The sequence below is a fragment of the Semicossyphus pulcher genome, unplaced genomic scaffold, assembly GCF_022749685.1.
Source record: "Semicossyphus pulcher isolate SPU_LCO1_2020_fin unplaced genomic scaffold, fSemPul1.0.p SCAF_17, whole genome shotgun sequence".
Taxonomy (NCBI): Eukaryota; Metazoa; Chordata; class Actinopteri; order Labriformes; family Labridae; genus Semicossyphus; species Semicossyphus pulcher.
In genome coordinates this window covers 19,690,323-19,834,501 of record NW_027211681.1, presented here as the reverse complement: position 1 = coordinate 19,834,501, position 144,179 = coordinate 19,690,323, and the positions used below count along the sequence as shown (strand labels likewise).

Genomic DNA, 144,179 nt, shown 5'->3' with positions numbered 1-144,179 from the left:
ATTTCTGTTAAAAAGGCTGCTCATTAAATGAATTGTAGAAGGAATATTTCCCTCTTATGCTCTGCCACCTGCTGGTCATTTTGCTTGACTATTACACTGTTTTGTGATGTTGACACGCTGTGATGTGTCGTTCCATCTCAGGTCCAAACTGCACAATTTTTCATTAAATACATTTGAATGGTTGAAAATGTTCAGTGTCATTAAGGAGGTGGTGGTGGGTCCAATCATTTTGGGGACACACTAATTAAGGTGCTTGCAACATTTAGTGTCCAAAAAAAGTCCAAAAATCACAAGTAATCTTACTTTAATCTCAAATAAGATCTTAATAATCTATGCAAACATGAAAGTATAATACTAACATAGCTTTAAAAACTTCTTCCTTTCATACAACAATAAACACAGTGTATTGAGCAGGATTTTCACTTAAATAGAAGACCCTATGTGGACTAATGTACCTGTACATGTATGACTGCAGTGTCCTCCAGCGCTGGGACTCCTCCGTCCTTTACACTGACTCTCAGAGTGTAATACGTTTCAGCTCCCAGCGTGAAAACCTCTGTTGTCCGGACGTCTCCACTTTCGCTGTCAATCTCAAAGTGTCCACTTGCCTCCTCCTCTAAACCAACTGAGAGAGATGCGAGATGGACGGCGATCAAAGGAAGTTATCAATGAGCGGAGGAAGCAAGTAAGTCAGAGCCTGTACTGTACAGCTCTGTGAGGGCGTTTTCACATTAGGTACGCTTGCTTCGTACCGTACCCGAGGATGGTCGCCCCCCTCCCTCCCCTCTCCCCCGCCGTCAGCTTTCACATTAATAATTTCGTTCCGTACCCGCGTACACTTGCGGGAAGGCTCTGAAGCAGAAGGTGGCATGCACTTCAAAAACAAGAAGAAGAAGAGCGTGTGAAACGCCTGATCCCAAGCTCATACAATGGAGTCGCACTATGCCTCGTACAGTATTACTCATATTTTGGAGAAAATCTCAGGACCGACCGTCTCACCTACAATCCTACGGTATCAGCCATTGGCGTGCTGTTCAGAGGATGAGATCGGCGGTGCTGTGCGCATACGCAGATTTCGGAGGAGACGTTATAAAAAGCAGTCACCTTCCGTGGGTTTGTTACGGTAGCTTTCACACCTGATGCGTACCGTGCCCGAGTACACACGAACCGTACTCGAGACCACCTTTTCAAGTGGACCCGGGCTCGGATCAACGAACCGTGCTCGAGTACGGTAACAGTGTTCACACTAATCTAACAAGCTTGAGTTTGGGGTCAAGTGTACTCCGGTCTTTAATGTGAAAGCCCCCTCAATCAAAGCTTTATAACTCACCTGCGAGCAGAGAGAAGGTGACCGTTCCATTTTCTCCTGCATCTAAATCTTTGGCAAACATGTTTGTCACCAAGGATCCTGCAGGTAGACCAGCCCATATCTGTGACACAGAGAGGAACACGCACAGTGTGAAGTACATCGTCTATAACTACACATCAACCATATTGCACATTGAATCTAACACACTCTTGTGGTACAAACACATGTAATGAACAGATTTACCTGAACACTGAGCTCCTTGCTGGCTGGCAGGTGTGTGAACTGTGGCATGTTGTCATTGATGTCTGTGACCATGATGTGAACGGCGGCGGTGGCGTTGAGTCGAGGGTGTCCCTGATCCGTCACCATCACCTTCAGGCTGTGCTGGCTGTGCTGCTCCCGGTCCAACGCCACCCAGTTTATAATCTCACCTGGACGGGTACAGAGAAGGGACAAAAAGGTGAGGATGCAGCTGCAAAGTCAAGCAAAATATGGCCTCAAGGTTGTGAACTTTAAGTGAATCTCTTTACCTGTTTTAGCGTTAATGCGAAAGAACTTCCCATCGGAGAGCAGGATGTAGGAGAGCTGAGCGTTCTTCCCAGAATCCTCATCCACAGCTTTGACTGTTCCCACCAGGCCTCGAGGCGACGCCCCCTCTGACACGGTGAAGTAGTAAACCTCCCTGCTGAACAGCGGGGCGTTGTCGTTGACATCCAGCACCAGCACCGTCACTGTGGCCGTCGCTGTCATGTTCACCAGCGAGGCCTCCCTGGATGTGGCCACGACTCGAAAACGAAACACGGATTCTGTCTCGTAGTCGAGACTTTCAGAGAGGTACAACCACCCGGTCTTTGGGTGAACCCGGAACGGAGCAGGAGGGAATCCAGCCTCTTGTTCCGAGGAATACACGATTCCTGACATATGAGCTCCCCGGCTCTTGTGCGCCCTCACCTGTATGACCCTCGAGTCTTTCCTGTAGCCCTCGCCGATCTCCACCTGGTACACCAACGTCTCAAAGGCCAAGCTGTCCTCTGCGGCGGTGCGGTCCACATTCACAGTGAGGGTCAGTGTGGAGCTCAGGGACGGCTCTCCTTCATCTTCAGCGATAATTTCCAGGCTGAACCTCTGCTGAGAATCCACCTGTAAACTCTGATTTAAAGTAACTGTGCCAAAGTTTGGATCAACGACAAACAGGCTATTTCTGCTACTTCTCAGGTAATACTGCACCCGCCCGTTGGCACCGCTGTCGTAGTCGTGTGCGTGAGCGATGAACAGCACCGTCCCTGGGAGTGTGTTCTGAGACACCGTGATGGCGTCTCTGAGTTTGGGGAAAACAGGAGCGTTGTCATTGACGTCAGCGATTGTGATGTTGACCTGTGTGGTGCTGTAAACCGGAGAGGAGTCAGTGTAGGACTGAAGGACCAGCAGGGCGTACGGCTGCGACTCGTGGTCCAGAGGTTTGACGTTGCTGATCAGGCCGGACTTTGGATGGACGGAGAACAAACCCTGAGGGTCTCCAGAGGAGATTCTGTAGGACACTGATTCCATGGAGTCTGTGAAGATAAACATATTATTGATAGATGGACAATAAAAACATTAGGCAAGGCAAGTATATTTATAGAGCACCGTTCATACATAGAGCAATTCAAAGTGCTTTACACTGTTAAAAATAGAGCATTAAAAGAAAATGTGACATTAAGCAAAAGTAGGTACAAAACACAAAATATATGAAGATATAAGATGAGGTCCGGTCAGAGCACTACAGCAGCATATGGTTAAAGTGATAATCTCGAAGATTTTCATGTAAATAAATGTTAAGTCACCATCTATCGCTAAATCACAATGGTGATTGAGCCCATGGCCCACTGATGAAAGCCTTTGCATTTGCAGTAAGCGGAGCCCTGTTAGTGACGCGTTTTCCATCACCCAGCAGTGGTTGGTCTGCCAGAGAGGGTAGGCGGAGCTAAGCGGCTGCTTTTCCGGTCTCTGCAAGTGTTGCGAGTAAACAGTAATCTACTATGGCTGAACAAACAAAGAAAAGATCGATGACTACAGATACAACTTCAAAAATACGTGAAAATCCAAAGAAAAAGAAACAAATTCGCCTTAGAGAGAGAAACTGCCACAGAGAACGAAACCTCAAAAGATCTTTGAATTTATAACTTTAAACTTAAGTCTCCTTTCTCTTTAATTATAACTCGTCAGTTACAATTTATCTTACCCTGTGTCCCCACTGTTGCAATGTTCAACCTTCCCCTGTGATGGGGGGTTGGTTACATTTAGCCATGCAGATAGTTTTTGTTATATTTGTCCAGGCTTTGAGATATCCATGTCTGCTTTGTTCAGCCATAGTAGATTACCCTTTACTCTGGATGATGGAAAACGCGTCACTAACTGGGCGCCACTTGTAATTTTTTCCATGAATGTCTCACCAGACACTGAGTCTGTAATACTGCAAATACAAAGGCTTCCATCAGTGGGCGATAGATAGAGACTTAACAGATATTTATTTACATGAAAATCTTCGAGATGATCACTTTAAGAGATGTTTTAATCAAATAATGTTGATTAAAAAAGTGTCAACAGAAAAAAGGGCAAAAGGAAAAAAATAAATCTAAAAACTTAAAAAAAAAAAAAGAAGATATAAAAAACTGTCCAATATAATTATGGCTATAATTATGGTGTGTCACTATGCGCACACCCACACACTCACAGTGAGCCACATTAAGTAATTACAGTGCAGACGATCTCATTAATCCCCTCTGACTGTTTGTTGTCTTTCAGCAGTAATTACAGACCACCGACACAAGCAGAGAGCTTAACGCTGCCCGACCCCTGAAAAACACGGCCAGCTCTGTTGTTTGGTGTTAATCTGTTAATTGACTAGACAACCTTAAAGGACTGTCTGGTACAGTAGAGTGGTTTAGCTGATGAATGGACACAGAGGGGTCGGTGGTCAGAGCAATATGAGGGGATAATCCTGGAAACTGGGGTGTCGGAAAACCATCGAGACTTTATTCTGTTATTGTTCATCAGATATAACACAGAGAACAAGCTGCTGAATCTCATTAGAATAATATTCATTATATCTGAAAGGTTACTCCTTTCAAGTTAACTCCTGTAACTGTAATAAACAGATTTATAATAACAATAAATCTTGTGCCAGTCCCCTGTGTATTTATAACAGAGCTACCTCTGACTTCTTAGAAAGATGAGTTTACAATGGTTTCCAACACCTTATCACCTGTACCTGCCGCTAAGGAGGATTAAAGATTAAACTGCAGACTTCCTGTTTTCTGCACCTTCATGTCTGGGAGGAGAATTCAACAATGATCGCTCAGTTTGTCTTTCTCAATGAGTTCGTTAACTTTCATTTCATGTTTTTGTTTGAAGTACATTATGAGAGTTAGTGATTGTTTCCTACACCTGCGTCTTTGTAGCACAAGATGTGACGGTTCCTAACTTCCTAATCACCTGATCAGATTTTCTTTGGACTGTGGGAGGGAAAGCGGCACACAGAGAGAGATCTTTCTGTAACTAGTCTGGTGCCAAAGCTCAGCAGGGCCGTGCACAGGCATTTTTAGGGGCAGGGGCTCAAGCTAATGTTGATAACATGCGAACTGTTTATATCCTACTGAAACCACATTAATCCACGAAGAAGCCACAGATTACAACAGACGTAATGCAGTCAGTCAGTGTTTAGACGTCTCATTAGATCAGTGGTTTCTTTGAGAGAGACGGTTAGGAAGGATGCAGTGTAATGGCATTCAAACAGATCACACCTGTCCAGTATGTACACTTCCTAAATCAGGCATGCTTCGTGCTCTATAGACTGACCCTTTCTACAACAGACATTCAGACATCACAAACAATAACACACTTTTAAACATCACGTTGTAAAAACGGTCTATAAAGAGAGGTGGTGATGACAGGTGAAAGGAATAGCTTATTTGTAAGTTGCCCTGCATGACGGAGAAAACGTTGTTTAAATGAAATTAGACTAGCAGAGTTCTTCCTAAATTGATAAGGCATATTTTTCGTGGATACTACTTTACATTTCCGTCTTCATATTTGATAGAATTAAAAATATATATTATTATTATTTATTAATTTTTAAATTAAGGGCACTTTTGGGGACATGAGCAGGGGCTCAAGCCCCCCTTGGGTCCTATCTGTGCACGTGCCTGCTCAGCAGGATGTAAGCTGATTGAGTGTAGATCCAATAAAAGTCCTTCTTTCTGAGCGTAAAACACGTCAGCTACTGATCGCTTTGTTGGACTGATGGAGATAAATCTGTGTAAGGCAGCTGGTACTCTTCACTGTTACTACCACTATTACTACTACTAATACTTGTGGAAATTGATTCATTTTAAGTGTTTACATTTCAATTTTATAATTATAATTGATGTACCTGATTACAATCCATTACATAGTGCACTTGATTTACCTTATACCATTTAACTTGAATGCCCGACTTCTGAGCATGTCATTTATGAGCTATATAATGGGACAGCTGCATTCTGGGTTTCTAAAACCAGCGACAGGTTAGTTTTGTTGTTTGTTATTATTTTAGTTTAGCTAAGTTGGACCTCTAATCAACATGTCAGCAGTTGGAGCTTCAGAGGAGGCTGTTTAATACTTATCACAAGGGCTGGTTCTACCCAGAGCCCCGACATTCCGGGCTCCCAAACTCTGGAGTGACCGACCTAAATCTGTCTCTGCCTCTAAATCTTTCCTTAAAACGTTCTTTCTTTAAAAGCTTTTATTTCTGTGTAAAATTTCTGTTTTTGTTTTAATGTATTGTAACGCTGCATTTTATTATTTTAAACTGTAATGTGTTTAAAACAGTTTGTAAAGCCCTTAGGCTCTTATTCCCTTAATTTGCATTAAATGCATGCCCCTTCTCTGAGTCGTAACTCATCGAATCAAGCACAGAGACATGACGTGTGTCTTTATCTTAAAGAGAATATCAGTGTCTTTGATGTTAATGTAAAATAAACATCCATAAATCCACTTGGACATTTCTTATATCCCCAGACACTGTCCGAAACCGTCACAGGTTTGCGTTTTCTTCAGTGTCACAATAATCCAGTTCTAGCTGTCTGAACATCCTGGTAAACTATGTAAACAGGACCCACTTATAACCATTTGGTTCACTTTAATGCCAATTTGTCAAAATAGAAAACAAAGAAAAAGTTGTAGTATGAAGCTAACTCGCTGACTCCATGGCAATTTTATTCTTCATGTTTACATCCCCCTAAACCCTCCACAATTCAGTGGTCAATACTGTCAGCAAAAGAAGCAGCAAGATTAAAAAAGTAACCCAAAAGTAACTGTATCACTCCCCCGCGTCTCATCCAGCTGCTCACACACCAGTAGATGAGGATGCAGCCACGCACAAACACACACTGACCTGCTGGGTTTACGGCCTGCACCGTCCCCACAGAGGTCGCCGGAGGTGCGTCCTCAGGCACTATGAAGGAGTAGCGCGACCTCTGGAACACAGCAGGAGCCTGAGCGCTGCGTAAAACACTGATGGTGACCTCTGCAGGCCGAACGGAGGTCAAACCCTCCCCGTCCTGAGCTGTTATCGAGAGCTGCACACTGGCTGCTCCCAGTTGGGTCAGAGAGGAGGTCAGGAAGAGCATTCCTACAGGGACAGAGAGAAAGAATATGTTAGGGGTTATTTTCTTGCTCTTTCTCTTTATCTATTCATGCATTTTCATTTACTAATTTTCCTTTATCTTATTAGATAAAAGTCCCATCCAGATGAGAGCCAAAACGGCATATTTTAAGAAGAAGAAGATGTACTTTATTATTCCTCAAGGGGAAATTACATTGTTTCACTCTGTTAGCACAAACACATCACACACAAAGGCCCGAAACACACACATGCACAAACAGGACCTTATTAGTGAGGGGGCTGCACTATGAACATGCAACCTGAGCAGTTGGGGGATCCGGTGCAAGTGCCTTGCTCAAGGACAGCTCGACAGTGCCCAGGAAAGTGGACACCTCTCCAGCTACCAATCCCAATCCCATGATTTGTCTGTAACAGGACTTGAACCAGCCACCCTCCGGTTCCCAAGCCTAGTCCCTACAGACTGAGCTACCATATAGGCAACTTCTCAGCTTCTTAAATGTGGGAATAAATGATGTCTATCTTTTCTTTTGGACTGTCGGTCAGCCAAAAAGTGAGGAGTTTTAATACTGTGACTCTATATGAGCTACAAAAGCAAACAAGACCATCAGTGACAAGACTGATTATAACTTTATAATTATTTCTATTGCCTGCAACCACTGTCGGGGCGGTAAGTGTCAGAGAAGGCGGTTAACTTCACGCTGCCAGATTCTTATACATGTACAGGACAAGATCAGCAAAGAGATAAGACGTACCACTTCGTCCACAGGGGGCGCCAAAATCTCTAGACAAATTATAAATATAAATATAAAGAAATTATAAAGAAAAAATAAAGAAAACAATCATGAGATTCTTCAACAATAAAAAAATTATTGTTAGCTGCAGCCATGTTTTAGAGTAAAACTTCCTTTTGAAGAAAAGCCTGACTGAGGAGCGAAAAAGAAAACAGAGCAACAAAAATAAAATTAAAACAACAAACAAACTTTATTTTTCCTTGTTTTATTTGGACTTTGTTCACAGCCAAATTTGCAACATGCTGCATTAGTGATAACCACCTCTACATTTGTAAACATTTTGTTTACGTCACGATTAGACAGACAACTGTGTGATTACAGCTGGGTCAGGAACCTCAGTAACTTTTGTCACCTAGATTCACCCGTCAATCCCATCTACAGCTCTGACCTACATTCTGAAACCGACCATCACTTCTGTTTATCCTGTAATTAGACTGAAAAGTGGTTCATAAGCAGGTAGAGTGACCATCAAATACTTGCATTTTAAAACTGTTGTCTTATTTTTCTTATTTGCACATTTCATTCATTTCATCGTGGCTGAGTGCAGCTCGTATCTCACACTCGGCCACATTAGGAGATAAAGCTTTGGGCTTTGTGCGGCACCCTGCCGAGCGGTGACACTCGCAATCATATCATCAGGACTTACGCAAAGTAAGTCAGTGTTTATCCCTGAACACTGAGACAGCTAGTCACACAATTAAAGACGAGTAAGTGTGACATCACTGCAGCTTGACATCTCATGCAAATAAAACCCACTTCAACTGTAACCCTCCATCATCTCTCCCGCTTATCCTGTTCAGGGTCGCTGGGGGGGCTGGAGCCAATCCCAGCTGTCATTGGGTGAGAGGCGGGGTTACACCCTGGACTGATCACAGGGCTGACACATAAAGACAGACAACTCACATTCACACCTACAGTCAATTCTAGAGACACTAATGAACCTAACAGGCGTGTTTGGACTGTGGGAGAAAGCCGGAGAACCCGGAGGGAACCCACGCATGCACGGGGAGAACATGCAAACTCCACACAGAAAGGTCCCCAATGTCTGAGCCGGGATTTGAACCAGGAAGCTTCTAGCTGTTAGGCGATGGCGCCAACTACTTGCAGACTCAACTGTAACCACCCAAATAAACCACAATAATGTGCTAGTTTGTGTTGCTATGATACGCAGTTATTTGAATATAAAAGACTTGCTGGCTGGTGAGAATAAAAACTAAGGCAGGAACAGTCAGTGCGGTATGTACGGCGGCCTTGAGTGGCAAAACAAAGAAAAAAATGTAGGAAGAAAACGAAACAAAACAGAACTACAAAATGTACAAAAATCATATTACCTAATCAAAAAACAAAACATAAAAGTTTATTTTGTTAGAAATAATAATACAATTGTTGACCAGTCATATTATCATAAACAAAAATTATTCTTTTGTTGTTATTAAATGTTTTTTTATTTTTTTTCAGTCCGCAAATGTGCGTTTGCTTTTGAGTTTTTTGTCAAATCTTGTGTTTGGTTTTGTTCCTCAGGTCACCGTACAAAGGCCTAATAAATTAAGCTTGATAAAATAATTTTTATTAACCTAAATAAGTATTTAAATAATTTGTTTTTAATACATTTTATTTTGATAATCACTTTGAAGGTGCTGTATGGCCTTACTTCTTTTTTACTTTAACTGCAAAACAACATTTTTCTACCTGTAAAAAAACCCCAAACATTTGATATATATTCTGTTTTTCCTTAAGTCTTCCTACCTGTGTGTTTGTCCAGTGCAAACAGACTGGACATGTCCCCAGGAAGGATGCTGTAGGTGACCTGTCCGAACCGTCCAGAGTCTCGGTCAGTCGCGATGACGTTGAGGATCTCTGTGCCGGGCTGCGTGTGGCTGCTGATGCTCATGGTGTACTCGTCAGGGTTAAACACCGGAGCGTTGTCGTTCAGGTCCTCTACCTCAATGTGCACGTAGGTCTGAGCACTCAGGCCGCCCTGACATTTGGAAAGAGGAAATGTTTGTGAGTTTAATGGAATAAACAACGAAACAAAAGTAATTATTTATCCTTAAAGTGGACTCACTGGATCTTCAGCTTTGATCAGGATGTCGTGGACCGTGTGTCCCGAATCTCGATCGATGTCCTGAGACACACACAGCTCTCCGGTGTGTGGGTGGATTTTGAAGAGAGGGTGTTTGTCCTGCTTGTCGAAGCCGTCAGACAAAGAGTAGAGAAGTGCGCCAAACTCGGGGCTGTCTGCATCTGTGGCCACGACCTGAGAAGAAGAAAATACAGTGTAATGCACGAAAATGACTTATGCTTTCTTATTTTTGACTTGTTTATTCTATGTCTGTTTTTATTCACCAAAATACCATGCGAGGTCTATTAAACCTGACTCTGTTCCTGATCATACAGTCAGTTTAACTGTGCTGCTGTCATAAATGGAGAATGATGAGGTGAATTTAAAATTTTAAATGTTCGTTTAATATGTGTGCAGCACTATTTATACTCTTTGGAGCATGACGGCTAAACTTGTAAACCCTTATTTGATGGTAATCCTTTGCTTGCACATGAACTCACCTCGAACAGACGGCTGTTATCTACCGTAAGCATCAGTAACCTTTAAACCTTCAGGTAGCTTCTCTGCCAGTTGAACACGGATTATCCTTTATATAGAGCTTCTTTTTATCAACCCCTTCACTTAATTTAAACTAGCATTTCTTTACCCTGCTAAATGTTCTTACTAATTATTTTACTTGATTTATTTCCGTCTGCTAACAAATGAAGCTCACTCTCCCCTTACGCATGCTCACTCTTATTTTCCAGCTGTTCTCACATCTGTCCAATCCGACCCTCATTGTTAGCCGATAATACTGTCGCTGTCTTTTTTAAAATATGGCTTTCTCTGCCTCCAGTTCATTAATGGCCTTTTTATGCACAATTCTCCACCTCCACCTCCCCATCACCTCTCAGTCTTCATCATCAGCTTCATCATCTTATCAACCAACACCTCCACCACCAGTGTCTCGACTCCATGGGGGGATGTACAGCATCGTGCTGCTGCTCAGCACCCTTCCATCACCATATCTCCCTGTAGAGTCTAAGACTTCTTATTCATAGAGCCAGGATAAAACTAACCACATTAAAGTAGCACATCAGACACTTTTTAAATGTCTTACTTTGTTGTTTTTCTATTATCAAGACTCTTAAGTCAAGGTCGGCTTACAAGCCGTTTCTGGAAATTCTGACGGTATTTGAAGGCCTCATTCATGATGAACTTGCATCTGTATATATATTTGTATTGTGTACTTGGGGCTAGGGCTGAACAATTAATTGAAATTTTATCAAAATCACAAAATGGGCTGCTGTAATTTTCAAAAAGCAGACAGTGCAATATTTATATGTGTGAAATGTGTGTTAAAAAAACATTTTAATTTAAAGATTGTGTTGCAGAGATGCTCTGGCCTAAGTATCAAATATCTTCGCTTGGTTGAGATCCCTGCAAAAATCACACCATTATCACTAATTCATATTTATCAATGAAAATAAGAATTATGATGTAAAAAAAAACATCCTTTTAATATCGCAAATCATATTGAAATCGCAATTTAAGTCAAAATAATCGCAGTTAGAAATGTTTTCAAAACCCTATTTGAGATTATTTCTGCTACACACTCATTGTCACCAACACATTCTTACATTATGTACAATATAAATGCATTATTATGATATAGTTGTCAGTTTTTCACAATAAAAAGAAATACATAACTCTTCTCCGCTTCCATCATCCCTTTATATGTGATATTACCTGTAATGCTACACTATAGTCGGCGCCACCTGCTTCATATAAATGTTAAGTTTTAACCTCTGTAGTAAATGTGAATCATAATACTCCTCCTGTTCTGCCAGAGAAGGTCAACATAATAAAAGCATAAAATAATCCCCACAATCAAAGAGCGGACAGGATCACTGCAGCAGCCAAACTGCCGAGCAGAGACACTCCTCGGATCGGACAGAGCTCCTTTCATGTTCCACTGTGCCTGTGACAAGAGACACACTTTACAGATAGAGCGCTCACCGACGGGCCATAAACGTGATATAATCTCGGCTTCATGAACTCTGATCAGAGGAAACTTAAAAGGACGTGGGTCAAGGTCTGAGCTGGCTTTATAACCGACTTCACACCCAGGAACAGCCACATGTGGTGACAGACTGACACATTCATACAAGTACATATGTAAGAGTGTGCATGTGTCAAAGGCTTTTTATTTAATCAAATATGATCTTATGAAAGCTGTCTATAAACCTGATCCTGTGTCCTTTAAACCTCATAAACTCTATATCTCAAAGGAACACAAACACTATTGTCATGCATAAAAGCTTTCCTATCACCATACTCGTCATTAGTCTGTCGTCCTGTTCGAGGTGTTACCTCTGTTTTATCACTAAATGATAAATTACATTTCGTACTGAAAGTAATTTCTCATGCTGTAACTACAAACGCTTTTCACGAGCCTTCGGTGTTGCGGCCCCCACCGCCTAGAACTCTCTGCCTGCAGAGATCCACAACGACGCCTCCCTGAACAGACTCGGTCAAAACCTTGTATGTGGCTGACCGCATCAGGTCAGTGTGCGCTTTTGTGGGCGATGTGTTACAAGGACTGTCCTTATGAGGCCGATGACAACGTGTTTGAAAGCAGGTGCGCGCTGCGGACGTAGGTGAGGACAGCGGACGAGCAGCGGAGCAGCTGCCCCGCCTACTCCCAGAACAAAGTATCCAGAGCCGTATAGACAGAGAGTCGCGTCAGTGGAGGTCCAATATGCTCCATGATCCACCATTACAATGTCGCAACTCTCTCTCTCTACGGCTGTAAAAGTACCTTCACGTCAGTCAGTCAGATACAGACCCCTGTGTAATGCTGACCCCAGCAGTCAGCCAAAAACACCCTCAAAACCCATCTGTTCACCACGGCCTCTGGACTATAATTTACCACCTTCCCACTTTCTGCCCTATTTGTTTGCTTATTTGTTTGTTTGTTCCTAAATTTTCCTCGGGATCAATAAAGTATCTATCTATCTATCTATCTATCTATCTTGTTCTGTTGTTTGTTATTCACTCTGTAAAGCAGCCTAGCGGCCCATGAAAGGCGCTATACAAGTCCAACTTATTATCATTATTACTTGTACTACTTTTATATAAATGTATTAGCTTTGTATTTTGGACAGTAAGTACACTCTCAAAAGCAAATTGACACTATTAATTGTTCTCTTACAAATTGTGATGGGAATGTATTGCTGAATTTGACATTTCTACACGATACATGCTTTATCTGACAACCAGATCATACGATAACGAGAGCCTCTCCTACTTTCCCTTTCAACCTCTCGCTGTTATCTCACTTCTTTAACCAGTTTGTCATTAAAGATTCCTCTTTCTCTTCGATACACCTGATGAAGACTGACTGTTGTTTACTGGAATCAATAAACAATTTCCCCCCATGACTCTTAATGTGAGTCATTTTTCTGAAGGCATTTTGTTTTCACATTAAGCTGACTTAAAAGTTAAAGTGTGTGTCCCAGGCAACAAACAGGGACAGGTTGTGATCGTACAGTAAAGAGAAGAGCTTATTTTTAGTCCCTGTTTAAATGAACTAAATGTGAATTTCTCCTGTTTGGAGTGATGTATGTTAACATATATATAAGGGTTCTTTTGTAATGAGCCTTAGCTTGTACCAGTGTGGTACCAGGCGTCACAACTGTCATATTAAAGCCACAGTGCTGAACTGCAGAGTGTGTGTTGTGTGTGTTTGTGTGTGTGTTTAGCAGCAACACTGATGCCTTTGTGCAAACAGACTGAGAGCTACTTTTGTCTTATGAGACGTAAGAGACAGACAGCGAGACAGAGAACATAAGATGCTGAATATTCACACTGAGGACTTCAACTGCTGTGGTTTGAACCTAAAACCCTGCAGCCTCATTAAAATAATATGCTAGATTTCTACTTTTCTAATTTTTAATGTCAACTTTTTAAGCTAAAACTATTGAATGGTTAAAGTTTGTCTGTCATTTGCCTCCTCTGAATTAAGTCTCTCACTTCCTGGGAGGCCTGAGCAGGATGGGATGAAACTAGACTTAGTTGTCTTTAGTCATCCACCATGTAAGCTCAGCCCAGTTACGTATAAGCTCAGTTACGAGCCCCCAAAGTGCCATTGGGAACATTATTTTTCATACTTTGTGTTAACAAACTCTTAAAGATAAATATTCTCCAACATACTTGTAGAAAGCAGCTCCCGATGTCGCTGTGCTCTGGTATGGACACGTTGTACAGCTGCTGCAGGAACACCGGCTCGTTGTCGTTGACATCCTCCACCAGAACCGTCACTGTAGACGTGGACGACAGAGCCGGCTCCCCTCCATCAGCCGCCACCACCAGGAACCAAACCTCCGCCTGCGTCTCTCTGTCCAGAGCTGCAGCCGTCGTGACCAGGCCGGACTCCGGGTCGATGCTGATCAGGCTGTCCTGGCTGGACCTCAGGATGGAGTATCTGACCTCTGAGTTGGCGCCCTCGTCTGCGTCTCGGGCCTGCATGTGGATGATCGAACTCCCCTGAGGAGCGTCCTCGGGGATGCCGACCGTGTACACGGCCTTCTCGAAAGTGGGGTGGCAGTCGTTGGTGTCAGCCACCTTCAGGAGGAAGACCATCTCGCTGCTTAGAGATGGACTTCCAAAATCTGTTGCTTGCACCTTCAATTCATACAGATCCTTCTCTTCGCGGTCCAGCTCAGCGTTCACACACAAAGCGTACAGAAAATCATCCGTCTGCTTCAGGGTGAACTTCCCATCACCACCCTCAAGCATGACGGCGACCTGTTCCTCGTCAAAGTCGGGGTCTGACACCGAAATCCGAGCGACGTAGTCCCCAACTGCTGCTGCCTCGGACACCACCGAATCTCCAGATTCGCTGAGAAACAACACACTGATGATGGGACTGTTATCGTTGATGTTAAGCACCTTAATGCCCACAAAAGTGCTGCTGTACTCGGGCTGGGCTCCGTTATCTCTGGCGCTGATGATCAACTCGTGAAAGGAATGAGCCTCATAATCGAGCGGCTTGTTCAGATACACCACCCCGCTGGTTTCGTTGATGGAGAACATCTCGTTTGGGTCGCTCTGCCGCCGGTTGATCTCATAGGTGATTCTCGCGTTCTCGCCCAGGTCGAGGTCAGAGGCGTGGACCTGACACACAGCGGACAGCATCGGAGCATCCTCAGGGAGCGAGGCGTGATATTCAGTCTGGTTGAACACTGGAGGGTTGTCGTTCTCGTCCAGGACGTTGATGTTCACCTGGAGAGTCCCCGTCCTGGCTGGGATGCCACCATCGAAGGCCTCAATGACGAGGGAGTAGAAGTCACGAGTTTCTCTGTCTAGTTTGCTAACAAGAATGAGATCCAGGTTCTCAGATCCAATGCGATACTCCAAATGGAACATCTCCCCCATCTCGCTCTCTGTGATCCTGTATCCTCTGGTACCAAACTCCCCTTCATCCTCATCTTTAGCGCCTTCCAGCTGAAATCGACTCCCCAAGGGGCTCAGCTCTGACACGTCCAAGTCTACTTTCCCTGAGGGAAACACAGGCGAGTGGTCGTTCACGTCTTTCACTTCTAGCCTCACTCTGATCATCTCACCTGTAAGAGTAGCTGCCACAAACTCATACTTATCTCTGCTCTCTCTGTCCAGGACCACAGCCGTGGAGATGATCCCGGTGTCCGCATCTATCTCCAAATCTCTGAACACGTAGGAGTCTCTGCTCTCCGAGATGAAGAATCCGGTGCTTGGCCTGCTTAACCCCGCACCCAGATCCCCTACAATGGTTTTAGCGGGCAGGCCTTCTTTAACGGAGAGCGTCAGGTTGAACACCTGTCCGACGGACTGCGCGCATAGAAGCGCGAGAACGAGCGCGGGACAGAGAACATTTTTGCGACCCATTCCTCCGTTACACATGGCTTTGAGCTCTTGGTTTGAGAGTTGAAGTTAGGCTACATAATTCCATTCAAAGTCACACTCTTCAATCACATATTAAAGAGTAAATCTCCAAATAGGAACAGGTACACGCACCGTGCATTTTCGCGCGCAGGAAAACAGCCAGCAGTCTTTCTCCATCACTAAATTCCAGCAGCCTGTTGCGTGATTTTGGAGGCGAGAAATCCACACATGCAGGAGCGCAAATCCCCCTGGGCTTCTTCACACATCATGGCACCGAGTGGCCACAGAGCACCAACTGTGCGCACTGAACACACCTCCTGGCAGGCGGCGCGTCCCACGCTGATCAGCTCCATCTGTGGCCCTCATTGCTTAAGAGTTCACTAGGCCGAGAGATTACCCACAGTGCCGCGTGCAGGGAGGTGGCACGGTATGTGTTTGACCTGGTGAGGAGCAGAAAGTTTCCTGGAAGGTAGGGAAGAGTCAGAAACCAAAAACAAACTCATGTAGATGAAGAGTAGTGAGAAAAGTCGAGCTACTATTTGACACAGCGTGGTTAATGTAGCTCATGATACATCGAGCAAATGAGGGGACTCATGAGTTTCAGTTTTTGGTTCACACTGTAGTGTTAGGCTGGCTCCCTCTACTGTTAACATTGTGAAGTGCATGTTGTACCTTTTTTACTGTAGGCTTCTGCTCCCAACACACACCAGTAACATTTAAGTTCCCGATTACGGGCTCAAATAAATGTCAGAAAGATATAAAAGCTCTAAAGTGATGTTCAGAAATCATATTAAAGCGTTTTTAAACATGTGGGGAAAACACGGCAAGTGTGGAGAAAAGATTTGTATCAAATTAGTGCAAATTAGACAAAGAAGTCTTCACGAGCCTTCGGTGTTGCGGCCCCCACCGCCTAGAACTCTCTGCCTGCAGAGATCCGCAACGACGCCTCCCTGAACAGACTCGGTCAAAACCTTGTATGTATAAATTTACAGCGTTGAAGATCACAAACATGAAGCCATATAGTCAATCTTAGCACTCTAATGTCAAACAAGCAATTGAAATAAAAAGGGGGGATAATAAATAAATACACTAAAAATATTTAAAATTAATACATTTGAAATTGAATAAAGAAAAACAAGATTTTTGCATTTATAATATTTAGGCAAGTTTATTTATAGAGCACCATTCATACATTAAGCAATTTAAAAAAACTGCATTAAGAGCATTTAAAATAAATGTGACATTAAAATACAAAATATATTGAGATACTGTTACAGATACTGTAAGAACAGGTCCGGTCAGAACACTACAACAGTATATGCTTAAGCGTATACTAATCTAATTCTCTAATTCTCTTTAATTATAACTCGCCAGTTATAATTTTCTGTAGTTTTTAGTTTTCCCAGAACTCCCAGAGTCCCAGAACTCCTACTGTTGCAATGTTCAACCTTCCCCTTTATTTTAAAACTGTTCTGATACAAAATAAAGATTAAAATATAAGATCAATTTAAAGTAATTAAATATCGATTAAATTATAAGAATGAAGTTAAAGTGGATACAAAGTGTTTTCAGACCTTTTTTAAAAGAGCAAACAGACTGAGAAAGCCTCAGGTACGCTGCGAGCTTGTTCCACAGTTCAGGAGCGTAGAAACTGAAAGCTGCCTCACCCTGCTCGGTTCTGTTTCTAGATTTTTAAAAAACGCAGCAAACATAGAAAATGTGTAACAGCTTAAACCCATCCAAAACATCCTAAAACACTGACAGATGGAGAGTCTTTCACTTCCAAACAAAAATCAAAAACATTTCCAGTATTTTTCACAATAACTGATATCAGCTGAATATCCCCTCTGGGCATCAACAAATGATTATCGTATCTGAGCCAGCTGTGTTGTTCAAAAAGATCTTTAACTGCCTATACCATTAATGCAGCTCTTAGTGGTCCCGTAGGTCTCATTTTAGTCACCATGCATCCTCCCATCGGTGCTTGTGAGTTCTGTAACCAAGCAACGGGTGTAACCTGAACTCTACACCTGAGTAAACAAGCAGCCTTTGTCTCTCTGTTAGGCAACTCCACTAACTGTGGGAAACACAACCACAGAAGTTTCATACAGGATTCTTTATCACAGCTTTTAACGATAAAAAAAGATGCCCTCTCACATTATGCTCTCCTACCAGTGGGACGACCAGGCTCTGGTGAAGAAGATCTTCGACCGCCTCCGAGAGGATGGTCTGCCTGTGTGGATGGACATCGAAGGAGGGGTGACTGGGAACATAAACGATGCGTGAGTACAAAGGAACGTGCATGTGGTACATTTTTACACACCGCAGCTAGAACAATGAGAATAAATGTGGTCTCTGTGTGTTTTCAGGATGGCTGCAGGTGTGGAGGAGGCTGTGGTGATCTGTCCGTTCATGACTCCGGCCTACCAGGCGTCCCGGAGCTGTAAGAAGGAGCTCAACTACGCGGACAGCAGGGAGGTCATCATCGTGCCCGTCATGGTGGCCAACAACTGGGAGGCCAGCGAGTGGCTGGGGCTGATCACCGCCGGGCTGCTGTGGCTGGACTTCAGGTGAGGAGGCCTTGACTCATTTCTTTAACCCCTAATATCCTTGCCATGTGTTATCTGCACTCTCTCATGCTGTTGTCTTCCAGAAATGCAGAAAAGGAGGAGCACTTCGAGATGTGTCTCAGGTCCCTGGAGGAGGAGATCATGTTTAACGTCGGTCACCTCCTGGCTGTAGAAGAACCTCCGTCAGAGGAAGTGGATCAGCAGGAGCCGGCAAAACCTCGCCTGCAGAAGAAGCTGGGCCGAGGGTTTCATCACGCGCTCTCACAGCTCTACATCTCAGACTCAGGTACAGAGGATGTTACGTTTGATATATTTGACTTACCAGCAGTAGATAGGTTAAAATGACATCCACCTTCACGAGCTAATTAAAGTGATAAGTAGTTATTTATTAACACTTTGATGCTTTTTAACTTCTACTTCGGTAAGGTTTTGAGTCCAGACTTTACTTATAGGTGAACATTTTTACATTGTGGTATTTATACTTCTGATCAGGCAGAATATGGGAATACTACATCCATCACTGGTCAGGTAGATATTGATATAAAACACACAGACCTTCATGTGGAAAATTCCTGCTCACGCTGACGTAGGTGAATCATTCAGGGTTAACTGGGACTGATTGAAAATACTGTCATTTTCTATCTGCATGGAGAGACACGTCTTGAGTCGCGAGAATTTGGACATTGAAACCATCACCGATCAGCCACAACATTATGACCACTGACAGGTTGACATCGACTATCTCGCTACAATGGCACCTTGCAGGGGCTGGGATATGTGAGGCAGCAAGTGGGGATTTTGTCCTTGAAGTTGAGGTGTTGAAGCAGGAAAAATGAGCAAGCATAAGGATGTGAGCGACTCTGACAAGGGCCGACTTGACGACTGGGGCAGAGCGTCTCTAAAACTGCAGCTCGTGTGGGGCGTTCCCGGTCTGCAGCTGTCAGGACCAAAAGTGGTCAAAGGAAGGAAAACCGACCACAGGGTCGAGGCTCATTGATGCACGAGGTGAGCGAAGGCTGGCCTGTGTTGTCTGATCCAACAGAAGAGCTCCTGTAGCTCAAACTGCTGAAACAGTTAATGCTGGTTCTGATAGAAAGGTGTCAGAACACAGTGCGTCACAGTTTGTTGCGTATGGGGCTGCGTAGATGCAGACCGGGCACAGCACCCATGCTGACCCCTGTCCACCGCCTACAATGGACATGTGAGCATCAGAACTGGACCACGGAGCGATGGAAGAAGCTGGCCTGGTCTGATGAATCACGTTTTCAAGGTGTTGACTCGACCTCCAAATCCCCCAGATCTCAATCCGATCGAGCATCTGTGGGATGTGCTGGTCAAACAAGTCCGATCCATGGACGCCCCACCTCCCAACTTACAGGACTTAATCTGCTGCTAACGTCTTAGTGCCAGATACCTCAGCACACCTTCAGAGGTCTAGTGGAGTCCATGCCTCGACGGGTCAGGGCTGTTGTGTTGTCTAATGTTATGGCTGATCAGTGTATCTGCGTTGTAACAGAGCAGATTTCTCTTAACCCGTGTGTGTGTGTGTGTGTGTGTGTGTGTGTGTGTGTGTGTGTGTGATGCCTCCCTGTCGTGCCGTGACACACTTTCACAGGTGAGCAGCTAATCCACCCGACTGGCGACACCAGGAACACAGTGGAGCTAAACGAGACTGTTGGAGATCATTGTTACTGGGAGGAGATTAAAGGGAGCGGCTGTAAGCACTACAGGAACGCTGTCACCAACAGATACCTCGGTAAGAACAGAAACTCATCTCAGCTGAACAAAACAAAAGTGTGTGAAAAATGTGGTCTTTATTAACTGGAGCAAAATAAACTTCACATTGCGAGCTACAAAAGGAGCAATGTTTGTTTACATGTCTGTACAACTGACGAATCGATACAAAAGAAACCTTTTTTTTTATCTTTGTGCAGGGTTCGACCCGAGCAGGAACACGGTCCACTCTGAGTGCAGCCCGTCTGTGTCTGAGGAGTGGCTCATGTTGGTGGATCAGACGGACCAGAGCCACCAGAGAGCCGTCATCATCAAGCACAAGCACTCGGGGAAGTTCCTGGCAGTCCAACACGGCCACTTTAGAGGACTTGCGTCGTACAACGAAGACTGCAAATGGTTTTTAGAATAAAACAGCTGATCTTCATTTTAGGATTCTGTCAAAGCAAATTAGTCATGGGGAAGTTTGTCTGATGGAAAATGAAGTAACAAGCAAAAGGAGGTTTGATAGAAATTAAAATTTGCACTCTGACTAAAGTAAAAAAAAATCATTAGAATCTTTTTCTCTTGAGGATTTCTGGTTTCCAGTTGACTGGATGGCTTTCTTCCGTCTGCAAGAAAGAAAACAGAGTTGTCAAATTATGGCTCTGCAGCCGGGAACTCTCGTTAAAATCTAACATTTAATATAAAAGTGTGACTTACAGCCGTGTCGTCCTCTTTGTATACTTTGATGGTCTTGTCGGCCTCTGCGGTGATCAGCCTGCTCTCCGAGTGGTCGAACATGCAGGCAAAGATGCCCGACTCGCTGTCCAGAGATCCCGGCTGCACCGCCGCATGAATCCGCTGGAAGTTGTAGCCCGTCCTCCAGTCCCACATGTGGATGGTCCCGTTGTCAGCTGCAGAGAAAGAGAGTCAGATGAATCACACTTGTAACACGTCATCATTAAAGTAATAAAAAAGTGCATCTATGAAAAGGTATTAATCGTTTTCTTTACCTCCAGACACCAGCACGCCGTCAGAGTTCACAGCGAGAGTGTTGATGATGGCGTTGTGGCCCGACAGGTTCTGGATGAAGTTGCCATCTGGGAACATCCACTGCTTGATGTTATCAGCAGAACCAGACGCAAAAGTGTATCTGTGACACACAGGGAATAAGAAGACAGCATGTTCACGTAATCGTTTAACTTACTTTAATCCCACAAATCAAACCTTCTGTTTCTTATAACTCAACACGGGCGGCTATTTCAGTATTGATTAAGGCCATGTCCAGTTTTTCCCTCCCGTCCACACAAGCACGGTAAAAAAAACGAAAACGAAACAACAGAAACGCTGTCATGAGAACGCCACACCAACAGGCGGTGATGGGAGAAGAAAAGAAAGTAGTGGCCAATCAAAAGTCTGACAAAATCTGTTGATGAATGTAGTGCATCCTGACGCCTCTGTTCCTCAATATAGTAGACGAGTGACTGTACATGTCTGTGTAAACATATAAAACGCACAGCCTGACATCACGAGCCAAAAAAAAAAGAAGCCATCTACACGTCTCCATGGAAACGGAGTTTCTAAAAGTCGTCACCCCGGCTGGAGTTTTACAAAAGATCCATTTTCAGTGACCTGAAACGGCGTTTGCGTGTGGACGAGGCCAAAGCGTAGAGAAAAAGCTATGTTTTGAAAAATACCGCGTACGTGTGGACGTAATTTGCTGATTAATTATCCAATTTAGCTTTTAGACTACATTTCAAAAGAACCACAACAATTTTAAATCACAAATGTATTTAATTTAATATCATACAAAACTAAGAAAAGCAAGAAATCCTGAAAAATGGAAACCTGCAAATGTTTACTTCAACTATATTTACTTTACAATAGTTTTATTATAACCGACTTCTCTCTTCAGGACTGAACACCATCTTATTGAGCGATACACGTGTTCGGTAACTGAACTTACTGTCTGGGATGCTGCACGATAGTTCGGACGGACTTCTTGTGGTTCGTCAGAGTTGCTCTTGTTTTTCCAGCAATTAAATCCCACAGTCTGATGGTTGAATCGTGACTGCCTGCAAAGGAGTTCAGACAGGATCGGCTGAGTTAAACAGTAAAAGACTACAAGCTACAACTTTAACACTTCACGGTGATACAGAGTCATTTGTTTGGAAAGTTATTTACCGGTGATGATTTGAGGTTCTGCAGCCTGACATCTCACTGTGGCCACAGTGTTGGTGTGGCCGGTGAGCGTGTGCACGTTAGCTTTGGTCCTGATGTCCCACACCTGCAAAGACACAAGACATCAAATGAGTTTATTCAGGCATCCTGCAGAGACCTTTTTTTACATACACATAATAATCAAAACATTTGTATTTCAGCCCATCAAACTCTATCCTGTAATCTTTAAAATCTACGTGACTTCTGTTCACACGCTTTGTTCATTTGCAATAGTATCATCTATCATACATACGATTCATTATCAAACATGCAAAACCGGAGCTTACCCTCGCTGAGGCATCTCTGCTGCAGGTCACCAGCACGTCGATGGTTGGATGCAGGTCTAAGTCATACACAGCACTGAGATGTCCGTGATAATGCCTGATGACCTGTTACACAGATGAAATTACAAAGAGAATAAACTGAATGAAATTAATTTCTAAGGCGTTTTAAGTTTAGTTAGTTAACTAACTCCATCACATAAACAGGCCGTTCATACCTTGTTGTACTCCAGATCCCAACACTTGACCTGCTTGTCTTCTCCACAGGAGAACAGGTAGGGGCTGCGACTGCTGACCGCCACGCCGCGCACTGTGCTGATGTGTCCAGTCAGAGAGAGCTTCAGTTTCCCACTGGCCAGGTCCCAAATCTGAAAAGACAAACAGCCCGTTGGTTAAATATTCAAATGTGGCAGGATAAACGTTACCAGAAACAGCTCCGGTTGTGGCTAATAGAAAAGAGGGATGTTGATGTTGCTTGCAGCTCTGAATGTAGGATACATGGCTGTTATCACATCACATCACACCATCAGAAATTACAGCATTAAAAAAATTACAAATAATACAATGGATTTAACGGATAATTGATTCATAAAGACAAGAAGTGATTGACCAGGGCAGGAAAGAAGAACAGTCAGGAAAAATGAAGAATACAACTTCTGCTTAACATCTGATTTACATCTTATATACAAAAGGAATCAATGAAAGAGTTAAAGGAGCAGTTCGCCCCTGGAAAAAGCCACTGTCAGTCAAAGCTGGTGTTCTCTGTAATCAATAGAAGCAATAATATTTTAAATTGGCGCCATAGCTGTGGAGAAAGTTGTACAAACAGTTTGTGGTTTCGCCCATTCTACATTCCTACATCACCCAGCATGCATTGCGCCCCTCCTTCTGAAAGGAGTGATATACTACGGTTTCGCTGCAGGCTACGGCTCAGAGCAGTACAGAATCCGAAATACGGCGAGAATAAACCGGTGGATCGTCTAAAAACTCTTCGTGTCTGCAGTCTACATTTTAAACCTGATGATTCTGAACGAGACATGACATCGGAGGCGGGCGTCCTAGATTGAGGAAGTGTAGTTTCGCGAGCTTCCTGGTCTCCGACAGTCGTCTGGTGGAGTTTTTTCAGGGCCCATGGAGAAGCCGATAGCATCCTCCAAAAGGCACAGAGTGAAATTACATTTTTTCCCTACCATAATGGCATTAGCTCCCCATGATAGCATGACAGGACTGGGGTTGAAAATTTGTGAACTGGCCCTTTAACTTGCTGGGGAAGTTATTATTTTCAGCTTCACTCACCTTAATGGTTCTATCAGCAGACCCGGTGACAAACCACTGGTTCCCAGGCTCCACAGCGATGGACCTCACCCAGCCGAGGTGACCACTGATGACCTATCAGATCAAACGTACTGTTAAAAATACGGAAACATCCCAAATGCAGGCCTAACCTTTGCATCAGTGTGTCAAGTATATCTTTAAATACAAGCTAATTACAGCCGTAGTTTAAACGTTTGTAGTTACCCTGAAAAGTTTCCACGGAGGATGCCACTGGGGTTTCGGCATCGTTGGTGCTTTCCTCATGAGCGCAGAATTTCTGGTGCCACCTCCCTCCAAGAGCGACTAAAATATAACATTCATCATCAGCGCTGCATTTCTTACAGCGATTTCACAACAAGGGTAAACAAGATTTTACATTCAAGGTAATGTGGAAATAAACTGCGACCTACCACAGCCGACGAATGAGGGTGAGATCTCTCTGCTCCTCCTGCGTGCCGATGGATGTCAGCTACACTGGCTGCGGTGCGGCTGGCGTCATGTCTAACATTATAAAAAATAAGGCAGCATTACAACCAATAACTTACTTTAACTTAACTTACACACATGGAGGTAAGTAAAGGTTTACCTGGCTTGTGAGGGCGGCAAAGCCAGCGCCATGGAGTGGACTCCTCCCTCGCTTGGATTCCTGTGCATCTTTGTGTCAGCAGTCAGAGCTACTCCTAATGAATGAAATATACTGGTATAAACACTGATGCAGGTCAGAGTAAAGGTTCAGAGGACGTATTAGCATGTAAATTGATAAAACAGTACGTACCAGGTCCAGAGGGATAAGCATGTGTCCCTGTGATCAGGTATTCTGGGTCATCCCCTGAAAAATATCCAAAATTAGCATCAATGTTCAGGGAAAAAAATAAGGGAAAACTAGTCATAAATTTATTACAAATAAAAAGCAAAACATTTGAAAATAACATTTTGTATTGATGTTCATCTTTCTACTTTCTATGGATCGACTGTTCTAACAGAGGGTAACAGACGCAGCGTGTGTCTCATCCCGACCTGCTTGTGTGTAGCTCTGCTGCATGCTGCCAGGAAGCAGTGAGACTCTGTCTTTTCCTTCCTTCAGGACAGGCATGTGTAAAACTGCTCCATACTCCGCTTTCAGCTTCACATCCATCTTCACCTTGTAGCTGCAAATACAGGAGACCATGATGCATCGTTTTCTACTTTCAAATCAGCTATGTCCTTGCTCTACTCGTATTAGTAATTATATGACTATATAATTCACAGCAAATACGGCTGCACTGAAACTAGCCTAAGTCGTACTAGACTAATATTTAGAACCAAATGTAGGAATCCTGCAAGAACACAGGAAATAAAGTTAAACAGCTCTGCAAAAGAGGAATTAAGCATTGAATTATCTGAAGCTATGTGGGATGAGAGTCTATCTGTAATACATGCGGGCTCTGTGAATAGCACACACCAGCTGATCCAGTTTAAGGTTGTCCACCGTCTACACTATTCTAAACTCAGGGTGAACAGATTTTACTCCTCTGTCTCGCCATTGTGCGACAGATGCAAAGTTGCAGAGGGCACGCTATCTCACGCCTTCTGTTTCTGCCCCTCACTAACTGGATTCTGGTCCAAAATATTGGACTGGTATTTTAAGGCCTATAAAAGACTTTTCCAGCCAGAAGCTGGACTTGCCATCTTCGGCTGTTCACAGTCAACTGATGGTCTCACACACCCGTGAAACGGTCACTGACGCTGGGGATGATAATTGCCAAAAGACTCATCCTGGAAGAATGGAAGTCCACTTTCATTTCAGAAATGGATTGCTGATATGATGTCATGTCAGTCATACATATGGCAAGACTCAGGTTCCTGAGGATCGGTTCGATAACAACATTTTCAGCTATTTGGGAGCCTTTTCTCACCCACTTGGCCAAGGCTGATGTGGGATGAAAATGTATTTGCTCCTCTTTCATGCTCTCAGTCAGACTCAGAGCACAGCACCTTTAAGTACCCTTAATCTACTTGTTTTTCTTTTCAATTTCTCTCATACACATGTCTTTTCGCTTTTTATTTTTGATACACGTCTGAGCCTGTTGTTTGTCTGTTAATGTGGTTTTACTTGTATTATGCTTAAAAATCTATAAATAAACTATTATTAAAAAATATGCAACAAGTATTTATGTAATTACCTCTCGTCATCCAGCGCGATGGACTTCGCTTGGTCGGACACAAACATATCATGCGTCCTTTTGAGGGACCTGAAGACCAGAGTGTGGACTGAGTGCTTCTGGACATCCTGTAAAGAGACAAAAAAGGGTATCTAAATAAAGTTACATTTTACTACTACAAAGACAGCAAATCGTATAGGTCTCTTCCCTTGAATACAATAAATAAATCGTATCGTAAACGTAACACCATCCAGCATGTAGCCGGGCCCGACAATGTACACGCTGAGCGGGAGTGAAAAAGCACCGAAAAGACTTCAAACCTCGTCTTACCTCAGTCATTGTGGTGATATATACTCCGAAAAAACACACCAGAGTTGAAGAAAGTAGTTTTTTAAATGATAAAAGCTTTGTCGCACTCAATGAATCTCACAATCTAAGAAACATGACCACAAAGCGGACGACCGTACGCCCCGGAAGTAAACAATACCCCCTGAAGCTAGGGGTTAGTCAGCGCCGCCAACCGGTCAGGAGGTTCAGTGCAAGTGCAATTTTACCCTGAACATTTTTTTCTTTTCTAATTTTTCCCAAGATAATGTTTGACAAATTTGTCAATACTTGGAAATTTGTCTTAGAATTGTTGTCATCATATTCATTCAAATAATGTCCACTGAAAGAATGTGAGCTCAGGACAAACTCTGGTTGTCCTGCCATGTGTACCAGGACATGTTTGCCTAACAGAGTACATGGATTAATGGTTATCCAATCCTTCAAAGCCAGAATTTATGTAGCTCCTGGTGTTGTTGCAAAGTGTGTGGGTTGCCGCATTGTGGAATAGGAGGAATATAAACAAAAAACTATGTTAGGGGTCAATATTCGTCACATTTCTCACCCGAGGGGACAGAGCCTTCTCTGTTGCCACCCCTCCCTCTGGAACTCTCTCCCCCATCACCTCAGACACCCTCCCTCACTCCCCTCTTTCAGAAGTAAATATATATATACATCTTTATGTTTTTCGTTTTATACTGCACATTGCTTTAACTGTCTTTAATATTTGTTTTAGCATGTAAAGTGTCTTTGAGTACTTTTTAAAGCGCTATATAAAATAAATGTATTTTATTATTATTATACATTTAAATTGAAAGAACAATCTCAAAAACACCTTCTGGCTTAAGGGACTTGAAGAAGTGGGTGGCTCTGTATACCTGCCTTTTGCAACATTATCCCCAGCTAGACGACGATCTCTGAGCCAGGTGGAATTTGGACACTAGGTTCCTGAGGGGACCAGAACAAACAGTGCACAATACAAAGTAAATCAACTGTCCGAGTATGGACCAAAATAAACAAGGCAACTGTGACTTTCTGATAAGAACTCTTCCAGAAAAACTGGGTCATAAAGTGGTTTTGGGGTCCTGTAGCCTATATGATAATTCAGCAGTTATTCTGAGAAGATATTTCTCCAAGGGAAAGTGTTTTTCTGGTGTCTGCCCCTGAAAAGTAGTTTTTAGTTTAGTTTTTACTAAGTGTAACTTTGAAGTTTAAGTGGAGAAAATAAAAAACAATCCTAATTGCATAGTGAAATCACCCTCTGAGAACGAGGGCATGCAGAACAGCACATTAGGTAAGACTTTTTGTTTTTCAAACCAGGTAGAGGTGAAGAAGGGACTCAGATTAAAGGACTCAAATGAACTTTCTTACACTTATTTTAAAGTGCCTGTTAGAAGTTTTATGAGGATCATTATCCTGGTCAATATTACTGTTGGCCTTTTGTTACTTTTCTGTAAAATATGTCCCTATTTGTTTTTTATATCTGATGATTGTAGACTTCAGTACCTGTGTGCAGACAACAGTTTGTGTTGAGTGCCTACCAAAAGCGTAGGCGGGCGTTCTGCTGTTTGATGTGTTAAAGGAACGGTCCGTGCCTTATGTTGTAAAGTCTAAGGAGCAGGATTGTGTTCCTATTTGGTTTAAAGCTCCTGTGAGGAGTTTTTCGCTGGTTATGAAACAGACTGAAATTAATTCTGATGACTCTATATGAGCTACAAAACCAAACCAGGCCATCAGCGACAAGACTGATTATTTCTATATACACTGAACAAAAAAATAAACACAACACTTTTGTTTTTGCTCCCATTTTTCACAAGTTGAACTCAAAGATCTAAGACTTCTTCTATGTACACAAAAGGCCTATTTCTCTCAAATATTGTTCACAAATTTGTCTAAATCTGTGTTAGTGAGCACTTCTCCTTTGCCGAGATAATCCATCCACCTCACAGGTGTGGCATATCAAGATGCTGATTAGACAGCATGATTATTGCACAGGTGTGCCTTAGGCTGGCCACAGTAAAAGGCCACTCTAAAATGTGTAGTTTTATCACACAGCACAATGCCACAGATGTCCCAAGTTTTGAGGGAGCGTGCAATTGGCAGTGCTGACTGCAGGAATGTCCACCAGAGCTGTTGCCCATGAATTCAATGTTCATTTCTCTACCATGAGCCGTCTCCAAAGGCGTTTCAGAGAATTTGGCAGTACATCCAACCGGCCTCACAACCGCAGACCCCGTGTAACCACACCAGCCCAGGACCTCTACATCCAGCATCTTCACCTCCAAGTTCGTCTGAGACCAGCCACCCAGACAGCTGCTGCAACAATCGGTTTGCACAACCAAAGAATTTCTGCACGAACTGTCAGAAACCGTCTCAGGGAAGTTCATCTGCATGCTCGTCGTCCTCATCGGGGTCTCGACTTTGACTGCAGTTCGTCGTCGTATTCGACTTGAGTGGGCAAATGCTCACATTCGATGGCGTCTGGCACTTTGGAGAGGTGTTCTCTTCACGGATGAATCCCGGTTTTCACTGTACAGGGCAGATGGCAGACAGCGTGTATGGCGTCGTGTTGGTGAGCAGTCAATCAACAACCTGATCACGTCTATGCGAAGGAGATGTGTTGCACTGCGTGAGGCAAATGGTGGCCACAGCAGATACTGACTGGTTTTCTGACCCCCCCGGACCCCCCCGGACCCCCCCCAATACAGTACAACTGCACATTTTAGAGTGGCCTTTCATTGTGGTCAGCCTAAGGCACACCTGTGCAATAATCATGCTGTCTAATCAGCATCTTGATACGCCACACCTGTGAGGTGGATGGATTATCTCGGCAAAGGAGAAGTGCTCACTAACACAGATTTAGACAAATTTGTGAACAATATTTGAGAGAAATAGGCCTTTTGTGTACGTAGAAAAAGTCTAATATCTTTGAGTTCAGCTCATGAAAAATGGGAACAAAAACAAAAGTGTTGCGTTTATATTTTTGTTCAGTGGGTGTCTGATGGAGCGATTAGCTGCACGCTGCCTTTGTTTACATTTTCCAGGGCAAACATTTAAAGTGAGTGATGCATGTTACTGTTAAAGAAAGCAGGAGGAGATTTTTTATTAAAAAACACCACTTAAGCATGTACAGGACAAAATCAGCAAAGAGATAAGTGGCACTTTGGATCAACTGCGTTGTGTGTAAGGTGCTATATAAATAAAGTTGAGTTGAGGTACGTCTTTGTCCACAGGGGGCGCCAAAATCAACACAAACCAAAAGTTCCTCACAGGAGCTTTAACATTATCTGATATGGATGTGTATTTGTTGTATAGGGCTCTCATTAAGTTATTTCCCCTGTTTGCAGTGTCTTAAAAATAAATGACTAATATTCTAGAATTTGCATTTAAAGCGTTTATCATTAATGAAAAAGCAATTCATTATTTTATGATAAGGCTCCTCACGCATGCCTCCATGTTTCATCATGAAAATAGTGATGATGAGAACCTGATGGATTGTAAATGTTATCCAGATTATGCAACAAATACTACATGTAAAAAAGCAAATTAAGGGGACATATTTATATTTCAGATGGCATTTATTTCAAGGTTGTTGCATCACATTACATATAAGTGTATATTTCTGATCACCAGGTGGGATCCAGATTTCATTTAGATACCTGCCGTTTTTTATGACTTCTGCTTTACATAGTCTTTCAGTCCAAACAAAGACTATCCGATGAAGTGATGACACACTATGATTTTTTTTTAAAGCAAAGACATTTATTAAGTGCTCAAAACAACACTGAAGAAGAACACGTCACACACACGTCACACCAAGACGCATCATGAAGCCATCTATTTTCTCATGGAGGAATGTTATTGTCATTCAAGGCTGTGTCAGTGCTGTTGTGCTGAACACCTCGACTGAAGCCCACAAGCTTGTTAGTCTACTTTTGAAGTCCGCCAAACTCTTTGACCCCGGACGTCTGGCCACCGGCTGTGATGCGGCTGAGGGGGATGAGCTTCATGGTGGTCTCTTTCAGGGAGTACCAACGGTTGTGCCATGTGACCCAGATGATGCCGTTGTCGTAGCCGAATTCACCTGCGTCCTTTTCCGTGTACCTGCCACCTAGAGGAAGAAAACGAAGATAATTTGAAGTGGATTTCAAATTATTTGCAAGACAGCTCTTTGTGCTTGAGTAGGCCAATTAAATGGTAAAAACATAAGGCCTTAAGCTGCACCGTTCTTGTCTGGTCTTACCCTGGTAGTATTTGCCGTTCAAATGTGCAGCGTGACATCTGTTCATCCACCAGCCGGAGCCGTCCTGCAGAGCACAGTTGCCGTCGTACTTGTCGTTGTCCTTGTCGAAGGTGCTGAACAGCATGCCGTTGTGAGACGTGTAGAACTTGTCGCTGGGATCGTCACCAAAGGCAAAGCCATCGAAAGCATCTCCGGCGTCACCCCCGAGGTAGTAGCCGTACGTGAGACGGTAGTTGTCGACCTCTGGCCCGACCCTGAACATGGTGTAGTCAGCATACCTACAGAAAAGAGGCCCCGAATGTTAGTTCTTGCTGTCCTCTGCTGATTCATGTTGTTCTTCTTCAAAGGAAACCTCATCCTCAGGGTCATGTTTGCCTTGGCAGCGAGTCCCTTTGCTCTCCTCTTACATAATCTGATGTGTGTACATACTTTTTGTTGCCGTCCCAGTCGACCAGCTCTATCCTCAGCACAGTCGGGATGGTCGTAGCGGCCGTCAGCTGATGCATCTTCTCGTTACCGAGCCAGAACTCTGTGGTGTCGTCTGGTGAGAGGTAACCGAAGCCGTTCTTGTACTGGATCCAGTCCTTGTGGAAGTCCAAGCTGCCGTCACGCCTCTGCGGACAAGATGAAGTGATCAGTGTAAAATAATATGAAAGATTTTGACTGCTTTTCTGCAGCTAGTTGACAAAACAAATCTCTCATGAATCCCGCTCTTACAAAGCGCTTCACTAAGGGACTGTCTGAAAATGATTAGCAGGGGGAGGTGGTTAGGGACATGTCTTTTTCTTCTTATGTCCTTTTGTTTTCTTCTTCAAAAGGCGTAGTTTGAATGTTATTGAAGTTAAAATATGACAATATTAGCCTTTAAAAATGTTCATATTTGGCCTTTTTAAATCATTAAAAGGGAAATGACTTGTGTCTTTTTAGCTCTATTGAACTATTGGAGAAATGAAATGGAAAAAAAATTGAATCAGGGGACGGTATGTTTTTTTTTTTAAGACCAAAACAAGTTAAACCACACGTCAAACCCTTATAATTTTCATACAGTCCCTAATCGTGAGTCATTGCTTTGCTTTAAGGAACAATATCAAGCTGCTGTTCTGAGTATTACATTTCTTTTCTTTCATAAATATTTTTCTATTATTGTTGGAGTGAAGTGTACCCTCTGTATAACTGTGAAGCCACGTCCAAAGTTGTCGATCTCACAGTAGACCAGGAACTGCTCGGTGGCCTGCGCTGGCTTCACATAGAACAGACCGCTGGTGGTGGCACCTTTGTTTGCAACATCCTGACAGTCTGAGGAAAATACAGAAGAATAGAGGAAAGGTTTAACACAACTTAACATTTAAACAAAAATCATCACGTATTTTTTTGAGTTTTATGTCTCCATTTCTTAATCTGTAAAGCGCTGAATTTTTGGATATTAGGCCAGAAAAATCTGTTTACTTTGCAGAGATGCCCCGTATTGATTCGAGCCTCTAACTAAACACTGAACAAGGACAAGTGAGGTATGATTGTGAAACGGGGACTGGCCTGAAGGTCAGTGTAGTGTTGTTTTTTTTACCTGTCCCTGTGATGGGCTGGATCTCCACTGAGTCTTTGCAGGGCTCGCTGCATTTCTGCTGCAGCTGAATAGAGAGCTGTTTCAGGTCTCCCATTCTCCTCTCGTTGGATGTGATTAAATTATTGAGCTCTCTGGACGGAGGGAAACAAATGTGATAAGAATGAGCTGTATGCTTATCCATTCATGACGCAGGTTGTTACGATGAAGCTCAAATATATCAAAACTGACATAGGATCACATTTTTAAATCAGATTTGGGAATTAAATTAGTACTTTTTTTAAATGTCGGGGGCGAGTTCCAATGTCAACACGGAAAAGGGGCGTGAGTGGCAAACAGCCCAGTTATCTGTGTTCAGACTGAACTGTGTGGGCGAGGAGGGTGGGTGTGCAATGACCTGAAGGTGTGTGCGCGTGGGAGGGGTCAAAACATAAAGTAACGTAAAGTTTTTTAACCTTTTTAAAATGAAATGTTATAATTTCAGTGCTAATACTAACTTACAATATTTGCTCTTCATGTGCGATGATTGTCTTTTCAAACCGAAGAACCTCATCCAGAATACTTGATGACTTTTTGAAGTAAGACTCTGAAATAAAAAAAATCAGAGTCAGTAATGACCTCAAAGTTACACAACAGTCACCACATTTTAATAATACTTTGAATATCTCGACAAAAGTTTGTGCCTGAGCCAAGTTAAGTTAACTTATTTATACTTTGAAGAACAACGAATGCCTTACAGAGTAATTTAACAGACTGACACACGAGATTTTATGGTACCAAATGTGGGTCCTTACCTGATGTGGAACTCTTTTGTGCTGAGAGTGCAGAATCTTTCATGAAGACGACTGTTTCTTCGGCCCCCGCGGTCATGTTGGCGATGTTTTCAAGATCGTCCAGCATATTGTCTAATTCACTGTCCACATGTGGCAAATACCTATGCATGTAATCAGTCACTCCACATGTAGTAGGACAGTACTTTCCCTGTCAACAGAGAGGGTAAATGAAAAATGTAAGTGTGCTCATAGAAGATTGTACATTTGTGCAGATATTTGTTAACGCATACTTACAAAGCCGTCATTTTGAGTGCAAGAGGCTAAGTTGTCGCCTCTGGTTTGCTACACAGAAAAAGAACAGACAAAAAAGTTTAGAGTTTTGTGCTCAAGAGTAAAAAAATCTACATTCACTAAATAGTCTAAATTGAGAGACTTACTGCAGCTGAGAAGGAGAAGAGAAACAGAAGTCCTCCTGCCGTTGCAAGAAGTGATGGAGCCATGTTGCTGAGGCCACCGGTTGTGGTCTTGTCCCCTTTGGAAAATGAAGAGTGGCTGGACCCTGTGTGATATTTATCCGAACAAGGTCCTGAGTTCAGAGTTTGATAAGTGATTCATAAGCAAACATCCCACTCACTGCGTCGGGACAGAGCGATGACTCAAACATCGAACAGCAGTCACTTCCAAGATGTGACGAGCTCTGTCATTGGCAGATTAGGTTGTAAGAACACAGCCCTACATGTATGTGACTTACTTTAGTAAACCCATATTTGTCTAACCAAGTGCCAACTTTGAGGTGGATTAATATGAATCATGACTCAGCTTTGTATCAAGTACATGATGGCATTTTTCTCCTTGTACTTTTTTCTTACTCTAGGTAAATAGTTGATTAGGAGCACGGTTTATTTACATTTCTTATCCATCCTTTTGATACAAATAAAGTGATTTGTTAAAGATTCAATGTCATTGTAATGAGTCAGTGTAAAACATTAACATCAGGTTGTTGTCAGTAAAGACGTTCCCAAAAATGCTGGATGGACAAAGTGTTTGTGAAACAAGAAGACAACGTGTCGATGGAAACAGTTGTTGTGAAATCTCGAGCTGATTAAAATGTCTTTAAAAGGGTAAAGGCTTAAAATACGGAAGCACATTCCTGCCAGAACAGAAACAAAATAGAGTAAATCTTTATTAGAAATATTAGAAACAATACTAACAGAAATTCAGTCGTAATTGTGAGTCATCATGTCAATCGTCTTTACTTTGTGATAGTGAGTCAAAAGTATGAGATAGTGAGCACCTAAAGATTTAAATTTACTTCCACAAAACTCATAATTGGAATTAAATGTCGGACTTTAACAAAGGAGACTTAAATTCACTTCCTGTTTCGTGCTTCTTACTTCATTCCTATAAAGTTTTTGGTTGTCTTTGAGCCTTGATACAAACCCTAACATATTCACCTAACAAATAATGTTTACACTTTATCCCTTAGTTGATACAAAACTTAGGGAATAAAAGTATACACATAGATTCAGAATATTACATTAAAAACATACTTTTTCTACTAAACCCATCATTTGTAAAATAATCATAAATATAAATTTAAAAAAAAATTAAAGAGAGACTTAAATGACTGTGACTGTGCTACCTGCTTTTGGGATGCATTGTCTCCACCTAGTGTTAGTTATGAGTTTAAGTTTCACTTCAAGTGAAAAAGAAGCAGACTGAGCCAGCGATCTAAAATCAGCAGTGCAAAGTTTACAAAGAGTTAAGGAAATATATGCCTGTGAGTATAATCATACATGTTGTTTATGTTCATGTTCAAAATGTGTCAGAGAAAATGTAAACAAAGTCTCTGTCGGCCTGCATGCTGAGAATGTTACATTTATTAAAAGTAATACTTTTTTTATTCTCCTGGCCAGAATTGACTTCCATACAAAATACAATTCTTAGTTAGGCTGCATTATTAAACTGCACTCAACCATCACAGTGTTTGCTATATTTGCTACTTGACGGACCCAGCTGTGAGCCACAGCAACAACTTTTCTTTTCCTGCCTGTAGTGAGAGGTAAACGTAAATGTGGTAAGTGGTAAATGTGTATTTCAAATAAAAGAAAATATAATTATGGGCTCTGGAAACACAAATTGACACAAATGAATACAATCATAGCAAACTTGATCCATACTTCTTCACTTCATATACTGCAGTCTTGAATGGTGTTGACCTCTTGTATGAAACTTAGCTGCACTGGCAGTTAAAACCACTAGTGGGAGTGGAACCACCTTACAATATATACCTTACTATCAGTGAGCACACTTTCAAACTGAAGACTGTTTGCTAATTTAATTTCACAAAAGTTCTCTAAGGAAAATGTACATTTAGCATTTCAGAAAGAAACGAGTATTAATCATGTGCTTTGTCCATTCAGCAGAAAATCAGCTTTAGCATGTTTGTCTGAACTGTACATAGGGTGATTTTCACAGGCTTAATTTATAAGCAGCACATGTGCAGCTGAGCTATTGTTGACTGCTTTGGAGCTGTAAAACTCCTGCACATGACCGATCTATAGACCTGAGCAGAGGAAGAGAAAACTCTCATATCAACAAATCATATCAAATAGGCCTAGTGATGCTTTAAGTGAATAATTATGATCTATAAGTCCTTTTTTCGGGTGAGAAATAACTCAGTCATCTGGAATGATCTCAACAGGAATGCTTTAGTAGTCTGTATGAAGGGTATGTGCTTTTTAAATACATATCTTTTCAAGATTTTACGTACTAGCTTAAAAAACTTTTTTTTCCTTTACGTTTTTTACGTTCCATAAACAATTTTACATTAAAAAAACCTGAAGATAATTGAACAATAAAATACAAACACAGCATTCCTGTATTAAAGATACTGAGGCCACATTCTCTGTGTTTTTGAGAGAATCTGAGAGCTTAAGATTTAACCTTATACCCCTTTCCAAAATTAGCGCGTTTGCAAATAAAACAAAAAACATTAAAATAATTCATTAATATTTGGTGTCTAGGGTTTGGCTCTAAGGGGTTAACTCAAATCCCTTTGTGAGAGCGAACCTACAGGACATATCGGACATCTAATTTTCGGAGGCAAACAGCGTACATTTATTTCACATCATTGTTTGACTGAATTTAGGCCTAAATTTAAAAAATCTATCAACATTTTATGAGGTTCTTCAGGTGTGATGAAATGGGCTATTTTTTTGTCAGAAGTCCAAATGCAAGTAATTCATTACTTCAGGAATAACAAGTATTAACAAAACAATAGAAATTCACCTTTACTTTTGTGACAGATACATTTAAGGCCGTCTTCTGGGGACTTGAAGGGTCAAATGTTTGTGGATTAACTGATTTATCTTTTCAACATTAATCTGAATTGCATTGTTTCGATAAATGAACATGTTTTCCTCGCTCTTTAATAAATTGTGGAGTCCCCCAGGGGTCAATACTGGGGCCATTTTAATTTTTTCTCTAGATGCATTTGACATTTTATCCACTGTGTTTTATTTATTCTAGTCAACACTTGTTTATTTACTGTTCTTTTATTTCTAATGTCTTTTGTTCTATTCATACATTATTGTGTATTTTAGTGTTTGTTTTGTAAAGCACTTTGTAACGCTGGTCTTAACAAGTTCTATACAAATTAACTATTTTATTATTCAAAATTTTTGTTGAGGTGATACGAACAAGTTTACTGTTTTATTTTTTGATTGATTGAGTAATGCTTGTGGTCAATAACACAATGTTTAATGCCACTCTACAATGGTTTCACTGCTCCATTATCTATATGCTGTACAGTAGTTGATAATGTTTATCCAGCGAGTGTTCTTCAGGCTGCTCCGGGCAAACACACCTCTTTTTATTACATCAAAACAAACATTGCAGTTACTGGTGACAAAATGAAGCTGAATAAGGCTTCATATGTGGGCCCCATGTTGACATTAGAAGATAAATCTCACCTTAACCACCTCTGTGTGACCTGGTTTTATTATGTGGAAAGAAACAGACCCAGGACGGATATAAAGCCTCGCTGACCTGAGAATGAACTGCCAGGCCCATGAACCTAAACAGTGCTGAACTTTAGCTGAACTGGCCTCTTTGTGTCAAAACACCAGATGGAAAGTGTCTCTTTCTCTCCCTAAGTGCCATGAAGACACGGGCACTCTCTCTGGAGGCTGTGTCCGGGATGTTAAGATGTGCTTTGGACTGTTGTTCCTGATGTATTTGGACACTGATTCCAGGATTCAATTCTTGCATTGTTTGTGCTTTATCAGAATTTAAACCAACAAAATGGAATGTTTTCTTTAAAGTGGGTTGCAACTTATTATTAACCTGTGAATTAAGCTCTAATATGTTGCTGAATCATTGTTTTTCACGAGGAAAAATGTGCGTCTGTACTCAACTTAAGTTTCCAGGCGGTAAAACAAAGTCAGCATAGTTCACAGGTGGCCTGACCAGGAATTAAACTTAAAGAGCCTTGTTAGGGTCGTTCATTGGCCACAACTATAAGTATGGAGCCATTTGACCATGGTGTAAATCTCCCCTAGACAGAGGCCAAAGGTTTGTTATAACGCCACCTCAGGGTTCAACCTGTGGTCACAGACGGTAAGTCGACTCAGCTGAACGTGTGTGTGAGGAAAAACATGCAGCAACATACAATGAAGGACTATTAAATTACATCTTACAATAAATATCTTTCATATGATGCTGGACATTTTAATAACTGCTAAACCTACGTGACCTGGATAAGTTAATCCAAATATTAGCTCTGCCATATAGATTTATTGTACCCTGCTCGGCCTCCATATTCAGTTTGCTTACTTCCCTGTTTGATGAGGGTTTATTGGGCCCTGTAGCTTTGCTATAATAACACATATGGAACACATCTTTCACTACCAGTGTGATGCAGGGTATACATATGCTGTAGTGCATTAGTTCGCTTGTTGTTCTGCGCCATTTATAACCCTGACTGGTTATAAAGCATGGACTTGTTTTGCATTGTCTGTAAGAGATAACACTTGGTTCCAAACTGTAATAAGGACAAAATAAACATTTTGTGACCCTGACAATTGCTCATCCGGATGCTTGATAGCTCTTTTAATTAGTGGCAAGAATTTCCATAGACTGTATGTTATTGCTTATGACATCGGGGCATTTGGATCGAGTGTATTAGTCTGTCATTTGTTTCCCTCTTGATATCTACAATGACCCTTTTGACTTGCCGTAGTCAGACTGCCCTTGGACACCATCATCTTGTTCATCATAAAGCAGCATTTTGTCCTTGCTAAGCTGGTGCTCAGATTGAGTTTTATGATTCATTTCAACACTTTTTGGGGACATTAAGCTCCGTCACTGAGCAGCCATTCAGGTCGTCCAAGGAAACCCCGTCAGCTCTGCATACCAAGTGTCAAAGCAAAGGCGACTGCTCTCTTATTGTCAGAGCTCCCAGACTGCGAGGGCGATCACCCCCTCTCCCTGGCTTTTCTTTAATCTTAGTGGTTCATGTGCTCACATTTGTGTGTTTTTCTATTTCTGACATTTTGTTCTTTATCATTTCTGTACTGATGTTGATATAAAGTATTTTCTTACCTGTGTTTAAAGAGGTGCTGTATCAATAAGGATTTACTAGTGTTAAGGGATTTCTAATAACAAACTGTACGGTGGATTCACGTTTTTAGCACATTCTTTTTTTGGCTGCTGAATAAACACTTCCCTTTGGATTCATGCAAGGTTGAAAAAACACACATATCCTGTACTCCAGTTCACTTTTAAGGTGCCTCACTTTAATATTTTTCTATCTTATGTTGCTTTTTTACTCAACTTCTGCCAGTTTTTCTCTATTACATTTATCTGACAGCTGTATTTAGTTCACTTTATTACTGCAGATGAAAATATCTTAAAAATTAGGATAAATTGTCATAGATTAAACCCTCCAACACAAAATCAAGGACCTAAGTTGCTCCATGCAAGCTACAGCATGCTGCTTACCAATGCAGCAGTGTTGTAGTACTCAAGTCCAGGACTCGTGACTCGACTTGGACTCGAGCATTGACTGCATTGGGACTGGACTCAGACTTATTTATCGATAAGGACTGTTTTATTATTTTATTGTTTTTGTTTTAGATTTAGCAAGGGCTGGCACATGCGTTCACGTGCCGTCATGATCAGCAACAGGTCCTGCCTAAAGAGGCGCCACAAATGGTGCATTTTGCTTTCAAAGATTTGACAGCAAATGCAAGCAAGAGCAGAGCAACATGTTCGATATGTAAAAGAATCGTCGCAGAGAAGACGAGGACAAACTCAGACTTTACAGGACATCTGGCCAGGATGCACCCAGGAAAGTAAGTGAGATGCTAAAGTTACTTGGACTGTTAGCTAGCTGCTAGCTAACTTGGACTCGGCTCAGATTCTTCTTTGTTGACTCAGACTTGAACACTGGGGACTCGAGACTCGACTCGACTACAACACTGTGATTGCAGTATATTAAAAAATACTTCATATAATGAAAAACATAACATAACAATCTGAAAGGGATTATTTTACTTAGTTAGCTGCCGTTTAAATGTAGTTTACCATCACGTTTACTGGTCAAAAAATCTGAACAAAATAATGCGAATTACATTTTTCAACCCAATGAAAGTAATTATTTAATTCACCCAAGATTTTACTCGTTTCATTATTAGCACACATTTCACAAATAGTGAGGAAAGAGTTGGAGATGTTTTGGATTATAATTTATGGATGAACCAAAGTTTTTTTTTGCGGTTGTTGCAGGTAAAAAGTTCAACATTTGAGCATGCTCATAAATCACACACTTCCTGAAAAGTAAGGCATGGCTGCTTTTATGGGTCAAACTGTTTTTCTCATAGTCTGACAAAGCAGCTGCCTGCCATCACGTATCCCTTTGCAAGAGTTTAACAAAATGTAGGTCAGCAAATGTACCCTAACAAATTACCCAAGATCAAACAGGCTCAAGTGTTTCTCATGGTATTTTCTGGGTTAGAGATGAGAGTGCAGTCCAAGTTGACAGGATTACGGTAATCTGGACAAAGAAATGTTTTATCTCATCATATGGTTCCTCTGGGAAGGTGCAGAGCGGCCAGCGCAGCCAGATCCTGGACTGATGATGGGACAGAACAGATTACAGTCAACAAATCCATCACAAGCTAGCTCATTGTCCGGAGGGTAATCAGCTTACAAGTCTAATTAGAAGTTTGCTTTGATTAACTAAAAGAAAAACACAAGTTTGGAAAATTCCCAAACAAAATGTTAAAACTAGTTTAGCACACTGGAGCATTTAAATCAACTGAAAAACACAAGCATTGTTTGACCTCCTGATCTTAATACAAGCCCAATTTTCACTTTCCTTTTATCTCTTTTTGGTCCCCACCACAAATATCTCACTCTTAATTTGCTAAATGCTTTGTTATGTTCGCTGGCTAACAGTCTGCTGTTTGGTGCTAACTATGTTATGTTCAATGAGTTTTTAACCTAAAAATGCTGCAGATAAAAACAGTGAAAGTGAATAGAAACATCCAAAGGCCGGGCCCGAAACGAAAACAATACAAGAAAGATGCTAAAATCGTCCATAGGACTGTGAACGACATCTTTCATACCACAAGTAGTCATTGTTTGTATAAAAGATTGATGATGATTGTACAGCTTCAATCTCAGAGCCCATCAGCTATTATTGAATGACAATGTAGCCTCGGGGCGATGGCCAAATGTTGTTATTTTGGATAGGCATTACAGGAAATCTGGGCCAAGACTTCCTTTTCAGTGTGCGGTTCATTGTTTACAGTTGGACTTACAACTTAAGGCGCTAACATGGAGTTGGAGTGAAGTGACAACAGGATTTCTTTACACTAATATTCAATAGAGTTCAATAAAAAGCAGACTTGTCATCAGGCGATAGCTGATGGATTCTGGGATTGCACGTTTTCTCGCATACAACCAAAGTCTGCTGAAACATGACTGGACAATAGCACTGCGACCACAAACTGACACCAGAACGCTTCTGAAAACAGACATATTGTCCATGCCTACAGATTCTACGTTCATATCCGTTGATGGATCTTCGTGCAGCTTTACAGTAGATTAAAAGTGATTTGTTGTTTGTAAAGGGACAGCCTCATGGTTTAATTGACTTCTCACAGTTGTAAATTGGAGGATCTTCAGGGACAGTTGCAGTCAGAACGATTACAAAAGCATTTAGCAACTACAGCACAAAAATCTTATACAAAAGTGAATTCATAAACGGTTAATTTTCTCTCTCTTCTTGCTGCTCTATTGAACATGATTGTAAACAATCTGCCTCCTAATCAGCTAATTCTCATCTTCGCTGCAGTTGCTGGGAGCTTAATGTAAGTGTTTACAGGAGGAAAAAAGGAGGCCAGTGAAAGAGAATGCGCACGTGCACAAAGTGACTCGTGTCCAATCGTGTCAGGATTTCCTCGGGGCTTTCTCTCCTCCTCGTGCCAGTGAGGATAAAAAGGCTCCGTCACCCCCTCACGGTCAGATATTCACCCCGATAACTCCCACGATGCTGCAGCTGTTGACTTTCCTGGTGGAGAAACTCTCCCTTCTCTCCAAATTCAAACTTTTTGAGTCGAGCTGGTCGGACGCTGAGGATGTGGACCGGCAGCGGCACGCGCACCGCTGCCCAGCAACCACAGTCCGCAGGGGGGACCTGCTGGAGGTCCCCAGGACCCTTTTCACCCACTACGGCATTTATTTAGGTGACAACAAGGTCGCTCATCTGATCCCTGATATCCTCCCTGTGCTCACAAACGACCAGAAGCTCATCAGCTCTGTCATCACGAACAAGAGGCTCATCCTGGGCTGCATGTACAGATGTGCCACGGTGCGCGTGGACACGTTGGAGGACTTTGCGTACGGCTCCAACATACTGGTAAACCACATGGATAGGACGATGAAGAGTCAGGCGCTTTCTAATGAAGATGTCGCTAAGAGGGCTGAGAAACTCATCGGAGACATCCCTTACAGTCTGCTGTGGAATAACTGTGAACACTTTGTGACCTACTGCAGATACGGATCTGCAGCCAGCCGGCAAACAGAGAAGGTACACTCCATGTCTGTCTTTATAAGTCTCTCTCTGGTTATAGATGATGTTAATAGTATTATTGTTAGGCTATATTCAGGTAAACATGGTAAGCATTCATATTTGAACCTCTTCTTGATACCGCTGAGGGCACTTAGCTAAGAAAAAGACGCTGCGTTCAAAACCTCATTCACTTTTTGAAGGTTTTTTGTAGTCAGTGTAACTCTCCTCAGATTAACTTCTTAGGAGGTGTGTTTGACGGCCCCTCCCAGCCCTGCTACTCTGTGTGAACCATGTCACTTCCAAGTTCTCATAAGATACAATTCTCACTAAAAACAACAAAGTCAAGTCCCTTCATTTAACAACAGGAATTGACCCAAAGTGCTTTACAGCTTTTTAAGAGGCCTTTTAGAATCTGGCTAAGGACAGGTATACATGATAAAAGAAATAATGCGATAAAAAGCAATTAAACATAATATACATAAACGACAACACAGCTATAATAATAGAATTAGAGACAGGTAAGGAAGTATGAAGAGTACAGTATGTTGGAGTAACACCCCTAGGGATTTTAACCATGTGCACATACTTTAAAGTGGATACGGTCTTAAAACTTTGGCACAGAAACTCCCTATGAGACAGGTCCACAAGTTTTAGTCTGGGTTTTACCTCCCTAGGGCACTGAAAAAACCCTGATAATGTAGGGTTTAACTTTTCCAAAAAAAAAGTGCACTTTCCCTTACAAATGCTACAAGTCAGACTTAAGAAGCTTGGTGCCAAGTTAACACCCTGCTCTGCCAAATAGGTAATCCAGCTCTCAAGTAATTAATGAGGAGTGCTTATATAACTTTCACACTGATACAGAGTTGTGGTTGAACTGTTGACAGATGATATCATTTTAACAGACGCTTTCCAGATGACTTAATTTAAACAATTACAACATGTGAAATAATTCGCCGTACTTTTTTTCTTTGCAGTTCTGCGAGTGCCTGAAATCCATCATCAGAGACCAGCGCAGCGTCATCATCACAAGCCTGCTGGGATTTATCTCCATCGTCAGTTTCGGCATGGCGCCTGCAACTACATTACCCACGTTCCTTATTCCCTTCACTCTGTGGATGGCTGGTTAGAGTGTTTCGGAGAAAGGACAAACAAACTGAACAGAACTTGCTCGGGACGGTGCTCGTCGGTCACGTGATGCCTTTTGAGTCTGCTGTGAAATCATACTTTGATTTTATTGTGTAGGCGATGTGTAACGTTTTGTGTTGATTCATGCATTCATTATTTCCTACGTGCCTTTAATTCTGCTGTCATTAAAGTATGAGGAAGTGCATTTATTCTTGATATAGGAATGCGGTTAGTGATTTAGTTTTGCTAACTTTTAACTCCCGACTAAAGTGAATCTGCAGTCTGCAGCAATATATCGATGTATATATTGATGGTATTTTATAGTAGTATACTTAATATAATGTTGTAAATATGAAAAAGTGTTTAATAAACAATTTATTTTTACTTGTGTGCCTGTGTAAGTGTAACTCTCACTAATAATCTCCAACCTCCAATCTCTAACCACAGTGAAAGTACAGCCTTATATTTACCTTAAGGATATTGAGCTACGGTGGAGCAGTGGTGAGCGCTGTCGCCTCACAACTAGAAGTTTCCTGGTTCGAATCCCACTTCAGATGCAGGCCTTTCCATGTGGAGTTTGCATGTTCCGCCTGTGCATGCATGAGTTCCTTCCAGGTACTCCGGTGTCCTCCCACAGTCCAAAGACATGCTCGTTAGGCTCACTGGTGACTCTAAAATTGCTCGTAGACGTGAAAAGTTGTCCCTTTTCCCACTGGTCAATAGACCCGCTAACACTCGGCATTTTTGCTTAGTGGGAAAGGTTACAATCGGCATTCAGACCCGAGTCAAATGACTCTGCAGTAGACCCGGGTAATTATCGCCTCGGCTCCGATCGGCAATGATGGGAACACAAAACCAGCGTTGACGCGCTTATCTCTGCTCCCTTTCCGGCGCGATGCTATGATGCGCACTGAAGTTCCCGCTGCTGTCGCGTAAATACAGAAGAAACAACAGCGGTGAATTTATTCTATGTTTCGTGCAAGGTGCAGCAACACAGGCAAGACAGTGAGGTGAGAGAGCTTCTTCTGATCCAAAATAAGAAACATGGCAACAGGTTTCAGGCTAGTTTGTGACGTCAGACGGTGACGTAGCAGAAAAGAGACCGAAAGGAGTATACTGCACTGGCAATGAAAGAGACAATAAGCATTTATTAGTTCGACTTCCCGGGTCTGAACGCGCTAATTTTGGTGGGAAAGGTGTATTTGTGTCAGCCCCGTGATTGACTAGCGATCAGTCCAGGAAGTACCCCACCTCTCGCCCAGTGACAGCTGGGATAGGCTCCAGCCCCCCCTGCGACCCTTGACAGGATAAGCTGTATAGATGATGGATGGGTTGATGTGGGATATTTCATTTTTTTATTGAGATGTTTCTAGAACAGTAATTAATTATATGTGTAAGTATGCAGTAGAGACACACTGCAAAAAATGCTGAGTCATAATGTTAACATTTAAAAAAAATCACACCAAAGCTTTATCATCAAACTGCTGAGTCTTTTCCTTTAGGTGATAATACTGCACATGACCTTTGACCTTTACATATAGTATGATGCATCAGTTTTCACAAGTCATATTTCTATAACTCTGTAGTATCTTTACATTACTCTAAATATGCAGAAAAAGTGCTGAATAATGATGAAACAAATGTAAAGACTGCAGATTAATCTAAAGACAAAGGCCGTTTATTCGGGCTCACTATCAGTGACCTTTTAAACGCTGCTTGAACCAAGTCGGCCTCCTTAGTGAGACCCCCCTGGCCTTAATACAGCAGAAACAAGGGCTAAGTTTCAAAATCCAACACGTCAGAGTGCTTAACCAAAGCTCCTTTTAATTCTGTCAAAATCATACGGGAACATTGACCAATATGTAATCCTGCTCGCCGCTCCGGTCCCTCCCATTTACAGCTCTAATAAAAGCGGGCGTGAAGCACTTCTCTGCACATTGCCGTCATGTTTCTGTACCAGCTCATCAACTTCTTCTTCGTCTCTTCCAAAAAGGAGGAGGAGAAATCACAATATGACCTGTCTCTGTACAAGCGGGGGGATTTATTAGAAGTCCCCAGGACATTGTTCACACACTTTGGCATCTACTTAGGTGACGACCGCGTGGCTCACCTCATCCCGGACATCCTTCCTGTGATTACCAAGGATAAATCTGCAATATCCACGGTGGTGACAAATAACCGCCTGCTGATGGGGGTCATTTCTAAGATCGCCAGTGTGAGAGTGGACTCTGTGGCAGACTTTGGGTACGGCTCGGAGATTCTCGTCAACCACATGGACAGGGTGTGCAGCCAGCCTCCTCTGGACGGGGACGAGGTGGCCAGACGGGCTGAGAAACTGCTGGGCTCGGTGACCTACAGCTTACTGTGGTACAACTGTGAACACTACGTCATGTACTGCAGATACGGCATGGCCATCAGCTACCAGACCTACCAGGTAAAGTCTTTGGCCTGTATGTACTAAACTTAAAGGATGAGGTCACTTTTTTTGTCCATTCTGGCTGTGAAAACATCCTTTTCTAAACAATTTAACTGAATCCAAAGTGCTCTTCCTGTAGCATGGAGCTCCAACAGTCTGAGTTAGTCATACTTGTTCAAGGCTCATCTTGCATTTATCTCCCTTTAACTTTTCCATATGTTGTCCAAATTACAATAGATTTTGTTTGGGTTATATGTGAAGAAGCAACACAAAATAATCCATAATTGAAGTGGGAGGTTAGATGATCTCAGTGACTCCCCTCCTCACGCCTGGTCCAAAGACTCACTGCACAGGCCGGTGCACGTCAGAGACTCCTCATCCTTACATTACCCGCTTTAATGAGTAATTTATGTCGTAATGTTTTGTAGATCAAATCAAGGACTTTTAATTTATGACCTTAAGCTTCTTAATCTTATTGAAGTTGAGAGTTACTATAATTTCCATTAATTGTTTACACTCTGATGACGTGCGTCGGCCTTTGACTCCCCAGTCCAACAGCCGAGTCGTCGGACCAGGCGCGGGGAGGGGAGTCGCTGAAATTATCTCAGTCTAACCTAACCCTCAACTAAGATCAGGCTCAACCAAATGCATTCAGGTTAACTTGCGAATCCAACAGTGTCTGCTTTTTGGACTGATCCTGCTTGTTAATCAATTTGAGCTCCAGGTTGTTACACTGTAAAGAAATCCAAAGCCGGTCTTTTTAGTGGATAAAATCACAAACATTTCTTGCAAGCAGGAGATTAAAGAGGCAACATTTTGCTTTAAAAACACAGCACCCTGCAGAGATAGCCTTTTTATTTGACAAAACCACTACCACTGAAGACTGTTGAAGCCTCATATTAGCTTAAACTGAACTTTATTATACATGTTTTCCGTGAAACAAGCACTGCGGGCGCTGGTTTAGCTCAGTCAGTAGAGCAGAGGCTACAGTCCTCGACACACTGATCGCAGGCTCGACTCCCGGCCTGCCGATCCGTTTGGTGCATGTCTACTCCCCTGTCTCACTTCATCCGTCCTATCTAATAAAGGCAAACGCCAAAAAAAAAGAAACTAGCACTGCACTGCAAATTTTGTCCTCCATCATTTATGTTGGACATACATAACGGAGATATCTCTTTACAGCCAGTACAGACAGGAGAATCCATAACTACTGCAAATAGAATAGATTAGAATAGAATAGAAAATATTTATTTTCACATGCAGAAGGCGGACATTTGTGTGTGCAAATATATGCCATATAAAACACAGGGTAATGGACATGCAGGCTATGTGCACAGCATTTAAGATGATAAAATATAAACTATTCCTTTAATACAAGACCATTAAGAGGTGTCGCTTGCATCTAAAATAATTCAATTAGTGGTTTAAAACTGTCTGCTGCTAAATACTTTATACTCTAAACTATTATGTAACGAGGAACAGCTTGTTAATTTAAGAACTCCTCCACATGATTGTTATTTTGAGCTTTAATCAGAGATTTATTTTGAAATCTTGATTCCACAGTAATCTTTAATTCCTTAATTCTTCACATGTTTCTGATCGTGCATCGTGGAGATTATTGCGTGAGAGGGGTCACATGTAGAGGCCAACGGTTTGAGTTTCAGAGCACGTGTTACGCACGCATGACCATCAGGAGTAAGTGACAAACAGATTGTTGGACAAATTTGCGCTCAGTTGAAAAAAGTAGTATAAATCTGAGCATACTTTTACATGTGGTCATATGAGTTGTTTGCTTCAGTCCACTGGAGTGACATTAACTTATTAAATAGGCGAGTAGCTCCATCTAGTGTTACTTCTTACTAAATTATACCCTCCTGGAAATAAAGAGGTACTTCCCCCTGACAGATGACCTCTTCCACACTCCTTATTTGTGTTCTTCTTTGCCTCAACAACCGTCTAATTTTCACCCTCTTTCCTGCAGTTCTGCACAGCCGTACGGAAGATCGTCTGCAGCAGGATGAGCTCTTATTTCACTGCGCTGTGCGGCGTCGGAGCCATGCTGTATGTGGGCTGTGTGACACCGCTGACAGTTTTACTGACCGTGCTCATCTCATTCACCATCTGGATGGCGGCCTAAAGGCCCCTTGAGAGAAAGACTCATTAAACACACCGGTGGAAGCTGAAGTAAAGCGGCATGGTTTAGCTGTGTGTCTAAAGAAGTTGTGAAAGAAATCTGCTCACAGTGATAAAAATGTTGTTTACTTTTTATGTTCTTTGGACTGTTGTTGATTTTTTTTATATTAACTGATGCTTTACGTCTCTTTGTCTTGATTATTGCGATCAGTTCTTTTTTTTTTTTTGTCAGATATCTAATTTTGTAAGTCATCATTAATATTCAACTGGTTCTCATATTTAACGTAAATCACATTTAGGTTTGGCAGCTCAGAATATAAATGGACTTACAGAGGAAAGACAAACCTATGGCTGCAGATTAATGTTGTAAGAAAAAAGTCTGGCTTGGACAAAGTGCAATAAGTTTCTTCATAATTTCATACAGAAATACTTTGACATATCATAACGACAATCATATGTGAGTGTTGGTCCATTAAATGTGTATTTCTACCTGCTTCCTGTTGTGTTTCTTAGCTCCCATTGTGTAGTGACCTCACGGTAAGTCGCTGAGAGGCTGAGGTCGGGCCTACTTCCTGTCTGACGTGCTTAAAGTGAATAAATGTATGTTACGTCACTATCTATCGCCGAATGAGGTAACACGATGGTGACTGAGTCTATGGCCCACTGATGAAAGCCTTTGCATTTGCAGTTTTACAGACTGGGTGTCTGTGGCGAGTGACGCGTTTTCCATCAGCCAGCAGTGGTTGGTCTGCCAGAGAGGGTAGGCGGAGCTAAGCGGCTGCTTTTCCGCTCTCTGCAAGTGTTGCGAGTAAACAGTAAACTACTGTGGCTGAACAAACAAAGAAAAGATCGATGACTACAGATACAACTTCAAAAATAAGTGAAAATCCAAAGAAAAAGAAACAAACTCGACGCTCAGATGAAGCAAACAGTCTGAAAAAGAAAGCGACCGTCAGCGAGGAAAATCAAGAGTTACAACCGGAGCCAACAGTGGACGTCACACATGCAACACTGTCTGGATATCTGGGAAGTGTGCTCCTGCAATTACCGTTTATCACCATGGGTGTCGCCAAAGAGAACAAAACTGAGATCTTCAAGATTATAACTTGAACAGAAGAATCACTTAGATAAAAAAATACTTTTAACCTTTTATTAATGATTAATGATCAACTCATGATAACGTGAACCAACTCATTATCAAAGTGATAATATCCCTGCTCCATGTGACCCGCCATCTCCTCACTTAATATGACCACACAATAAATAAACACCACGAAAATATTAACCATCACACACACCACAGTATATGTTCTTCTCCTACACATTGATATGACTTTTATTTGGTGCTTGTGCCTGAGGGAAAGGACTGTCTGTGGGAAAAACACGACTGAATGTAACCTCAGAAAAAATAGCAACAACAATCAAGATTGAGTGAAATGTTTTGCTCATGACTGCAGAGAATGTGGCCGACTTTCTATGTCACCGTAATGACAATAGAGACAAGAATAGCGTGTCAACTCTTGGCAACAGTCCCAAACCTTATTATAGCATTTCCTCTAAAGATTCAAAGCAGGCAAGCAACATCGCCTTGCTAGTGGATCAAGTGACTATAAGAGAGGCTTAATAGAGAGCAGACATCCTTGAATTTGCAGGATAAGAGTTTGAATGTATTAGTCCTGCTCTGTCCAATAGGGAAACGGTTTCATTACTCAGAGGAGACTGTGGTGAGCGAGGAATGCTATTTATAGATCAAATCAATAAATCTTTAATACAGTTTGATTATAGTAGATCTGTCTGCCGCTACAGAGATATTAAGTTCATGTTGGCGTCTAATGAAAGGGACTTCACACTGAACTTAATGGATGAAATAAACCCTTCATATCTGAGAGTCAGTGTGGGCAATGTGAGCACGGCGAGCAGAAAGGCCGTCATTGGTTCGTAACAGAGACAGAAAAAAAGAGGACTAAAAGGTAAGACTGGAACAGACACTAAATTGCGGTTGTGTACGCACACTGTGGAGCTGATGAGGGAATTGGGAGCAGTTGTGCAGGTGGGCGGGGAGGTTAATTGATTGATTTAAATTCCAGTCGTGTTTTTAGACATATAAAATGCTCTGCTTGGAATAATAAATTGTGTCTGATATGTTTTTTCTGCAACATACATTTAAGTATCTTGTAAAAATCCTCCCATGGCATCTCCTCTTCTCCCTCATTAGGAATTCCCCAATCTGCATAGGCCCCGCCCACTATGCACATTTCCATCCACCTACTCCGTCGCGCACCTGTAGCTCTAGTAATGTGTTGAAACTTGAGTAGTGAGTAGTAACGTTAACGTTAGTAGTCAGCAGTGAGTTTGCAAAGATTATGATGTCGGTTACAGCATCGCCGAAGTGGTTGCCCTAGGTTATACATAATGATTTGCATAGGTTTGTGACGTCTAAAACCTGCCAGTCTGAAAACGTGTTGTTCAGCCTGTCCTTGGTACACTGCAGTTTAAAAGCAGACAGGCCCAGCCATGGAGATGACTGCTCATGTTGCCCCTGACACATCTTGTAGGCCATGAAAAACACCACATGGAGATGTTTACAAGGTTAAACACTGGATTTACAATGGAGGGGGTCTTTAAACAGTTTGTCCGCACTGGATTAAGAGCGTCCGACAGACTGTATGAATGTCAGTGTTGCCATCGTCAACAGTAAACAAGACAAATGTGATATTCAATGTTGAGTAATCCTTCCTCCTGCACGTAGACATCTGACTAGCCCTGTTAAGCCGAAGCTGACAACATAAACCTTCAGGATGTCCAGAACAGCAAGATGTAAAAAGTCACTGTGATCCACCACGTATAAATAGATCTCTGCTTTGAACCTGTGTAAAACAGGTAAAGACCCATGTTAATGAAGGCTAATTTCCTTGCCATTACACTGAGGCACGGGTCCTGCAGAGAAGCACTATGTATTGATTTAAGGGAGGCTGATGTAATGGGTTGAAAAACCCCAGATCTATTAAATGGAGTGCAGGTGCAAAGTCCCCGCTGAGATAGAGGAGTAACTGAGTTTTGTCACCTCTAAATATGATGCCTTTCAGCTTTTGGCCTGCATTCACAGGGAAAAATCAGATTTTTATATCTATATTCCCCCAAGGCTCTTCTTCTTTAGAGCTACAGATAACTGCATCAAACATGGATCACATTGCTGCTCTAGAAATCAGGTTTTCTGTTTCTGTAAAGTACATGAATCTTTACTGAGAGCACCAACAAACAAGTCCTTCTCGAGGATAAAGTAGGACATGCTCTGAGCATAAACATGGCTACAATGTCCACCATTCATAAGGGGCCATTCAAGGGGAAAGAAGCATTGCTGAACTCTTAGTCCTGATTAATTTGTTTGTTTAAAATCAGGACTTTCTTTGTGTTTAATATCTGAGTCTCTATTTGCGTATTTTCAACTGTTTTTTCGCCCTCACTACCGCCTGCAGGGGTTTTAAAGTCCAAACATTCCAGCTGTGAAATGTTTCCCACACCAGTCAAAGACTAGTCGCTTAATTCAATTATCATCTCTCCAGCTGTGCCGTCTGTTCAAACATTTCAGTTTAGGTTCAGTTGTATCAAACAACACAAGTAAATCAGATTTAAATGATGCAGTTAAAACATTTGATCACAATATGTAAATCTAAAAGAAGCATTTGCAACATTTTTGGATCTCTGTCTGTCTAATCAATCAACAAAAACAAACAAATAAACAATGAAACAGTAAATAAACTTTTGGCACACCACAAGGGTCACTCTTGGTCCCTGCAATTTTCTGTTTTCTTTGAGTATTTAGGCTACATATTCCGTAGAGTCTTATTTCCATATATGCAGATGACACCCAAGTCTACATGCAATAAAACCTAATCTGCTCAGCTCTCTCCGGTTGAGACCCTTTCTGACCTACTAAAAAAGCAAACTATTTAACTGGCTGCCAATTAAATCCTACTGAACCTAAGATGTAAGAGTCTTATTTCCACATATGCAGATGACACCCACGTCTACACGTCTACCAAATGGCTGTTCAGCCCTCTCCGGTTTAGATCCCTCCAACTTACATGTCAAAAAAGTCTAGTATTTAATAGCCTACTGACCCTTAGATGTAAGACGTTGGCGCACGGATGTAACAGTCTTGAGGTATGGGCGTTACTTAACATTTTGACGATAGATTTTTCCTTGTTTTTCTGACCAAGAACTATTTCTCTACTGATGCAAAAATATAGGACTATATGAAGTTTTCCCATTGTTAGTGAATGAGATACTGTTAATATGTGAGAGTGATATGTGTAGTTTTAATAACTAACTTAGTATTATACAATGTTATAAGTTCTGGTTGGGGCTGCACAGCGGTTAGCGCTGTCGCCTCACAGTAAGAAGGCTCCTGGTTTGAGTTGGCCTTTCTGTGTGGAGTTTGCATGTTCTCCCCGTGCATACTCCGGCTTCCTCCCAAAGTCCAAAGACATGCTCGTTAGGTTAGCTTGTGGCTCTAAATTGCCCGTAGGTGTGAATGTGAGCGTGAAAGGTTTTCTGTCTCTATGTGTCAACTCTGTGATTGATCAGTCCAGGTTGTACCCATTGACAGCTGGGATATGCTCCAAGCCCCAGCGACCCTGAACAGGATAAGCGGTATAGATAATGGATGGATGGATGGATAGTTCTGGTTGACATAAAATGTGGTTTATTCCCACTAAGTTCCATTTCCAAGACTTCTGATGTGTGCACATATCTTTGTAAAGTTGTTCTGTATGTTTCAGTTACGATAGTAAGGTAAGAAGATCTTCAAGATTGTCTTCAAATACAGAAAATGCTTCCACGAAACTGAACTCTTATTTCTTTTGATGTTGCACATTTCATCTTGTTAACTGGATTTAAGTGGCACCAAGTGGCACCATAATGTTTCGGTTACTTCAACTGTTGAATAGAGTACACTTCTTGTTTTTCACAGTTTAAGCAGAGAAGTAGTCTACCAGAAGAAGGAAGGACTGGCTGTAGCATTGCAGTAATATAATTCTAGATGGACTGTATATACACACAGGGAAGCTCTGTGCGTGTGTAAAGGAAGGTCAATGTGTTATCTTTATCTGAATACACATTTGTAGCAGCCGGGACTGAACTTGATCATCTCATTCAGATTCACAAAAGACTCTGCTGTCCCTGAAGGTAATGATTGAAGCAAACACAACTACAGAAGCGTCCTGTAAGTGGAAGCTGCATGTGAAAAGGAAACACCTTTAACATGTCACTGCATCGGAAACAAACGGCCTTATTACAACATCCCCTGGTTCTACTTCCCTCCTCTCTCTGTCTCCTCTCATTTCCTGTCATCTCTCGACTGTCGCTGCCAAAATGAAGGCAAAAAGATCGGACAGGCTGTTTAAATAATAGAGCTCAATTTTAACTTTGAGTTTCGGTTTGAAAACACCTAAATATATAAGAAGTTTTTGCTTAAGTGGACAGAAAAATCATATGAATAAATGTGCGTGGATGCTGTAAGAAATCTGGATAAAAGTTTCCCATGTTGCACCACTTCACCTTCAAACTGTCGTTTATTCTTCCGGTCATGACATTACGCAGAGGTGTGCAGCTTTGTCAAGAACAGCTGACATTTGGTAAATATTGTGACGCAAGGGCTCATGTAGCTTAGCATATTTATGTCTCTCCTTGTCGGAATGATAGATGCGCCTGTGCAGACACTGTATGTAAGCCATGAGAACTCCTGCAGGTATTCAGGTGTGATTCGGTCATTTCAGAGGTCTCTGGAGCGTGATTCAGTTTAACAATCAATAAATCAGCATTCAGTTATTGCTCTGTGCTGATATGTTCACTTATCAGCCTGCTGCATGCTGGTGACAGTTGATCTAATTATCAGGAGAATAAAATATAGAATAATAAGGAAATACATGTTGAGTCATCCGTCCATCATCTACACTGCTTATCCTGTTCAAGGTCACGGGGGGACCGTGGAGCATTGGAGCATTTCTACAAAATCAACATGCTGGATTGACACTGGTTTCCATTCATTCCTTTAGGTACTGGAAATGAATTGGCAGTCCGTCAATACTGTCATGTATAAAGACTGCTAGTCTATGTAATCAAATATTTAAAAAAATGCTCAACACTAAATTAAAGCCCTAAAACTTTTAAAACACACCGTTGTGCTTCTTTAATGACACCAGCATAATGTTTTCATGCTGTCATTCAACAGAGTCATCACCTGCAGTCTGCTCCACCTCCTAAAAACCACAGTGGAACTCGAAACACGTCTATTGTCCGTCTATTCAGGATTTCTTGGTTGTCCTCATTACTTCACCATCTGTGTCGTTGCCTTTTCCAAGGATGCTGCTGGACACTAACTCAATTTCCAACGGCCACATGGTGTCTTGGTTTATAACAGTGGTGATCAAATTATGAGCCTAATTACTTGTCAGGGGCTCAACAGTTGGTACTACAGCTACATTGTACCACAGTCTCAATGGTAAACTCGTTGTTATTGACTGTAATAAGAAATGTGAGCGTTGCTTTAAATGCAGTTAGCAGGTTGTGGAATATCAGTAAAGCTTTGGGATGTATCCTCTCTGGGAGTCTCATTAGTCAAATATCATCATAGCATAGAATGATGCTGTTGTCCTCATCACTGAAACAGAAATGCCTGCTTATAATTGGCTCACATCGGACACTGTGCCTCTCGTTAAAGGGCACACTCTGCTAAGGCTAAAGTGGATACTCCAAAAAGTGTGTGTCTGTGTGTTGGCTCTGTGGTCGACTGGCAACCTGAAGGTGTAACCCAACTCTCACCAGATTTGTAATTGAAAGCCTGGAGCGCTGTGTGACCGCGCACAGGACACATATGATGGGTAAGATTATGTTTGTTTCAGAGGGTCGGTTCTGACTCAGAGCTGGAAAAGAAGCAAACACAACCATGTGTGAGCTCAGAGTTCACCTCTCTGCTGCAGTGACACACAGTCAGGCACAGATAGATAGATAGATAGATAGATAGATAGACGGACGGATGGATGATGGATGGATGGATGGATGGATGGATAAAGGATGGATGGATGGATGATGGATGGATGGACGGAAAGATGGATGGATGGATGGATAAATGGATGGATGGATGGATGGATGGACAGAAGGACGGACAGATGGATGATGGATGGATGGACGGTTGGATAGATGATGGATGATGGATAGATAGATAGATAGATAGATAGATAGATAGATAGATAGATAGACGGACGGATGGATGATGGATGGATGGATGGATAAAGGATGGATGGATGGATGATGGATGGATGGACGGAAAGATGGATGGATGGATGGATAAATGGATGGATGGATGGATGGATGGACAGAAGGACGGACAGATGGATGATGGATGGATGGACGGTTGGATAGATGATGGATGATGGATAGATAGATAGATAGATAGATAGATAGATAGATAGATAGATAGATGATTCAATGAATGGATGGATGGACAGATGGATGGATGGACGGAAGGACGGATGGATAAATGGATGGATGGACAGAAGGACGGATGGATGGATGGATAAATGGATGGATGGACAGAAGGACGGACAGATGGATGATGGATGGATGGACGGTTGGATAAATGGATGGATGGACAGAAGGACGGATGGATGGATGGATAAATGGATGGATGGACAGAAGGACGGACAGATGGATGGACGGTTGGATGGATGGATGGATAAATGGATGGATGGATGGATGGATAAATGGATGGACGGACAGATGGCTGGATGGATGGATGGATGATGGATGGATGGAAGGACGGTTAGACAGATAGCTGCACGGATAGACGGACGGACGGAGGGACGGCGGCTGGACAGTCAGACAGAGAGAGATAGACGGACAGACAGATAGATAAATAGACGGACAGACAGACGGACGGATAGACATACAGACCAACAGAGAGATAGATTGATGGATGGATGGACGGATGAACATATGAATAGTTAGATAGATAGACAGACTGACGGATAGACAGATAGACAGACAGACAGACAGATAACTGGACGGATAGACAGATAGACAGACGGACGGAGGGGCAGACAGACAGATAGATATGTCCATTATAAATAAAAGAATAATGGAGTCATGTTTCCGATTGTCCTTTGAGCTTGTCATGAATGAGTTTTGTGTTTTTTTTGCAACCCTTCTTCTTTCGTCCTTTATGTACCCGGAAACCATTCATCTAAACTCTGATCCTTCTCCACAAACAGGGTCACTCATAGATTTGTATGCAGAGACACTCTCAGCACAGAGCAACATTACTCAACTTGACACGAATACAGTTTTCTTACACTGTAGGTTATGAACTCAGGCTTGAACACAGACGCTAAATTGACTATGTAAACCCTCTCGCATTTGGCACTGACAGGCTGTAACGTGCCATTTGTCATTACAACACGGACAAAAAAGGACCTATTGTGATCCATAGAGACATCATCCGTCGATTTAAGGATGTTGCTCAGGAAAGGACCCTGTTTCCTCCCTGTTCCCCACCCCTCCTCTTCTCTCTGTGTCTCACAGTCTCTCAGGACAGGTAACGCGACCTCCATATCCAACCATCTGCAGTGCGCATAGGTTTAATGTTGCGCGCTTTGCTGTTGCGCGCGCGTTGCTCCTGCTTGGAGAAGATTACTCCGTCTGTGGTTGAGGGCTTTATACTCTCTAAGGTTTCTGGATATCACAGGAGCGGGAAGAAGCGAGTCGAAGGAGATCATTAAACTTTACTGGACGCAGAAACAATGAGAGGACTCTGAAAAGCTCACTCTGCAGCCTGAGGTGAGTGGATTTTATATCAGCGAAACGCTTGTTGATCTTTTGTTTGATCCTCTGTAACGGACTATTCCAACGTGGGAAAATGAGCCTGTCGTCAGCTGTTTCATTGGAGGCTTTGATAATAAAGCGTCCAAACAACGTTTAATACATAATCTTATTATTTTTCTTTCTGATAATAAACATAAACTACCCCGAAAATCAGAGACAAGTTTAATTCTTAACTTTTAAATCCACTTTAACAAAAACATGATGCACCAGAATAATAAGGCTCGGATGTTCTCGCAGCTCGCGTAGAGGTAGTTCAGGAGATTAAACCAGCAGTGTAGCAGGTGGTTGCTGAACACTCTTTATACTGTCGTGAGTAGATAAGATAAATTAAAAGGCGATATTTTTAAATATTAACAGAGATCACTGCAGCAGTGATCATGCGCTGAGAAAACGGTGACAGTTTAAGATCCTTTAAAGGGGAAATTCTGCTAACTACTAATTCATATTTTCTTGTTGACAGAAGTAAACACTCTTAGACTATAAACTTTAAACAGAACATCGTCAAATGACACTTGGATGAAGTTTGGACTGACAGTAGAAGCTTGTAGATTTTTTGGAGTTGTATTTGAAGATAGTTAGGATGCAGCTAAATCACCGTGTCTGCAGCTGTTGTATCTTGCACTATCTGCCTCCCCTTGAAGGCATCATCTGCAGTGTGTCTCTGTGGTGGTTAGCTCATTCTAACACGTCAATTTTGCAAACAAATGCAGGGCCCTGCACAGCCTTTTTTGGGGGCAGGGGCTCAAGCAAAAAAAAAAAAAGGGCACTTGCCCCACCAACATGCACTAATTCCCACCCTGATGTTGTCATACCGCCACCATCCATAATCACACTTTATGTTGATAACATGGGAACGGTTTATATTTTACTGAACCACTTTATTCCACAAAGAAACCCCAGATTTCAGTCTCATTAGATCAGTGGATTCGTTGAGAGAGACAGTTAGGAAGGATGCAGTTTAATGGCATTCAAACAGATCATACCTGTCCAGTACAGGAGTAAGGTAAAGGTAAGGTTAAAAATAAGTAAAGGTGTATTTGCCTCTTCTAGCACTGTTTATGCTTTCCCAATCAAAATGTATTTATTGATTGATTATTGACTTATGCATGACGGAGAAAACGTTCTTTTAATGAAAATTAGACTAGCTTGATTGCTAGCGACTACAGACTACAGAGGCTAATAATGAGGAAACTACAGCCTGCTGACCTACTTAATCTTTTTTTTTTAACAGTGCCTACCTGAGTGATATCATTCACTGTTACCAAACTGGGGTGGGTCTGGAGTGATGTGAGCTTTTCATGACAATTCAAGACACGTTGAAAAGTTAATTGATTGACTGAGACAAAATAATTTGGGAGGAGGAGGGGAATGCGGAGTACTTCCTAAATTGATAAGGCATATTTATCGTGGATAGTACTTTACATTTCTGTCTTTATATTTGATAGAATTAAAAATATATTATTCATTTTTTAATTAAGGGCACTTTTCGACTCCGGAGGCACAAGGGCAGGGGCTCAAGCCCCCCTTGGGTACTATCTGTGCACGTGCCTGAACAAATGTTATGTAATATTAGGAGGTGTGGTTTGTTATTTCTGGTTTATGTGGAACTTAGATATTTTACATACACACATCTCGTCTAACTAGCCAGAAAAAAGCTAAAAAGCCACTGTGTTTTATATTTACTGATAAATGTTTTTTAGCCATTTAAGCACGTAAATTAAAAATGATGGAAAAGATTGAACTTCATCTTGGTCACACAACATGTGTGTCGATTGTCGATTGCTGAAACTGGTGTCCATCTTTCCACAGAGGGACTTATGGGGACGGTCAGCCATGGATGCTGCAGATGAACTAAACACGACCCAAGCTGAAGATTCACAGCTTCAACTTAAATCTTCAAACTGCTCCTCGACGACGGACTCAATGATCGAGGAGAACTTCCTGCAGCTGGACGACAGCACCAAGCTGGTCGGAGTTCAAGTGATCCTCATCCTTGCTTACAGCACCATCATCCTGTTTGGAGTTGTCGGAAACTCTTTGGTGATATATGTCGTCTTCAAGTTTAAAAACCTACGAACCGTCACTAATTTCTTTATTGTAAATTTAGCTGTGGCTGACCTGCTGGTGAACACGTTATGTCTGCCTTTCACGCTCGTCTACACTCTGTATGGCGAGTGGAAGTTCGGTCAGGTGCTGTGCTTCATGCTGCCCTGTGCTCAAGGCGTCGCCGTGCACGTTTCCACCATCACTTTAAACGTCATCGCCCTGGACCGCCACCGGAGCATCGTCTACCACATGGAGACCAAGATGTCCAAAGACATGTGCGCCGTTGTCATCGCCATCACTTGGGCGGTTAGCGCTCTGCTAGCTAGCCCGCTCGCCATCTTCAGGGAGTACGGGACGTTTGATCTCTCGCCGGACGAGTCGATCCAGGTGTGCACGGAGAAGTGGCCGGGGAGCAGCATGAATGGAAGCATCTATAGCATATCAGCGCTTCTTATTCAGTACGGTTTACCTTTAGTCATCACCTCCGTCGCCTACATCCGCATCTGGAATAAGCTGAAGAATCACATGACCTGCGGAGGGCGAAACGACCGGAATCAGCGCAGGAAGAAGACGACGAAGATGCTGCTGACGATGGTGGTGGTCTTCGCCGTCAGCTGGTTGCCGTTCCACGCGTTCCAGCTGGCAGTCGACATCGACAGCACCGTGTTGTACATGAAGGACTTCAAGCTGCTTTTCACCGTGTTCCACATCGTGGCCATGTGCTCCACGTTCGTCAACCCCATCCTGTACGGGTGGATGAACAACAACTACAGGACGGCCTTTTTGTCCGTGTTCAACTGTTACCTGCCCTTCAGTCTGAGGGCGAGACGCTCGGAAGGCAGAGAGAGACAAAAGGATGACGACAGGGTTTACACGGACTGCAAGTCAACGAATGTTTGAAACGCACAAGTCAAAGAAAGTTCATTGATAGTAGTCTGTGGAAATGTTTGTATTGGGTTTTGTGTTGGCATTTTCACCTCTTAAAATTAGGGATTATCGAAAGAAATTTGGGCTGGAAGGAACATTATAAAAACATTATTAACTTCAAAGTCAGCATCACAGATGACGGGCACGAAGGAGGGTTTTACAGGGTCATGTAGCTGTCTCTCCAATCTCTATAACCAGACGCTGCATATGAGTGCAGAATCTATTTATCTGTCATCAGAATCTGTACAGCTAACAATCCACTCTTAAACACCTTCTATCAACTCCATTCTCGCTTCTCAAGTTGCTGGTCGGACTGTAAACAATGGCGACGGATGGGAAAGGAAGTCTCGACCCGGAAGTCCTTTATGAGTGAAAAATGGTCATGTTGTATTTGTTTGTACGATTGTGGATTATTTCTTTTTGTGGTTGGAGTTGTTTTGCTTTGTGCTTTTATAAGATCAGATCAGACTGTTTCTCAACCTCCCGTGATGTCACGTCCGCCCTACATTGCTCGACGCAAGCAAAATGTTCTCCCCAAATATTAACAATTATATTTGACATAATTTCAATGTAATAATAGATACTAGCAAGTATGTAAAATTACACTTGTTTTGCGTAAATTAAACACTAAAGAGTCTGAATCTGACTGTGTTCAAAGGTATAATAACCTTGCATTTTGTCAACAACACACTCACCTATACGCTGTGATTGGCTCGGGGAACCACAACAGCGCCCCTCCTGAAAACGTCCCGTGCAAAGCTAAACAACAGAATAGATGCAGAGGGAAGGGTCTCACAAGGGTCTGCACACACACTCACCAACACACATGTAAAGAGGCCCATAAGTGATGATTTATATTATTAAGTGCAATTGTTACGGCCTTTCAGCAAGGCTCTTGCGTACCACCAGCGGTACATGAACCGCAGTTTGGGAATCACTGTACTGTTGTTATTCTGTCCACATTTTTAAAATTCGGTTAATATTGTCCTAAAATAATCCTTAAATTGAACATTATCATAAAGTATGAGGTATCTATAAAGTAATCTAGTCGTTTTCTCATATGTTTTACTCACTTCAATGTGTCCTATTTCTGAAACTAATCCCTCGAGACCACATTTTATTGAGCTAAATTACACATGTATAACCCTTCCCCCTTCCCCCTCCATCCTCAATAATTGCCATTGAAAATGATGACAGTGATTAATCACGCTGTCAAATGTTGCCAAATGACACTCAACGTAATTTGACCCATTTTTGTCGCTGTGTTTGTAACCTTGATTGTGTCACTTGAAGATAAAAAGTCATTTTTAAGGTCTTTTTTTTTATAACTGTGTGTCAAGCAATGAAGTTTAATTCATTTGAAGTAAATTCTGGTAGCAGTTTAAGATGTTTCATACGCCAGAAAACGCATCAAGAAATAAATTACAAGGTTACATCACCTACAATACAAACCACAAACAAATGGATTCATACATTTGCTGACCCATTGCCTTGAAGAAGAAATACGCTTTTAATCCCAGAGGGGAAATTATATTTCTGTTACTGTTAGTAGAAACAAGCTACACACACATAGGCCTGAAATACACACATGCACAAACAGATTCTATGCATATGCTCTAACAGAAGACGAGCGCCACGAGCAGTTAGGGTTTCGGTGCCTTGTTCAAGGGCGCCTCTCCAGCTAGCAGTTCCAGTTTCCATGCTTGGTCGATGCGGGGGCTGAGGCAGACAGCCCTCCGTTTCCCAAGCCAAGTCCCTGCAGACTGAGCTACTTCTACCCCGATAGAACTCCTACAAAATAAAATTCCCGTCACACGTTCTAAAAATGTTGAATCGTGGTCTGACAGAGCTGAACTCTGTTACCCGATGTTAAAAGTGGCTGTTTGTGCGTACGGCTGTTTCTGAACATTCAGATCAAACAGCCAGACCTTGACATTAGCGCAACATGTGACATCAAATCCTGTTACTGTGCAGATCAAGTCTCGTGTCTATCATGCATTAAATCATCTGTGAAAGGACCTTGAGATTTAAATATCACCTTCAGCGATGTATGTGGTTCAGACACTTAACAGCAACAAAGCAAACAAAAAGCCCTTCAGGCCAATGTCATTTGTTATCATACACATTATCTGCATTTTGGATGTCATCTCACATCACTGATTCATACCTGGTGGCCTGTAATTTAACCCATTTTACCAATGCAATTTGGGAGGGTGAGTCAGGTGACAAAGAGCAACAAAGTCAACACAAAGAGGAGGTCAGAGTAAATGGATGAGTCAAACAAACACAGGAACGATTTGTCTGTGTCCTAGCAAAAGACAATGTTGACTCATAGAAACTTTATATCGCAGGAGAAGGGTTTCAGTTATGCTACGTACATAATGTCATTTAACATCCTTGCAAAACTTAAGCGACAAAACTTAATTAAACAAAGCGATTTTTGCGCCTGAAAAGAACCAACCTGCAAAAACATTAACTTGTGTTTAAAGTTGTAAGCCTAATATTGCGATTATTAAAAAAAATGCTCCGTATAAACACCTCAATCAGAATAATAAAAAAGCCCAAATTGATTTAAATATAAATCACTGGCAGAGTTTCAATCTTTTCAAAAACCGATGTACCGTGTAAACGATTGGACACGATTACGTCCTGACTGCGGTCTTCTGCGCATGCCCACCGTCTTGACGTAAATGTGTGGTGACGTACGTTTCACATATGGCGGCATCCAAGTTAAATTGAACAACCTCGGAGAGCATGTTTTTAATTCAAACATTAGGAGACCTTAATTTAATTGGACGGCTAGATACGGTTGACACGTTAACGGCTGATTTGTTGTTGTAAGCAGCAACACAACAACGGCAAGTACTGCGCTGAAAAGCTGATGTAAAATGCGCTGCACCGAAAAATCTGAAACGTTTACGCCCATGTAAACTAATATATTAACAGCTGCCGAAGTATATTTGGCGACTAACTCCATCATGTTTCTTATTTTATCCGTCCAAGATCCTGATCCAGGATTGATTAACATGTGAACATCCTCCCCTCGTACTGTGCCCCTGCCGTTGTGAGCAGCGTTTCCACACAAGCTTGTCACAGAAACACAGATACACACACACACGCACACACACACACACTGAGAGAGAGGACTTCTTGTACGTCCGTGTTAAATTTGGACCTTCTCATGCCATTATTTTAAAAGCGTTTAAGTGCAGCTGTGTAATTACACACGCGCCGAACCGAACGCATAACGTGCGCATGTCACACAGTTGTTCCGATTGAATGCGTCGGCGCATGTAAACGGCACATAATAATGGATCACGGCCCATGTAAACAGATGACCTGAAATCTTCAATCAGGATGACAAAAAAGTGTGCATGTGGCGAGGATGTTCACCAAACTATGACAACCGGAACGTCTATATAGTGGAGTGCTATTTAAACGCCAGTCCATCACTAAAACTCCACATTGCCAAACCCTGTTTCTTACATAAAGAACTCGACCCTTAGCTTGGTCTGAATACAATACATGTCTGGTGTCTTCTAATCTTCCTCTGCCCCTCATTTCACTAAAAGCTTCTCCAGGTGGATCTGATCCAACGCCTTTGAAGCGTCTGGAAACACAAGACACCTGATTCTCTGCAGAACAATGAAGCTCATATCTACTTAACCTCAGTCCAAATGTCATTATGATAATCACATTGGATTTTTCTGGCAGGTGAATCAGCCTTTATTGTACTCTGATTTTATTACATTAAAAGTGGAGAGCCCATTTACATCAGTCATACACTTTTGAAGCATGAGCAGGAGCCAAGGCCGAACTCTCTGTTCATGAATATATAATTTGTCTTTACAGCGCTCACGCTGTTGTAGATGCTGCAGTGTTAATTCTACAGGTTGCCCACACTCTTAACAAGCAGCTCAGTTGACCTGACATACTTTGATATATCACTGTGATGTTGTTACCACTGGTGGTATCATGTAAAGTCACAACAACAGGTAGTATAAGGTTCATTATTTGTGATTTATTGGGGTTAAATGTTATCTTTGGATTGGATATGTAACTATAACAAGGCAGAATTATGTTTTTTTAAATAATTGTGTTGTTGCTTTTACAACTGAACAAATAAATGAGTGAAGCCTGTGTAATTTAAGGTGTTTATGTGTAATCAGTGCTGAAGAAACGTCACTGCATAAAATGTCCTGCTGTTAGCAATCAGGAAGTAACCGCATTTATCAAAGGATGGAAGGTGCCTGATCATAAAAAGAACGGAAACAGACAATTGTAATTATGTTAGTCTCTTTGTGTATTATATTATACTGTATGTGGTGGGCTGTTGGCTAGTGACATTATACAGTGAAATTAATCATACTAAATTTTGCATCTTTCCGTGGAAGGATTTTAAAAGAACTAACGAAACTAAACTTAAAGTACGCAGCTACATACAAATATGTCATTTAGATTCCCAGTGTTGTGATCAAGTCATCTTTGCTCAAGTCTCAAGTCATTTTTTCAAGTCAAGTCAAGTCACAGGTTATGTCAAGTCAAGTTAAGTTGAGTCAAGTCCCAAGTCAAGTCACTTTTTTTCCACCCAAGATCCAGCACTCTCACCTGTAGCATCCGGTCTTTATAAAGAGAAAAGACAAGGTATTAGCAGCTCGTCTAATAATGATATTATTGGCCAATTTATATAACCTGTTCAAAAAGTATGACAATGAATTGTATCTGTATTATCTCGGCACAGACGCAGCCATGACGATGGTCTGGTCTGAGACCGTATTGAGGAGTAACGAGTACGACTGATGAGGCTTCTCTTTGGGGAAAAACCATCAGGTAGCTGGGGGCTTTGATGTTGCGTGTTGCCATAGCGAGGAGTTTGACTGACAGCCAGTCCTCCAATCATGGCAATCGCATAGCTAGGAGCTTTTTGAGTCGTCCAATCATGATTCCCAGTTTGCGCTGCATTCATACTTGATAGTTAGACAGAAACTTGACAACATTGAATTTTATCATTTTATATTTAACAGCTAACATTCAAACTTATGAACACACGCAAGTCATCCGAGTCATCATGCCTCAAGTCGAGTCTCAAGTCATTAACTTGCAAGTCCAAGTCGAGTCTCAAGTCATTTATATTTATTGTCAAGTCAAGTCGCAAGTCATCAAAACTGTGACTCATGTCAACCTCGAGTCCAAGTCTCAAGTCCACATCTCTGTAGATTCCATATTAAGCTGTTTTAAGTGATAATAAAACAGTAGTTTGCATCACAGCAATGAGCTTTGTTCATCTTTATTAGCTCATTGTGTGCTTATAGCAAACACATAAGTCAACTTATAATAAAACAAGTAGGAAATTAATCTATCAAGTCATTTAAGGAGGCATAATCTCAAATATTGATGCTTCCTGACTATAAAATTAAAGTATTAATTAAAGCAATCATAAACTTACTGAGTACCTTTCATTGACATACAGTACATAGATACAGCTTTATTGTCATTGCAGTGCACAAGTAGCCTACAGTACAAGGACATGGGGTGGCTGTTCTTACCAGTGCAGAGATAAAAGGGAGAGCTGTAAGCTGCTGCATCTATGCGCGCCGCAATCTTTCACTACGAACAAATTATAGATTGCATAAAAAACAGCTGCGTGTATGGGTATAAATAAGGGGTCACTGATAACTGAGACGCAAATGGACCAGGAGTCACGCAAACAGGCAGCGTTTTATGTTGACTTTCTCAGCAGGGTTAAGTTTCGATTCAGTGTAATTATACTAAATATGTTGCCTAATGGACGTTAAATTGACTTGTCCCTCAGCTTGGATGGATATGATGATAATAATTCCATGTCACTTATCAGCAATTGAGCGTCAAGTTTAGAGTGGTGATGTGATGCAGTGCAGAAATAAATGTACAAATAAATATCATGTACGTGTGAATTCATGGCACATCTGACATGAAGGAATGGTCACGCGAGTTGCATAAGTGATCTACTTTAAGCTTGGTCTCAGCCGTGACATCTATATGATCTTTGTTGTGTTGCATGAGCTGCAGTCACAGAGGGATGCACTTGTTTGTGAGTGTTTGCGTTTAAGTAGGAAACTGAAACAGGCGTTCTTATTAGAGAGACGCGGAGTTCCTCCCCCTCCCCGTCTCGTCTTTGTTTGCAGCGAGCGACTAATTACCACTATTTGCTTTTACAGTGATTACACCGGCACTCAGGTTCTGAAGAGCACTTCCTGTTGACCAGGTTCTCACTGATTTACTTTGTGCGTACGTGAGGAGCCGAGGGTCGGGGGCATTAGGTCTGCGTCTCCATTTTTAGTCAACCTTTCATGGTGTATTCGGCACTAAATCAATAGTTGTTTCTGTAACTGTCCGGCAGTATTGAGCAGCTGCTGCGGCGGCCACAAAGTGAGCCCTGAGGAGGAGGATAATTCTAATAAAGTCAAATGAACAATAGCTTTGAAACTAATTTAATTCCTCCTCTGGCTTTTAGAAGAGAGAAAGCACTTAGCTCTCTCCCCTCTCTGCCTCTTGGCTTCCATCCATATGATTTAATATTTGATTTACGGTAATGTGAGAGTCGACTGAGTATTGATTTTGTCAATTAATTGTATTCCTATTGTGAAATAATTAAGTGAGTCTGAGGTGAAACTCTGTGTGACAGCATATGCTTCAGAGAAGGTTCACTTTAACTCTTAAAGTGTTTTCTTCTCATCAACTGTGCGATTTTTGTCCTTCGGTTTGGTTTGACTGTTTATGAAGCATTGATTATAAATGATCACCAAATTCTGTGTTACACCTTTTAGCAACTTCATTCCAAGTCGTTACCACAGGTTTAACATTTCCTTTTGGAATTTATAGTCAATGTGCCTCATTTACACGACATGATCATTTGTTTTTGTGCCAAAGTTTGTCGACATTCTGAATTATTTTGACTGTAGTCATGATCAGAGGAACAATTGTTGATGAATTATCACTGACAGGTCTATGTCAAAGTTTATCCAGAATACTGTTTGATAAAATCTTCAAGTGTTTTAATGGCAGCACATAATGACACGTGTTGTCCCGACAGTTTGTAAAGCATAACGTATAAATCGTCACCTTTTTTGCCAACGTCATTCAAAGTCATTATCAGTCATCACCAAGTGTTACGCTTCTTTTTGGAATTCATGTCAATGAACCACATTCACATGAAATTATTTATTTTATTCTAACCCTTAAAAAGCTATGATATACATAATATGATGATGATATGATTCACATTTTCATTGAGTCTGGATGAAATGTTTGCAACGAGAGTGTGTGACCGTGATATTGTACACAAATGAACAATAGAACTATTGTGCAATATATAATCTTCCATTCTTCCAGATTTTTTTTCCAGAATTTTGAGCAATTTTTCCACATTTTTTGAATATACACTACCAGTCAAAAGTTTGGACACATTTTCTCATACAAGTGAATGGGAAAGTGTGTCCAAACTTTATATTTATATTATATATATGTATATTTTTTATTTATTTATTTATTTTTATTGTTCATTTAAAAGTTTAAGCAGTTGTTTAAACTAAGACATAAAAACACACTTATAATACACATAAAAATGATGAGGGCAGAAACTGAATTTGAATTATTTATATTTGAATTGTTCAACTTATTTAAATGTATTAGCTTGAAACTGAATTCCAAAAAACCTGAAACTGAATGTAATAATCTGAAATTGAATTCAGATTCCACATTCAGTTTTTACAATTCAAATTCAGTTCTTGAATTTCAGTTTCAGTTTGCTGAGACACACATCCGGCTGATGAGGAAGAGCAATCGAGTGCAAAGAAATAAGTGACAGCGCATTGATAGATGTCTAATCCCTCATTACTGTCACCCAATGGAGAATCTCACTAAATAATACATAATACATGACATTTTCAGGGTGTTTTTTAAGTGGAAGATTATTAAAGTGTGATACTGACCGCATCGTGCTCGTCCATCAGCATTTCTGCAGCGATGCAGTCCAGAGACCAAACATCGATGGCCTGAGTGATGGGAGCTCCCAGCAGGACCTGTGGGGCTCTGAGACAAGCAGAGAAACACAAACACGTTACAGACGGAAAGACTCATTAAGAACCAAACTCCTGTTTACTGTCTACACTTAACTCTCTCTTTCATATACAGCGCTTTAGTCAGACGTTAGCGGGAGTGATTTATTTGACCTCCTTCCTCACTCAGTCGTCAGAGATACTGTTGCGTCGATCAGATTTCAGGAAAGGACCATTACACTTACGTAAGATAAACACATAAAAAAGAAAATATGATGCTTGTACAAGGACCTTTTCTGTTTGGCTCACTGCAGTCAGAATGCTTTTATCTGCACTCAACCGCCCTAAAAAGGATGCTCTATTCCTAATACAATAATACTTTATAGTCTATGTGATATGCAAATTTAACAGTAGCAACTAAGCTTTTTTTCATTGGCCAGAGAGATACGACGGTTTAAGCTTCGTTCTCTCTTGTTGGCACACGACCCATCCAATCAGAAGGGTCGACGAGCTGTGGGAAGAGCCTCCCTACCTACTTCTACACTCAACTGTTTCAAACTCATGATAAGGAGTTGTTTTCTGGGTGTGGTTCTCTTCCGTCTAGCTCCGTTCCTTATTTGACTGTCATAACCCTCTTCCTGTCAATGCTGCAGCACTTAGCAACCTATACTAACCCTTAGCAATGAGTATATAAATCTTTCTGTGTATCCTTTTTATTAATCCTTCACACCGTGGGACTAATGCTTTTGTCCTTTCTCATTTATCAACAGAGCACTCTATCTAGATACAGTTTATATTTGCTCTCAGCCTTAACCTTCAAAGACGTAACTTCTCACAATTCAAAGATGTATTTCCTCACAATACACAGACGTCAGTCACTCAGTGGCTCAGGTCGTCAGTCAGTCTGTTGCACAGAAACTGTCGGACGCTGATGTCCAGTTTCTCAAACTCCAGACAGAATCGACCCCAGAGAGTGATAGAGTCTTTCCATGTGATGATGTTGAATTTGTCACTGTCGAGCTCCCTCAGCATTTTGAGGACGACCATCTGAGGAAGAAATGAGATGTTAGAGATTTGAAGTGAATTCAATGTGGTAATTGTGGTTCACTTGTGTCATTATTCAACAGTGTTAAACAGAATGAGTGCTGTACTTCCTCCTTGGCCTACTCAATGTAATCTGGGTCTTTCAGGATTTTTACAGCCACAGTTTGGTTGGTGGCTGTCTTCCTGCATTGGGCGACGACTCCGAAGGAGCCGCTCCCCAGGAGAGCCTGAACCTCGTAATCCGAGGAAGGGGAGGAGATCAGGTCTCCTACGACGACCTGGAAGTCCTGTTTGTCATCAGAACTGCATCAGAACCAATAAATAACACAAACAGCACTACAACTTTTTAGTCAAATATCTACAGGCTCATTTCCTGTCAGGCAGAATGGGACGCAACCAAACTTTAATGCCCACATGTTGTTTGAACCTCAATAACAACAGACACATGCACACGCACACGCACACGCACAGGTTTAGAGTAGTGTAGTGTATCCATTGCCCACGTAGGTGAGTCTCAGCATCTGTGTGTGTGTGGTGGTGGTGGTTGTTGTTGTTGTTGCTGTCTTGTCCACAACTTTGAAATGTGTGTGTGTTAGTGTGTAAATGAGTTAATCTGCTGAAAAGCATAATTGTATTATACATTGCCCCAAGGCACCACTGGTCAAATGTGACCCGGGAAGACCACAAATGCTATAAACATGAATAAAACACCCACAATGCAGTGTAAAGATTGATCATGACTGGTATGTGTACTGAACATAACAGAGAACCATCCATGTTATGTTGGGGCAATTAGATGAAAGAAACCCAGACGTTATGATATAAAAAGTTTGAAAATGGGTAAAATTTGACCCGAGGAAAACATGAAGGTTAAGTAGCCTGCAGAGTGTCTTTTAAGTAAACGGTGGCTCAGAGAGTCCTACAGCTGCTGGAATCCATTTAAAGCTCCAGTGAGGAACTTTTGGTTTGTGTTGATTTTGGCGCCCCCTGTGGACAAAGCCGTACCTCTCATCTCTTTGCTGATTTTGTCCCGTTCATGCGATGCGTACAAGTGGTGTTTTTAACAAAAAATCTCATCCTGCTAACAGTCATATGTATCACTCACTTAAAATTTTGCCCTGGAAAATGTCAACAAAGGCAGCGTGCAGTTAATCGCTTCATCTGACACCTACCCCCCCGCCAGCAGTTTCAGGCGTTTATAATAATTATAAAGATTTCCTCAATCTTGTCACTGATGGTCTGGTTTGCTTTTGTAGGTCATATAGAGTCATCAGAATTAATTTCAATCTGTTTCATACCCGGTGAAAAACACCTCACACGAGCTTTAAGTTTGATGTTGTGTATGAAGTAACACTTTATTTCCTCATCAAACGTATAGTAGACTAAAAAACTGATACAATTCTGAATCTAAAGCTGCATTAATGTTTTAAAAGACTCAAAATCCAACAGAAACACACACAGCACTGATATACTGATACCTTGCCTATAAAATCATTGTTCTGTTAACTAGCGTGTTAGCAACACTTACTTACACATCCAGCAGCCGTGTAGCAAAATTAACCTTAATTTCCAAGTTGTGTATTGCCACCTGGCGAACATCACACGGCAAATATTAATTTCAGTCGCAGCTATGGTTTGTTGCAGCCCCCTGAGGTCTTGCTAGCTTGTTAAGTGTTTTACATTCTTCTCTAACTTGTTGCTAACTTTAGCGTGTGTGTTGATGCAGCTAGCATACAGTAGCATATCATAGTTAAGGGAAGAAGCCATCTGGTTGAGCTGCTGAGAATCAACCATAAAATCCATAATATGAAGCATCTTGGTGGAACTATTTGGCGGATAAGTCTGTGCGTGTTTTTGTCAGTGCTCAACACCTTTCACTTGATTTTCTTCCCTAACTTTAGCATGTGTGTTGATGCAGCTAGCACACAGCAGCAGCATATCAGAGTTAAGGGAAAAAGCTCCCTGGTTGAGCAGAGAATCAACCATAAATAGTATGAACACTGAAACCATCCACTGTGTGTGTGTGTGTGTGTGTGTGTGTGTGTGTTCATCACCGCTCAACACCTTTCACTTGACTTAATTTTAATTACAAAAAGTTATTAGCGTAGCTTTAAGGCATTCATTTGCAGGCTCTGTAATTTGATTTCTGCTTGTTTGTTATTTAATGACTTAACTAAACAAAACAATTCTCAGTCAATCAGAATAATAACAATTTGCAGCACCAGGGTGAACATACATGTACAGTATACCTGGTACAGTATGTACTCATTCACTAAGCAAACATCTGAGTACCTGAATTTGACAATGTGTTGTCCTGATGAACAAATGGCTCCCCCTGCTGTCCCTACAGGGTCGAACTACACTACCTGCTCACCTCTCTCTATAGGCTACTGTATAATGCATGTCCAGTAAAAATGTATTTAAGCCAATCGAACCACCTTCAGTATCACAGTGGGATATACTGGGCTCTCCAATACTTCATTGCAGATTTGTTTGTTTGCTTACCTTGATGCTTCTCTGCAGAGCAAATAGATCACTGTAGGCGCTCTCACAGTGAGGCTGCAGGTGCTGAGGTCTTTTTCCTTAGATGATGAAGTCCAGGCTTCGCAGATTAACTGCAGACATTACATGTTACCAGGAAGTGCTTCATCCCACTGTAAAAATGTTGTATTTCAGATGAAGTTCGGTAAAGATTAGACATTAACTTTCTGGCTAATATGTAGAGCTGGAAGAGGTTCAAAGCAGAGATTTTTGTCTCAAGATTTAGCTTAAAATGTTAGCCTCACGTTAGCAAAAAAATGAATAAATAAAGACTATCTAATTTTAAGTACAACCCTGGAAACCCTGACACATTTTAATAATTAGTGCTAAACAAAAACTACAGTTAATGCTGATGGCTGAATAATTATTTTCCTCCGTCGGGGAGGAAAAACTAACACCCGCTAACACCTTGTTTTTTTGCTTATTGGGAAAGGTTACAATCCGCATTCAGACCCGGGTCAAATGACTCCGCAGTAGACACAGGTAATTATCGCCTCGGCTCCAGTCGGCATTGATGGGAACACAAAACCTGTGTCGACACGCTAATCTCTGCCCCCTTTACGGTGCGATGCTATGCTTCGTCAGTAAATTCTGCGACTCCTTGTCATCTCAGCTACAAATTCCGCCCGTCTCCGTCCGAGCAGCGCTCGAACATCGTTCCAAATTTGTCAGCGCCGACTTTGATAAATAGACTAAATGAGAAATAGATACAATACAGACCTAACCACCATAACATCTTCACTGTTTACTAACCCTGTTTCAGGCGAGTTTGAGACGTCAGACAGTGACGCAGCAGAAAAGAGACAATCGGCATCTATAATAGAGTCTTCCTGGGTCTGAAAAACCTGCGTCAGCGTGCTAATTTTGATGGGAAAGAGGTATCAGAGATAGGGTAAGGAGCTCGGACATTCAGAGGAGGCTCAGAGTAGAGCCGCTACTCCTTCGCATCGGAAGGAGCCAGTTGAGGTGGGCTTCTGATCGGGATGCCTCCTGGGCGCCTTCCGTTGGAGGTTTCCAGGTACAGTGACTCTTGGGCAGACCCAGAGCTCGCTGGAGGATATATCCCACCTGGCCTGGGAACGCCTCGGGATCCCACAGGAGGAGCTGGAAAATGTAGCTGGAGAAAGGGACGTCTGGGTTAACTTGCTTAGCAACTTGCTAGCCTGCTGCCACGGCGACCCGACCCCAGGTAAGCAGAAGAAAATGGATGGATGGATGATTATTTTCTATTGTTAACTAAAGAAGTAGACAGATCACTTAAGATAAGCAAAGTTATTAAAACTCATCCTGATAGGAATGTCAATGTGTGTGCCAAATTTTATGGTAATCAAACTAATCATTGTAAATCCATTTAACTAGAAACAAAATCGCAGCCTTATTGTGGGAAAGCAGGAAGAATCACGCAAACATCAACGTCGGTAAGGGTTTCCCTCTAAGGACCAAGACTGTCTGTACCAAACCTCATTGCAACCCATCAAACAGCTGATGAAATATTTCAGTTTTAATGAAACTGGTGGACAAACCAGCCGACACACTGTAACGTCAGAGTGGAAAAGGTGAACCTACATTATATTTTTTTGCTTTGTTTTTTTTTTTTACATTAATGTCATGTTTGAATGAAATCTTCTGTGCTTTGAAATATTGTGTAAACTGATGAAGACATTGAACATCCACTAGAACACACTCCTTTGTTCTTTTATGGATTTTTTTATGGATTTTTTATATTAAATGTATTTCTAAGGGTGACACTTTTCATGTCAAGACTTCACATACAGACGCCATCCTACAGTATAAACAGAGGTCTTTATTGGAAAGACATTAAGCTGTGAGAACCTGGCACAATGAACATGTCAAGTCTCAATCTAATCACCACTGCTGGGCTCTTCAAACAACCAGGACGTTCAGTCATCGCCTACATTATGTTCCAACACAGGGGGTTTATAGGTCAACTCTTACATACATAATCATGTTACATACATAACATAATGTTACGTACCGAGACAAAGGTGTATTGTTGTCAAAATATTATTCACACAGACAACATCAAAGTGAACACAAACAGAAGTAGGACACAGAGGGTATGTGGCCAACGTGTCCGTTGTGTCTGAGCTTATAAGAGGGGGGATCTACGCCGAGGGAAAAGTTGTGATGAGGTCGTGCCCCTCCGGTGGTCTCATTCGAGCCCGGGCGTGAGTCTCACAGTACAGCTGCCCCTCCACGAAGAAGTAGCCCTTCTGCTTGAGGTTCATGTCACAGTCGTTGCACACAAAGCAGCCGGGGTGACGGTACTTGTCTCGAGCTTTCACCACCGTCCCGCTGTAGCACAAGAGACAGAGAGGGAGAGGTCAAAAGTAAAGGTGTTGTTAAAGTTTTGTTAAAGATGCTACGTGTGCAATTTATTCTCATACAAGCAATTCTGGACCAGGTTCAAGCCATAAAAAAGTACAATACAAGCTGCCATGTTAATGATATTTCAGTTTAAGCATTTGATATTTCTACGTATTTACTGGGTTTCACAAAAGCGAAATATTTGTACTTTAGAAGTACATAATAAATGCACAGTTGACATGCAAAACTACGGAAGCCCTAAGCGGACATGCATGCATACATTTTATTTGCTCCGTTTCCCCGTGATAACGAGTAATTTCCAGTTGTTTTCTCGAGATTACGACTTATTTTTCTCGTTAACTCGAGATAAAAATGCTGGTTGTCCCATGCTGATATACAGTGCAACATCACTAGGACTTTTCACTCTGTGTATCACTCCGCCTCAACCAGGTGGTCTGAACACTGTTAGTTAACATGACAGCAGACTGCTCTAAATCAAATAACAGAGTCTCAGACTCTTATTTCACTGGTTGATGATTAATTAAAACAAACAGATAAATGTACATGATAAGAAACAGCTGATCTGTGGTAACCTGGAGACAGAGAGTGCAGTAGAATGTTTGGGTTGCTTGGCAACAAAAGTCCAGTTTCAGTTAAGTTGTGGAACGAGTTGAGTTGGTGGAGCAAAAAGTAACAATTATTAGTATACTATTTGCTGCCTGTTGTATAACTGTTGTATAAAAGCAATATCACACTCGAGGTTGTGATGTTGTACTGAATATTATCACGGCTAATGTGATATTGCTTAATCAATTTATCTCATTATCCGTAGATGATAACAATAATTTTCCCATGATAACAAGTTCATTTCAGTTGTTTTTTCTTCTAATCCCGGGATAACAAAGCCAGTCTTCCTATTATAAAGGATTCATTTATCTCATTATGTCAAGACAACAACGCTTTTCAACTCTGGGGATACAAGTAATTATCATCTGAATTGTTATCTCAAGATAACGAGAAAAATAAGTTGAGATCTCGAGAAAACAAGCGGAAATGACTGGTTATCATAGGAAAATGGAGTAAATAAAATGTATGGATGCTTGTCCGCTTAGGGCTTCCGTACAAAACAATGCAAAACACTGACATGGGAATAAATTCATATATTAAATGTGGTTGCGTGTGCTAGTTTTCAACTTGGCCTACTGTTTTACTAACCTTATTCAGAACTAGTCCACTTTAGACAAACACATGTTAATTCATTTCTGTTCAACCTACTGTTCAGTCTGTTGGGTTGTATTGTTCCCGTAATTTTCTCCAGCCTTTGTTTGCACTGATTCATGGAGGCTCTGAATGTGAATCACAGATGATTTCTATTTTTACTCACACAATCCCATTCCCACACTTGTCACAGATGGGCAGTTTCTGCAGGTTTCCTGTGGGCGGAGTCGGTTTGGTTGTGGGGGCTTTTACCGTCCTGGTTACAATGGAACGGGTGCCTTCACACATGGAGAGAGAGCGAGATAGAGAGAGAGAGAGAGAGAGCACTCAACCTAACAAGCCCGTACTCAGACATGATTGGATGAAAACAAAACACTCACAGAGGTAGAGGCTGAGACACTTTTAACCTCTTGAATACAGAATGACACTTCCTTTCTCTACCAGGGCACATTTATGCCTCTCAATGAATAAAGGAAGCACATATAGGAGTGCTTTTTTAATGACATATTTTGTTGCTTTGACACACACTGCTGGAATAACAAGAGGAACACATAAGGGTCTGGCTTTATGACATATTATCTGGCTTTAATCGTGAAAAAACTATACATTATTCTATAAATAGATGAAAAACAAAAATTAATAAAAGTGTGTCTTATACACCAGATTTTACGGTATTTGTTTTGTGTTAATGCAACTTAAAAGATTTAAGGCAATAGGTTGCCTCAACTGAAATTAGTAGGCAAAGTTTTAAGTTGCCATAAACGACTTAAAGTTGATCTTACTTAATTGATAAGTTCTAAATACTCATTTTAAGTTCAATAATGAACCCAGATTTGTTCCCAAAAATTTTACCCCAAAAGGTTTGAAATTGTAAACGTGCTAATATAGAGACTTCCTAGTTGTCTGACCTCTCAGAGGGCTCTACAGTACATGCCATTCGCCCCATTCACTCAAACATAAATATAATGATGATCGAGGCTTCCCTGCAACCGGCCAACCTGCTCATCAGGAGATATTAATACTCCTTCACTCATCCAGTCACACCGATGGCACGGCCTTTGGGACCAATTTGTGCTTTAGTATCTTGCCAAGGTACATGTCGATCTGCTATGATTTAGGGAGATCGGGATTCAAATGGGGACGAGTCATTAAATAGCTGTTACTTCAACTGTGTGCTCCAGCCCAAATCCGTCTACAATATAATTAAGCAATATCACGTGAGAGTGAGTGATGTTGCACTGAATATCATCACCAACTCAACTAGTTCCACAACTTAACTGAAACTAGACTGTTGTTGCCAAGCAACCCAAACATCCTCCTGCACTCTGTATCTACAGGTTGCCACAGATCAGCTGTTTTTTATTATGTACATTTATCTGTTTGTTTTAATTCATCATCAACCAGTGAAATAAGAGTCTGCTGTGTGATTCAGAGGTACCAGCTCGTAAATGTAGACACACACAGTCTGCTGTAGTGTTAATTAACAGTATTCAGGACACCTAGCTGAGGCGGAGTGATACACAGAGTGAGAAGTCCCAGTGATGTTGTTCTTTATATCGGCACTCATGGAATGACTCTTGTCCAATCAGATCACTCGGTTGGAACTAACTGTTGTATAATGTCATATACTGTATATTAGAACTTAACCCATCAATAATGCAACACTTTTATTACAAAATCACAAAAAGAAATGTATTATTAAGATTTTAATGTTGAACAAGACATGCTTAATAAGGACTGTATGGGTTTGGTTTAATCCGATCTGACTGACAGCCCACAAACTGTTGCTGAATCTGGATTTGCACTACAAAGTATGTGACATCACCTTGTTTCCAACTGAGCTCTGCCAAGTGAAGTAAAGAAATACAAAAATCTCTAATATAAAATGACCAAACCTGTTTCTAACTTGTGATCACACACAACTCTGTGAAAGGCCTTTAAACATATGTGCGGGTGAGACACTGCCTCTTTTCGGTTGTCAGTAAAAATACAATCTTCTGTACCTGTAATCATTCCAGCCTGTAAGATATGTTTGTGCTGTTGAATAAATCACGTAGGAGAGATGTAGAGCTCACCATCTCCGTCGATAAACTCCTGCAGGGCTTTGAAGGAGCCCGACTGCCGCGGCTCCTGAGGTTCCTCCTCGTCTTTCTGTAACATCCTGTACACGTCAGAATCCTCGATGTTGGTCAAAGGCCTGGGGCTGAGCGGCACATGCACACACATATACATACAGTTAAAACCTGGTCAGAATACACCAACCTATCTATGCAGTGCTATTTATGATATAGCACTGTTTTAACAAACTAATCTCCTTTACTAAACGTTTAAGAGGGATTCTTTCATACAAGCGGCAAATGATGCATTGTAATCTTAAGTCCATTGCACTGAAGCAGATCAGATGAGAAGAAGCAGCTGAAGATTAAAGAGCTGCAGCGTGGTGAGTCAACCTTAAAAGGAGAAAAATGTTGGGTGTTAAATGTGGGCTGAGGACAAAGAGGAAAGAAAGAAGATGATGATAAGTAGAAGATTTTAGCTGCTTTAGAGCCGGCTCGTTCTTTTCATGATCATATTGTAGTGAATAAAAAAACCTACATATCTATGTGTCCATGTAAAGTAATACACAAGTAAGAATCTGTTGCGCCAGAAGACACGACTTGTCTCTGATGTGATGTATGTCTTATTCGGGAGTTGAGTTGAAGCCATGGAAAGATTCATTCCTGTGGGCCGAGGTAATAAATTCTCAGAGTGACACGTCATATATCTGGTAGCCTTATGAAACCCACATGAACAGATGGTTTAGCGGAAGGCTAACATACTGTAACACATCTGTGGCCGTATTCAGCTGCTCGGCTGACACCTTCAGACGAACCAGAGTGACTCAGGAGGCGAGGCATGTAAGGAGCAGGTGGACGACAGTATGTGTGACAAAAATAACAGCTGAGCAGAAGGAAATTATGCAGGGAATATGCTTGACTGCTGCCTTAGCTGCTGTGTGTCGTCATTAAACAGAAAACACAACTTGGATGATGCTATTATTGGGTTGGGGCGAGCGTTCAGGTTCAGGTTATCCGTACTGCTTGCGTGAAAAAGAAATTGTCCTCAGGGTGGCGCCAGAGGAAAGATTAATTATGATGAAACAACTGGTCAATTGATCAGTTAGTTCTATAATGACACATTCTAAAAATAGCTCAGTGTTTTTTCAGTGGTTAAATAAACCTCTAAGCTTGTTAGATTTGTTGTTGCAGAAAACTAATACACAAAAATGATGCAGGTCAGTCCTTATTAATTAACTTTATCATGCAGAAATGTCAAGCATTTGTTATTTATAGCTTCCAGCATACAGGGATTCAAGTTGCATATAGTATTTTTTTAAACCCTTCCATCAGCCAAAACAGAAACATTTTGCAGTTAAGCTTTCAAAGAAATAACACCAGACAGAAATATCAATACTTTTTGTGTATGCTAAAAAGTTAGTAAAGCATCCACATAAGATTTGGGCCTGAACATTTGAGCAGGCAGACTCTCAGGTTTGGCAAAATCGTATACTTATACAGCTCTTAGATACACTGTTATTTAACCTACTGGATGAAATTCTTTTGATATTAAAGTGGTAAGATCTCAGTTTTGTTCTCTTTAGTGGCACCTATAGCCATAAACAATAATTGCAGGAGCACACTTCCCAGATATCCAGACTTGTTACCTCATTCGGCGATAGATAGAGACTTAACAGACATTTATTTACATTAAAATCTTCGAGATTATTACTTTAATAGTAATTAAATACTTCCAGTTTCTTTTGCTATTATGATCCGATTGTGGCCACTACACTGAACTTGAATCAAAGCTTATTAGTGTTGTTCCTCAGTACCACAGGCCTACAGAGGAAAAAAGCTGAAGCATTATTGCTATCACTAACATGACATAACGGCATAATCAGTGTACCTATGACTCACATGCTGTTAGTAGCTGTTAGGTTCGGGGCTGCCAAAGAACCTGACTACCATGTTTAAGTTATACATCGAGTAAAACCATCACCTCCCAGGCTTCTGCTGAACCAGGCCTCTGATCTGTCCATGCATGGCGTCCTGGATGTTTCCCGAGGAGTAGAGGCCTATGGGAGTGTTGTAGGATGCACTGACCACCTGACGCTTGTCATCGATGTTTGCTGCTGCGATGAACGGCTGAGCTTTCCGGTTGTGACCTGTGCCAATGGGTTTATATTCCTGCAGGGAGAAGAAAGTAATTATTTAGACATTTGTGTGAGACATGATGTGAAGCAAAATGTCTCCTTTTATCTTTATTAAACATGAATACACTTCTCATGCATGCCTACAGACCTGCTGCTCTGCTTCCAGGTTCATCCTGTACGGGTGTGATTTGCCGTCCTCCACAACACGAGGTGACCAAAGTCTTGATTCATTCCTGGAAATCAAAAACAGATCCTGGTCAGAAGGTCACTGTAACATGAATGACAAATGGACTGTTTAATGGTCCTCTTTCCGGGTCTGTGAGTGCAAGTGAGTTGCCTATAATCCAACCCTATAAACAAAGATTTAAATGTATGCTTACATGTTGGCCTTTTCCTTTCAAACCATTTGATATGTTATATTTACATTTTGAAGTTTTTTTAAGTGTATCCAAACTGGAAAAGTGACCAGAATAAAGCAGTTATTATCCAATCTATATTCAGTTGATTATTGAATAAAACAACCCTAAAAAAACAAGAGCATGCTAACAGCTGGAAAGGCTAAAAATAATCAGATGTTGGTCTGAAAGCTACAGAAGCCCTAAGCAGACATGCATTTATTTACTCCATTTTCCTGTGATAACGGGTAACGAGACCTCAACTTATTTATCTCGAGATAACAATGCTGCACCACCGTAACGTCAGATGATCATAACTCGTATCCCGAGTTGCAAAGGCACAAAACAAACAGGCTTAACTTACCTCATTAGTGTGGGCAATGGCAGCGTGGTATATTCTGGTCTGTAATGTCACAGTGACCAGCCTGTTGCTTTGTTTTTTAGATCACCAGAAAATTATCACTGGAAAACAAGCTTTGTTATCTCAACATAATGGAATAAATTTAACCATTATAATGGGGAAACCAGCTGTGTTATACCTTGTTATAACAGGAAAATGGAGTAAATAAAATATATGGATGCAAGTCCAATTAGGGCTTCCGTAGAAAGCTTCAGAAATAAAGTCTTTTCAACTATAGCTGATGTTGGCACACATCTTGCATCATTTCCTTTTTGAACAAAACTGGCTGCTTTTACGATAATCATTGTATACTATGTGCAGTACTGTGTACAATAAAGAGCAATGAAGTTCTTACTTTATAGCATTTGTAAGCACTCTTAAAGCACCCACACATATGGCTAAGAAGACACATCTGAGCGGTCATTAGATGATTAACAGTAACACGGAAATCTGTTTTTTACTCTGATTTTAACTCTTGTTTTTAAAAAATTGACAATTTTGCCTCCAACAAGAATGTCCATTAACACCCACACAAGTTACTATGTGGTGACATTAAACCAATTACTACGGGTTGAAAGTAAACACAGCCTTTTTTTGAAGGTGTTACAGGCTAAAAACGTTGGGTACCATCACTGCACAGCACCAGTGTGTATAAATGAAATGCGACACATTTTGTAACACATGAGTATAAACCTACTTGATACATTCAAAGCAACAGCAGCACAATACAGTAAGTGTTTCTACACAACTCCACAACAATGAGAACTGAACTCCAGCTGTCATGACTTATTGAACTACATACGTTTGAAATACCTAGTTATTATTGCAAAGCTCATGTATTGAATGTCTTGATGCTGTGTAGGTGTTGCCTTTACTGAGTCCACCACCTGTTTGGGTGCATGCTTTGTGTTTCTAACCTTTCAACAGTGAGGCAGAGCTGACTGGTGGACTCTTTTATCTTGTTCTGGGCTTCACAGTGCAGCATGTCTGAGGCCGGGACCCCCTCGATGGCCAGGATGACGTCACCAGCACACAAGTTAGCTCCAGAGGCCTTACTGCCTGGATTGATCTGGAACAGAGCAGAAGAAGGAAATATACGAGGTAAGTAACGGACACCACGTTAAGATGGCAGCTTAAAAGAGGGAGTGTTATGCTGTTTCACATTTTAAGACATATATATAATGTTACAATGTTGGATGTCCAGACTAAACGTGGGTGAAGTTTCAAATCTGTAGGTGAAAGTATGTTGGAGTAATCCCCACGCTTCTCAGCTCAGTCTGCAGTGAATGCCAGGTTTCACACAGTTTTAATTTGTGATGTCACAAAGTGAAGCCTCAGCTGGCTTGTGGAGCCCTGGCCAATCAGAAGAAAGCTGGCTTGTAGGGGCGGGGTTTCTTGAAGGGACAGAGCTGACTGAGTGGTTTCAGGCAGAGGCTGTATGAGGGCCCACACAGAGCACCAGTGTGAGAAACATGAGGAGTAAACTGTAAATTATGCTAAGCTACTCCACAGGTATCACAGAGTGAATTATGAAGCTTGAGGTTAGCATAATACCCCATCTTTAAGAATTACGAGATGCTTCTGAAACTTGAGTAAGTTTCAGAAGCATCCCTGGAGTAGAGTTTCAGAGAGTTGTATAATCTACTGTGGTTGGTTAGTCATTGTGGCTCTACACCACACTGTATTTTCATGAATTTGCCAATTTAGCTCCTATTTGTATTGAAAAAGCAGCTGGGCGGATGATTTCAACAAAAAAGGAAGGAAAACAAAGAGAGGCCATTAAAACCAATGTAATTCCCTAAAACATAAATCAATAGATAATATAGGGGCTGCACAGTGGAGCAGTGGTTGGTGGTGTCGCCTCACACCCAAAGACATGCTCGTTAGGTTCATTGGCCAGTCTAAAGTAGGTGTGAATGTGTGCGTGAAAGGTTGTCTGTCTCTGTCAGCCCTGCGATTGACTGGCGATGAGTCCAGGTTGTACTCCGCCTCTCGCCCAGTGACAGCTGGGATAGGCTCCAGCCCTCCCGTGAACAGGATAAATGGTATAGTAAATGAAAGGAAGGATGGATGGATAGATATAGATAAATAGAGTTCCAACCACATGGAAAGCCATGCTTAAATCCGACTGATATTTGTATTTGCTGCGGGTTATAAGAAGTTTGGGGCCTAAAAGGAGGTTCACTGAGCTTTTCAAAAGGATTTAAATCTTCCATCTGTTACCATGTTGTGTGAAACTTACATTTTGTTGAGCAAGGAAACAGAAAGACTCGGACTTTCCTTCCCTGTGTCTCCACATATCCAGTTTAGCATATGTACAGGTGGTGCAGCAATGTGAATAGTTGGGGTCTGTTCTCCATCAGTAGCACATCATCGCTCAATACAGGACTCAGCGTGTTCCTGTTCCCCTGCTGGGATCACAGCTTTTATGATCACCGTTCTCTGAGCCTAACCTGGCCTTAACACTCCACCCAATGCAAAACAGACTCTGCTAGGACAACAGACAAGAGTGACATAATTCATGCCCTAAATCTTGCCGTTACAGACACTGCCCTGGTTGGTATGCACGCGTATAAACTGCACGTCCCGTGTCGTGGAGATAAAGTAAACACGCTCCGCTTCCCAGTAAGTGACAGCATCCAGATGGAATATGTTTTCTGCTGGCCAGGAAGTAAACATGAAGAAGAACTCCCAGACCCCACCAGGGTCACAGAGAATACCTCAGGGAGCAGCTTCGGACCAAACCGAACATTTCCACTTCCACTACACACACGACATGACCTATCCTCAGACATATTGCGTTACGCGACATAGGAAACTCGGCCACACTTGGATGTTACAGTCAAACTTGAGTGAGGTCATTGGCCTATAAATAACAGAGGATGAAAGCGCTGAGGGGATGTCTCATGCTGCCAAAGAGGGAGCAGTAATTTACAGAGGAGCATTTGTTGGACGGCTGCTGTCTGACTGGCTGTTTTACTGCTCTGATGTCTGGTACCTGAATATGTGCACAACTATGTTGTTTATTGGGCTCTTTTGTTTCCAAGAAGCTCGGCTGTCATGTCAAACATTTCTCTTTGTTTGAATTACAACTGTCTTTCAAAACCTACTTGTTTTCTTTCCTTCCTACTTTCCCTTTCTCTTCCTTTCCTCTCTGCTGCTTCCTCTAGCCTTCGTCTGTCCTTATTTACTTTCGTTTTTCCCAATATCCTTTAGTTTTCCTTTCTCTGTTTTCTTCTTCAACTGATCTCAAGCATGAAAACCCACAAAATTCAATCTCATCTCCCAGCAGGCAACTGTACTAAACTCACAGTATGCCTATAAAAAATGGTGCCTTGCTTGTGATGATAGTGGAATATTTAGCTGCTAAAAGCCAGATATTTTCCCCAGGATTGGTGGAGACTAAAACAGAGCTAAAAAGGGAGGGAATATTCCATTTTTTTTAAAGTAGTATTACATTTTTTAAGTGGCTAAAGTCCCAGCTGTCACTGGGCGAGAGGCGGGATACACCCTGGACTGATGGCCAGTCAATCACAGGGCTGACACAGAGACAGACAACCTTTCACACTCACACCTACGGGCAATTTTAGAGTCACCAATGTACCACACATGCACGGGGAGAACATGCAAACTCCACACAGTAAGGCCCCCTACATCCGAACCGGGATTCGAGCCAGGAACCTTCTAGATGTGCGGCCCAAATATTTTCTATTGATTTATTGTTTAGGGAATTGTTAGGTGTGTACATAGGCAACAATTTGCAGACATGTTGGCTGCTGTATGTCGTGGTCAATATTGTGTTACAACTTGGGGAAAGTTGCAAGAGGCAGATTAAAAAGAACAGTATGAGTACAGATGAAGCAGAGGCAAACACATCCTGACTGTCCCCAAGTGGTCGAGCTCCTACAAAGCGAGATCCTACACTTCCCATAATACATCTCAGTTGTGTCTTTAGACCCTTGCTGCCTTAGCTTTTACTCTTCACTGTTTGTTGTCTCTATGCTCAACCTAAGATAACCCTGATGACATCAGCAAGATTCACAGACTTCACAAACTTCCCCGAGAGCCACAGAGTACTCCACACTGTTCTCACAGGCTCGGTTGTTCTCCGTTGGACATGAAGATCAAGTAAACAGATCGTGATGTGTAAATTTGGCACTGGGCCCCTTTAAGGCTGCTGTCTGCTTGAGAAGCAGATGATAATCACTTGTGTTTACTTTCCTCGAGCAGCTGGGAACACTGGCAGGTCATAAAGAGGAAGATGTTCCTGACCAAACATGGCAGTGAAGAGAGACACTGGATTCCCTGCTGCTACTATCTCTCCTGTCTCATAGTTGAATGTATCAACGAGGCGTTTGTTCCAGTATGTTACAGCTTTTCTGATTATTTTCCTCTTTCTTACATGTACATTATAACACAAAGCTGCTCAAATATATTTCTCCCTCTCCTTCTTTTCCATTCCTCTCCTTCCTCGTCCATCCCGGCCCTCTCTCATCACTCTTCTCATATGGACCATCGAGTGTCCGCTAACACGACAGGTGTGAGGTCATTGGGCAGAGCCAGTGGTTTGGAGAGCTAGCTATGCTTTTAGTCGGTGGGCTAGCTGGGACATCATTCCCTAAATATAGACACAACAGAGGAGGATTACTTCGTCTCTGCACAGCTGATCCTGTGTGACACCGTGGATACAGCACACAGAGTCTGTAGGCTGATGAAGACGACTCTGTCTGTATTCATGATGTCGACTTCTGTTTGAGTTAAAAAATGACTTTTAAACCAGACACCCAAACAGTTACTGTATTTTACGGCCCTTTTCTTTTCATGCTTGAAGAAGTCTTATCCAGTGAATCTGATGATGTAATGGAGGTTGATTTGTGTTTTACAGCACATGACGTGAGAGCATCTTCAGAGGCAGCGACCTGCACTGCTGATATCAGTATTTACATTTATGACCTCAGTGACCTCATGAACAAGTCTGAACAGATGCCAATTGAAACATACTGAAATATCTATGCAAATTGTGCTGGCTGGGTCTGATGGAATAAATACAAGTGTCATCTGCAACCAAGTAGAAATGACACATCCAGCATCAGACCAGTTAAGGGAAATATCCGGGAGTGAATGATCACAAAAAAGCATGTACAAAGGGTTAGCTCAGGTTCCTCCGACAAGGTTAACATCGCAGCATTTTGTGATGAGATTAACGTGAAGTAATTATTGCTTTTGGGTCTGGGAATTAAATTCAACATGAAAATCTATAAAGCAAATTTCTTTATTTACATCCGTGTGAGCCGATGTCTGTATATAAAGATGGATGACATGTCTCCATCTGCTCTCATTGCACAAAATTAAAGCCAAAATAGCCCCCGTGACGGGTGCTGCCATCTTGCGATGGTGACGTCGTTTGGAGCCAGCATTGCGCAGTAGAGATTGATGGATGGAGCCGCCGCAGCCACTTCTGCTAACCAAACACACACTTAACTTACGGAAACACCGACGTGTTTGACAGCAGAACAGCTTCTTGTGTTGGTCTGATGCAGACGTTCACAGATATGAAACTTCAATGACTGTAGTGACTCGCCGTTCCTCCTCTACTCTGCTAATCCAGAACAGATCGGCTGCAGGAGGCGTATTTGTCAACAGAGCTGTCAATCATCTTTCTGACAGCATCAAATAATTAATTAAAAATGAACACTTGGGAGTTAATCAGCATGATAAGAACTAACTATAATGACAGAAACCATGTTTGAGAAAAATGTATTTGACATGTATTTTGATTTTATAGTTTGACTCATGTCCCATCTGTTAACATGGAGGAGGCGGGCTTTATGACCTATACTGCAGCCAGTCAGCAGGGGGCAATAGAGAGGGTTTGGCTTCACTTGTCGTCCATCTTTCTTATCTTTTAGTTAGCTCATGAGAAGTTAGAAATTAGAAGTCATCTTTTTGTCTTGTGCTAAGCTAGGCTAACTGCCCACTACCCCCCGCTACATACACACTGCACAGAAAACAGAGCGGTGCTGATCTTCTTATGTAACTCCTGCAAAGTGAATGTCCCTCAGAAAAGGTCATAATCTTCAATAAATGGTCTAAGCAAACCATCTGGTCATAAGTACACATGATTGAGTTGTTTGGCTGTTCTTTGGAGAAACAGGAAATACCATATTACCTCCAGGAAATCACTCATCACTTTCATCAAGAGACAGATATATATTCTAATTCACCAATCTGCAGCTGAGGCCTTCTGAACAGCTTGCTCTTTTCACATTAAACTCCAAAATAAATCAGCTGTTTGTCCAAAATCTCATTAATACTGTTATACACATATGTGAGCTGCCATCTCCTATCTCTGCCTGTGCTGTCAGTCCAATGACGGGCTGCATGATGCTGCGTGCTGACCTTAAGCTGACATTTACTGGCTTCTGAACAGCTGCACTGTCATAATAAATGCATACAGTGACATTGTGCTCATCTTTTACAATCACTGATGAATTCATCCTCAATGTGTTGCCTCGGCTGTCAGCTGGAATGTCCTGATAGTTCATGAGTTAATCAAGTTTGTCGGTATTCTTCTTTTTTCTTCCATTTGTTTGAATTAACTCAGAATTGATTAACAGGCTCTGCAGGACTGGAAGGTAACAGTGCTCGGAATTCTTCAGCCTGAAATCCACTCAATGAGACATTTGTGTGTGTGTGTGTGTGTGTGTGTGTGTGTGTGTGTGTGCGCATTTCAGAGCACAATGTAAGCTGCTATTTGTATCTAAGCCTCTTGCATTTGCTGTGGCACAGGTGCAAACCTCATACCACACCGAGTCCAGACAGAGTCTTTGTAGAATGAACCTTTCCTGGAAACATGCTGTTGATGCTGGGCCTGATCCCCAAAGGACTGAAGCACATTCACATCTACATTTAACATATGATATTGAATTAAATTACAACAGTAGATAAAAACACACTCATCAGCATCAAAGTAGACACAACTAAAGTTAAAGAATCTAAAATCTGTTAGGTCAAGCTATTAAGACTCGACCACTCTTCTTCTGACCTTATGATAGAGTCATCCTGTCACTCACTCACCCTGGAGATGGTCAGCGGCTGGTTGAAGTCCTTCCCTCCCGTCAGGCGAAACCCCCAGGGGGCCGGACCTTCCAGCACGACATTGAGTGGCATGACCCTTTAGTGTCTCCCTCCTGCTGTTAGATAACAGCACAGAGAGTAAACTGCACACTCTGAGGAGCACAGTTAAAGAGCAAAGTGATATCAAAGTGATGGAGGTTTTGAACCCTGTGGGCGGGTGCAGGGGGAGGAGAGTGGACAGACACCTCCCCAGGAGGGAAGTTATTGGTCAGATTTTAGGAACTGGCTCCCGGACCTTTCTACCACTTGCTGGCCCATCTTTGAGCACTTTTTCTTACTTCTTGTTTTCTTTCTTACTACTTCTCTCAAGAGTTTAGTTCTTAAATCAGGTGCTTCTGAAGCTTCAGTCCATTTAAATCCACTTTTGGCTCACAGTAGTAAAGTACTTACATGGAGACTTGTAGACACAGTGAGGATGTAAACCAGCCCCCTCCTCATCGCTCCTCATCCCCGGGCAGCTCTCGGTCTGGCTGGCCTCATCTTGCTCCGGTTGACGGGTCCTGCTGCTCCTGTCCTTATTTGGTCTGGAGGCGCAGCTCCACTCGGAGGCCCTGGACGTCCCACAGGAACATTCCAGCTACTATTGATCTGGATGGGACCCAGCCAGGACTCTTTACCCCAAATTTGTCAACAGAACATCTCAGCACATTACTTCACATGTTCTGTTTTTATACCAGAAACGAGGCCTGTTTTTAAGTTATTATTAATCTCTGACAGATTTCCTTTAGCCTACAAAAACCTGCTTAAGGCTTCACTAAATCACTTCATCAACAAACTGTGAGTCTGGCCTGTTAATTTAAGTCAGCTCTGACAGGCTCTAAATCTGTGCAGGGTATGTTTCCATCATGTAAATTATAGTTAAGCGCCAGTTAAAACAAGTGCGCACATTAAGAATTACACCACAATATCCATCATCTGCGCTGAGCGTTGAAACTCTTGTTCCGTGCGAGTAATTTAAAGTTGACCATAATAATGGTTTGTTTCTGCAGTTACCATGATGATGTAACCCACTGACAAATAAGGGAAGTTGATGATGATGTATTGAAACTACAAACTTTCTCTCTCTCTCTCTCTCTCTCTCTGGACAGCGCTGTAAAAGTCTGCCTGTGTTCATATAAACTCATCTTATATATAGAATACATATATGGTGCAGTAATTACCTTCTGCAAAAGAGACTTGTTGCCTACATTCAAATTGACATATGTAACTTTTAACACAGATTAGCTGAGTGTATCAATGAAACATTTTAAATTTGGAGGTACCCTGCAAAGCCTAGTTTGGTATTTTCTACAATTAGGTCAGTAATAACATGATTTTCAGGTGCTTTTCTGCTGTTACACTTTAACAGCAGCACAACATGTTTTATAAAGAAACCATGTGTCTCTGTGGGGTTTTTAGAAGTCAAACAGTTTTGTTTGACTGTCTCATGTGGAATTGTGTGAAATAGAGAGGAAGTGTATGTGTCTCAGGTTACCTTTTAAATTGGTAAGAAAATAGGGTCAGGAAAGGGGTCAGAAACTCCGCAGTGTCGCTTTAGGGCCTGTATCCATGGCGTAATTTGCGTTGGCAGCGTCCACGACCTCAATTTCAGAGCGCTTCTCGCCTGCACTTACTGTTGCTAGGTTACAAAAGTTTTCTGGCGGCACTTCCGCTTCCCTGTAGTGATCGTTAAGTCTGTTTTAAATTGCTCTGTACGCTCAATATTTGGTTTGATTCAATTTTATTTTACAAAGAAAAAATAAAAACGATGGAAAGGAATCGTGTCCTGGCATTAGCAGCAGCTCTACACCTGGAAAATCGAAAAAAAAGCGAAAGGATCCGCCATTGTTGTTGACAAAAATTATATATGAAGTCCCGCCCTTCTTGATTTTGATTGGAGGGTGACGGAGAAGTGACAAGCGCGGCGGTGTTCCATAAGCTTAACTATTTCCGCTGAAAACGCTGAACATCAAAAACGAGCTTTTCTGAGCTTCTTTTTAGCTTAAAGGAGAAAATAATGTGAAATATTTCATCTACCAGCTGGATTTTATTAGCAATACAGCCCCATAAAATCATCCAACAAATGCTAAGATACTGTAGAAATACTAAGGTCCAAGAGTGTGCATGAATAACATATAAGATTTACATTTTCAGTACATGTATAAACATATCAGGATCCAAATTCATGTCTTCAATCCAAATCTGTTCTAAAGTTGTATCAAAGTTTGTCTCAACACTGTTTGTGATCATCTCTGTGCACACTTTCAAACACGTTCCTGATGTTTTCTACGCTATATATGCATAAATTAATTTTTTGCATCACAGAAGAGGTTTACATATACATGGCTATTAAATTAGTGAGTTGGATGTAAGGCAGCAGTCCCCAACTCTACTCACTCTACCTACAGTAACTTCAGTTTTAAATACGTCACTGGCTCCTAAAACAACAGATAACTGGAGAAAACAGGCCTATGCGCCCGGCTACTGTAACAATAAGATTGAAAAGGTGTAAAGTAGCACCACTGATGAAGAACGTGAAGAAAGAAAGGAGAGGAAACCAAATGTGATGGTGGGTGAGAAAAAGCTGACTTTATAAAGCAAAGTGGATGTTGGCCATTTTACAGCTCTCATACAAAAGACTTACAAAACACACACTCACACATACACACAAAAAAAAAGTGTTCTCACTCCAGCTCAAACAGTGGATGACAGAGGGTGACGTATGAAGCGTGAATGAGAAAACAAAATATATCTTAAGGTGCTTTAACAATTGTTTTGACGTCAGTGTCCATCCTATGTGAAACATGTTAAATGAGAATAAACAAAAATCATTCAAATATTCACTGAGCATGACGAGATAACATGGACATTGTCAATAATCCTAATAGTTTGTAACTACATGAAACAGTGACACACTCTCTGACAACACAGATAAAAGATGCCACCAAAGTGTAGTGGAAAATGTTCACGATAAAATGCCATTTCATCCGGTATCTGACTTAAATAATTCAACATAAACATGACACTTGGCATAATCACAGCCCATAAAAATATCTTGTTATTCGTGTGGACAATAAAATAAGAATCCTTCAAATGTGAGTTGTTGAAAGAAGATTAAAAAAGCAACGTGTTTCGTCAGTTTGACCAGCACTTGTCCTCTAATAAATATAATACCTAAAAGGTCGGTAACCTTTTTGCATACACTTTTCAAACATGATCAATTTACATCGAAAGCCTCGCAGCCGTATTCTCCTCTGGTGTGAAAGTGAAATTTTGAGATAAAACAAACAAAATGGTGTTAAAGTTTGGTTAAAGTGCATCAATCCTAGTGTGAAGATGAACAACAAACATGTTTGTGTATTTCTTAACTTGCATGTTAAATCTAAGGGGTTACGTTTAGACAGCATGGACGACAGTGTGTCGGTGATATTCCTTTCACACGCCCTTATTTGCAATATTTAAAATAATTGCTTAGAGTGATAATCTCAAAGATTTTCATTTAAATAAATGTCTGTTAAGTCTCTATCTATCGCCGGATGAAGTAGCGGTGATTGAGCGCCCACTGATGAAAGCCTTTGCATTTGCAGTGTTACAGACTGGGTGCGACTTTGGCGAAAAAAAAACACAAGCGGCGCCCAGTTAGTGCCGCGTTTTCCATCAGCCAGCAGTGGTTGGTCTCTAAGAGAGGGTAGGCGGAGCTAAGAGGCTGTTATTCAAACAGAGAAAAGATGGATGACTACAAATACAACTTCAAAAATAAGTGAAAATCCGAAGAAAAAGAAACAAACTCGACGCTCAGATGAAGCAAACAGTCTAAAAAGGAAAGCGACCGTCAGCGAGGAAAATCAAGAGTTACAACCGGAGCCAACCGTGGACGTCACACATGCAACACTGTCTGGATATCTTTGAAATGGGCTCCTGCAATATCGCTTATCACCATAGGTGCCGCCAAAGAGAACGAAACTGAGATCTTTGAGATTACCACTTTAATAATAAATGATTTAAGGACAAATCTACACCCAAATTCTCATCGACCAATCAATACCTTGGTTCACACATTACATTGATGCATGAACATCTTTTCCACATGTAACTAACATCCTTTACCTGAAAACATCTGCTGCACGGCTGCAATCCCTTCAATCATATACACACATCCTGCTGACAGAATACTGTTTTTACAACACTCTCTGCACTGCGTGTCTTTGGGGATGTCTGTGAATTGAACACTGAAATGAAATGTAACAAGTGTTTATGAATGTGAGATTCTGAAGAGAAATAAAAAAAGGGGATCACGGTGTTCTTACTGCTCTTTAACAGAAAGAAAAGCATCGCGGCTGTGCCCTTTTTTCTGTCAGTGAGTGATTGCAAAGTTCCTTTGATTTCTTTCCATCACTGTCAAAAGTTAAAGGTCACTGACTGGAGCACAAAGTTTGGGTTCTCCTCGATAGAAAAATAAGAAGATAGGTTAAAAAAACAACATTATCTCATAGAAGTCTTCCATTAAAGATGGCTAGTTAGAGCTAAATGTTCTGTCTGTGTGAAGCTGACCAGCCACACATACAGGCAAACACAGAAGTGTGCGACCAGTCTTGGCGGACCAGGTGTCCTGCGGGTGCTGTGCTGGGGGGGCGATGAAGGTGTCACAGAAAGAGGCGGGGCCAGAGGGGGAGTCTGGAATCATCATTATAGCTGCTTCACGTAGTTTCCTGGGAAGGTTCCAAACAACTTGCTCCTCCGAGAGGTCCCTTGAAAAACAAAGAGCAATAAAATGAAACGGTCAGTGCTTGTATTTCTGGACGGAACTTGGCAGCAGTATTAGCTGTTACTAATATTGTTCCAGCTCGGTGCAGCCTGGAGATCAGCCAAACCTGGAGATCAAACTGAAACAACTTTAAGGGCAAAAGTTTTCAGAATAGACCGTAAAATAAGACTATAAAGATCAAAATGGGAAACAGACGTAAACTGTGCTCAGCTGTGCAGAGTGAGGCTGACTCCAGGTTACAGATACATGGTGCGACCACAGCACCATCTAGTGGTCTCAGATTGTTGTTGATATTTGCAAAGAACCTTGAAAGAATTGTGCCAACCAGACCATACACCCTGTTTAAACACAGCTAATTAAGTTATCTGTATATAGAGTTCATTTGTAGTATAAATATTGCCTGTATAATAGATATATTTAATGGTGTAAAGAAGTATGGTGTTTCTCCATCTTTCACCACCCCATTTATAACAAGTGTAGACAAAATAACAGCAACAGCCTTCTTCACAATGCAAATCAATTTAAACACACCACAACCTACATCCTCATGAAGTTAAATCCACGCCTCTCTAAAACAGTTTAAATAAAATATGAACATTGTAACCTGAATTAAAGCAGGTCTCATAGCGGGACTGCTTTATTTGGCTCCATTAGTTTTAGCTAAATGTACACAATAAACAGTAAACCGAGAGTGTAAATGAAGCATGAAATGGAAATAGTTTGTTAAAGTACCTTAAAAGTAAGAACATTGCTGTAAATGTTTCTTTGCTATCTTTGCTATCAGTCTCTTCCTGTGCATTTGGTCTAAACACTGTGTACTAATGAGCTTAATAAGAGCTACAAACTATTTGTATTTGTCAGTATACCCTACCAATATGACTCGTTCTTCTGATTCTGAAAAGGTTACTTAATGGATGAACAGCAGTGTTGGAGCTAACGCGTTACAAAGTAATCGGTTAGAGTACTCGGATTTCTTTTTTGTTGCAGCCAGTAACGTAACATGTTAGTTCTGTAAGTCATAAGTATTCCGTATTTCCCCTTTCCTTTAGTTGCCACAAAAAAAGTTTCTCTCCTGCTTCTTGACCGGTAGCTGCGTACCAGCAGAAGGTAAACACAGTTGTGTCAGTGCGCATGCATAGCAATCTAATTCAACTCGAGGTGTCAGAGAGGACAGCCTTTACTTTGTGGAAATATTCCCATTACTCTGAGTTTTTGGGTGAAAGGGACAAGAACAACATGGCAGTGAAATGTAAGCTGTGTCTGGAGGATAAGTGCTTGTCGGCTGCGAAGAGCTCGACTAAACACTGGCTGTGCCTAATACTGTATGCCTCTGCCCACTTTGCTGTCAGATTGTTAGATGAGATGCCAGACAAGTGAATTCCCCTTTGGGGATCAATAAAGTCATTGTTACTGTTATTATTGTAGCATAATAAAGAGCTGTAAAGGTTGTATTGCGTCTGTCGTTCCTGTAATTAGGCTGCAGAGTTACAGATTATGGGCCGTAAACTAGGCGAAGCAATGACGGAAGAGTCAATACAAACGTACAGTAGGCTAGACGCTGTCCTGACAATATAACCGACATGGGTCACAAGTCGCAAAGAGAGTTTTTGGTAACGCAAAAGTAATCTAAGTCTCTAACTAGAATCTTCTCCTCAGTCGTCCCCCGGTGGTGGAATGAGTTACCAAACTCCATTCGGTCCACAGAGTCCCTTTCACCTTTAAGAAGAAGCTAAAGACCCAGCTCTTTATGAACACCTCTGCAATTAATAATATTGATGCTATTGATGATGATGACATTGAGGATGTTGTTGATGTTGATTAGGATATTCATGATGATGATGATGACTGTATTGACCTTGTTGATCCTGTTAATGATTATTATAGAAAAAAAAACGCCCTGTGCACTGCCTGTCAGCACCAGTGTCCGATCACACTTGAAGCTGTTTGTTGGCTCTTACTGACTTCATTCCTTCCCGTCTGATGAAAAGTAAAAATCATTCTCCTACATTATGTAAGATTGTCTCTTTTCTAAGGAAGTAACGGGACAATGACTAAGCTAATTTTCTGATAGACTTAGTAATGAGTAGTCCCTCCTCTTACCAACAAACCAGCCATCATCGCACTTCTCCATCACATCCACGATGTCGCCCTCCCTCAGCTCCAGCTCGTCCTCGTTGCGAGGCAGGTAGTTGTACACGGCCTGGAACCTGTGTGAGAAAAAACAATGTTGAACCTACACCCAGGGTCCTCAATGAAAATGATGCATTTTTTTGTTGTTTATTATGATCACCTTTGCTTTTCTCTCCTTTATCCAGTATTCTCTCTGTTATCTGTTTGTGTTTAGATGTTATATACCGATAAAGCAAATGTAACACATATTTTATACCTTGCTATGCCTACAGTTTATTAAAGAGAGATTTATTCTTTATAGGATAAAAGCAAATCAATGGAGCGATAACAAATCTGGAATAATAACATAAATCACTTACGGATCTCCTCCACCCTGGAGTGCATCCTGTACTAAACGCTGTGAGAGAGACAGAAACACACAGACAGACAGAAAGAGAGTCAATATGTGGTATTTGTTGGCTTTTGTTTAGCCTTTGAGGAGGTTGAACGGAGACATTTATATCATGTTGCCTCTAATAAATAAGGTATAATTTCATACCCTGAAGAAGGACCAACTCCTTTGAAATAAACAAGAAAAACGGAACCAACCAAACATTGATTCAGCAAAATACAGTTCATCCTTGAAATTAACAGTGAATCTAAAAAGCAGCATTCATGTGTTGATCAGTCATGAATGATGTGGTTATATCTAAAGACGTCTTTCCTTCACAGAGACAAAAGAACAGTCAGAGCATGGATGAATGAAGACATGCCCCCCTACCCTTCGACCTCTAATGGGGGACAGATAGGACCTCCGGGACAAGATGGGACTACGAGGAGGTTTACCACCAACAACTGGATCCTGCTTAACAGGCACAAAGACCAGAGGCAACACACCGATGATCTTAGATAGTCAGCAAACTTCACTGTGAGCTCGGCACACAAAATACAAGGCCTACAAACCATGCTGTGAAACATCATCAGTCAACATACCGATGAACATCCTCCTAAACACACCACAGGCAACCAACACGAGCAACACACACTTACATGAAAGTATTTTGTCTTACACAATAGCGTACAATATACACCGATCAGCCATAACATGATGAGCACCTGAAAACAGCCCTGATCCATCGAGGCATGGACTCCACCAGACCTCTGAAGGTGTGCTAAGGTATGGCTACTGTCCAATCCTACGTTAGCAACCGTAACCAGGGCGCCGGAGGCCTGTCAAGCTTTCCGAACAAAGACAAGTGCTGAAACGGTGTGCATATAGAATCTGCAAGTCCGACAGCAGATAGCAGATTTTCGCTTTTCCGAAGCAAAAAACTCGAGAGGAGAGATGTCGGACACAGATTAAACATTGTGGAAGACAGTCAGCTGGTCTCCGCTTGCGATCCTGTCTGACCTTCGCCACCAGCACCGATGATGTCGACACAGCCTTTATTTTTACCGTCGCTTGGTTTGTGCCGTTGTTGTGACAAACTTGTACAGGACTTTGTTGCTCTTCCCTGTTGAGCCTTTAGGAGAGCCAGTGGATGGATCAAGCTAGCGATATGCGAGCAATATCCTGACGCGCTTTAATTTAGTTTTGCTAGCAATGGGCTAAAACATATCAGATAATGAAGTTATATGGAGTCAAAACTAAACTAATAACTACTAACTAAATTAGCTTAAATAAACAATATATTGACTTACCCTGCTGTGCAAGAACATTGTTCCTGTATATGATTGTCCGTAACATGAAGTGTCAAGACGTGGGGTGCCTGACGCTTGCATTGGGACTGTTTTTCCTTTCCCTCGATTTTCAGGCCCTCTTCATTCTCAACACTCCGCTGACAGATTATATTCAGGATGCAGCTTTCAAATGCGTATCATCGTCCTTTCTGTCGACTTCTCTCTGACATTTGGGAACTATTTTTTTCATAAATTTGCTATTATTTCACTTGGAACATCTCTCACTGTTATAGTTGAAAACGCCAGAATATTAACATGCGACAACTTGACAGGTGTAGCAACAGTAACCAAGGGGGGGGGGGGGGGGGGGGGGCGGGACTTAGTGAAGGGTCAATTTAGCCCTCGTCAAAGTTGCTCACATCCTTGCCCACTTTTCCTGCTTCCTACGCATCAACTTTGAATGTTCAAAAATGTTCACTTGCTGCCTCACATATCCCAGCCACTGACAGAGTTGATTGTGACGAGATAATCAATGTTATTCACTCGACCTGTCAGCGGTCATAATGTTATGGCTGATCGGTGTTAGTGTAGGAAAGACAAAGCTGACTCAGCCATGTCTACAACTAATGATTATTTGACATATCAGTTAATCTGTTGACAAATTTTGATCCATAAAAAGCCCCAAAAAACGCTCATCACACTAAACCACAGCCCATTTGACTGTATTTTAGTCCAACCGACAGTCCAAATCTACATATAGTTGATTAACAATGAGAAAAACATGCCTTATTCCCACATGTACAGCACAAAGGATTAATATGTTGTCCATTATCTGCTCAAACAGCTGCACTAATGTTAGTTTTAGAAGGTTATTACAAGATCATTTCTGTCACAGTCCTTGGCACCACAAACCTAATCTAACTCAAAGCCATTATCTCCGCATTCCAGCTTTACCTTCACCTTGGGAGACCAACGTCCTGGATGGGGGATAGTGGGGGGAGAGCGTGGGCTAGCGAGGGGAGGAGAGGGAGGTTTAGGGGGAAACGCGGCAGGGAGGGGAATAGGCGAATCCGAGTCGTGGCAGGACGCGACAGCACGAGAGAGACAGGGAGAGCTTGAGACAGAGTGCTGTGAGGGAACATTTGGAGAGGGGTGAGAGGAGTGGAGGGGAGGTGGTGAGACAGGTGGAGACGGAGACACTGGAGGTAGCGGCGATGTCATGAGGCGAGGAAGGGATGGTCGAGGGGAGACCGGGGGAGAGGGAGGGATGGGGGCACGATCATGCTGGTGTGACAGGGAGACAGGAGGGTAGGAAGGAGCGGCAGCAGAAGAGGGAGAGGCATGAGGAGGTAATGAGGTTAGAGCTGGTTGTGGCGAGGGTGAGGGGAGGCCGGGGGGAGGGAGCTGTGTCAGAGTGGAAGGAGGGACATCGGCCTATGGAGGTAATGACACACACATCAGTTATGAGGCTGAATCATAGAGGGCGTTTTTTTAATATATTCTGATGGCTGAATATGGCTGTTTTATGGAGCCCTGGAAGGGACGCGGAGTTATGCTCACGGGTTTTATTGAATGGCCTTGTGATACAGCCTTTGCATTTCACTGCCCATCTGAGCATGTGACAAATAAAGATCTTGAATTGAATTGAATTCAAATGAAGGGCGTTGTTTTTGAGCAGGCAGCACCTATTTTCTGTACAAAATCAACGCAGTTTTCAGCGCTCAGCGTCCTCAGCACAAACACACCTCTGCTGTCAGCTGTTTTTAGTTGTTGTGATCTCAGTTAAAAATAGTTCAACTGATGGAACACCGCTGCGCTCGTCATTGTCACTACTCCATCACAGACCAATCAAAATCAAAAAGGGGCGGTACTTCAGATATTAACACTAGGTGTGTCCCAATCCAGGGGCTGTAGCCTTCGAAGGAGGTGGTCTATGGAGGACTTTCATAGCCGGCTTAGGCCGTTAAAGCGGAACTGAAATGAGATGGTCTGGTCTATGGAACATTTCCTGTTTGCGTCACCAAACACTGCTCCTGTCGCCTAGCAACAGGTAGCTAGCAGGCTAACTAGATTACTAGACTACATTTAAAAGTGTATTCCTCGGCCTATTAAGAGTCCGCCATCTCGTTTGAACTGGCGCGCTATGAATCTTGGGATACGTTGCACCCGATGGATCCTTCGTGGCCCAGGAAACGAAGGACACATTTGAAGGGCACATCTGAAGGAGCCTTCAAATTGGGACAGCCTTCGATGTGCCTGTGACGCAATTGGCCTTCATATATGGCCCTTGAAGGCTGCAGCCCCTGGATTGGGACACAGCTTTTGTCAACAACATTGGCGGAGGAGAAGCTAATGCTTTTGTTTTTTCGAAGGTACAATTTCCAGGTCTAGAGCTGCTGCTAATGACAGGACACCATTCCTTTCCTCCATTTATTGTTTTCTTTGTAAAATTTCCTTGAATAAAAGAAAATATTACGCATACAGAGCAATTTAAAACAGACTTAACAGTCAAGGGAAGCGGAAGTGTCGCCAGACAACTTTCGTAACCTAGCAACAGTAAGCGCCGGTAAGAAGCACTCTGAAATTGAGGTCGTGGGCTCTGCAGGGCTAAAACGGCTTTAATGGAGGCCCTAAAAGTGCCGGATTATCATCGGTCATGCACACTCATATTTTTGGTAAAAGTGGCCCAAAAAGGGTAATAAACATGCTCGCTCGCGATACAGAGACAGCTTTCTTTCAGCAGAGCAGAAGCTGTCGTCAGAATGATGTAATAATGATGCCGTATTATAACCAACAACCTTATCATTGTCATGTTTTATGAATACAGCTGTCTTATATAAAGTTAATTTTAGAATAAATGATCTGGGGTACACAGTGACATTTCCTTGACTTCTCTAATGGAACCACCAAAATGGTGATTTATGTCAATGCGTGGCTAATGGAGGCTACGCAGCAATCAAACACTATCAATCTCCCATTGAAGTGGAAGAACTATAATGTACAATATGTTCTACTTCCACTCATCATGATTCAATGATTTACATTTTGTCAATGTAGACGACTGTGCTGTATCATAAGTGCCTCAAGTACAGTGAACGTGGTATCAAACTTTTATAAGAGAACACAAACTTAGGTCTACTTTAATAAAGATTCAAACTATTCCCCCCCTCTCCCTTCCAGGGCCCTGTAGCATTTCAACAGATGCAGCTCACACCATGCTCTACCTGTGGACTCAGTCTCTCATTAAAATCTTTAGCGACCTCCTCTGTGTCCTCTTTAGTGTCATCATCTTCCTCAATGAACAACTCTGTATATCCCCTTCCTTTCACCGATGGTGGTCTCTGAGACTCGACTTGCGGTTCATTCAGAGTTTTTGACTGCTCTCCCAAATTAATCTGAAGTGGCTCCATCGTCACCGGCTTGTGAAAGTGCGCCTCTAACCAAACGCTGCCTGCTGAGTCACTGGCTGGAGTGACTGCTGGTGGTTTTACTGTTGACTGATGGGGTTCTTCTGCTCTTAGCTTAAACTTGCTCTGAGATTTACTGGTAGGTGGAGCTGGTTGGGAAACTACTGCAGACAATCTTGAAGTGTCAAATTTGTCCGGACTGGAAAAATCCTCCAGAATCAAGGACAGCAGGTCGTCATAAGGATCTTTAACTTGCAGCTCAACATCAGGGATTTTGCTGCTGTTGTCTACTGGCACTTTAACCTCGTGCTGCAGGGGAACCTGTGTAGGTGACTTTATTCGCTCGGGCACTGCGCAGGATAAAAAAACCTCTGGCTTTGAAATGTGTAATGTATGGCCTATTCCTTTGCCAGTCTTTTGAAGTGAAGGAGAGGTAAATGAAGAATGAGGAAGTGGAGGAAGAGGAGGAGGAGGAGGAGGAGGAGGAGGGGGAGGGGGAGGAGGAGGGGGTGGAGGAGGAGTAGGAAGTGGTGGTTGGGAGAAAAGCTGGGCTGCCGGGGTGTGACCTAAACCATGTCTCCCTTCTTTCAAAGGAGGCGTTCTGGAAAAGGTCTGGGGGGGCAGGGCGAAGCCTCTATGTGAAGGTGCAGGGGAGGGTGCCTTAGGCTCCTGAGTCTTTATGAAAGGTGCAAAATCTGTGGGGAGGGGGGGTGGTGTGGGGGGTATAGGGGTGGTTGTGAGTGAGCGTGCTGGAGTGGACACCGATGTGTCCATTGTAAGGGATAGCCACTCGCTGGTGATGGCTTGTAGGTCATGCCTTTTCACTGGGGGGTGAGGGAAGGGGAGGTCACGAGGGGTGGAGGATGAAAGTAGATGGTAGAAAGGCTTCATGAAGGTAAAGTGAAAAAGAAAGGAAGAGTGGAATTTATAAAACCAGAACAGGAGAAAGCTGAACAGAGCTTATGAAATGTATATACGCCCTTACGCTGATGATGCATTTACTTATTTATTAAAGGAAATTCAGACTTTTGTTTAACTAAACAAGAAACTTTTAGTGCAACAAGATACTGAAGATGTTTAATAGGCCTTATATATATATATATATATATATATATATATATATATCAATATATACAGAGTTTAAAATAATTTTTTGTTATCGGTTTTTCATTGGTAATTGCCCTACCTTGATGGGTGTAGAGCTTGGTGTCCTGCTGCCAGGGTAACCATGTGGGTCTATGTGGTGGGTGGAGCCCTTAGAGGGAGAGCGCTTGACGATGTCAACGTATGACACAGGAAAGATGCCCTGTTTGGTTGTGTCCGGGATCTTCCCCTCGTACCAGTTCTGGTCCACCTGCCTTAGCACGATTACTTGCTCACCCTACAGACGAGCAACACACCACAAATATACACATGCTTTTACACTGCAAAACAGAAGAGTTACATTGAACAAACGTCCACAGTAAAGGTCTTTTCAGACAGGGGGCGATTGATGCACCTAGTAATTCATTTTCAAGCAGGTAGGGAGGCACGGGCGGAGCGACAAGCAGGCGCAACCCCGTGAAATTGGTGTGGTCGTGCTTGTGTCATGCACACACCCACCCACTGCCAGAGCTGAAAGTTCTTGAACTTTTTTCTACATGATGCACAGTAGTAACCACAAAAATCACAATGGATGAGATGCTGATCCTTGCTGTATGCGAGTTCCCGGAGATATATAAGCACTTTGTAAACAGTTACCAGGACATAAACAGGAGGGCCTTTGCATGGCAGAGCATCAGCTCAAGACTTGATGCATCAGATAATGTAAGGTTAGTTTTAACCAGGCTACGCGTTAAGTAAGTTGGTTTTAGTTAGGTCACCATCTCATTTGTTACAATGGTTAAGTTACAACTACGCTAATTTAGCTAGTTGTTATAGCCTATAGAAAAAATACAGTTGTACCAGCAAGGATACAGTAGTGCACAGAAGCCGTTTCCATGGTTACCACACATAGCGCACCTGGCGTTTACTCGCGAAGCGTTTATGTGCCTGTGTATTCACGTGAGGAGTGCAGTCAGACCAGATCCAAGCGGGTACGCAGGTGTCACCCCTATGTCTGAAAAGACCTTAATACATGCCACACTTGTATCCACTGTGAACATTTTTTAGGCAATCAAAGCAGCTTAAAGCTGCCTTACATGTCAGTAACTTTGGGAACTTTGTAAGTTTGATTTTCATGTTTTGACCGATCTGGATGATTACCACTTCTCGATAACTTGAGAACACTTTCTGAATAATTTCACCCAAGTCTACTTAAAACACTGAAATTTGAAGTTTCAGCCCAGAATTTTATTGGTCAAGCTTTTCATTTACACACAAACAATAAAGAGCCTACCTTTCTGAGAGAGAGCTCAACATTAGTGTCAGCATTGAAGTTGTAGCGAGCGACTGCCTCTCCGATCTCTCTGACATGTGCTGGCGGAGGAGGACGGATCGGCTGCTGCTTCTCTGAGGACGGCATCTTCTGTTTATGTGTGAAGTAAATATGTGTTAAAGAGGGAAGGAAATTACATATTGCACAGAAAATGGTCCACATCTACAGCACTTACAAAGCATTCATCAGTTGCATACTTACTTCTACATATGACATGGGGAAAATGCCAACCCGCCCACGGTGCTCTCCTTCGTACCAGTTGTTGTCTATCTGGCGGATGATGTTCACTGCATCACCCTTTTTAAATGTCAGCTCCCTGCAACACATTAATGTCATCAAAGTGCCAGCCATTTGAAGGTTTGAAGAAGACGCGAACAGACCTCTTCAACCAGCAGAGCGCATTTCATGTCAACAGCTAAAGAACGACAGCCACTGAAGCAAGATGAAAGATAGTCAAGACCAGCAGATATCAGTGTTATTCATGCATATATTTAAACTGCATGAAATGAATCAATTACAGCTGTGGAGGTAAGATGTGGCAGTGACGTTATCTCAGAAAGCAAAAGAGACTTTATGCAAGAAATGCTGAAGAATCTGAGATCATAACACTGAATGCAATGAGTCGAGATGTGTGGACACGCAGTTAGGCGTTCATGCTCGGCGTCCCTGTGCGTGCACGGTGCATTTACTGTACTCACTTAGCTGTTTGTGCCTTAAAATCATAAATGGCTCTCGCAGGCTGTTTCTGATGGAGGAGAGAGAACAGAATAAGTTGTGTCATCTGTTTATGGGAGACCTGGGAGATGAGAGTGAAGAGAGAGAAAGCCGGCAAGCATTACCAGGCAAAACGTAAAAAACAGCTTTTTAATGAAACTGTGCAGTGGTATAATTGTATTGGTAACAATTGTAAAAAAAAAAAAAAGTGTTACTTCTGAATAATTAAAAAAAATGATGAGCTATTAGTGCCATTATTAAAGTGGACGTATTGAGACTACTAGCAATCTGCTTCTATGCTGTACCTCTCTGTCTGGAGTAGGCCTTCTACTCTGGGGTGTGTGGCGTCCATCCATAGTGGAATAACTCCTGGAGACATCCTGGTCTATGATTAGCAGAGACACATAAAAAAGGGTCACAGTAGTCCTAATAGGAAACACAACTGGGTCACATGCATGCTAAAAAACAAAAACGTGCTTTGGGAAAACACTGAATGGTAAAATGATGATGCCATTCCAACAGGTAAATGAGGGAATGAAAAGCTCAGAGTCAAAAATATGTGTTTTATTTCAATTTCACAGTAAAAATCACAAGGCGTTTGTGACTCCCACAATATGACACATGCAAACCTGCAGAAAAACACAAACTGAAACTGGGAGGAATACAGTCCAAAAAATATGATTAACCATTCAAAACCAGTGAACATACAAGCAGATGGCTTCAGGGAAAGAATGACTGTGGGGTAATAAAATGAGTTCAGAAATCAATCTGCAAAAAGACAAATAATACATACAAAACAATAAACAGATGTAAAACAAAGGAAAATCCACATTTATTTTCTCCAACCAGAGAAAACTTACTGTAAATCTCAAATATGTCTTAATCTCAAGGGCAGAACTGTATTTGAGACTCATTTCTTTTGCTTTTTTATCACTTTCAATACTGTAAGAAGCCTCCCTGTTTTCTTTGACTGCTTATCACCTTATAAGTCTTATCACCCGTATCATTCTCTTGCTCTGATATTCCTTATATTTACTTCTCACTGTATAGTTCAAGATGTCTGTACTTTGCCATTTTTTATTTAGGATTAAAGAGGGAGTATCGTCATATATATAACGTTACAATGTTGGATGTCCACACTAAATGTGGGTGAAGTTTCAAATCTGTAGGTAAAAGTATGTTGGAGTAATCCCCAGGCTTCTCAGCAGGCTGCTGTGAACGCCAGGTTTCACACAGTTTTTTCTACACGCTGCAATTTGTGATGTCACAAAGTGCAGCCTCAGCAGACTTCGGAGAGCTGGCCAATCAGAAGAAAGTGGGCTTGTAAGGGCGGGGTTTCTTAAAGGGACAGAGCGTGAGAAAAATGAGTTTTTTAAACTGTAAATTATGCTAAGCTACTCCACAGGTATCACAGAGTGAAATTTGAAGCTTGAAATTAGCACAATACCCCAGTTTTAAGGTATTGCCCAATCAATGTCAGGACTTTCTGTAATGTTTCAAATTTAACGCCTTAAAGACCATAAATTTAAAGCAGGTTTTACTTGAGAATTTACAGTAAACAGATCTTACTGAATTGCATATACACTTTAAAAACAACAGTAATTGATGTCATAACTGACAAATGAGGGGAAGAGGGCAACAAGACAAGACTTTAAGGTAAATGCATGTGGAAGCATATTGGGAGTATGAATATGTCCATGTGTGTATAAAAACATCTATGTGTAGGGAGGACTGGCTACATGACAAAGTGCACATGTGCATATGTGAAGTGTGACATGTGTATTATCTCCACCTGAATAACAGAGACCATTTCCATTGCCCTGCTCCTCTCCATATTCATTATTGTTTGAAGTATCTGAGTGGCGTCCGTAACAGGCACTGACTGGTGACTGTAGCCGTGGTGACTGTAACTGTGGTGTGGAGGGATCCCCTCTATATGAGGCATACCCAGTGGGGCTCCCATCTGGGTACAAAGATGTAGAGGAGTGACCGCCTGGCCAACACCCCCTCCTTCCGCGCAATGAGGAGCTTCGTTCAGGCACATTTGGGAGCAGTTCGGCCAGTATTCTCCTCAGGATGCTACCATCAGGTGCCCTGGTTCCTCGGTGGCCTCTTTCTGTTTGGATGTGCTCATAAATGTCTCTCAAGGCTGCGTCTAGTGCTTCATAAATGGCCTGTTTGGACTTGGGTCTGCTACCTCGATCTCCGCCACCACTGCTTCTTCTCGAGGTAGGTGGTGAGCCCTTTTTCCTGCGGAAAGGCACTGGGCTGACCAGGAAGGCCAGCTTGGACATCGCTTGCTGGGACTGTGCACTGTGAATTTGTGAATGGCTGCTGCGGCTCTGCTGCGAAGGTCTCTGGTGCTCCTGGCGTGCTCGTTCTCTCTCATGGCGAAGCATGGTTGTAAAACGGGTATAAGAGGCCGGGCAGCGGCCTTTGCAGGTGCTGATGAGATGGCGGTGTTGGTAGCCCTGGCTCTGGCCTACACTTTGGTGACCAGGGTGGTGGTGGTGATGGTGGTGGTGGTGATGACGGAGGTGGTGATGGTGGTGGAGGGTGGTCGAGCCGTACAAGCTCTCAGAGGAGGTTAGTGAGCAATGGTCAAAGTCACTCTCACTGCAAAATGAGGAGCCCTCCACCTGGATGAAGTCACTGAGGTCTGACGCAACTGCGTCTTGTTCGCTGTCGGAGTAGTCTGGGTTGGCCTGTGGGCCTTGGGGAACAGGAGGAGCAGGAAAGGATCGCCCACGGCTGGGCTCTGGCCCAACCCGAGGCTGGCCCTCGGGTGGGCTGCGAGGTCGATGTAAGTGATCCATGGTGTGAGGTACTGTTGCACCGTTGCCGTTGTTGTCTTCCTCTAGTAAAGATTCTATGGAAAAACGACGTTTTGGAAAACTGGGTGTACCACCACCACCACTACTCGCTCGAGATGATGACCCACCTGGTGTAGTAGTGCCTGAAGGCACCTCACTGTCACCCAAGTTGGGCATGGATTTGGACTTCTTAATAAGGCGCTCATATTCAGAAATGCGGTTTGGCACCATATCACGTGGCACCTCTACACCCCAAGACGGTGCCCAAGGAGAGAAACGATGCCGATGCAGGTGAGGTTGGCGCTCCAGCTCTAGGATGCGAGCACGGACAGAGCGGATGACTTCAGACGGGATGATCTGAGCACGGTCAATCTGATGCATCTTACGATAGAGCTGGAGAAACCCTGGTGAATCATGTGCCCGCCGCCGGTGAGGGCGAGGCAATGAGCGAGTGGAGGTGGATCCAGTTGAACCTGAGGGATTCCCGTCACAAACCAGTGACCCAGCACTTTCCGAGCGGATGGCTTTACGCCCACCAGAATGGCCGTCACTGAGTAAGTCATCACAACTGCGGGACTTGAGCTTTCGAGGGGAGGGCTGTACCTCCTCCACACTGCTCCAAGTCTCAGGATCCTGGCTTTTTGTCTGCCAACTGTTCTGAAAACAGACAGACTGCTTGGAGGAGGAGCTCTCTTCCTGGCTGGTGTCTTCATGGCAATGTTCAGGGTCAGAGGGTTCAGGGGGCGGATAGGGGGGCTGATAAGGACCTGGGGAGGTCAAACTGTTTGAATACATGTTGCATGCGTCCCCACCTTTCAGATGTCCAATAGAGAGCAGCGTGGTGAAAGAGAAGGAAGAAAGCAGGTTAAGCAGTAATACCAAGCAAAAAAGATGGAGGAGCTTGGGAGACGAAGAAGAATTAGAAGAGAAAAGAGGGCGGAAGATGTTTTTCTGTATAGACTTGAGTCTACACAAAGACACAAGTAATCAAGGAAACTTAAGAACAAACAGACGTGACAAACGCAACACATGAAAAAAAATCTTGTTTTTCTGGACAGTCTGGAGAAAAAATGGAACAGAGACATACAAAAACAGAGAGATGGAGATTTCTGTGTGAATGTGGGTGTACCTTTGGCTCTGGAGGGTGAGGATGGTGAGGAACGAACCGCTGGTTTCTTTAGGCTGCTGCTGGGTCTGTAGGCGTCCACCGGTTTAGGGGAGGTTGCAGCTCTGCTCTGAGACTGAGCATTCACTTGAGAACTTGATGGCTCAGACTTCCTTCTTTTCCTGTAGTCACTGGCAGCACTGCAACACAGTCAGAAATCAATGACAGCTACTCCCCAAACACGACTCACTGGTGAATGCATTTTAAAAAGTAAATATTAGGTAAATTAAGTAAACTCAGTTAAAAGGTTTCAGAGGTTGTTTATGGACTGAGAGAAAGTTATAAAGCTTTTTATTATTAATTAATTGACATTATATCCAAGCTTATCCTACTAAAAATTACCATATTTTCTTTGTGTCTGAAAAGACGAGACAACAAAGTGATCATAAGTTATTCTTATTTAAAATATCTTAAAAACCAATTGCCTTTCTGTGAAGAACCAACCCACTCACTGTCACTGACACAGCCTATTCATCACATCCCATTTCTGCCCTCTCTTTTCACCGAGGAAAATGCGACTGAATAAGCAGGCCATCGGTGAAAGGGAGCGGGACAAGAGAAGGAAGAGGGGGGCTGAGGGAAGGATAGGAGGTGAAGGGCAGAATCAATAGGTTTGCTGGGTTAATTTATTCTGCCTCAGTTAGTGCAAGAGAGATGCAGAGATCCCTGCCTTCAGTGACAAAAGCAAATAAAGACCAACACTAATCCTTGCAAATCATCAGTAACAGCAGACACAGACGCTGTTTGCACCACAGGCCGGGCGAGAAGGAGCAGTTTTGATTCCGTGCTGAATCACAACAAGGACTGCTGGTGCTGAACGGACGGGGTTGGAGGGGAGGGGGTGGTGCAGAGGAAAATAAAAAAGAAACGGAGCTTACCTCGCAGGTCTCTCCGGAGCCTTGTCAGCAGGAGCGATGTGCAGGGAAGTCTGAAATAGGGCAGACAACGAAAGGGAAAAGTGAGATCCGCAAGAACAAAGACTCGAGTCAGAGCAGCTCACAATGCACAGCCTGCATGCGGTTGTAGCTGTGTCACAGTCAAATCCCTCCCCCAGCGTAAGGTGCGACGTATGCTGGTTCCACATGGCACACCTGACTGAGAAGAGGCCGGCCGGTGTGAACACTGAGGATTAATTTCTGCTCTCTCTTGGGCTGCTTTGAAGGATGATGGCAAAGGTGATATGGAAGAGGATGTTGTGAGCTGAGCTCAGGGGGGCAAATGTTGCCCTACAAAACCTGGTATGGATCAGCTGGATCGGGTCTCAGTGGTAAAGAACGGTTTGGATAAACTTAAACAGGAATAGTCTCTGCAGAAGGGCTAACTATCAGATGTAGGGATGCACGATACTGGATTTTTTGCCGATATTTTCCAACTCTTTTGGCCGATTGACGATTTTGATACCGATATATTAGGCACGTGTTTTCTTCCAGCTAATAGCAGAGACATCAAGTCTCCCCTGTAGTGGAAATTATATCATGCCTACTCTTATTGTAGTGGCCAAAAACTGCCATAAAGCAGACATCTTGCACGCTCGACAGAAGAGGCGTTGTCGTGTCTGATCACTCACATTTCTGAGCGAACCTGAATGCAGCATCCCCTCAAAACACGGCAGTGAGGGAGACATGCACGGACTTGTTTACTGCACCAAGTACGGAGACGTCAGTGATCGCCGACGGACTCTTTTTATCGTGTGTGCATCCATGAATATGTAAGTTAGTTTTGCACTGATGTTTATGTTACTCTCTGTTAGAGCCGGCTCAGGCTGCAGGTGTATTGTCGGCGCATTTGATGTTAAGGCCGGTAAAGGACCAGAATGTGAGCTAACTGTTAGCTAGTTACGAGTTGTGAAAGTTGTTTAACTTCTATTCACTGGCTAGTTTCTATGGCTTTTTAGTCTTTATTTGTATATCGTTGATAACTTTGCGCAGGCAGTGCGCACGAACACTCGCAGCGAGTTAATGTCGTAGCATTACATTACATACATTACAAGCTTTTTTTGGGAATCATCGAGCATTAAGGCAGAATTAAAGCGTTTTCGGCGGAAAATATCGGCAGAATATTCTCCTCTGCATCATGTTCTGAGCTCAAAATTAAAACAAATCTAGATTTTAATAAACATTTTACATGTTTCTAAAAAAATAAAGAAGGACTTTAATATATGTTTATGGTTTTGTTTATGGTACAGCCATCAGATTTTCATATCTTCAGTCTTCACAAAACAACATCAGACTCATCCTGCATTGGACGCTCACACGTTTATAGGCAATTTATGCTTTATACATTGCACACATTTTAATTAATCATAAATTACACTTTCATAACAATATATTTAAAGGTTTTAATTCCACTGATTGGTTAGATATTGTGAGATTAACACTGGAACACTCATGTATGTGAGATTACCTCAATGCGTTGGCGAGCGGAGATGTCTGGATTATAATCCAGCCGTTTTTTAGGAGGCTTGAGCCACAAGCAGCAGCAGTGAGCAGGAGGAGGAGGAGGAGGAGGAGTAAGAGGAGGAGGAGGAGTAGGAGGAGAGGGGGGAGGGAATAGGAAGAAGGTGAAAATGAGGTGAAGGAGAGAAGCAGTGGTGACATCATGGGGAGAAACCAACAAACGAGAAAAAAGGTGGAGAGAGTGACACTCGTTAGAGAATCCGAGTTACCAGAAATGGACTAGCTCACAAACGTTGCACATGTGCTGTACATGTGCATCTGCACACACTTACTACACGCTTGCAAGCTTTTACGGAGAAACACACACACACACACACACACACACACACACACACACACACACACACACACACATTATCAACAATCATTCAAATGCATTTTTATGTCTTTTATTGATGCTTTATTCCAATGCTAATGTCAAGATAGCAACATTTATGCTACAGTATGTCAATGCTAAAACATACAAAGCCTTCTACATCTATCTTGATACCACACAAACACACACACACACACACACACACACAGAAATGTGCCAATGTACCACACACACATGCAGAGTGTGAGAGCAAGCTGTGAAGCAAATAAAGCCAAGTGAAGCACAAGCAGCAGTGTCGTGTGTATTTGAGAGTGAAGTGCATTACACTCTCAAATGCTGTGATTAAGTGTCGGTTTTAAAAACTATGGTTCACTCAATCCGTCAAAAACGTCTTGTGACTTGTCAACAAACACTCAAACACTGAACATACAGTGAGATTCAGTCCCATCTGGGACCAGTCTGTGCATGTAGGGTAAAACCAGCTACACTCTGAGGGCTTATTCGGTGATGTGAAACATTTGAAAATATTCCAGGTAGAAATCGCAGCATACAGCGCAGCATGACTCTGGGACGTGATACCAGCTCCAATTTCACCTGAACATTTTGAATGAGCCCTACATAAAATCCCCTGATGTCATGCAGAGGCATGTCCTCATTACATTCTGTTAATTAGTCAGGTCGGGGTAATTTGATCCCTGATCTGTGGTTCCTACCCTGAGCCACTAGAATATTATTACCAGCCACATCCACCAGGTGGCACTAAAGGATTTAGCATGAAGATATGCAGAGGTAGATCAAATGTACTGACAAAAAATCATTAGTGATTATAAAAATAAACAGGCTACATTAAAGGCTCATTATATTATACATATGTTAGCATGAGCAAAAGCTGTTGAAGAAACTGCACAGACTCAGAATGTAATGCATATCACAGGGAAACTAAACGATTACATACTAATCATTGTTATCATTGATCGTCTGACTGTCCTGTGCAGTTCCACCAAGTATTTTCAGCTATGGCTTCTGGCCGTCTAACCTAATCTTCAGCTTTTATTTTAGTCAAGATGCATTAATAAACTTTAATAATTTTTGTGTGAACATGTCTCGGCCAGCTCGCCACCAGACCAAAAACCCAGCAACACAGAAACATAACACGGCCTGTCACAAGGGTAGGGGAAGGGGGGGGTCACAGCACCCAACAAGTACCACATGCCCAAACAACTAGCCCCACCCAGTCTATTGGTAGAGACACAATAAAAAAAAAGCCTTGGGTGGGGTGGAGAAAGTGGGTGTATGCCTACGGCAGGGTTGTGGTTGAGGGTGCAGCTATAATGGCCCTGACTTACCGGCCGCCCAAACTCCAGCTCGGAAAAGAACTTATACCAAGGCTCGTTCTCTAAATCTATGTCATCATAGTTCTGGGAAAGCATGACAGTGACAGAGAGAGGAGGAGAGGAAAGACAGAAGAGAGGAAGTGTGGAAAGAAGTCACACACACAGAGAGAGAGAGACATGGAGCTCATGGTTAGGAATGGGCCCAGGCGGCTGAGGGAGATGGGCACAGGATGAACCAGGATGGAGGTTTAGACTGGCTCATGGGGACGAAAGCAGTGATGAAAAACCTTTTTGTTCTGACTAATTGAAACAAAAGAAGAAACATTTGCTTGATTACTTGAACTGGTTTGACAGCTGCATACAGTACAGCCATCAGAGAGTGACAAACCTTTTGGATTGATATTCGTTCATCTCTTATGCATACAATTAAACACGGCTGTGATTCCCATGACAGATTCACATTACCTCTGCCTTATCCTGAGCCATAGCTTAGCCGATAGATAATGAAACGCAGCATGTTCATTTGAGCCGAACATATCTAACCCCACAACCTGATTATCTACACCTTTGTGCAGACGCAGTGGAAGGAGTTCTTACTGGAAGACTCGTTATAATCATAAGAAGATAATAAGAAGAGGAAGGAGCACATATTAAAGTACTGTTTGGAAAACACACCAGGGGTAAATTTCGACTTAAAATGACCACACTTTCCTTCTTTAATCCTAGATCCTATCCAGTCTTTGCCTTGTGTTTCTTTTATTTCCTGTCTTAATGCCTGTACATGTCTCATGTGAATTGTTCTTTTGTGAAACAAACATTTTCTTCATCACACAAAAACCTGCCACATTTCTTTTAAGCTGAAATCTTGACAACGACTTGACTACAAGCTCGTGCAAGAAGGCAGCCTGAGGTGAATGACGGTGAATGACGATTGGTCGATTTCAGCGACAGCAAGGTTCTACGTAGAAACCTGCAGCCGTTCTGAACGGCCCGTTTCAGAGGCGGCCTTTTTAAAAATGTCATTCTGTTTTCACTTTTTCCTCTGTGAACAATAAACCCCCAAAAATGTGAAACCCAACAACATATGAGAATATCCATTTAAAAGATCTGTCCCCTTTAATTAAATATATGTTTGCCTTAAGTTTGTCTCTCGTATCTGTCTGCCCTCTTGTGGACACATTGCGCAAAAACAGATATTCAAATAGTTCAAATCTGTGTTTTTTTAGAAGGAATAATCGAACGTCATATTTTTGACAGCACTATTTCATATTGAGGCCGTTTAGCTGCCTTCAAATGCTGCCCTATCATTTGCTGAATGTTACATAGAGAAAAAATACTGTGTATCCTTCACTATTTTGCATGCGCTGCATGGATTATTAACAAATTACCTCAAGGAAGTAAAGGTGTATCAGGCTGCTGTCACCTGATTCTATCACTCAGCTCTGTCATTGCAGCAGCGAGGATAAATTTCCATATCTTCAGTAAACAGTGTCAGCTGGGTTGTGAGTATTTACATGCGACACAATTAGACAGCTATGCCAAAACAACGATTACCGCTGTGCAGCGAGATAATCATCTATCCTTTATTCCTGTTTGAATGTTTACACTCCAACAAGTACGGCTCTGTCCATTTGTTTACATTTGCACACTTCAGGATGCTCTACAGTCAAGGGCCTTATTTATATTCAAAGAGTCTTCCTGCTATTTCAACTGAGGGAGATGATACACTGTTTTACTACTCTGTCTGCTCTTTCCGACCCTATTCCCACATGGATGTGGAGTTTTCACGCCAGGCGAAACACTGCCAGGAGATGTTTTGTAGGTGTTGTTGTGTTTCCTCTCGCCTGCTAAAAAGAGGATTCAGCTCTGAGACAAATGAGTCACCCTGTGAAAAAAAAAAGAGTGAAGCCTGGAGCGGAGAAAGCTTATCTCGCAAATACTGTGTGCACACGGTAAAAGAGGAACTCGAGAAGCAGAGTGGCAGAAAAAACATTTGTGTTTGCTATGGCTTGTAATTGCACAAATGAACACTTCACTAACAAACAGACTGGTGTGGGGTGCAGTATTTTATCTTTGAGAGTGGTGCGACAAAGCTTCTGAAAAGACAACATACTGTATAAAGGAGGGTGCGTGATGCAGCAGGGGCTCTACAGCTTTCTCCTTTTATTGCCTTATCAGGAACTGACTCATGCATTATTGCCCTGGGAGCGCTTGCTGCACTCATCACATTAAACATCTGCAAAACCTTCACAAAAACCTTTTCTTTTCAATCCACATAACGGGCACCTCATCCATTACATATTATCCTGTCCCGATCTCAGATACCTCATGTCTATTACCTTTTTTTTCTCTCCCTCTACATGTTAATTATCTCTGCTGCTGTCTGCTTTGTCATTCACCCCACACAGAGTGAACAGCCGGTACAGGCGCTAGAGGATGCAGCACTGGAAACCTTTGCTTTTTAACGCCCACGCTGTGTCTGACGGAGAGAAGTGCAAGCAAAAGCCCATAAGGTGAAAATATATTAACAACACAGTAATGTCTGTAGAGAATTACGAGTAAGGGAGGTAAATGTGTTTGAGGCTCTTTTCTCTTGTTGAGTGCCTACTTGCTCTTCGTACTGTAGCTCCAAATCTACATTGTTTTCTTACTTCTGTTTTGTTGTTAACTTTTTGGCAGAGCAGCAACAGAATGAATCTTTTACCAATGAATAACAAGCATTACTACAATGATAGTAGCAGAAACAACTTCACCTTTAGAGTAATAGAAATATTCTGGTGCAAAGCCATCCAGGGAGGGAAGATTCATGTCTTTTAAATGTGATAAAGAATAAAGTTTACAGCCTGAGCTGATGCCCTGCCAGCCTCACAGGCTGATCAAACATGAGGAGAGGCCGTAATGTGATGAACAACGTTTCAGTAGGTTTTGGCAGGAAAGTTAGAATTCATTATGATAAAATAAAAGATCATTTAAATATACTCACTGGTCTTTCATGCTCCAAAATAGAGGACTTCCCAGGCTCATACTCAAAAATACTCTTAGGCTCTGCGCGGTATTTTCGCGTGTCCACTTTCCTGTTAGGAGGTCCCCACTCATTCCTGGTGAAGGAAAAACACAGCTGTATTAAACACACAATCCACCCCATTAATTATTAGTAAATTTTGGATTTTATTTCTTGTACACAGACTTGGGGAATAACTGAATACAAGCAGGGTTCCCACTCTTTTTTGAGAAATCATTTTCCAGGACCTTTCCAGGAGTTTTTCGGGACAGCACTTGCTCTCAAACGGTCATATCATTTACCGGTAGGCCTAGTACTGACACACTGACAACCCCAGTTTTATTCCTCCTTATTTTGATGATGCAGGGTTCATGATGAAGTGTCTCAAGTCCCTTTTACACTGCCAGTTCAAGGCGGGATTATTACACCTGTCATGTTCTGTCTTCTGTGTAAAACGCACGGAGGCACAATGATGGAGCGAAGTCATTCATTAAGCCTACATCTATCCAAGTTACACCTAAAAGGACATAGCAATGTAGTGAAAAAAAAAAAGATTATAAAATTCAAGTGTCATACTTTTCTAGCGTCTTTCAGTTGGTTAGAAAGCATCTAAAGGTGGCTCACTCGCAGGACACGATTGTGAATGTGACAGCTCTGGGAGCTCTAGCTGGAGTTGAGGCGGCAAACTTGTGCTGAGCGTGGGGCTAAATTAAATTTAAATTTTCCAGGACAACATAAATTATTTCCAGGATATTTGGTCATTGTAATCAATTTCCAGGTGTTTCCAGGACTGGAAAACTAGTCTCTAAATTTCCAGATTTTCCAGGTTTTCCAGGACGTGTCGGAACCCTGACAAGTAATGGTATTACATAATTAGGAAACAAAAAAGGCAACTGTGTTCCGTTACAGAAAAAAAAAGGTAATTAAATTACAGATACATTTATTAAAAATGGAAATTACAAGCAGGATTACGATTATAAAATACATTTTAAAATGAAGTTAATATCAAAGATGCTCTATAACAGCTGCCGTCTCATTTCTAAACCATCCGTCTGACTGTCTCTGATAACACCACGCACCTGCACACACACGTTACAACACTTCACGACACACAAGTCTCACACACCGCTCCTCAAAGTTGCCCGCGGCAACATTGCAGTACAGTGCAAGTTCTGCCTTCCAGCTGTGAAAATGATGTCATTATCCAAGGACTCGACATCTAATCTAAAGAAACATTAACAGGTAAGACCAACCGCTAACGTTAGCTGCTCAGAATCCCAGTTAAAAAAGTTAGCTAACTCGTCTTCTTCTTCTACTACTGCTGAAAAATAGTTTGTGACTGTGGTGATGGCTGCAGTCAGGATGGTGTGGGTAAAAGACAAGCCCCAGACTGGAATAAGGTTGTGGCAGTTAACTTGAAGTTTGGGTGGGAAGTAATGTGAACAGCAGACTTAACAAAGTACATCTAAATGCGCATAATTACTGCTATTAATTTAAACGGACATTCGCACATTACAAAAGCATCAATACTTTATAATTGTGGTGCTTGGATCCAGAGTTTCTCCTTGTGGATAAATAAAGTATTTCTGATTCTGATGACATTTTTTAACAGGTACTTAGTAACTGTATCGGAATAAATTAGTAGTAAGTAACCCTCCCAACCCTACTTGTACAATATTGATTGAGTGTAATTATGTCATCACTAAGAAAGTTTAAAAAATTAAAGAGATGCTCCTCTTACGAGTCAGGCGAGTCTTTCTCCCGTTCGCTGTCTCTGGCCCTCAGTTGGAGGAGAGATGGCATGGGTGGAGGCGGTGGGGGGACGGGGGATGGCGAAGGCTCCCGAGGCCCCAGATGCCCTCCGTTGTCCGAGGGGCTTTTGGCGAGCGGCCTGTACGTGTGCGTCCGCGGAGCGGGGTGAGCCATGGTGGTGCTGGGCGACAGGCTGTAGTCATCTGCTGAGGACGAGACAGAGGAGACGTTAGAGGGAGACGTAACGAGGTGGAGCAAACCAGACAGGAAGAGACAAATGGGCTGGGGAGAGAATACTCATTGTATGAAGCATATTTAAACCTCCTACCATTGTTTATGACAGCATATGTTGCATTGTATGTGTCTGAATAATCGTCATCTGTAAAAGAGAGGAAGAAAGAGACATGCACACACGGAGAATAGCAGCTTTAGTCAGCTTGAATAAGTCAGTTACAAAGTCATTTCAAATAGTGATTTCTTTTTAATAGTGGAGAGGAGCATAAAAACCACCCGAGCAGCATAAATAAACCTCTGTCCTCTGCTCATCCACAAGCTCAGCGTGTTTCAAACTATTGTTTTTCCAATATGTCTTTTTCTGAGTGATAAAAAAAGGGGCAGCAGTTCCCACGGAGGAGGTGATTTCATCGATGTGAAGAATAAGAGTACCATGGGAACTGTCCGAGATGAATCTAAAGTATGTTTTTTAGGCACAAACGTGAAATCGTGTGTGTCTTTTTGTATGTGTGTGAAGAAGCCCGAGCAGTTATGAACAAACAAGCCTTGTACTGACTGTGCGATTCGGTCGAGCCCACAAAATGAGAGCAGATTTCCCAGGACAGCTCAGTGTCTATTAGAGGTCTCTCTCCATTCCTCCTCCTCTCCAGACTCTCTTGCTCTCATCTAATGAGTTCTGGCTCTGAGGCTCTTTGGGACTTTTGGTTTAACGAGAACTAGCGTGCACCGCAAACAAAGATACACACACACATACACACACACACTGCATGCATGCATGAACGATTACGCTCATGACGTCAGGAGATCAAATCACATCAACTAATGGGACGTTTCTGCCGTTCAGTGTGATTGGGAACAGACTTACCTGCTTTGTGGACCTTGTGGATCTGTTTGAACATGGTCTTGTACCAATCCTTAGGCCGATCCACCGTCTGCGGAGAGAGAAATAACCGTTAAGGTTTATGTGCCGTGAAATGCAACATTAAGCGGATAGCTGAGGTAAGAAAGTAGAAATGGTTCTGACTGTTTCACGGGGTATAACTGAGTAATGAAAAACACACTCTCAGCCTTTCAACAGATCCATATTTCACTCAAAGAGAATTTAACTTCTGCTGAGACAGAGATCTTTTATTTAGAAGTCACATTCGTTATATTGGGGGCATTCTGGGAGTGTTAAAATGTTGATCAAGGTTGTATAGTGAAAAATGTAGGATGATTAAATCTCCTTTTCACAAGCCAGAGAAAAATAACCTTGTCAAGAATCATTTACAGCAGGCTACTTAACTGAATTCAAAAGAAAATGCTCCTATGACTCAAAGACCCTCCAGTGAATATCAAGTGTTTAACCTTGTAAACATTTCATGTGCTAACAGACATCATCAGGCAACATAACATAAGCAGTCATCTCCATGGCTGGGCCTGTCTGCTTTTAAACTGCAGTGTACCAAGGACAGGCTGAACAACACGTTTTCAGACTGGCAGGTTTGAGACGTCACAAACCTAAGGAGCCAATCCCGTTAATGGACGGGGTGGCGCTATGCATATCATTATGTGTAACCTATGGCAACCACTTCCACGATGCGCGAGCCAGCTGTAACCGTCATCGTAATCTTTGCAAACTCGCTACTGACTACTAACGTTAACGTTACTTCTAATTACTACATTTCAAGCTAGCTAAGTTTTAACAAGCTGCCACTAAACGATGGCAGAGGCGTGTTTCGTTTTGGCGACGGAGGGGGCGGTTGGAGATTTGCAGAGGGCGGGGCCTATGCACATTCAGAAATATTTAATGAGGGAGAAGGAGGAGAGGCCTTGGGAGGATTTTTACAAGGTAATTAAACATATTTAGCAGAAAAAACATATCAGACACAATTCAATATTTCAAGCAGAGCATTTTATATGTCTTAAAACATGACTGGAGCTGGTCTTTAACTGAATTCAAAAGAAAGTGCTACTATGAAAGAGAAGGTGAAAAACACCAACTAATCCTGTGTCCCTGTGTTACTGTGCATTCATCTCCTCTATTATGCTAAATATGTGTCAAACATTTTTCTTTTATTTATATCACACGCCGCAGATAAAATTCACCTTGCATCTATTCTGTGTCGCATGGAACTAGGTCACCTTTAAGGAAGAAATAAATGTTTTGTCTTTGTTTCACAGTGACAAGAGGGGGGGGGGAATGATGTTGCTTTAACCAAATCAATTTCTTTTTATTATTTTAGAGCAAGTATACTAAAATAGAATTAGAATTATACAGCAGTTAGTTATGTGTAGACACAGAGTGCGGGAGAATGTTTGGGTTGCTTGGCAACAACAGTCCAGTTTCAGTTAAGTTGTGGAACTAGTTGAGTTGGTGGAGCACAAAATAATCTGTTGTTGATTATTGCTTCTTACTGCTATTTGCCGCTTGTATATTATTTTTGTAGATAAAAATGTATGTTTTTTTTCAATAGCTTACATGTCATGTGACCTAGTGTCCTCAAATCAATGTCAGATGTTAACACTCACTTGGACAAATAAGACACAGCTCATTACATTGGTTTAATTGCGGCTAATATGTTATATTAATATTTTTATAGAACATTTGTTTGCGTTCTTTGGCCAGTCAATGACATTTTCACTGCTCGGTAACAATTAGAGATGCTATATCATCGTTGAAACATGTGAATGTGTGTAAAGTTGATATTCTATCTATTTTACATTCCCAATATATGAACTAAAATATCAGAATATAAAGAAAAACTAACCAGAAAAAGACTACAGTGTTATTCGTAACTCTAAAAAGGAAAAGGGCTGTTTGTTTTGGTGTGTGTTGAGATGATTGAGCCGACTTTCAGATATGAAGCCATGCTGCTACAAAGTCAAAGCGGGAGCTCCTGCTGCTCTGCCTGGAGAATCCAAGAGGAACCCCGGTATGCGTGTCTTTGTGTATACAGTATAGATCTAACAGCCACTTCAAAAAAGAGCTATCAAATGGCAGAGAGACTTAATCCTCTCTTTATTCAGTAGCACTAAACACTGTGTCTGGACTCTGGTCAGAGAAGAGGCGGTTCGGCTCCACAGTGAAGGAGTGTGTGTGACTGAGCATGTAGCATTGGCACGGCAATGAGACGGGCCAATTACCACTTCACTCTCCACGGATACCAAATAAAGTGCCCACAAAAATGTTTGTCCGCTCACAACAAGGAGCATCTGTTTTCTTCTTTCCTGTTCTTTTTTTTTCATTTCACCTTTTTCTTTGCTTTTATTGCCTGTCTCTCATTCTGCCAGTAACTCTCCCTCTGCTCTCATTCTGAAGTTTAACATGTCTGCCTTTAAAAGCCACTCATCAAGAAACTGATAACTAAGTGAAGTGTTAATACACGAAAAGCATTAGCAGAGATAACACATGGAGACACGCTTGGATAAGGAAGCTGCGAGGACCTTGTTGTGCTAAGCAAAGGCCTTGTTAGAGCTCATCTTTTTAACCAGCACACAGAGAGATACTGCAGAGAGTGAGAGAAAAGGGCTTTTATTATGGGGTCAGAGGCTGCTGACAGCTGAAAGTAATCCCCCCTCGTGAGCCTGATCACATATCAAGACAACAGAAATGGGTCAAAAGAAGCTGCTGCACAACATTTCAGTACCTAACTACGTCATTTGGCTGCCAATCTCGGAACCAATCGGCTCTAGTCTTTTGACGATATAGGACCACAGTGAACATGTCGGGCATGTCCGGTTTAGCCAGCAGTTAGTGATAAATCCAAGACTTCCTTTTTCATGCGCTGCTTTGTTCACCGTCCAGTTAAGTCCTTTTCCCACTGGTCAAAAAACCCACTAAAACCTGCCTTTTTTGCTGAGTAGGAAAGGTTGCAATCGGCATTCCGACCCGGGTCAAATGACTCTGCAGTAGACCCGGGTAATTATCGCCTCAGCTCCGATCGGCAATGATGGGAACACAAAACCCAAGTCGACGCACTAATCTCCGCACCCTATCCGGCGCAATTTAAGTTCCAGCTGCTGTCACCGAAAGGAGTATGCTTCACTGGCAATGGGAAAAGAGACAATCTGCATTTATTAGCGGGTCCTCCCGGGTCGGAAAAACCTGCGTCAATGCGCTAATTTGGGTGGGAAAGGGGTATGAGCAACTTGAGAAGCAACCGTGTGCTCAGATCAAAAGTGAAGAGAATTTTGCTCCTCCAGATATGTATGCAAAATAAACAGCGTCATTTCATGGTTCATTAAAACCCCAGAGGAGCGCCCGTTCATCTGTTTCTCATGAGTCTCAGTTTCACCATAAATAGTAAGTTACACAGAGGCTGCACTCTGGCTTACTTCAGCGGTATAAACCCGAGAAAGAAGCTGTTTTCTTGTGATTTTCTTTAATTAACGGGTCTGGCCGAAATTTAAACATCAAGATGAAGATGAATAAAAAGTTAAAATCCAAGTTTTGTCAGGTCTGTCCTCAAGAGGAGAAGAAAACTACTTTTAAAATGCTCGTTTGTTGAACAGAGGTTGAAACGATCATTTCTGATGCATTTAAGGAAGTCAGGAAATCTAAACGGCTTGTATGACAGTGTCAGGGGGATTTGTCTCAAGTTGAATGTTTGATCAAGAACAACTTGTTAGCTGAACTTGCTGCAGATGTCTGTTTGGAGAGACTGTTTTTCCTGCATATGCTGCAGCCTGCTGATACGTGATTGGTCAACACTACTGGGACTACAAGCGTACTACAAAGGGAAACCAGAACACGTCCCATACTAAAAATCACCCCCCCTGTTGATCGAGATTAGGCTGCTGCAAACCACCATGTATTCAGCTGTGTGTGTGTTTGACCTCACCGTGCGGATGGCGATCGGGATGCCGGACTCGTCCACAGGGCCGATGCCTTCATAATGAGGGGCTTTAATGACGGACACCTTTTTCTCTTCTTCTGAGAAGCGAGCGATGGGGACGGTGCTGCTGACGCTGGTGTGGCCCGACACCACAGACTCTCTGGTAACTGACTCGCAGCCCTCTGGATGCAACGAGGAAGAGGTGAGAAAAGAAAAGAGAAAACCGTTACTTATGAAGTAGTGCAAGAACAAGCACCAGAGTTGATGATTTTTTGTCGTTTCGAGTCTTTCATGTTCTGCTATGTTGTGTTTTTTGTGCTCATAATTGTTCAAAGGAGATTAAGTCTGAATTGAATAAAAGAGTATTTGTTGATCATCTTCCAGAAAGAATTGGCAGGATTGTTATTCAGACTTTTGTTATCCTCTGCTCATTATAAAGGGAAAACAGATCGACCACTCACCTGAACTCCTGCTCTGTCTCGGGAGCCCAGTGTGGAGTGAGGAGGGGGGAGGAGGATATGCTGGCGGAGAGAGGGGCCTCTGTGGATGGCTGCTACTTCCATTCATAGCGTGGGAGAGGACCTGGCCCTGTGAGCAGCCGACAAGCCAGAAACACAGAGAATCAGTCACAACCAATCACAACCTGCAGCAAAATGTGCACATTTCTGTTCACTAATGTGGAGCATGTTATTGACTTCAAATTTCATTAAGCGAAAAAAGAGGATAATTAGTCTAACAAATCTGTTATTAGTCACCATAATGCTATAAAACTAAGAGATGAAGGGGCAGAGGAACGTAGACTGGAGGTAAAGTGTATGTGTACACATACATAGGGGCTGGTGTAATTCATAGGACCTGCTGAACCTGAAGTGAGTGTATAACAGTTAGTGAGGGGGAGGGGCACTTCTTGAATCACCACAGACAGAGGAGATTAAACAGTGACAGTAAACAAACAAAACTGTTTCAGATCGACAAACATTTCTTTATAAATTAGTCGTGACATGAACAAGACATGATTGAGTTACAATGGAAGGCTGTCCTGAAGAACGCTCTCCCATTCAACATGACACAGGAACACATGATTTCATCTGACAAAGGATACACACATGGAATTGTGTATAGTGATCAAAGACTATGTAAGGTATAAAACCAAAGATTACCAAGAACAAGATGCTGACGCAACAATTTTTTGGAGCCAAAAGTGACCATATTTAGATAAGAGGGTCGATGCCCAACACGTCAAGTTCTTTTATGAGCTTGAAACCTAGCAGACAGCTAACAGCACCCTTAGGGAGACGTTTTTTGCGCTGGCAGGACCTATCTTTTTAATACAAATTCAATGCAGTTCAGTGTTTCAGCGCTCAGCGTCCTCAGCGCAAAAACACCCTCAGCATCAGCTGTTTTTTGTCACTGCGCTCTCAGTTGAAAATAGTTCAACTTTGGGAACACCGCCATGCTCGTCAATGTCACTTCTCCCTCGTCGACCAATCAAAATGAAGAAGGGGCGGGACTTCAGATATCAACTTTGTTAACAACAATGGCGGAGGAGAAGCTAATCTTTTCATTTTTTTGTATGTACAATTTCCAGGTGTAGAGTTGCTGCTAACGCCAGGACAAGGTTTCTTTACATCATTTCTGTTTTCTTTGTTTTAAATTGCTCTGTATGCTAATAATTTGCTTTTATTCAAGACATTTTACAGACTCAATGATCCTTGCAGAGGGAAGCGGAATCGCCGGCACACAACTCGTAACCTAGCAACAGTAGGCACAGGTGAGAGGCACTCTGAAATTGAGGTTGTGGGCTCTGCCCGTGAAAAAAAACAGCGCTAGTGGACACAGGCCCTTAAACATGCAGAACTTTAAGCCTTATTTTTATTTAAAGATGTGATTTACTCTAAAATACTTCTCAATGGTTTGTGCACAGGGAACTAAGCTAAAGAGACACAAAACATTTTCTGTACAGGGTTGTAAACTTCATTTCAAGTTGGGCATGTTAACAACATTTTTGACACAGCCTCAAGTGGCCATTTGAGGAACTCTAGTTTTTGACCCTTCTGTTTTAACTTCTTTTTCAGCCCCGGAAGTTTGCCACTTGGACGAAAGAGACACACTTCCATTTTAAACATTCCAGTTGTCCACCCTGTCCGCATCCGTTCTATGGTTTTTCTGTTTTACAACTGTAACTACAGTGATTGTGCTTGGGGCTCTGAGGGCGGCCGTAACACGCATCGTGTGCCTGAATGCGTCCTGTGTAAACACAAACGGTCAGACTGCTGCTGTTGTTACAGTGATTATATTACCACAGCTAACAATATCAAACCAAGGGGTTGAAGCTAGCCATTATAACAAAGTTTAGGAACTTTGATTTAAACTTTTATTGAGTGTTAAACAGTCTGGTGTTGCTCTTTGTGAAAGAATGTGCTCTTGGTTGGAGAGGGAACCAAGCAAATCAACTCCTGTGTGACTGGGACTAAGGTTGGACGCACAGAAAGCTGCAGACGACATCTTTATATAATATTTTGTTGCATCATGAATCTTTGATAGGAGCTGGTCTTTAAAGGACTATAATAACATCGGACTGCAAAAGGCATCACAAAGACAAACAAAGACACGCACATATAGACTGTCAGTTCAAAGCGTACAGACACATTAACATGACAAGGGAACATAGTGGGCTGACTGTAATATTGATATCTGACAGAGAGGTTGTGGTTCGTGGTTAGTGAAAGGAAAAGTTGGTAGTGGAAAGATATTTGGTGAAGGTTTGGTTCAGCCATCCAAGTGAGTGGGAGCAGGAAGGGAACCATTGGTTTTTGTTAATGAAAAGTGTTACAGCAGTGACTTGTTGGGATAATTACGTTAGTGACAGTGGCTGCTGCAGCAGTGGAGGCCACAGAGGTTGTTAGCACATCATCAGGGCCAGCAGTGGATGTGTAGGTGGAGACATGGCTGAGGGTGGGCGATGGCGTGGGCGAGGCGCCAGGTGAGTCCAGGCTACAGATCTGCAGCTCGTCCAGCAGACCCGCCGTGGACGACGAGTAGTGGCTGAGAGCTGACACCGTCACGGGGGAAGCCGAGGGTGACACGAAGCCACCGGCGCTCACGCTGCTGACTGCGGCGAAGCTCGGCCCGCTCGCCGCACCAGCTGTGCTGCTGCCTGCTCCGCAAGGAACATACGGGGTGGGCGTCAGAGCCTTGGGCATTAGGCCCGACGGGTAGTCGAGTGATTCTGAGCTGTGGCAGCGATAGGGGGAGTGCCGTGCTGTGGGGTCGGGGGAGGGAGGCCCCTGGTGTTGGAGGGAAAGGGAGTTGATTGAAAAAAAAGGAGGAAAGGAGGAGAGTGCTTAGTGATATCACTCATTAGCCACGTTTTCACAGAGGATGTGTGGAGGTGACACGTGATCCTAACAGAAGGTGAAATGCTGCAGTGAATTGTCGTGAGGCTGCTGCAGCATCGTCTTCTTCCGAAACACGATTAACGCTGTGAATTGAAGAGGCTCTGTTAGTTCACACTGTGGAAGGCAGCATAAACAGTACACAGACAGTAACACATGGTATAAATAGAATCGATGAAACAGTAGGTTATCACACATACAGCATGAGTTCACACATATGTAGAACCACAATTAGTTTAGTTGGTTGGATGGCAGCACCTAGTCTGACAGACTAAAGGGCAACACACACAGGCAGCATATGACTCGCATCACACCTTTGTAACTGTCTTAACACCGGTGGCTTGAAGCAACACCTATGTCAGATTCCAAGTGTTTTCTTTATCACTTTTTGCCTCATCTTGGCTACCGTACCTTGACTGCTTCTTCCGTTTGTGTGGTACTAAGAGATCTCTTATAGTGACTCAGTTATCAGTGCTCTCTGTTGCTCTGTATTTCCAGTATATGCTCAGTTATGTACCAACAGTTTTGCAGGAGAAGGTCTCGGTGGAACTGCAGGAGGAGCCTTTTCCATCTCCGCCTGTGATGGAGCTGCACCCTGGGTCTGATTCAGGGCTTGATCTGGGACCTTGAGCTGCACCGGGTGGCTTGAAGGCTGCGGCTCAGGATGTTTCGGGATCTCTGGGCCCAGGTTGACGGAAAGCGAGGTCGTCTGGGCCGGGGGTGGAGAAAGGGTGGGAGCCTTTTGTGGAGTGGGCGGAGGGGAACCTGTGGTCTGGGGTTTAGTTTTAGTTTCAGTATAAGAGTTGAGGTGATCCGGGGGGTCGGGGATGGTGACAGGAGTTAGTTTGAGGGAGGACACCTTTCGCTCCTGGGCCTGTGTGTTAGAGGAGGCGAGTGCACTCATGTTGCTGATATCGTTAGCGACAGTGGACTGCTGCTCCTGTTGGACTGCGTTTGAACTGGACTCTGAGTAGGAGTAGGAAGCTGTGCTGCTAACAGTGTACGACTCTTTCAAAATTGCTTTCTCATTTTGAGTGAATGTTAGCATGCCAGGGCTAATGTCATTAGCCAGCGCAATAAGGGAGCTGTAGTCTGGTGGATTAGCGCCAGTGGGCGAGAAGTGGAAGCTGTCTCTCCTGGGGGGTGGCAACGGCACGTGATTGATATCCTTATTGGGGCGATTAGAAAGCAGCAGCCAAAATAAGTTCAAACAAAAACAATAACATCAAAAAATCAGTGCAAATCATCAATCGTTTTCAAACCATATTTTGTGTAAATAATGACGGTTTGTGGTGTCATTGAGGATACCATTATTCACAGAGACAAACTTATTTAAAGAACAAAAATATGTTGTTTTCAGTGTGTTGTGTGAGACCTCTTACCTGTGTTGTTGACTTCTTATCCTGCAGGTTGGGTCTGACACTGCGGAAACCTTTAGCAGCAAGAGATGAGCTGCCTGCGTCTCCGTTCTTAAGGCCATCTGTTACACTGCGCGACCGCCAAGAATCTGCTGAAGTTGACATGCGAACATCACACAGTGATTATTTGCTACTTTTCTTTATGCAAAGTGATAATCTCCACAAAAAGAAACAAAGACTTACCCAAGTCTGATGAGTGAGAGTCACTCCCTGGGGAACAGAGGAGACACAGCAAAGTGTCATGACATTCAGCTTGGCAACAAATGTCAACACTCCTGCACAGGATTTGATCTACAGGAGTCATTTTCCAATAAAAAGCTTGTGAGGAAGCTTAGTTTGATAAAAACAGACTTGGTGATGGTTTCAGGGAGTAGACACAGACAGAAGAGACAAAAACATTCTTTCTGAGCAGCTGCATAACTTTGCATGACTTATCCTGACTGATATCTGCTGCTGTACAAACATCTTTTCTCATTCCCAAGTATTCTGAACTCTGTGCCTAGATTAGAAACCTCCTAATCTTGTGATCTTATTAGCATTCACCATGAACAGTTGCTTTGCTAATCTGCTACTCGTACTCCTGATGATTTTTCTCCTAAAGTTTAGCCAAACATTTTCTCCAAACTGTGTAGGCTTCCTGTCAACCTTTGAAGAGCGAAATGTACAAACTACATCAATACACAGGGCAGGCCAACAGGTGGTTAGGATTTAAAGTGAAAGATGCTGTTGCCACATATCGATTGTTTAAGTCAAAAACTCGCACAGCATTACCAGTGTTATTCAATGTAACCATACCACGAGAAGGTTGCTCCTTATTTGGAGTGTGGTCAAGAATTATCAGTCAGATTCTGGCTCTATTTTAGAAGCAAGTGTAGGTTGTATAAAGGGGTAGAAGAGGATGACAGTGGTGCTAAAGGCTTTTTTACACACATCAAGACCTGGAAGACCACTTCACTGCTCAGACAAATAAAGGAAGAATCCTCAAGAAGGGAGTTGCATTATTACAACAGAGCAGAATGATCACTGTGCAAGGAGCCAGGCTTTCTTAAGGGATAGTTTCAACCTGGCATATGTATCATGACAGCTGATCGGTGTTAAAAATGTTGGTTTATTGCTGCTGTTAATATGGTTATGCATTGGATCCCATTTTTACATATGTATGTATACATATATATATATATATATATATATATATACACTACCAGTCAAAAGTTTGGACAAACTTTCCCATTCACTTGTATGAGAAAATGTGTCCAAACTTTTGACTGGTAGTGTAGATATTTTTTTAATTATTATTATTATTATTTATTTTTCTTAACTTGTATATTATTGTTGTTGTTTACCTCTATATTACATTTAATTTATTAATTATTATTATTATTATTTCTTCTAATAAGCCTAATTTATTGGTTTTCCTTTAGAGTGCACTCTTGGTTTCAGGGGCGGTAGGGAGAGACAATGGGCGGGTATAATGTGTGGTATTGTCTTTACGAGTTCAGTATGTTTGTACATCTGTGCCTATGTGTATATGTTATGTAAATGCACAATTTCATAAATAAAGTTATTAAAAAAAACCTGGCATATGTCCCATTAATATAGCTATTAAGACTTTCTGGCTCCCGTTAACTTTGCACTCACAAATTCTTCACACACTTATGGTAAACTGCACATTTTTCTGATTACGTTCATTGATTTCAAATGGCTGGCTATGTAAGCTAGCTTAAAGAAATATAGACATTTTAATCAGCTGTGAAGAGCTTAGTTTGTTAAATAGCATTTGAGATTTTGTTGAAAAGACTTCATGGATGAGAGTATGCTGAGGCCTTGAAGGGTGGTTTGATCAGTCCCTCCATACTCCTACACCTTCCACATCCGACAACAGTTTATCAGTTTGCAGAAAGAGCTCCATTATTGTTAAAGGAAGCTGTCAGTGCTGGAGTGCCTACATGGCTGCAGCTGTTAACCTGGACGCTGACATGGTTCAGTCACACACACACACACACACACACACACACGCACACACACACACACGCACACACACACACACACACACGTCTTTGAGCAGAGGACCAGCTGTAGCCTCTGAAAGCTTTGTGAAAAGCTTTTCAAGTAATCACCCTAACTTCAGCTGACAAGTTACATGTGTACAGCTCCGGAAAGAATTAAGAGACCACTCCAAATGTTCCTTCAGCATCTCTCTCTACATGTCATGGCCAGCCCCGTCCAGATCTGAACCCCATTGAAAACCTCCTGGATGTGATCAAGAGGAAAGTGGATGGTCACAAGCCATCGAACAAAGCCGAGCTGCTTCGATTTTTGCTCCGAGAGTGGCCTAACGTCACCCAACAGCAATGTGACTGGTGGAGTGGCCAAGATGCATGAAAGCTGTAATTAAAAATTGGTTATTCCACCAAATATTGATTTCCTGAGTTAAAACAGTAGCTGGACCTGAACACACTGATCAGGAAGACTTCAGCAGATTGGAGCATTTCATAACTACACAAACCCATCCAAGGATATTCCCACATATTCCAAGAGATCAGGGTCAAGGAGCTGAGCTGTGTCTAAGCTAACAATGCTGTCAGAGAAGAAAATAGTTCCAGGAAACAAACAGAGGTGGGAAAAACAGCATTAGGACACTTAAGGCCACAGGAAGAGTAGAATAAACTACCCTTAAGGAGGGGGAAATGGCACGGAGCAGTGTGAGAGTATGACATACGAGAGCTGACAAAAGGAAACATAGACAACAAGTAGGAAAGAATGACTTATGAGTGGGTTTGGGAGCAAAAACAAGCCCGAGACAAAACAGACCAAACAAAAGGAAATAATCTGATGAACTGATTGGAAAAAAAGCATCCCACATTCCAAAGATCGCTGAAGGATACTGAGGCAGCCGCAGCCATTTCAAAGTATTTCAAATGTGCTCAAACCATATCAGGAAGATGAAACCCAAACATGATTTTCAAAAACAATAGGAAGCGACTTGTTAAAGACTTACCTCATGCTTTCACAGTTTAGTCCAATTAACACCTGACGTGGTCTGTGTTTTAGCTACCGTAAAATCAAGAATATAAGACGCAGTCTGTTTTTGTGGGTATCCCAGAGGTAAAAAGGTTTTCTATAGCTAGTTATTAATAAAGACGTGTAAGTTATTCCAACACTATTTCAATTTATTTTCATTCAAAACACACAAATTACAGCCTACCATCTGTTTTCACCATGTCGAGTTTAAAATCCTGCTAGCTACCGGTGCCGTAGCTAGCGGCAGCTGGCAGCCTACGGTAACGTTGATTGTTGTGAGTGTGGCGGCTGCAATGGCGATCATGGCGGTGCATGTCCGTGACGAAGCGTTAGCAACAATCAAGTTAGTTTTCCTCGCTTTAAACAGCGAGGAAAACAGCACTGCGGCCTGTCGTAAATATGAGATGTTGTAGCAGCTTGGACCCGGACACAGTTAAATGCGGAGGTGTGATGTCACCACGCTAGATTATAGCGCCATCGTCTGGGTAAAATAAGACAACATAACTCTCTCTGCATTTTGTGCTGGTATATTGGTCGCACCGGTATATGAGGATTCAACCCACTTTTTCGTTTCGTTTTAAAGTGCGTCTTATACACCAAATTTTACGGTACTTCTACAACTCTTCCTGTTCTAACATGGGTTAATTTGTAGTATTTGTGAGTGTTAGTACCTGTTCTTAGATTTGGTGAGCTCTGGACCCTCTTCATGGGAGAGAGCATGAGTGACAAGGCCACGCTATGGCGAGCGGTTCCTCCGCTATCTGAGAAATCCAAGCCAGGCAGGTGATCACAGAGGCAGAAGCAGCAGCAGCAGCAGCAGCAGCAGCAGCAGCAGCACACATGCACATGCATATATAAAAAAAGAGATGAATACACGCTCACATCCAGCAGAAACAAAACGCAAATAAGTGGAGGCAAAGCACATGCATTTAAAGAGCCTGGTTTTACTGCATGAGATCACACAATGCAAAGATATGTATAGTTGTTTGCATTAGCTACACTTGCCTACACATTCCTATCAGATATAGCATGCTAGGGAATAAGATCCTTTTACACTGTAAGGCCCTCAATGCTTCAAAAATATACCTCACTCTGGTCGGGGTATTGGTTGCCTTCCAACACGTGATGAAGCTATTTTAGTGCCGACTTCCACATCGTATATTGTAAATAAAGGCAAACAACCAGGACGAGTTAGGCTACCACTGGCAGACACACAGAACGGTGGTGTGTGGAAGAGGTCCAACGACGGATTACTCATCATTGATTCTCAGGCTGAAATACACACTTCAGCTCGGGATCGCTGCCAAGTCTGAGACAGAGCTCTGAACATGTATTAAAGGAGGAATACGTCACTGTGGTTGAAAGCAAAAAGGGCTTACTGCAGTCATTGATGCTTACGGCTACAATAACGCAGGCCCAAAGATGGACCAACACCAAAGTGGTGAAACAGGGTCAAAGTAAGAATCCCAGAGTCATGGCTAGGGATGCTGCGCTTAGAGGTTTTGATTATAGTCTGAGGAATAATCACAGTTTATGATTATCAAGATTATTATGCACGACTTAACTGTTCACTGTGACTGCCCTCAACTTTTAATCACTCATCTTTTAATAATCTGGTTTTAATAATGAATCTCATCTCGAATGTGGCCTGAGAAAATCCTGACTATAATTGTTTGTTTGTTTGAAATTGAAGTTTAGATGAGAGAAGGAAATTGAGAACATCTCTTATGCAGTGTTATTATTATTAACATTATTAATAGCCTATGTAACCCCTTGTATCGTGCTGGAAGTCTACAAGCTTCCGATGTCGAGGAAGCAACGTTAAACGCTCACTGACTGAAGCCCTTGAAAGGACTATTTTATCCTCTACAGAGTGCATGCCGGTTCACTGCTGTTTGTTTATGCTGCACTGAAAGCTTTCGCCGCTATGACATTGATTGTAAGTGACGCGTTTATATTTAATTCCCCACCAACTCAATGTTCCATCGTAAAACGTAATATCACTCATTTATCATGTTAGGCGTGTAGTGCTGGGTGGTGATCGCACACATGCTGCATCAAGTTTGACGTGTTGGACACTTCAGCTGCAACTTTTGTTCTGTTGGTTTTGCAGACGGGGGATCCGTAGTCCTGAATAAGTCACAGGTCATTCTTGGTGTACCCGAAATGCCTCCACACTGCTGACTTCACTTGTGTCTTCATGGATGCAAAGCTTTCGCTGCTTGGTACCTCTGCCATAGTAAAGCAAATGTAGCGTAGCCTCCATGTCTCTTGAGAAGCACGGCCAAAAATAATGTACAGGCCCCTTTTATGAAAGTGAGAACAGAAACAACTTGAGTAGCGGAGCCTTTAAGATTAAATAAGCGTGACATTTTAAAGAGCGGTTACTCGCTGCATCCCTCGTCATGACGACGACGAGCACATGTAGAAGCTTTTTTAACAGCTAGGAGGTCTTAAATGTGGAAACATATTGACTTTTGTTTTATAAAGAATCAATATAAACAAAAGTTTTATGATCAGATATTAAAATAGAAAACAATCATGCAACTCAGCCCATTAAAAGTAATGGACATGAGCTAAATCGTATACAACATATGGTTTGTGGATGTGTGTTCGTGCATACCTGTATTCATATTGAAGAGCACTTCTTACTGATCTATTGCAGGGAGATGCACCTTCCTGAAAGACAAGAACAAAACATTTCAAACTAAATTACATTTCAACAAATTAACAACTTTTAAACAGAGAACAAGCTTTTGTCTTTTCCATTGACTCGCATTTACAAACTGATCATCCTGAGACGGGCTTCGATAAATAATCCAGTTATTACAATTACAATAGGCAAATGCAGTTTTTGTGTAAACCCTTTCGTATCAAATCTCCAATATAAGCAAATATGTTGGAAACGAGCCAGTTTCCTGCTGCTGCCCACTGGCTCATTAGCTTTCCTTTGATTCAAATCACATCACTTGAAGAGCCAAAATCTGCGTGCAGGGGAAGTCTGGAGGGATTAATGATGTTTAGTCGTAGAAATGCTGCGTGCTGCTGACACACTGCAATCGACTGCGAGTCAGCTTAATTTTTAACTCCTTTCACACATTTCATTTTTCCAATCTTGAGGATGACTGCAGCACGAGCTGAAGCGTGCACCTCTTAGACATAAAATGCGGCAGACATCGGGATGATCAGAATCATTATTTAAACAGCAGATGCATCTCAACATGATTATAAATGCCTTAAAAAGATAAGATGAGTATTTCTCAGTAAGTGAACAACTAAACAATAATGTGTCTTCAATGTGAGCAGAGATGTAGAGCAGCTGTCTGTGATTTAGAGCAGCTTTAAAGGATGCAAGCTGCCAAAGAGTTTATTATACCTACATAAGAGCCGTTGAAGAGCTTACTATCACGACTACAAGCTGTCACTTTTACACTTTCATTCATCCGACACTTCACACGCGTTACTAAGCAGCACTGTGCAAAGATGTTTAAATTAAATCATGTTCAAAAAGACGTCTAAGCCGAAGCTTAAGCTCATGGGATCCTGATGTGGGAAATATAACGTCTTCCAGCTGAGTGAAAGAGTTAATGGCCTCAGCAGATTCTTCACGCCACATAGATGAAACATAAATAACTTGATAAATGATACAGAACGCCATGTTTGCTTAACTGCGCCCATATGGCTCTTGCTATATGGAGACCTGTTCTTGGAACTGTTGCAGTAGGGGGCATGATTGATATGTATTTTGCACACATCAAAAGCAACAGACACAATACAGGCGGCTGCATCGCTGTGAGATCGCATGCATGTGTGTGTCATCAGAGGACTTAGAGTGTATGACAGATACTGTAAGTGACAGCATACAGTGGCTGCAGCGGGGATCATAAATGTCTGGTATGTAAGTAACTATGGCATACACATTGCTAACCTTGCCTTACACACATGGAGATGCTGTTGGGAAGTTTTGGGAATGTGATGTACAGTAGCGGTTGTTGAAATGTTGGTGTAGATGGCTGCAGATGGCTGGGATGCTTTTAGTGTCTAATGTACAATAAAGGAAAACAGGAACAGAGGAGGCAGGGAAAAGGTCATATAGAAAATGTGTCAGACTTATGTGGGAGAATTTGGGTAATAATACGTGCAAAGAGATTTTAATCCTGGCAAGAACATTTCTGCTGAATTGAATAAATCCCAGGAGCTCTTTATGGATTATTCATGTTGGTAACAAATCGTCTCCAACAATCTAACCTACTTTTTTGAGTGTTTTATTATTAAGTTTTATAACTATAATCAGATACTCAAGAAAAGTATTGTTTCAATGCAGCAGCTCCACATTTCCACACTGAAACTGGAGTCAGCACAAGAGTCCTCAGGAGAGTTAAAACTTGACCTGGGCTAACAAAAAGGTTTACATTATCTCACTGCAAAATATCAGCATCAGTGTGTATGTAAACAAAAATGCAATGCAATAAAGTATCAGTATTGTGAGATAGATTTGTATCAATATTGGTTTTTATGTTGTGGTTTTATGTTAAATACATCGTATCATTGCGATGTTTTTAAAACTCCTATGAAAAAGATTGTGTGTCATGTGCACGGTAAAACACAGCAGTTACACCACACAAAGTTAAAATATAAGTTAAGAGTAAAGTGCACCATGCATCATACAACAATTGCAAATACAAGTACAGCATGTAAACATGAACAGTAAAAATGTGCATAGTAATGAAAATATTGCACAGTAGTGTAAAACTTCACAGTCAACAAGTGTCTGCATGGTACAGTTCAACTGTAGGAAAACTGATCGATGTCTCCAATGGGAGGTAGAAAACTACATGTCAAAACACCGTCAGTAGATTGTAGATTTTAAGATAAGATAAGATCGAACTTCATTAATAATGAAAGAAATTATAGTGCCAGATGGTTCCAAAAAATACAGCACAAAATTAAAGAAAAACAAACAACAACACAAATATAAGTGAAAACATAAAATGTAAAGTGTATGGGTTAATGCAAAAGAGACAGTGCCTAATAGATAACAATAACAATATTACAGCTATCTACAAAAATAAGTCATATATAGTATAGAAGCATGTTCAGTTGCAATCTTTAATTACAGCAATTACAGCCAACCATAGATTTTATTCAGATCCACCATCTGTTTAACGTCCCTTTTACATCGAGGTTTTTAATGTGTTTATTTAATTCGCCTGATGTATGTATTGCCCTTTAACATCAATTTCTTTTTTTTGCTTTCTGTATGTTGTCCTATGTATTCTTTTTCAATTGTAATGTGTATGGAAGCCATGTTGCATGTTGATTTTGCACTTTAAATGAAATTGATTGACTGATAGTATTAACAGTTATAAAGTAGTAAAAACTGATTATACATGATAATTAATAATTACCAAAAAGGTCATATTGCTCCTGATACTAAAGGTTAATTTTGCACATGGTACTAATAAACAAGCAGAAGCATTGCACATGAAAAAACAAACAAAATCATAATATAAACAAAAACATTAAACTATAAACATGAATATAAATATAAATACGGCTCCTGATAAAAAAAAAGTATTATTGCACATTGTGAATATGATTTAATCTTGTTATGAATATTTCATCACAAAAAAGTGCTTTTTATTTTTAGCTGTCCATTTAAAATAAACTGTGATTAAATTAATAAATGAGTAGTGTGAATTGGAATATTATTTGCATATTGTTGTGAGCTTTTGTCTTCAAAAAGCAGTGACATGAGCGACAGCAATGTTTGTTACAGAGAGTGTTTCCCCACAGTAAAGTAGCCTACTTGTCTATTACTCTCCAGCATCATAGTGAATTCAACCTGCACTGTCTGCACATTATCTTCTTATTAATTTACCTTACTTTAACTACATATACACCTACTTAGCTGCCTGCATGTGAAGGCTACAAAACACATTTTTATCCTGGTGAAGAGGAAGTACAATTATTTGTAGGACTACTTAAAGACATGCACTGTGGGATACTTCAGTCCCTCAAGACCTGACCCACACCCTCATACAGTACACCCTCGTAAATCTATCTCTGAGACACACACTTAAACACACACGCACGCACACTGGGGTAAATCATGGGTCTGGCGTCGCAGGCAGTCTGCGTCCAAATGATGGTCAGATTATAAACAGGATCGTGTTTCTTGGGGACAGATCAGCGGCGACACAGCAGCTGTGGCCATGGTGTAATGTTATGGCTGGGCACGGGGAGAAAACCCGCCAGGCGCTACACCTCGGAACAGCTCCGACTATCTGTCCAGACTCCAGACAGACCTTTTTTAAGCTTTTAAATACAAAATGTGCAGCGCTTTCTAACGCTGCTGATGGATCATTAGCAGCTCAGGCTTTTCTGCAGGCATATCACGGTGTGTACTGGAGGAGAACCAAACGTTTGCATTAATATTCAGTGAGCGCTTCTCGAAAACGTAGTGCTTAATGTAAAGGAGAGGAGTGGGAATAATATCCTTTCATATCTAATAATGAAACCTGAATGTCAAATGATATGCACATTAAAGTCCACTGTACTAAACGAACTTTGCTTAAATGGATAAAAAAAGAAGAGCTGCTTCGTGTCTTGTCCTACTTTTGCTGGCCGAGGCTCTTTGGTATGTTCAATTTCTTTCGAGTCTTTTTATTTTCTAACTCTGCCGTGGTTTATCCATCGACTGTAATTTAGGCATCGGTAGGCCACTCTGGAGTCGAGTGTGTATATAATTACTGAGGGTAATAGCTGTGGGACTGCAAATACACAAGTCGGAGCTTTAAGCCGCAGAAAGCCGTGATGTCCAACACCACAAGCCCATCAAGTCTCATTAGTCTGCTGAGTGACCCGCTGGGACCCATTCAGTTCATACGAGCGGACTCAAGAGGGGTTGAGCTTCGAGTCCTTCTGAAACTCAACACACTGAAGTAATCATAGTGGAAGCTCATCCTCCTTGGTTTTCTCCATTAGGAGAACATTAACATTTATTGGGCTCATCACTAGAAACTCTCCCCGTGGTGATATTATAATTTTCCATGGCTGAGGAGTTTTTATATCGTGACCTTTCCCAAACTCTAGGAGACACAAATTAAATTTGAAAGACGAAAGACAGGTCGCAGTTAGTAAAAGGAATGTCTGAGTAATCTGTCTTCTCTTTAAATGATCTCACAAAATAGTTTGTAGACATCAACACAACTTCAACATGAGGTTTTACTCATAAAAGGTTGTAAACCACATTTGCATTCATTAAAAAAAAAGAACCAATAGACTAAAAGAAATTTCTTGTCTTTTAAAACAATAAGAAAAATGTAACCCAGACAGTCTGCCGGAAACACAAAAGGTGGCAAAGAAAAACACAAACATGCCCTCAAAGAGCGCTCGCCGGGATGCCGTCAGCCACTGGCACTCTGCCTGGGTATAGACAAAACAAGGCCTGAATACAAATTGGTCGCCATCCTTCCATGAGAAAAATGACAAGAAGTTAACAATGATTGAACTATCTGAAGCAATGTAAAAGCGTTACGCAACTTCCTATGCAAAGTTAAAGTAAAAATCTCAAAGATTTTCATGTAAATAAATGTCTGTTAAGTCACTATCTATGGCGGAATGAGGTAACACAATGGTGATTGAAACTGATAGTGACACGTTTTCCATCACCCAGCAGTGGTTGGTCTGCCAGAGAGGGTAGGCGGAGCTAAGCGGCTGCTTTTCCAGTCTCTGCAAGTGTTGCGAGTAAACAGTAATCTACTATGGCTGAACAAACAAAGAAAAGATGGATGACTACAGATACAACTTCAAAAATAAGTGAAAATCCAAAGAAAAAGAAACAAACTCGACACTCAGATGAAGCAAACAGTCTAAAAAGGAAAGTGACCGTCAGCGAGGAAAATCAAGAGTTACAACTGGAGCCAACCTTGGACGTCACACATGCGACACTGTCTGGATATCTGGGAAGTGTGCTCCCACAATTACCGCTTATCGCCACAGGTGCCGCCAAAGAGAACGAAACTGAGATCTTCCAGATTATAACTTTAATGAATGTTTGCCAACCAAAGCAGCTGCCATCGTTTCCTTTGAAAAAGACTGAAACTCCGCAGCACAGAGTGTGCGGGAGAAATTACTTGATCATCTTTAGCTCCCATTCTGATTTTTTTTTTTTACATTAAATATGAACACATTAAAATGTAAAACAAGAAGAAAAAAGAATACGTGAACATCAGTGGCGGTTGCTTGCCATCCACTGCGGCTGGCTTGTAAATAACGCAGCATTGCAATTTGCAGTAGTAGAGAGCGCTCCCATAGTACAAACGTTTAGCAGAGGATGGCAGTAACCACGTGCTACTATATATTTACAACCAGACGTACTATTTTTTCCTTTCTCATGTTCCTTTGTATAACAGGCACAGGTCCATGGTCCATGTTTTCACATTTAAGCAGATGGGGGACAACAGATTTCATCAGTATACTATTCAATTAAATAAATGTTAATCCTTCAGGGAAGACAACGAGGTATTCCAATTCCTTATTCCTTCTTCATATCTTCATTGCACTTATCAAAACTCGACTTGAGTATAAGTTTAATTGGAATTCATATTCATTTAATTGTAGCTATTTGTATTGGAAAATCCTATTCTTTAATTGACTTAAATTATATATCAGGTTGGCATTTAAACTGAGTATTCAAAGATCACTGTGTGTGTGTGTGTGTGTGTGTGTGTGTGTGTGTGCGTGTGTATGAAGACAGCAGTTGAGAGTGAACAGTTATTGGCGATAAGCCGACTACGGCCTCAAGGGTCCTGACCCTGTAGTGGTCACTCAGACTGAGACATACTCGCAGGATGTCAACAGATTAAGCTCCTTAGCAAATCTATTTAAAGACCCAACTAAAAAGTCATCAGATAGACATTTTTCTGTTCAGCTCGCCGATATATAACAGCTTATCACATGTTGAAAGTAACCTATAAATTATATTCTTGATTATGAATGGAGAAAAGATGCAAAATTCAGTTTGCACTCAAAAGAAATTCTATGTATCAGCAGTGAACGTTGGTTCTGTTAGCTTGACGTGGATGAAATGGAGCACTAATCGTAGCGATGGAATCAGAGGGGAACAAATCCTTTTTCAACAAGGCAACAGAATTTCCCTGGAGATCCGACATAAATCCCAGTCGAGACTCGAGACATGGCTGTTCTGAAATCCGACTGACAGGGAGAGTCACCTCTCCAAAAAAGGCAGAACGCAGAATGGCTCCTTAATTACTGAATAGCGGCCAAGTTATTTGAGTGGTGCATTTCTGTGGTGAAAACGTGGGGAGTGCAGGGTTTGTGGTCAGGAAAAAAGAATTGGGAATTAAAATAAAAGTGTAGCGAAGGAAATACCATTGTGCTGTAAGTGGACGTTGTATTTTACAGCTCCGAGTATTTCTACTACTTCAAGTGTTTATGTTGGACATGCAAATAAACATTTAAACAGCATATAATTCAGAGCTACAATACGGCACTAGCTGTGAAGGATAGTGTACTCGTCAGAAGCTGTTTAAATTCAAACGAGATCTTAAATAAAATTACTTTCACATACAAAAGCTTCTTCTTGAAGCTTGAATCACAGGAACTCATCAAACACTGACAGTGTTGCAAATGATTCACTTAAAGCTACAACAAGCAGGAGAAACTGGATCATTTTAGCAGTGTAGCGTTTCATCAGCTGCTGCAAAGATAACTCAACACTCGCCGTCTCTTATTCCCAAACCTCCTTTGGTTAAAAGAATAAGGCTGCATTTATACTGCAGCTAAAAGTGTCACAATTTTTCCCCCTATGTGACACACTTCAAATTTTTACAAATCAAAAGTTGTATGATGTCGCATTTTTAAAATTCAGAACTGGGCTACTTGAATACGTGCTACTGAATCGGAATCCAAAACATGCGACCTGCATGCGACTTGTATGTTAACACTCAAATCGGAATTGGTTCGCGTTGCCATGGTAATATGCACATCTCCAGGAGTGATTCTAAAGAAGAAGACGTCCTATTTCCGACTGACCATGGAGGACAATGACACGCAGCAGTGGAGAGACGGTGGCAGATTTAATTGTTATTCGGGGAGATGGCTCTATCCAATCAAAACTAGAAGGCTCATACCGATGTGTGGCCGAAGAAATTTGTTGTCTTGTCCATTCGGCCCGTCTCTGATGGAGATGTCGCTTACATTTCACAAAAGTTCTGCACATCCAAAGTCCCAACGCCCGAGAGCCATCCATGTTTTATGGAAAACTAATGTCAGTGGATGTGACGTCGTTCATTTTCTGTCCACATTGATATCTTACTTGGGTCACATTCTAAAACAGATATGAACAGTGACCCCAAAAAATCAGATATGAGCCCCACAGCGGAATGAGCGTGAAGGCCTGCAGTATGAATGCAGCCTAAGATTAATAGTCAGCCCACCTACTGGAATGTTGCAATGGATTACGTTGGACTTACTCACATGAGGATACATTAATAAAAAATGCGGCTGTAGTAACTTCAGATAGGGCAAAAGTTTGTAGAGCATACCAGCATGGCACTGCTGGAAAATAAACATCTGTATTCCTGGTATTTGCTGTTCCACCCTGGCAGGAGAATTGACTTTTTTCAATGTTGTTTAAAAAACGACAGTATCTTGGCAGAACAGCTGGCTGTAGTCATACTAGATTAAACTCTATTCTATAGCACAGAACTCTATTCTTCCACCATGATGGTTTCATTCAGTTACAATTCTCATTCCAATATTAATTTCCTGAATGTGACATTAAGTCATAATCCACTTCAGGGTGTTTTTTAAAGGACTTCAACGCACAACCCAGAGGCTTGTGTCAAAATCCTTATGAGGCTGCGTCTTAGCTGCAGTGTTAGAAATCCTTTAATGCACGCGTCAGAGTGATTATCCTGCTTATAACCTTGGTTACTTGCCAAAAATGTTGAAAAAGAACATATTTTGAAACACTTTCCAACCAAATCATGATGACCAAGTAAGGACTCCTGACAAAACAAGAACATCTCCTCTTGCAGGTAAACACAGAACTAAAAGCTCCCCTGAAATGAATTCAAAGAATGGCTTTAAAGCTCTCTTTCACACATAAACAAAGCTGCTTGTTGTCGGTTTTTAAAAGGAATATTTGATCAGCACCATCACTGTTCTACCTCCACATTACTGCCACTAGTTGAACAACAACCACTTCCAACAAAGTCTCTGTTATCAGCCTTGTTTGTTCAACCTTGCCACTCATTAGCAGACCCCCCTTTGGCTGTATGAATGGATAGGGGAGGTCAATACACTGACCCTGCGTGCCCACTCACTGCCCATACTGCAAACAACAGAGGCCCGTGTGTTCTGCGGATTGCATCACAGCCCCGCTAACGAGCAGATCCATCGGCCTGGGAGCGCTAATGCAATTATGCAACACAAACCCCGGCGCTGTGAGTCGGGGCTATGGGGGGAAGAAGGATGAATTGGATGTGACAACTCGTGGGTTTGTTATCTTACCATTACTACACGGAGCTGGGGATGCGTTCGCTGTATATACTGATGTGCGCCGAGGCGAGGAGAGAGATAAAAAAAGATATGATAGAAGAGCAAGGACGAGCATTAAAGGAGCAGACAAATAAAAAACAGAGAGGAACACGAGAGAGACTGCGAGGATGAGAGATTACCAAAAGGAATATATAAAGGAGTAAACACAGACTTTATGACGTATAATATTAGCGTGTTTTATTCCGTAAGCTGTCTGGGGGCACAGCATCGCCAGTAAACAACACCTCTCGAGCGGCCACTGTTTCATCTCTAGTCCTGGATGCATACACACGTAAAGCTCTGCAATAAACACGATACAACCAGGGCTGCAAACTGAGACGCACACAACAAGCTAACATAAGCAGAGCTACGATGAAATGATGAGATCATACAGGGACAATCGTACTCGGTGCTGAACGCCACAAGCAATTTCAAAGACGGAGCTTGAGCTTCTCCTGACTCGACGTTTTGACTTAGTGTTCTAGCCGGGCCCCACTTACGGCTTCAGCTCTTTCGGATGGTTGAGTGAAGGGAGAGCAACTGTTCGTCACCGTGGAATCTAAAACACATTCGGTTTCAAACGTGATGTTTGAACTGTAACGCTGTCAGCTGGAGATAAAACACATCAAGACACGGTTCTTATGCTAATAAATATAAACCACAGGCTGGATCAAGGCAACAAAATAAGGGCATAAAATGCAACTGGGATGATCTTTATGGACACTTCCCCCTCTTAAAATCAGGAATCCATGGCAGGTAAAAGCCACAACTACCCCCCGAATGCAAGTGAGTGGAGAGGAAGTAAGATGAGTAGCAGAGCATGGACAGGCCACAGTCATAAAAGACAGCAAAGAGGCCGTAAATGACACTGGAAACATGCCTTTGAAAGAATATGAGTGACCGACAAATGCGCTTCAGTGGCAGCTACTACAGCATTACTGAATATTAGAATTTAACAAGATGTTTTTCTTTCACTCTCATCCAATCTGGTACCAGTAAGGCATTCAATGTTGTCTGGGTGGAGGACATTTGGTTACGACAGTCTAAGATAAGTTGGATGAGGCTCAAAGGAGGAGAAATATTTCAGAGCAGGAAGAAATTTGCTTTCTCAAACATTAAGACAGAAAACATTTCTATCTGGAGAGCAAGGGAGGAAAGTGAAGGAGTGGAAGAGAAATATGTGTTATTCTGAATTCTTATTATTAATCACTCGGGGATGTTAGTTCTGTGCAAGATAAAGCCTGACAGTGAAGAAGCCTTTCCATTATTGCACCCTAAAAGAGCAGTTCGCACCTGGAAAAAGCCACTGTCAGTCAAAGCTGGTGTTCTCTGTAATAGACAGAAGCAATAATATTTGAAATCGGCGCCATAGCTGGGGAGAAAGTTGTACAAGCAGCTCGTGGTTTCGCCCATTCTACACTCCTACAGTGTGCATTGCGCCCCTCCCTCTGAAAGGAACAGCCCAGTGAGAGACGCTGGAGTGAAATACTACTGTTTGGCTGCAGGCAATGGCTCAGAGCGGTACAGAATCTGAAATATGACGAGAATATACCTGTGGATCGTCTAAAAAATCTTCATGTCTGCAGTCTACATTTCAAATCTGATGATTTTGAACGAGACATGACATTGGAGGCGGGCGTCCGAGATTGAGGAAGTGTAGTTTAGCGAGCTCCCTGGCCTCCGCCAGATGACGTGTTTTACCTAGTTTAGCTGAGGTTTTCCAGAGAAGAGGATAGTGTCCTCCAAAGGCACAGAGCGAAGTTGCATTTTTTTCCTACCATAATGGCATTAGCTCCCCATAATAGCATGATAGGACTGAGGCTGAAAATCAGCGAACTGGCCCTTTAAGAGGAAAAACAAGTAGTGGCTCTAGAGAGCTATACAGCCCTGCAGAAACATTCAGCACCTTAGAGAGAAAATAACTGCATCCTAGTTTTAGATTTTTTTCATTGTCATTGGTCGCAGGCTGTAGACTAAAGCAGAATGGCTATCAGCTGAGGCTAAGATTACATTCCCCATACATAGTCTGGATTCCCCAGGTACCGGCGTTAAGTGGCGAGCATGAAGATAAGAGGAGCTTGATTAGCAAGGGCGCTATATTTACTGCCATTAGGCAGGACCTTTTACCCTCCAAGGTTGTTTAAGTCATTGGCAAAATCCACCTGAGGAATGTTATGTAATCTGGGTGTGAAACGTTATCATTTCATTCCTAAAAAACTCAACATGTGGTCTCGCAGAAATGAGTGAAATTCACTTGAATGCTCAACAGGAAGTACCTCTGAGAGGTGATGCTTTTAAGGTTCGTTATCATCGAGGTTTGTCAGATTGAAAGACTTTTTGTTTATATGTGAAGATCTCCAACATTACAAGACCACCCTCAATAATTCTGTTGATTTTTTTCTTCTGTAATGTTTTTATTTCCATGGCGACCATTAAAAACACTGCAAATAGAAAAAATATTTCCACTTACAAAGCTTTGTCGATGTTAATTCTACAACTAAAGACAGGAAGTATGATTGACATATTCTTGTGATTGTAAACGTGTTACTTGAGAGCCCTTTGCTGTTCTTCTGTAAAGTCTTTGTCCTTTTGTACGGCAGCTTTTGAACAAATACTCAGTTTCAGGAAGGAATGAGGAAGAAACGGGAATAACAGACTGATAGTAACAAGGAGATTAGAGTGGCTGAAAGTATAACAACAGTGTTTCTGCACAGCTCTCTGATTTGCAGGACCTTTACTTTAGACGGTTATAAACAAATCTGTGTTTTGTCTCTCTCCAACAGAGTAACTCCCCTCTGGACAAATATCACAGGTAACACAGCTCCAGCAGAGGATTCAAGTCATCCCCGTCCAAAATATCACAGCTTAACTCTAACCAAAACGTTTCACAGGAGCACTGCAGAGTTCTGCAAACAAATAGCTTTAGTAGGAGTGATATCAATCCATTATTTGTGTAAATAAGGTATCAATAAAGTTTGAAAAATGTGGTGCCCTGTGACGTTTACATGGAAAAACAATACAAGAAATATCAGGAAAGGGGAACCGAGCAAACCCGAACCAAAGCTGGGAACCACCCCTCACTGTGTACGCAGGGGGGTCAAGGTGACATTCCACAACACCTCTGAGACTGGCCTAATGGAGGGATTGGTGCATGGCTTTTGTTGGGTGGGAAAGAGGAGAGCATAAAAAAAGGTGTGTAACAAGAGAGGGAAGAATGCAAAAGGCATGGAGGGAGGAAAATGAGATTCTGGGTCAGAATTATGGGACGGAAAGAGGTGAGGGGAAACGGGACAGGAAGTTCTGGGGACATTAAATTAAAATTTTCTCCATATTTAGTCAATAAAAAGTTTAAAATTGTGTTTAATTTTAACTTTTCAGTTTAAAAGACATTTTCTTTTTTTCCTTAAGCCGCAAATTGTGTTTAAGAGTTGATTTAAAAAAGTTTAATCCGAAAGTTATTTCCTGATGCTATTTCAGAGGTGACCGCGGCAGCAGCCTCAGTTTTATTTGACACCATTTCCCCCGTCCACCGTCACAAAGGACAAAAATTCTACTCTCGCTCTATAATTGTGGGTTTTGGCAGGACAGATAAATACAATTCCCTTTTGGTGTTTGAGCTGTAAAGTCTATTCACATCTTTTAATTTGCACTCCCTTTAAAGCATCGATGTCTGCAGTGTAAGACAACACTATGAAACTTATGTAAATCATATATTGTGAAATATCGTATTAATTAGGATGGTAAATTAAACTCTTAAAATTGATTGTCAATCCACAAAAATTAACTTTAATAAACTTTTAAAAACTGGAATTTAAAAAATAAAGAACGCACATTATTATCGAACGAAATGCGACCCTGCAGCCTGATTATCTTTTGTGACATTTAACCCTAAAAGCCTGACCTCTCAGCCAGCGGAGCGCAGGTGCAACAGTCCATCAAGCAGAGAAAATGTAACTCTTACCGTCATAAAACCAACAGACTGGAGACTTCCTAAGAGTCAGGTATAGGTGAGCTGTGAGCCCTTCCTCTTTTCCTTCTTCAACAACAAAATCTGATTTTGTTTAGTCTCTCTCTTTCCGCCGCTCGTCCCCGTCAAGCTTTTATTCCCAGACCTTACAGCGCCTAATGCCTGGGAAGCACAGAGACAACAGAACGAGGAGAAAGTTAGAGAGACGGAGAGAGGGAGTGACGGGGAAAGAGAGTTCCCTGTTTGGGTGAAGCAGTGATCAGATACGGCTATTTTCAGACTCAGGCATGCTCGTCTATGAGACTGGAAAGTTACCCCCCAGTGTGGATGGGTGGGGGCTAAGTGACAGGGCTGACTATCTCTATTTTACCACACGCACACATGTTTGCATGCATGCATACCACACAGTACGCAGAAGTATATGCACGCAGAGACATTCTGAGCATAAACGAACACATACACGTTATACTGTGCTTTGAAACGCTTCAGGTAGGCGCACCTCTGACACATTATGCAAGTTATCCGTCTCTCCTCCGGGGCTTTAATGTCGCACAGCAGCCCATGTCGTCAGTGTGCAGCTATGTGAAGTGGACTCGGACACACAGAAACTGACAGGAGTGTCAAATTGTTCTCACATGAGATTTTCTCTCACTCCGTGTTGCTGACACATTGATTGCCTGTGAAGACGGCTGGCTCAGAGATGCGTACACACACACACGTCCGAAGCGGACACACACACAGCAACACTCTCTTTTTATCACAAATAAACCATGTGTGGTCAGAGCGGTAAATATACACAGACTAATTTTGTGTCCACTCACCTGTGTCATTAATAATCTTACTGCTGTGTAATCCATATGGGAATGTATATTTGGAGATGACCACACACACACACACACAGGCTGAATATACACAGCAGAAGGGTCAGCCAGCAGCACCTCTAGACCCCAGACTCCCTGCTATTCCCAGAATGATGATGTAACTACTGCTATTAGCATCTCATATTTAGAGCCTGGATACCTAAAACCGAGCAGGCAGCTACTGTGCAATATGCTATTTGGATCACTTCCACCTCCTCAATTCGCACCCTTACTCGTCAATAAAC

General features: G+C 42.0%; 9 protein-coding genes across 9 annotated transcripts in view; 3 read left to right on the top strand and 6 right to left on the bottom strand.

Annotated features, from left to right (window-relative positions):
- The window catches only part of dchs2 (dachsous cadherin-related 2), a 24,814-nt gene extending 21,957 nt beyond the window's left edge, over positions 1-2,857 (bottom strand). The window contains exons 1-5 of the mRNA XM_069666340.1: positions 1,840-2,857; positions 1,553-1,740; positions 1,331-1,430; positions 830-874; positions 456-625 (exon numbers count right to left, since the gene is read on the bottom strand). Coding sequence (XP_069522441.1) covers positions 456-625; positions 830-874; positions 1,331-1,430; positions 1,553-1,740; positions 1,840-2,857 — 1,521 coding nt within the window. The remainder of the gene's footprint in view (positions 1-455; positions 626-829; positions 875-1,330; positions 1,431-1,552; positions 1,741-1,839) is intronic.
- A 3,805-nt stretch (positions 2,858-6,662) lies between these two features.
- On the bottom strand, positions 6,663-16,063 carry LOC138595020 (protocadherin-23-like). Its single transcript, XM_069666339.1, has 6 exons — positions 16,025-16,063; positions 14,001-15,656; positions 9,810-10,001; positions 9,491-9,722; positions 6,723-6,959; positions 6,663-6,670 (listed from the first exon to the last, which is right to left on the bottom strand). The coding sequence occupies exons 1-6, from the start codon at positions 16,061-16,063 to the stop codon at positions 6,663-6,665; spliced, it is 2,364 nt and encodes a 787-aa protein (XP_069522440.1).
- Positions 16,064-20,084: 4,021 nt separating this feature from the next.
- plrg1 (pleiotropic regulator 1) lies at positions 20,085-26,407 on the bottom strand. The gene is made up of 15 exons (XM_069666074.1): positions 26,280-26,407; positions 25,971-26,077; positions 24,826-24,956; positions 24,584-24,637; positions 24,395-24,488; positions 24,219-24,309; positions 24,013-24,111; positions 23,791-23,883; positions 22,713-22,862; positions 22,501-22,602; positions 22,178-22,280; positions 21,960-22,068; positions 21,007-21,146; positions 20,714-20,907; positions 20,085-20,622 (listed from the first exon to the last, which is right to left on the bottom strand). The coding sequence occupies exons 1-15, from the start codon at positions 26,286-26,288 to the stop codon at positions 20,563-20,565; spliced, it is 1,536 nt and encodes a 511-aa protein (XP_069522175.1). The 5' UTR covers positions 26,289-26,407; the 3' UTR covers positions 20,085-20,562.
- A 3,780-nt stretch (positions 26,408-30,187) lies between these two features.
- fgg (fibrinogen gamma chain) lies at positions 30,188-33,350 on the bottom strand. The gene is made up of 9 exons (XM_069665716.1): positions 33,288-33,350; positions 33,145-33,192; positions 32,872-33,058; positions 32,579-32,663; positions 32,081-32,211; positions 31,679-31,812; positions 30,946-31,130; positions 30,517-30,794; positions 30,188-30,384 (listed from the first exon to the last, which is right to left on the bottom strand). Exons 1-9 carry the CDS (start codon positions 33,348-33,350, stop codon positions 30,203-30,205), a joined length of 1,293 nt encoding a protein of 430 aa, XP_069521817.1. The 3' UTR covers positions 30,188-30,202.
- A 7,928-nt stretch (positions 33,351-41,278) lies between these two features.
- Positions 41,279-43,056, top strand: lrata (lecithin retinol acyltransferase a). Its single transcript, XM_069665717.1, has 2 exons — positions 41,279-41,947; positions 42,904-43,056. The coding sequence occupies exons 1-2, from the start codon at positions 41,408-41,410 to the stop codon at positions 43,054-43,056; spliced, it is 693 nt and encodes a 230-aa protein (XP_069521818.1). The 5' UTR covers positions 41,279-41,407.
- Positions 43,057-44,999: 1,943 nt separating this feature from the next.
- LOC138595137 (lecithin retinol acyltransferase) lies at positions 45,000-47,607 on the top strand. The gene is made up of 2 exons (XM_069666477.1): positions 45,000-45,488; positions 47,452-47,607. Exons 1-2 carry the CDS (start codon positions 45,000-45,002, stop codon positions 47,605-47,607), a joined length of 645 nt encoding a protein of 214 aa, XP_069522578.1.
- A 10,709-nt stretch (positions 47,608-58,316) lies between these two features.
- On the top strand, positions 58,317-59,429 carry npy2r (neuropeptide Y receptor Y2). The gene has a single exon (XM_069666555.1). It carries the CDS (start codon positions 58,317-58,319, stop codon positions 59,427-59,429), a length of 1,113 nt encoding a protein of 370 aa, XP_069522656.1.
- A 13,376-nt stretch (positions 59,430-72,805) lies between these two features.
- LOC138594620 (PDZ and LIM domain protein 3-like) lies at positions 72,806-86,844 on the bottom strand. The gene is made up of 7 exons (XM_069665780.1): positions 86,688-86,844; positions 80,528-80,679; positions 78,964-79,048; positions 78,662-78,849; positions 76,699-76,826; positions 74,790-74,901; positions 72,806-73,393 (listed from the first exon to the last, which is right to left on the bottom strand). Exons 1-7 carry the CDS (start codon positions 86,778-86,780, stop codon positions 73,204-73,206), a joined length of 948 nt encoding a protein of 315 aa, XP_069521881.1. The 5' UTR covers positions 86,781-86,844; the 3' UTR covers positions 72,806-73,203.
- A 1,909-nt stretch (positions 86,845-88,753) lies between these two features.
- On the bottom strand, positions 88,754-130,172 carry sorbs2a (sorbin and SH3 domain containing 2a). Its single transcript, XM_069666608.1, has 25 exons — positions 130,163-130,172; positions 128,211-128,300; positions 124,702-124,728; positions 124,483-124,607; positions 123,618-124,268; positions 122,564-122,992; positions 120,167-120,293; positions 119,712-119,887; positions 115,754-115,820; positions 114,983-115,033; positions 114,644-114,860; positions 112,885-112,999; positions 109,914-109,985; positions 108,199-108,255; positions 106,674-106,723; positions 105,760-105,935; positions 103,610-105,442; positions 102,123-102,202; positions 101,802-101,899; positions 101,305-101,419; positions 101,047-101,193; positions 99,874-100,068; positions 93,981-94,018; positions 93,592-93,698; positions 88,754-91,474 (listed from the first exon to the last, which is right to left on the bottom strand). The coding sequence occupies exons 1-25, from the start codon at positions 130,170-130,172 to the stop codon at positions 91,413-91,415; spliced, it is 5,115 nt and encodes a 1,704-aa protein (XP_069522709.1). The 3' UTR covers positions 88,754-91,412.
- Between the last annotated feature and the right edge of the window lie 14,007 nt (positions 130,173-144,179).

Excerpts from the sequence above, each read along its gene's own strand:
- LOC138595020 (XM_069666339.1), bottom strand. The coding sequence starts at position 16,063 with ATGGAGCTGATCAGCGTGGGACGCGCCGCCTGCCAGGAG. Across the intron at positions 15,657-16,024 it reads GACGCGCCGCCTGCCAGGAG|TCCGTCGGACAGGTGTTCAA; the intron begins GTGTGTTCAGTG and ends CTATGCGCGCAG. Across the intron at positions 10,002-14,000 it reads TCGGGAGCTGCTTTCTACAA|GTCGTGGCCACAGATGCAGA; the intron begins GTATGTTGGAGA and ends TCTTCTTCTCAG.
- plrg1 (XM_069666074.1), bottom strand. Across the intron at positions 24,112-24,218 it reads ACCCTCATTCGTCGGCTGTG|TCGCTCTTGGAGGGAGGTGG; the intron begins GTAGGTCGCAGT and ends GTTATATTTTAG. Across the intron at positions 23,884-24,012 it reads CTCCGTGGAAACTTTTCAGG|GTCATCAGTGGTCACCTCGG; the intron begins GTAACTACAAAC and ends TTGATCTGATAG.
- fgg (XM_069665716.1), bottom strand. The coding sequence starts at position 33,350 with ATGGCTCCATCACTTCTTGCAACGGCAGGAGGACTTCTGTTTCTCTTC. Across the intron at positions 32,664-32,871 it reads ACAAAAGAGTTCCACATCAG|AGTCTTACTTCAAAAAGTCA; the intron begins GTAAGGACCCAC and ends TTTTTATTTCAG. Across the intron at positions 31,813-32,080 it reads CCAGCCCATCACAGGGACAG|ACTGTCAGGATGTTGCAAAC; the intron begins GTAAAAAAAACA and ends TATTTTCCTCAG.
- lrata (XM_069665717.1), top strand. The coding sequence starts at position 41,408 with ATGCTGCAGCTGTTGACTTTCCTGGTGGAGAAACTCTCCCTTCTCTCC. Across the intron at positions 41,948-42,903 it reads CCAGCCGGCAAACAGAGAAG|TTCTGCGAGTGCCTGAAATC; the intron begins GTACACTCCATG and ends TTTTCTTTGCAG.
- LOC138595137 (XM_069666477.1), top strand. The coding sequence starts at position 45,000 with ATGTTTCTGTACCAGCTCATCAACTTCTTCTTCGTCTCTTCCAAAAAG. Across the intron at positions 45,489-47,451 it reads TCAGCTACCAGACCTACCAG|TTCTGCACAGCCGTACGGAA; the intron begins GTAAAGTCTTTG and ends TCTTTCCTGCAG.
- npy2r (XM_069666555.1), top strand. The coding sequence starts at position 58,317 with ATGGATGCTGCAGATGAACTAAACACGACCCAAGCTGAAGATTCACAG.
- LOC138594620 (XM_069665780.1), bottom strand. The coding sequence starts at position 86,780 with ATGCCACTCAATGTCGTGCTGGAAGGTCCGGCCCCCTGGGGGTTTCGC. Across the intron at positions 79,049-80,527 it reads CTCTGCCTCACTGTTGAAAG|GAATGAATCAAGACTTTGGT; the intron begins GTTAGAAACACA and ends TTTGATTTCCAG. Across the intron at positions 73,394-74,789 it reads AAGTGTGGGAATGGGATTGT|CGGGACGGTGGTGAAAGCTC; the intron begins GTGAGTAAAAAT and ends CTTGTGCTACAG.
- sorbs2a (XM_069666608.1), bottom strand. Across the intron at positions 122,993-123,617 it reads CTTCTCCTGCAAAACTGTTG|GGGCCTCCCTCCCCCGACCC; the intron begins GTACATAACTGA and ends CTCCAACACCAG. Across the intron at positions 101,420-101,801 it reads TTTAAGGCACAAACAGCTAA|GGAGCTGACATTTAAAAAGG; the intron begins GTGAGTACAGTA and ends AATGTGTTGCAG.